The following is a 135755-nucleotide window of genomic DNA, read 5'->3' on the forward strand; positions in this document are numbered from 1 at the left end:
GGGGCCCTGAGGGGCCATTGGGGGATGTGGGGGACACTGGGAGGGGCTGGAGGGGACACAGAGAACCTGGAGGGGTGCAGTGGGATGTGGGGGAGTTGGGGACGTGGGGGGGGGTCCTGAGGGGGCTGGGGACCCTGAGGGGACATTTGGGGGGTCCTGGGGGGGGCTTAGGGAGGGGCTGGGGACCCCTCTGGGAGGACTGACCATAGAGACGAGGCTGAGCGGGCAGAGCGTCCCGTCTCGTCTCGGTGGTCACTCCCGTGTCCGCCATGGGCGCCGCCGGGCGGCTCCGCGGGGCCGTGGCGCTGGTCACAGGTGGCCGTGACGTCACGTGGGGGGGGGTGACGTCACAGCGGCGTGGGGGGGGCCCACGCGTGACGTGGGGGTGGGAGGGGGTCGGGTGGGGGGCCGAGGGAGAGAAGAAGGGGGTTGGGGGGGGCACAGAGGGGGTTGGGGGGGGCCCACGGGGGGGTGGGTGGCGAGTGAGAGGAAAAACCCACGGGGGGGGCACAAAATCCACGGGGGGAGGGGCTCAGAACCCCCGGGGGGGGACACAGTCCCGCGGGGGGGGCACAGAGCCCACAAGGGGGGGTGACAGCCCGCGGGGGACGCGTGGGGGGGGGGGGCAGAGCCCACGCGAGACGCCCACGGGGGTCGAGACGACGGGGACACACTGGGGGGGGGGGAACCCCACGGGGGGGGGACAAAAATATCGCGAGGCACAAACAGGCGGGGGATTTTTTTTTTGGGGGGGGGAACCCCGCGGGGATGTTGGGGGGGGCAGCCCCCACGCGACGCGTGGGAGGGGGAAAAACCCCACGGGGGGGGGCAAAAAAAAGGGGGGGGGGCGTTTTTAGGGGGGAAAAACCCCCACGGGGGGGGGTAAAAAAATAAAAAAGGGGGGGGGGAACCCCGCGGGGGGGTCCACGGGGGGGTCACGGTCACGCGTGGGTCCCGCGGGGGGGGCGGCAAAGTGGAGGGCCGTGAGCGCCCGACCTGGCCCGGGACGGCGCCCGCGTGGCCGTGGCCGATTTGGACGAGGGGGGGGCACGGGAATGGGTGGGAGGCTGCCCCCTCCCCCCCACTCGTGTCCCCCCCACGCGGCTGGGAGTGGGATGGGGCTCGGCCCCCAGCATGGAGAGGCTGGGGGGGGGTGCAGGTATGGGGGGAAGACTGTGTCGCCTCCCCTGTGTCCCCACCCATGGCCCCAAATGTCCCCCCCCATCCCCAGTGCCCCCCCCATGTCCCCCATCCCCACGCCCCCCCCAGTGTCCCCAAATGTGCCCCCCCCTTGTCCCCGGTGACCCCCCCCACGTCCCCCCCATCCCAAATTTGCCCCCCATCCCAAATGTCCCCAAATGTCCCCCCCATCCCAATGCCCCCCCCAAATGCCCCCCCCCCCCATCTGATGCCCCTGTTCCCCCATCCCAATGCCCCCCCAATGTCCCCAAATGTCCCCCCCATCCCCAATGTCCCCCCTACCCCACATCCCCCAGTGCCCCCCCCATGTCCCCCACCCCCAATACCCCCCCATGTCCCAGTGTCCCCCCCGCCCCCATGCCCCCCCACCCCGCAATCTCCCCAATGCACCCCCCAGTCCCCCCAACGTCCCCCCACATTCCCCCCAATGCCCCCCATTCTCCCCCATCCCAATGCCCCCCCACATCCCCTCCCCCCAATGCCCCCCACACCCCAAAATGTCCCCAAACGTATCCAATCTTTTTCTTCCCCAGACCATATTGAGCCCCTCCATCTGCGTGCACTGCACCGGCGTCACCCGCGACAAGTTCCTGCTGCGCCTGGCCCTGGCCCCCTTCCAGGAGGTGCTGCAAGTTCAGACCTCCGGGTCTGGGGACATTTGGGGACATGGGGACATTTGGGGTGACCCCCCCGGGTCACTTTGAGCCCCCTTTACCCTTTCCCCCAGGGCACTTTCCCTGGTGGCGCAGGCGGTGGCGCGGGCGCTGGTGGCGGCGGGGGCGCGCGGCGGCTCCATCGTGCTGCTGGGCTGGGGAGCGTGGCCAAGGTGGCTTTGGGGACAATTTGGGGACACCGCCACCCCCCCTTGACCCCCCCCGACCCCCTGTGACCCCCCCCTGATTTTTGGGACCCCCCCCCCTTTTAGGTGGGCAACCTGGGCCAAGCCAACTACGCGGCCTGCAAGGCGGGCGTCGAGGGGCTGGCCCGCAGCAGCGCCAAGGAGCTGGCCAGGTGGGGACATTTTGGGGACATTTGGGGACATTTTGGGGATGCTGAGAAGATTTGGGGACGTTTAGGGGGGTGGCGGTGCCACGTGTGCCCCCCCAGGTTTGGGATCCGCTGCAATGTGGTGCTGCCCGGCTTCATCGCCACCCCCATGACGGCCAAGGTGCCCCCCAAGGTGCTGGAGAAGGTGATTTGGGGACGTTTGGGGACACTTGTGGATGTCTGTGGAACGTTGACGTGGGTGGTTTTTAGGGACACTTAGGGACACTTGGGAACGTTGGATTATCTGGGGACGTTTAGGGACACTTGGGGACGTTTGGGGACATTTTAGGACATTTGGGGATATTTGGGGACACTTGGGGACGTTTTGGGACACTTGGGGATCTGTGGGAGCATTCTGGACACTTGGGGATACTGAGGGACACTTGTGGACGTGGGGACATTTGTGGAACATTGGGGACATTTAGGGTCTATTAGGGATATTCAGGACATTTGGGGACAATTGGGGACATTTAGGGGGGAAAAGAGGAGATTTGGGGGGGGTTTAGGGGGGAGGGGATAGTTTAGGGGGACATTTGGGGATAGTTTGAGAGACTTTTAAATCTGGACACTTGGGGAACATTCTGAAGACATTTGGGTGGTGTCACAATCTAGACATTTGGGGACATTTTGGGGATATTTGGGGACATTTGGGGACATGGGGATATTTGGGGATATTTGGGGTAATTTGGACTTTTGGGGTAGTTTGGGGATTATTTGGGGACACTTGGGGACATCTGGGGATAATTGGGAACTATTGGGGATACTTTGGGGTGATTTGGGGACGTTTAGGGGTTCATTAGGGATATTTGGGGACGTCTGGGGACATTTGGGGGACATTTTGGGCATATTTGGGGACATTTAGGGACATTTGGGGATAATTGGGGACGTTTGTGGGGATATCTGGGGACATTTGGGACATTAGGGACATTTTGGGATATGTTTTGGGATATTCTGGGACATTTGGGGACATTTAGGGACACTTGGGGACATTTAGGGACATTTGGGGACAATTGGGGACAGTTAGGGTCACAATTAGGGACATTTGAAATAAAATATTAGGACAGTATTCTAGGAAACATTAAAGATTTAGGGACATTTTGAGATGTTTGGGAACATTAGGATCTTGGGTAGTTTGGAACATTTAAAATGCTAACAAAACATTCTAAATATAAAGTACTATTACATAGTTCATAATTCAGAAACTCAGAATCTGCAAACGTAATTGCCCTCACCACCCTCCCATCACAGGACAGCCTCCTGGGACGCCTGGAGACCCTGGGGTGGTCTGCCACCCCCTGGGGACACCGCTCTGCACCCCCTGGGGACGCGGCTGTCCCCCCTTGGGGACACTGATGTCCGTCCCCGTCCCCCCAGACGTGGCCGACGTCTGCGCCTTTGTGGCGTCCGACGACAGCGCCTCATGCACCGGGGCCAGCGTGGAGGTGACAGGGCTGGGGTCCTGTCCCCATGGCCCTGTCACCCCCATGTCCCTGTTCACCCCCGTGTCCCTGCACCCCCCATGTCCCCATCCCTTCATGCCCCATGCCCCCGGGTGCCACTCCCCAATGTCCCCATTCCCATTGTGACCCTGCCCCGCCCCCAGTGTCCCCACCCCCAATGTCCCCATTCCCAGCCCCCCAGTGTCCCCATGTCCCCCTCATGCCCCCATGTGCCCCAACCCCCAGGGGTCCCCTCCCTCCCATGTCCCCCCATTGCCCCCATGCCCCCTGGGGTCCCTGTCCCCATGTCCCCATCCCCCAGTGTCCCCAACCCCAGTGCCCAGTCTCCCATGTCCCCCATGTCCCCCTGGGGTGTTCCCATGCCCCCATGTCCCCCATGTTCCCCAACCCCAAGAGGCCCCCCCATGTCCCCCTGGGTGTTCCCCCATGTCCCCCATGTCCCCCGTGTCCCCCAACCCATCAGTGCCCATGACCCCCATGTCCCCGAGTCCCCCAATGTCCCCTGAGTACCCCCATCCCAGTCTTATCTACCCCGTGTGTCCCCAACCCAGGGGGTCCCCCCATGACCCCTCCACGTCCCCCTGTGTCCCCCCATGTCCCCCCGTCCCCTGCACCCCCCAGTGTCCCCATCCCTTCAGTGCCCATGTCCCCCTGGGGTCCCTGTCCCCCCATGTCCCCCCATGTCCCCAGTGTCCCCGTGTCCCCAACCCCCGGGGGTCCCCCCAAGTCCCCCCATGTCCCCATGCCCCCCTGGGGTCCCTGTCCCCCCCATGTCCCATGTCCCCCGTGTCCCCGAACCCCAGGGGTCCCTGTGCCCCCCATGTCCCTCTCCCCCCATGCCCCCCATGTCCCCATGTCCCCAACCCCCCCCCAATGCTCCCTCTCCTCTCCTTTTCCACAGTGTTGCTTGGTGCCTGACAGGATCCACCCCCCCCCAAAAAAAAAAAAATAAACCGAGCTGCGCCCCTGCCTCCCCGCGTGCTGTCCCCTTCTGTCCCCCCCCCGTGTCCCCTTTGTCCCCCCCCGGTGTCCCCTTTGTCCCCCCCCCCCCCCCCCCAAGGTGTCCCCAGGGGCTGCGGGCGGGCGGCGCTAGGACCCAGCGCGCAGCCCCCAGCGGGCGGCGCTAGGACCCAGCACCACCCCCTAAGCCCCGCCCACCCCCTCCCATTGGCTGGAGCCGCTCGGAGCCGAACCCGATTGGTGGCGAGCCCAGCAGGGGGGCGTGGCAACCGCGAGGGGGCGTGGCCGGGGAGGCAGAGCGGAAGTGACGTCAACAGCGGGCGGAAGCGGCGGAGCGGGAGGCGCCGGGAGCGAGCGGGGGGCGCGGGGCGGGCCCGGGGGGTCCCGGGGGGGTCCCGGGGGGGTCCCGAAAGGGTCCGAGGGGGGGGCCCGGGGCCGCCATGGCCGCTCCCGCCAACGCGCAGAGCGCCAGCAAGACCTGGGAGCTCAGCCTCTACGAGCTGCACCGCACCCCGCAGGTCTGGGGGGGGGGGCGGGGGGCAAGGCCCAAGATGGCGGCGGGGGGGGTGGGGGGGGGAAATGGGGGCCTGAGGGGGGGGGGAGGGGGAAATGGGGGCTGAAAAGGGGCCCTGAGGGGCGTAGGGGGTGGGGGCGGGGGGCTGCGGGCATAAATGGGGCCCTGGGGGTGAGGGGGGGGTCCTGGCACCCTAAATGGGGACCTAAATGGGGTCCTGAGTGCCCCAGGGGGAGGGTCTCTGTGCTGGGATAGGGGGAGGGGGCTTGGCACTGTAAATGGGGCCCTAAATGAGGCCTTAAATGCCCCAGGGAGTGGGTTCAGGGGAGTGTCCTTGTGCTAGGATATGGGGAGGGGGCCTGACCCCATAAATGGCCCCCTAAGTGTCACTCTAAATGCCCCAGGGGGTGGGTTCAGGGGGTTGTTCCTGTGTGGGGATGGAGGACGGGGTCTGGACACCATAAATGTGGCCCTAAATGTCACCCTAAATGACCCAGGGGGTGGGTTTAGGGGGTTGGCTCCGTATTGCTATGGGGGACGGGGTTCTGATACCCTAAATGTGGCCCTAAATGTCACCCTAAATGCCCCAGGGAGAGTGTCTCTGTGCTGGGATATGGGGAGGGGGCCTGATCCCATAAATGGCATCCTAAGTGTCACCCTAAATGCCTCAGGGCGTGGGTTCAGGGGGTTGTCCCCGTGTTGGGGTTGGAGACGGGGTTCTGACACCTTAAATGTGGTCCTAAATGTGGCCCTAAATGACCCAGGGGGTGGGTTTAGGGGGTTGGCTCCATATTGGGACAGGGGATGGGGTCCTGACACCCTAAATGTGGTCCTAAATGTCACCCTAAATGCCCCGGGAGAGGGTCTCTGTGCTGGGATATGGGGAGGGGGCTTGGCACCGTAAATGGGGTCCTAAATGTGGCCCTAAGTGGCACAGGGGGTAGCACAGGGGAATATCTCCCATGTTGGGGGAGGGAGCAGGGTCCTGACCCCATAAACGTGGCCCTAAGTGTCACCCTAAGTGCCCCAGGAGGTGGGGGTGGGGGGTTGTCTCGGTGTTGGGGTTGGGGATGGGGTCCTGACACCCTAAATGTGGTCCTAAATGTCACCTTAAATGCCCCAGGGGGAGGGTCTCTGTGCTGGGGTATGGGGAGGGGCTTGGCACCATAAATGGGGCCCTAAATGTGACCCTAAATGACCCAGGGAGTGGGTTCAGGGCAGTGTCCACGTGCTGGGATATGGGGAGGGGTTCTGACCCCATAAATGACCCCCTAAGTGTCACTCTAAATGCCCCAGGGGGTGGGTTCAGGGGGTTGTTCCCGTGTGGGGATGGAGGACGGGGTCTGGACACCATAAATGTGGCCCTAAATGTCACCCTAAATGACCCAGGGGGTGGGTTTAGGGGGTTGGCTCTGTATTGGGATGGGGGACGGGGTCCTGATACCCTAAATGTGGCTCTAAATGTCACCCTAAATGTGGCCCAGGGGTTTGTCCCCGTGTGGGGATGGGGGACGGGGTCCTGCTGCCCTAAATGTGGCCCTAAGTGGCACAGGGGGTGGCATCAGGGGAATGTCCATGTGTTGGGATATGGGGAGGGGGCCAGATCCCATAAATGGCACCTTAAGTGTCACCCTAAATGCCCCAGGGGGTGGGTTCAGGGGGTTGTCCATGTGTTGGGACAGGGAATGGGGTCCTGGCACCCTAAAAGTCCCCCTAAATGTCCCCATAAGCACCCCAGGAGGTGCATGCAGGGTATGCCCCCATTTGGGGACAGGATATAGGGTCCTGCCACCCTAAACGTCCCCAAAAGTGCCCCAGGAGGTGGGTGCAAGGCATTATACCCCTGCTGGGTCAGGGAATGGGCTCCTGTCACCCTAAAAGTCCCCCATATGTCCCCAGAAGTGCTCCAGGAGGTGGGTGCAGGGGGTTGTCCCCGTGTTGGGACAGGGAACGGGGTCCTGCCACCCTAAAAGTCCCTATAAATGTCCCCATAAGTGCCACAGGGGGCGTATACAGGGGATTGTCCCCATACTAGAATAGGGAACGGGCTCCTGCCACCCTAAATGTCCCCCTAAACATCCCCAAAAGTGCTCCAGGAGGTGGGTGCAGGGGGTTTTCCCTGTGTTGGGACAGGGAATGGGGTCCTGGCACCCTAAAAGTCCCCCTAAGTGTCCCCAAAAGTGCCCCAGGAGGTGCGTGCAGGGGATGCCCCCAAATTGGGACAGGTTCTGGGCTCCTGCCACCCTAAACCCCGCAGCAGCTCCCTGGGGCTGGGGACACCCCCGTCCTTGTGCGTGGGACCCACCCGTGTCCCCCCCCCCGTCCCCTTGTCCCCCCCCTTGTCCCCGTGTCCCCGCAGGAGGCCATCATGGACGGGACGGAGATCGCGGTGTCGCCGCGCAGCCTGCACAGCGAGCTGATGTGCCCCATCTGCCTGGACATGCTGAAGAACACCATGACCACCAAGGAGTGCCTGCACCGCTTCTGCTCCGACTGCATCGTCACCGCCCTGCGCAGCGGGTACGGGGGCTGGGGGGGGGCAGAAAACCCACCACGAGGGGCAAAAATCCACTTCAGGGAGAAAAAAACCACCACGGGGGGCATAAACCCACCGCAGGAGGGATAAAATCCCCTGCAGGAGGGGTAAAACCCACCGGGGGGAGAGTAAAACCCACAGCAGGGGGGTTAAACCCACTGTGGGGGGCATAAAATCCACCACAAGGGCGATAAAACCCGCCACGGGGGGAGTAAAACCCACCACAGGGGGGTAAAATCCACTGCAGGGGGTATAAAACCCACCACGGGGGGCAAAAATCCACTGCACGGGGGGTAAAACCCACTGCAGGAAGGTTAAATCCAGTGGGGGGGACATAAAATCCATTGCAGGAGGGGTAAAACCTACTGCAGGGGGCATAAAACCCACTGGGGGGGAGGTAAAACCCACCAAAGGGGGATAAAACCCACCACGGCGGACAAAAACCCACTGCAGGAGGGGTAAAACCCACCAGATGGGGGGTTAAATCCACTGTAGGGGGGATAAACCCACCATGGGGGGCATAAATCCACTGCACAGGGGATAAAACCCACTGCAGGAAGGTTAAATCCAGTGGGGGGGGCGTAAAACACACTGCAGGAGGGGTAAAACCCACCACAGGGGGCATAAACCCACTGCAGGGGGCATAAAACCCATTGCAGGGGGGAAAAACCTACTGCAGGGGGCATAAAACCCACTGGGGGGGAGGTAAAACCCACCACGGGGGGCAAAAACCCACTGCACGAGGGGTAAAACCCACTGCAGGAGGGTTAAATCCAGTGGGAGTGGCGTAAAACCCACTGCAGGAGGGGTAAAACCCACCGGATGGGGGGTTAAATCCACTGTAGGGGGGATAAAACCCACGATGGGGGGCAAAAATCCACTGTAGGGTGGATAAAATCCATCACGTGGGGGTAAAACCCACTACGGGGGGCATAAATCCACTGCAGGAGGGTTAAATCCAGTGGGAGGGGCATAAAACCCACTGCAGGGGGATAAAACCCACTGTGGGGGGGGTAAAACCCACTGCAGGAAGGTTAAATCCAGTGGGGGGGGGGCGTAAAACCCACTGCAGGAGGGGTAAAACCCACAGCAGGGGGGGTAAAACCCACCATGGGGGAGGTAAAACCCACCACAGTGGGCAAAAACCCACCACCGGAGGCGGTAAAACCCAATGGGGGGGGATAAAACGCACCGTGAGGGAGGGTAAAACCCACCACGGGGGGGCAAAACCCATCGCAGGGGACTTAAACCCATTGCAGGAGGGATAAAACCCACCGTGGGGGGGGAAAACCCACCACGGGGGGCAAAAACCCACTGCAGGGGGGCATAAAACCCACCGGGGGGAGAGTAAAACCCACCACAGGGGGCATAAAACCCACAGCAGAGGGGTTAAACCCACCATGGGGGTCAAAAACCCCACCTCAGGGGGGCATAAACCCCCTGCAGGGGGGAAAAACCTATGGCAGGGGCATAAAACCCACTGGGGGGGGGGGTAAAACCCACCACAGGGGGCAAAATCCCACTGCAGGGGAGCAAAAACCTACCACAGGGGGATAAAACCCACCACGGGGGGCAAAAACCCACTGCATGGGGGGCAAAATCCACCATGGGGGGGTTAAACCCACCGCAGGGTACATAAACCCACATCAGGGGGATAAAACCCACCGTGGGGGGGTGGTAAAACCCACCACGGGGGGCATAAACCCACTGCAGGGGGGGTAAAACCCACCAGGGGGGAGTAAAATCGACCACAGGGGTCATAAACGCACTGCAGGAGGGATAAAACCCACCGCATGGGGGGGTTAAATCCACCACGGGGGGGTAAAACGCACCATGGGGGGCATAAAACCCACTCTGGGGGCAGTAAAATTTACTGAATGGGGGGAGAAACCCACTGCAGACGGGGTAAAATGTACTGAAAGGGGGAAAATAATACTGAAGGGGGGGTAAAACCCACCCCAGGGGGGGGAAAAGCACTGCGGGGGGGGGTAAAACACAGTAAAGGAGAGAAAATCCACTGCAGGGGGGCAAAAACCCACTAAAAAGGGGATAAAACCCACTGAGGGGGGGAAAAAACCCGGGGGGGGGGTAAACTGAACTGGAGGGGGGGGTAAAATGAACTGGAGGGGGGTAAATGAATGGAAGGGGGGGGTAAAATAAACTGGGCGGGGCGTAAAATGACCTGGAGGGGGGCAAAATGAACTGGGGGGGGTAAAATGAACTGGAGGGGGGTAAAATGAACTAAAGGGGGGGTAAAATAAACTGGAGGGGGGGTAAAATAAACTGGAGGGGGGTAAAATGAACTGGAGGGGGGGGTAAAACGAACTGGGGGGGGCAAAACGCGTTTAAGGGGGCAGCAAACCCCCTGCACGTGCGCAAAAAACGCACGGGCAGCAAAACCCGCTGCAAGGGGGGGAAAAAAACAACTTTGGGGGGGAAAAACAACTGGGAGGGGGTAAAACCGACTGTGGGGGGGGTAAAACAACTGTGGGGGGGCTCTTGGGGGCACCCCTGACCCCCTGTCCCCCCCCCCCAGGAACAAGGAGTGCCCGACGTGCCGCAAGAAGCTGGTGTCGAAGCGCTCGCTGCGGCCCGACCCCAATTTCGACGCCCTCATCTCCAAAATCTACCCCAGCCGCGACGAGTACGAGGCGCACCAGGACCGCGTGCTGGCCAAGCTCAGCCGCCTGCACAACCAGCAGGCGCTCAGCAGCAGCATCGAGGAGGGGCTCAAGATGCAGGCCATGCACAGGTCGGGCCCCCCAAAAAAGAGATTTGGGGGGGTTCGGTGGTTTGGGGGCGTTTCAGGGTGTTTTGGGGGACTTTGACGGCATCTTTGGCGCGTTTGACGACATCTTTGGCGCGTTTGACGATGTCTTGGGGGCGTTTGATGATGTTCTCAGGGTGATCGATGACATTTTGGGGTGTTCTACAACACGCTTGGGGGCATTTGATGACTTTTTGGGGGTGTTTGACGTTTTGGGGCTGTTTGACAACGTCTTTGGCACGTTTGATGATGGTTTCGGGGCAATCGTTGACACTTTGGGGTGGTTTACAACATGCTTGGGGGCGTTTGAGGACGTCTTGGGGGCGTTTGACGTTTTAGGGGCGTTTGATGACGTCTTTGGCGCATTTGATGATGTTTTCAGGGTGATCGATGACATTTTGGGGTGGTTTACAACACACTTGGGGGTGTTTGACTTTTTGGGGGTGTTAGATGACGTTTTGGGGGCATTTGAGGATGTCTTGGGGGCATTCAACGATGTTATGGGGGCATTTGATGACGTTTTGGGGGCATTTGATGACGTTTTGGGGGCGTTTGATGACGTCTTGGGAGAGTTTGACGACGTCTTGGGGGCATTCAACGATGTTATGGGGGCGTTTGATGATGTTTTCGGGGCAATCGATGACGCTTTGGGGTGGTTTACAACATGGTTGGGGGCACTTGATGACTTTTTGGGGGTGTTTGATGACATCTTGGGGCGTTTGACGATGTCTTGGGGCATTTGATGATGTTTTCAGGGTGATCGGTGACATTTTGGGGTGGTTTACAACAAGGTTGGGGGCATTTGATGACGTTTTGGGGGTGTTTGAGGGTGTTTTGGGGGCGTTTGATGACGTCTTGGGGGCATTCAACGACTTCTGGGGGCATTTGATGAGGGGCGTTTTACATTTTAGGGGTGTTTGAAGGCATCTTGGGGTGTTTGATGACGTCTTGGGGTGTTTGATGTTTTCAGGGCGTTTGATGACGTCTTGGGGGCGTTTGATGACATTTTCAGGGCATTTGATCATGCGTTTGGGACATTTGATGATTTGGGGGCGTTTGATGGTGTCTTGGGGGCATTTGACGACATCTTGGGGCTTAGGGGTGTTTTACATTTTAGGGGCGTTTGAAGGTGTCTTGAGGCATTTGAGGACATCTTGGGGTGTTTGATGTTTTCAGGGTGATTGACAACACAGTTGGGGCGTTTGACGTTTTCAGGGCATTTGATGATGCGTTTGGGACATTTGATGATTTGGGGGCGTTTGATGACGTCTTTGGCGCGTTTGATGATGTTTTCGGGGCAATCGTTGATGCTTTGGGGTGGTTTACAACACGGTTGGGGGCATTTGATGACGTTTTGGGGGCGTTTGATGATGTCTTGGGGGCGTTTGACGACGTCTTCAGGGCGTTTGATGATGTTTTCAGGGTGATCGATGACATTTTGGGGTGGTATACAACACGCTTGGGGGTGTTTGATGACGTTTTGGGGGCGTTTGAGGACGTTTTGGGGGCGTTTGATGATGTCTTGGGGGCATTTGACGTTTCAGGAGCATTTCACGACGTCTTGGGGCGTTTGACGACATCTTCGGCGCGTTTGATGATGTTTTTGGGGCAATCGATGACGCTTTGGGGTGGTTTACAACACGGTTGGGGGCATTTGACGATGTCTTGGGGGCGTTTGAGGACATCTTTGGGGCATTTGATGTTTTTGGGGCGTTTGACAACATTTTCGGGGCGTTTGATTGTGTTTTGGGGGCACTTGATGCATTTGGAGCGTTTGATAATGTGTTTGGGCTGTTTGATGACATTTTTGGGCCATTTTTTGACATTTTTGGGGTGTTTGATGACGTCTTGGGGGCATTTGACGATGTTTTGTGTGTTTGACAACACACTTGGGGCGTTTGAGGACGTCTTGGGGGCATTCAATGACGTCTTGGGGGCGTTTGACGATGTCTTGGGGGTGTTTTATGATCTTTTCGGGGCGATTGATGACACTTTGGGGTGGTTTACAACACGCTTGGGGGCGTTTGATGACGTCTTGGGGGCGTTTGATGAGGTTTTCTCCAAGATCTACCCCAGCTGCGACGAGTACGAGGCGCACCAGGACCGCGTGCTGGCCAAGCTCAGCCGCCTGCACAACCAGCAGGCGCTCAGCAGCAGCATCGAGGAGGGGCTCAAGATGCAGGCCATGCACAGGTCGGGCCCCCCAAAAAAAGAGATTTGGGGGGTTCGGTGGTTTGGGGGCGTTTCAGGGTGTTTTGGGGGCGTTTCAGGGTGTTTTGGGGGTGTTCGATGATGTCTTGGGGGCATTCAACGACGTCTTGGGGCATTTGACGATGTCTTGAGGGCGTTTGACGATGTTTTGGGGGTGTTTGATGATCTTTTCGGGGCGATCGATGACATTTTGGGGTGGTTTACAACTCGCTTGGGGGTTTGATGACGTTTTGGGGGCGTTTGAGGACGTCTTGGGGGCATTCAACGATGTTATGGGGGCATTTGATGATGTTTTCGGGGCAATCAATGACGCTTTGGGGTGGTTTACAACATGCTTGGGGGAATTGATGACGTTTTGGGGGTGTTTGATGACGTCTTGGGGGCGTTTGACGACGTCTTTGGCGCGTTTGATGATGTTTTTTGGGGCAATCGATGACATTTTGGAGTGTTTTACAACACGCTTGGGGGCGTTTGATGATGTCTTGGGGGCGTTTGAGGGTGTTTTTGGGGTGTTTGATGATGTCTTGGGGGCATTCAACGACGGTCTTTGGCGCGTTTGACGATGTCTTGGGGGCGTTTGATGATGTTCTCAGGGTGACCGATGACATTTGGGGTGGTTTACAACACGCTTGGGGGTGTTTGATGACTTTTTGGGGGTGTTTGATGGCGTTTTGGGGGTGTTTGACAACGTCTTTGGCGCGTTTGATGATGTTTTCGGGGCGATCGTTGATGCTTTGGGGTGGTTTACAACATGCTTGGGGGCATTTGAGGACGTCTTGGGGGCGTTTGACATTTTAGGGGCGTTTGACGATGTCTTTGGCACGTTTGATGTTTTCAGACTGATCGACGACATTTTGGGGTGGTTTACAACACGCTTGGGGGTGTTTGACTTTTTGGGGGTGTTAGATGACGTTTTGGGGGCGTTTGAGGATGTCTTGAGGGCATTCAACGATGTTATGGGGGCATTTGATGTTTTCGGGGCAATCAATGACGCCTTGGGGTGGTTTACAACACGGTTGGGGGCATTTGATGACGTCTTGGGGGCGTTTGACATTTTAGGGGTGTTTGACGACGTCTTGGGGGGCATTTGACGTCTTTGGGGGCATTTGATGACGTCTAGGGGGCGTTTGACATTTCGGGGTGTTTGATGTTTTCAGGGCGTTTGATGACGTCTTTGGGGGTGTTTGATGATGTTTCGGGGCATTTGACAATGTTTTGGGGCATTTGACAACGCGCTTGGGTGCATTTGACAACGTCTTGGGGGCGTTTGATGACATTTTCAGGGCATTTGATGATGCGTTTGGGACATTTGATGATTTGGGGGCGTTTGATGGCGTCTTTGGGGCATTTGATGGTGTTTTCGGGGCGTTTGATGACGTCTTGGGGTGTTTGACGACATTTTCGGGGTGTTTGACATTTTTGGGGCATTTGACGACATTTTTGGAGCACTTCATGACTTTGGGGAGTTCGATGACGCGTTTGGGGCATTCAGTGATGCGTTTGGGGCGTTTGATGACATTTTCAGGGAGTTTGACGACACTTTCAGGGTGTTTAATGTTTTTGGGGCATTTGATGATGTTTTTGGGGCACTTGATGACGTTTTGGGGGTGTTTGACGACGCCTTCAGGGCATTTGACAGCATTTTGGGGGCACTTGACGCGTTTGGGACGTTCGATGGTGTTTTCGGGGCATTTGGTGATGCATTTGGGGCATTTGATAACGTGTTTGGGGCGTTTGATGATGTTTTTGGGGCATTTGATGTTTTCAAGGCATTTGATGACGCATTTTTCGGGTGTTTGATGACGTGTTTTTGGGGTGTTTAATGACACTTCTGGGACGTTTCACGATTTCAGGGCATTTGGTGACGTTTTCAGGGCATTTGGTGATGCCTTTGGGGCCTTGGACGACGCGTTTGGAGCATTTGATGACGTGTTTGGGGCATTTGATGACATTTTCGGGGTGTTTGATGTGTTCAGGGCCCAGCGGATGGCATGTTTGGGGTGTTTGATGATGTTTTTGAGGTGTTTGATGATGTGTTTTTGGGGCGTTTGACATGTTTTGAGGATGTTTCATGATTTTAGGGCATTTGGTGACATTTGATGGGTGTTTGATGATGTTTTCGGGGCTTTTCATGACATGTTTGGGGCGCTTGATGATGCTTTTGGGGCGTATGATGACGTTTTTGGGGCATTTGATGACATTTTCGAGTTGTTCAATGACGCGTTTGGGGCGTTTGATGCTTTTGGGGTGTTTGACGCTTTTGAGGTGTTCAATGACGCTTTTGAGGCGTTCAATGATGCGTTTGGGGGCACTTGACGATGTTTTGGGGCGTTTGATGATGTTTTCGGGGCATTTGACGACACGTTTGGGGGCGTTTGACGCTTTTGAGGCATTTGATGACGCTTTTGAGGCGTTTGACGCTTTTGGGGCATTTGACGGCGTTTTGGGGCGTTCGATGATGCATTTGGGGGCGTTTGATGATGTTTTGAGGCGTTTGATGACGTTTTCTTGGCGTTTGACAACACGTTTGGGGCGTTCGATGACGCTTTTGAGGTGTTCAATGATGCGTTTGGGAGCACTTGACAATGTTTCGGGGCGTTTGATGACGTTTTCGGGGCGTTTGACGACATTTTGGGGCGTTTGACGACGTTTTGGGGCATTCGATGACGCTTTTGAGGCGTTCAATGATGCTTTTGAGGCGTTCGATGGCGTTTTTGGGGCGTTTGACGGCGTTTTGGGGCGTTTGACGGCGTTTTTGGGGCTGTTTGACGTTTTTCAGCACCGCTTGACCCGTTTCCTCCACCCCGCAGGGCGCAGCGGGTGCGGAAGCTGCACCAGGAGTCGGACAACGCCACGTTCAGCGGCGGCGAGGACAACTGCGACAGCCGCTCGCACCTCAGCACCGCCTCGGCCCCCAGCCACCCCGAGGCCGGTCCCAGCCGCAAACGGTCCCGAGCCTCCGACGACTCCGGCCCCGAACCCGACCCCGAAGCCGCGGCCGAGGCCGGGGGCCGGGGCAGCCCCGAGCCGGGCGCGGAGGCGGGCGGCAGCGAGATCGAGCTGGTGTTCCGCCCGCACCCGCTGCTGGTGGAGAAGGGGGAGTACTCGCAGACACGGTGAGGGTGGCTTTGGTGGCACCTGGTGGCCTCGGGGAGGGGTGGCACCTTTGGGTGCTGTCCCCGAAGCGGCTGGCGGTGGTGGCACTGGGGGAGGAGTGGGGTTGGGGGTGTTCTGGGAGGGGTCACGGTGATGTTAGGGGGTGGGGGGTGGCTCCTGCACCACCCAGGTGGCCACCGTGGGGACGCCACCTCGCTAAAGGGTGGCTTTGGGGGCTGGTGGCACTGTCCCCATGTCCCCCATCACCTCCAATTGGCCACTGTGGTGACACCACCTCACTAAAGGGTGGCTTTGGGAGCCTGGTGGCACTGTCCCTGTGTCACCCATCACCTCTAAGTGGCCACAGGGGTGACGCCACCTTGCTAAAGGGTGGCTTTGGGGGGTGGTGGCACTGTCCCCATGTCCCCCACCCCTCCCAGGTGCCCACCGTGGGGACGCCACCTCGCTAAAGGGTGGTTTTGGGGGTGGTGGCATTGTCCCAGTGTCACCCATCACCTCCAGGTGACCACTGTGGTGACACCACCTCGCTAAAGGGTGGCTTTGGGGCTGGTGGCACTGTCCCCATGTCACCCATCACCTCCAAGTGGCCACAGTGGTGACACCACCTTCCTAGAGGGTGCCTTTGGGGCCTGGTGGCATTGTCCCAGTGTCCCCCACCCCTCCCAGGTGGGAGTCCTGGTGGCTTTGGGGTCCTGTGGTGCTCTTCAAGTGTCACCCACCCCTCCTAGGTGACCACCATGGTGACACCACCTTGCTAAAGAGTGACTGGGGGGTGGTGGCACTGTCCCAGTGTCACCCATCACGTCCAGGTGGCCACGGGGGTGACACCACCTCGCTAAAGGGTGGCTTTGGGGCCTGGTGGCACTGTCCCCATGTCCCCCACCCCTCCCAGTTGCCCACCAGTGCGCGGAGCCCACCCGCGGGGCTCAGCATCCCCCCTCACCCTTGCATCCCCACCACACCACCGCCCCGTGGCGCCCCCCAGGTGACCCGTGGCACCCCTGAGGTGCCCCTTGGTGGCCCCCAGGTGACATTTGGTGGCCTCAAAGTGACCCCAAACCCCCCCCCCCGCAGCTACGTGAAGACGACGGCCAACGCCACGGTGGATCACCTCTCCAAGTACCTGGCGCTGCGCATCGCCCTGGAGGAGGCGCCGGCTCCGGGCCCCGAAGCGGCGGGGCTGGAGGACGTGAGCGAGAAGCAGTACACCATCTACATCACCACCGCCGGCGGAGCCTTCACCGTGCGTTTTGGGGGGGTTTTGGGGACGGGGGGGGGGGATTTTGGGGTCGTTTGGGGACATCTGGGGACACGGCCGCGATGTCGCCCGCAGACGCTGAACGGCTCGCTGACGCTGGAGCTGGTGAACGAGAAGTACTGGAAGGTCAGCAAGCCGCTGGAGCTCTACTACGCGCCCACCAAGGAGCAGAAGTAGAAGGGGGGGGGGGCCCCGCTGGGGTCCCCCCCCTTTTTTTGGGGGGGTTTTGGGGCCCTACGGGGGCGCTGTGGGGCTGGGGACGGGGACAAAGGCAGGGGGGGACGTGGGGACGCCACCGAGGCTGCTTCTATGTCCCCCCCCCTCCAGTCCCCAGCCCTATGGGGGGGGTTCCCAATCCCTGGGGGGGTTCCTTATCCCTGGGGGGGGTCCCGTAGCCCTATTGGGGTCCCCTCCCCTCACCCCATTCCCCCCCCCCACCCCAAAGGGACACGCGTGTCCCCTTTCCCTGGGGGTCCCCAGCCCTTGGCACGGCAAAAAGGGGAGCGGGGCGCCCCGGGGGGGGCTCCCCCGGGTGTGTGGCCCCCCCCCAGGTGTTTGTCACCCCCCCAAGGTGTTTGTCACCCCCCCCAGGCGTGTGTCACCCCCCCCCCCGGGGACGGGGAGCAGCAATAAAGCAGCGCTCGGAGCCCTCCTGCACCTCGCGTCCTTTATACGAGCGGGGTCGCAAACCCGGGGGGGTGGGGGGGGGACAAACAGCCACGGGGGGGGGGACACGGACAGACAGACGGACAAGGGGGGGTTTGGGGGGCGCGGGGGGGGCCCCCCCCAGCCCTCAGAAGTTGGGTTTGTGCTTCTTGAGCTCCACCATCAGGTGGTGGATGTTGATGAGCTCGGCGCGGGCGGGGAGGGCGCGCAGCGGGGGCTGCGCCAGCACCTTGTGGAAGCGGTGGTAATACTGGATCAGCTGCGTCAAGGCTCCCTGGGGGGGGGCACACAAAAAAGGAGGGGGTTAAGGGATCGTAGAACCCCCCCTCGGTGCCCCCCACCCCAAAAAAAAAGCCACCTGGATGATGCTGGTGCCGTTCTTGAAGTTGCTGAAGGAGCGCATCACATCCTGGCTCAGCGCCTCCACCGCCGCCTTCCAGGTGCTGGAGAAGCCGCGCACCAGCTGGGTCACCCGGGCTGGGGGGGGGGGGGAAAAAATAGGATGGGGGGGTTAAAAAGGAGTTGGGGGGGCTAAAAAATGGGGGGGGGGCAGCGGGGCCCCCCCGAAACTCACCCTCCTCCCCCCGCAGCCGCTCCTGCTGCCCCTTCTCGATCAGCGCCTCGGCCTCTTGACGAAGGCGATCATCCCCCCAAAAGGGGGGGAGAGGATCTCCTCGATGAATTCCTGCGTGGGGGGGGCATAAAAATAAATGGGGGGGGCGTGAGACACCCCCTGGACCCCCCCCCTCAATTTGCTGACCCCCCCCCTCCCCAAAAATCTCACCTGGGTGCGGGCTGAGAGCAGCTGCTGGAAGCCCTCCACCTCCTTGCTCTCCTCCACCGCTCGCTCCTGGGGGGGACACAGTTAAAAAGGAGCCCCCCCGGGGTTAAAACGGGGCTGGGGGGGTCCCTAATTTAAGGGGGGGGGTCCCTAATTTGAGGGGGGGGGGCCCTCACCATGAGGACGCCCAGCATCATGTCGTAGTTGTTGATGAGGAAGACGAGCTGCTCCTTGCGCGAGGAGAACTCGGCCGCCACGCGCAGCACGAAGTTCTCCACCTCCACCTGCGGCGGGGGGGGGGGGTGAAATAATTTAGGGTGGGGGGGCTTTTCCTGACCCCCCCCCCACCCCAAAAAAAAATAAAAAGCCCCCCCCCGAGACCTGCAGCTGCCCCAGCAGCGCGTGGGTCTTCTCGTTGGGGAAGGTCTGGTTGATGCTGACGATGGCGGAGGAGAACTCGGCGTAGCGCCGGGTGATCTGAGGAAGGATGGGGGGGGAAATAAATCCCAGGGGGGGGGAAATAAATCCCGGGGGGGTCCCGCGAGCCCCCCCCCCTTAAAAAAAAACCCTTTTTACGTAGTGGGGCCGCGTGTCGAGGAAGCCCAGGCGCTGCGGGTCGGTGTTTTGGATGCTCTGGATGTTCAGCTCCAGGATGTGCTCGAAGCGCGGCCACAGCAGCTCCAGCAGCGCGTCCCAGTACCTGCACGGCCCCCCAGGCATTTTGGGGAGGATTTTGGGATTTTAGGGGAATTTTGGGATCGGGGGGGGCACGGCAACCCCCCCCAGGACTCACTTATCCACGGCGGGGATGTTGCGCTTGGCCATGATGGCTTTGAAGCGCAGCACGATGTGGATGCAGAGGAAAACGGCGATGCCGTCGTAGCAATCGCAGACGTAGCCCTCCATGTGCTTCTGTAGGGACGTTTATTTTTTTTAGGGGGGGGGTCAGCGGGTCGGGGGCGACCCCCCCCATTTAAAAACCCCCTCCCCAACCCACCAGGAACATGGCCAGGGTCTTGCCCATGACGGCGTTGAAGAGATCCTGGGCGCTGGGCCCCGCCACCATGAAGAAGTCGCAGAGGAAGAGGTACTCGCGGCAGCCGTTGTCCAGCAGCGCGTAGTGCTGGCTGCGGAACAGCGACTCGAAGGGGTACTGGGGGGGGGGGGCAAGCATTTAGGACCCCCCCCCGAGGTTTTTAAGAATTTTAAGACCCCCCCCGAGGGGTTTAACTCACCCTCACGTCGCTCTTCTGGGCGGCGTGGGGCACGATGATGGGGCCCTCCAGCTCGGCCGCCCCGATGACGGCGCCGCGGTTGCCCAGCGTGAAGACGGTGTTGCGGTTCTTCAGGGAGGGCTTGGAGAAAAAGCGTGGGGGGGGAAAACAACCGAGGGGGGGTCAAGGAAAAAACACAGGGGGTGAGAAAACCCCGGGGGGGGCACGTTTAGCCCCCTTTTTCCCCCCTTTTTCCCCCTTTTTCCAGCCGGCAGCAGGATATCTTTCTTAGCCGTGTCCTCCACGCCCATCAGGTCGTCCTTCTCCGCCACCTCCTCGTACTGCGGGGTAAAAATTGGGGGGTGAGCGCTAAAAAAGGGTCGTGCCCCCCCCCAAAGTGTGTTCCCCCCCCCCAAAACCCACCTGGATCTTCATCAGGCGGCTGGTGTAGGATTTGAAGTAGGAGAGGTAGATCTTGCTCATGGTGTCCACGTACTGCTCCCGCAGCTCCTGCGCCGCCGCCCGCTCGTTGCCCAGCAGGAACTGGTAGAAAAACCTAAAAATAATAAAAAAGGGTAAAAAAATAATTAGGGAGGGTTGAAAAATAACGTGGGGGGGTTAAATATCACGGGGGGGGGCCCACCTGTATTTGAGCAAGGCGTTTTGGGGGATCTGGTAGTTGGTCATGGGCTTGCGGAAGGAGTAAATCTTCTGCAGGACAAACTCGCGGATTTTGGTCACGGCCTGCAAAAAAAAAAAGGGATAAAACAGCTCAAGGTGTTTTGGGAAGGGAGGGGGTGGGTTTTTTTAATCGGGGGGGGGGCTCGCCTTGATTTTCAGCTTCTCCAGGATGTGCTGCACGTCGGCGCAGGCCACGGTCTCCCTGAAGGCTTGCTCCTTCACCGAGTTGATCTTCCCGTTGAGCTCGTGGAGCTGCTCCAGGAACTCCGGCTCCGTCACCGGCGCCTCCAGTATAGTGCTTGGAAAGGGGGGGCAAAATATTAAATAAATAAATTCAGGGGGATGTTTTTTTATCCTTTTTTGTCCCTTTTTGTCTCGTTTTACCTGATCATGGTGGCGGGCACCACCAGCTCGTCCAGCAGCTGGCCCAGCTGGCGGCGCACGGCGCGGCGGTTGCGCAGCCGCAGGTTCATGGCCACCGAGTGCTCCTGCAGCGTGCGGATCTCGCAGCTGATGCTGCTCAGGGCGCTCTGGAAAGCTCCCAGCATCTGCTCCATGCGCTGCGGGGGGACGTCGGGGACGTTGGGGACAATTTGGGGACATTTTGGGGACGTTGAGGGGGTGCGGGGTGAGGGACAAACCTCCAGGATGGCGTCGCAGGCGGTGATCTGGGTGTGCAGCGAGGCGATGTTCTCGCTCTCCTTGATGTCTTTTGGGGGGGGTTAAGGGACATTTGGGGACATTTGGGGACATCAAGGGACATTGGGGACATTGGGGACACCGAGGGGCCCCCCCAAAAAGGATACAGTCGCGGATGGAGGCGCGCTCCACCTCCTGCAGCTCCAGCTCCACCTGCCGCGAGTACTGGCGCAAATCCACGCCCTGCGGGGACAAAGGGGACACGGAGGGGGGGTTGGGGACACCCAGGGGGGTGGTGGCACCCGGGGGGGGGTTGGTGGCACTGATTTGGGGGGAGTTAAGGGGGTTTTGGGGGTGGGGGGGGGTCTCGCTCACCGTTTTCAGGGCCTCCTGCACCAGCGCGTCCTCCAGGTTGGCCTGGATGTGGACTGGGGGGGGGGGGACACACGAGGGGGGGTGGCACCGCTGGCCCCCTCCTGTCCCTAATGCCTCCCCCCCCGGTCCCTCTCCTGTCCCCAGTGTCGCCCCCTGCCCCCAGGACCCCCCCCAACCCTCTCCTGTCCCCTGTTGTCACCCCCCCCACGTCCCCCAATGTCCCCAGGACCCCCCCCAGTGTCTCCCCCTCTCCCTCCTGTCCCCTGTTATCACCCCCACATGCCCCCCCAGTGTCCCCAATATCCCCCCCCATGTCCCCAATGTCCCCCCAGTGTCCCCCCCCTGCCCCCAAGGACCCCCCCAAGCCCCACCCCCTCCTCCTGCCCCCTATTATGCCCCCCCATGCCCCCCCCATGTCCCCAAAGCCCCCCCAAAGCCCCCCCCAGGACCCCCAACCCCCCTTCTGTCCCCCATTATCCCCCCCCAGTCCCCTCCCATGTCCCCCCCGTGCCCCCAAACCCCCCCCATGTCCCCAACGCCCCCCCCGTGTCCCCAACATCCCTCCCTGTGTCCCCCCCCTGGCCCCAGGACCCCCCCAGGCCCCCCCGCCCCCCCCACCCCCCTCCTCTCCCCCATTATCCCCCCCCACTCCCCCCCCCATGCCCTCCCCATGTCCCCAAACCCCCCCCCCCGTGTCCCCAAGGCCCCCCCCGCACCGTCCACGCCGTCCAGCACCAGGTCCTCCCCCCCCAGCTCCAGCTCGGGCTCCGCCATCCCCTGCGGGGGGGGCTCGGCCTCCACCTCCGCCGCCATCTTGGCTCCCCCCCCACCCCCGTCACGTGACGCGGGCGCGCTGACGTCACTTCCGCCTCCTTCCCTTCCGCCGCCGGGCCCCGCAGCAGCCGCCATGGTGGGCACCGGGGAGGGGGGGGGGGGGCGGAATCGGGCGGCATCGGCGCCGGGGGGGGGCGCAGGGGGCCGGGGGGGGACGGAGGGGAACGGGGGGGGGCTGGGGAAGGCGGAGGGGGGCGGATGGCGCGGGGGGGCCTCGCTCGGAGCCGTCGTGGGGCCGCCGCTTGGGGCCCGCCTGGGGGATGCGGGCGCGGCCTAGGCCTGGGGGGGGGTGGGAGACCCTGAGGGTGGCCCCGAGCCCCCCGGGGGTGCCCCCAAGCCCCCAGGGGTGGCCCCAAGCTCCCTGGGGTGGCCCTGAGTCCCTGGGGTGACCCCAAGCCCCTGAGGGTGGCCCTGAGCCCCCCCCAGGGCTGTCCCCAAGCTTCCGAGGTTGTCCCCAAGCCCTCAGGGTTGTCCCTAAGCCTCCAAGGGTGACCCTGACCCCCCCCCGGTGTCCCCAAGTCCCCAAGGGTGGCCCTGAGACCCCCATGGTGACCCCAAGCCCCCCCCAGGGCTGTCCCCAAGCTTCCAAGGGTGGCCTCGAGCCCCCTAGGATGTCCCCAAGCCCCTCAGGGTGGCCCTAAGCCCCCAAGGGTGTCCCTGACCCCCCCTCCCCGGTGTCCCCGAGCCCCCCAGGGTGTCCCTGATCCCCCTCCCGGTGTCCCCAAGTCCCTGAGGGTGGCCCTGAAGCCCCCCCGGGGCTGTCCCCAAGCTTCCAAGGATGTCCCCGAGCCCCCCAGGGTGTCCCCAAGCCCCCAGGGGTGTCCCTGAGTCCCTAGGGTGGCCCCGACCCCCCCCCTCCCAGTGTCACCAAGCCCCTGAGGGTGTCCCCAAGTCCCCAGGGGTGTCCCTGAGCCCCTCCAAGGGTGACCCCAAGCACCCATGGCTGTCCCCAAGCCCCCAGGGGTGGCCCTGATCCCCCCCCTGGTGTCCCCAAGTCCCTGAGGGTGGCCCTGAGCCCCCCCCTTGGGCTGTCCCCAAGCTTCCAAGGGTGTCCCCAACCCCTCTTGCAGTGTCCCCAAGCCCCCCAGGATGTCCCCAAGCCCCTCTCCCTGCCCCTTTATCCCCCTAGGGCCACCCAGCCCCGTGGCTTCTCCTCCCCACTGCCCCCATGGACCCTCCAGTGACCGTCCCTGTCCCTGTCCCTTTGTCCCCGTCCCTGTCCCCGCAGTCGCTCGTCATCCCCGAGAAGTTCCAGCACATTCTCCGCGTCCTCAACACCAACATCGACGGCCGGCGGAAGATCGCCTTCGCCATCACCGCCATCAAGGTGAGGGGACAACAAAATTTGGGGACACACGGGGGTGTCCCCGTGTCCCCCCCTAATGTCACTGTCCCCAATTCAGGGCGTGGGGCGCCGCTACGCCCACGTGGTGCTGCGCAAAGCCGACATCGACCTCACCAAGCGGGCGGGCGAGCTGACCGAGGATGAGGTGAGGGGTTTGGGGACGTCTTGGGGGGATTTGGGGACATTTTGGGGACACGCAGGGACGTTTTTGGTGTCACTTTGGTGTCACTTTGTCCCCCCCAGGTGGAGCGCGTCATCACCATCATGCAGAACCCGCGGCAGTACAAGATCCCCGACTGGTTCCTCAACAGGCAGAAGGACGTCAAGGACGGCAAGTACAGCCAGGTGAGGGGACAACGGGGGGCACCGGGGACGTCCCCGCTGTCACCAGAGGGATTTGGGGACACCGCGGTGACACCGTGACCCCCCCAAAAAATAAAGGTGCTGGCCAACGGGCTGGACAACAAGCTGCGCGAGGACCTGGAGCGGCTGAAGAAGATCCGGGCGCACCGGGGGCTGCGCCACTTCTGGGGGTGAGCACGGGGACAGCGGGGGGGTGACAGGGGGGTGGCAGGGGGTTGGGGACAGGCTCGGGGACAGGGGGGGTGACCCCGATGTCCCCCCGCTGCCCCCCAGGCTGCGCGTGCGAGGCCAGCACACCAAGACCACCGGGCGCCGGGGCCGCACCGTGGGGGTCTCCAAGAAGAAGTAACCCCCCCTCCAGGATCAATAAATGTCATTTTTTGTCACCAAAAAGGCTCCGGGCTGTGTCACTTGGGGGGTTGGGGACACCGGGGGGGCGCAAGCCCCGCCCATCTGTGGGCACGGCTGTGCCAGCGCCGCCCGGCTGCCCTTAACAAACAGGGCGGCGCCGGCTTCGCTCTGGGTTGCCCTCAACCAATATGGCCGCGGTGGCTTTGCCCTTCCTTGCCCTCAACCAACATGGCCGCGCCCGCTTGGCTCTGCTGCCCTCAAGCAATATGGCGGCGCATACCCGAACCTCCGCCTTGCCCGCCCGCTACAAACATGGCGCCGCTGCCTTCACCCCGCCCCTCGGCTTGGCTTACGATTGGCCGCGCGGCGGGGCTCGCCGCCTCCTGATTGGCCACGGCGAGGCTCGCCGCCTTCTGATTGGCTAAGCGCGCGGGGTGCCGGAAGGGCGGGCCCAAGGCACACGCGGCGGGGATGGTGGCGGCGGCCGGCGGGGGGGACCGGGCCCGGGGGGCTCGGGCCCGGCGGGGGGCGCCCGGGGGGGGGGCCCCCAGGAAGCGGGACCCGTTCCCGGGGGGGGCGCCCCTGCCCCGGCCGCGGGTGAGGCGGTTCCTGAGGGGCTCGGAGGGCAAAGAGGTGCGGATGGGGGGGGGTGGGGGGGTCCTGGGGGGCATTTGGGGGGGTTTGGGGGGGCTGAGGGGGAGTTTGGGGGGTCTGAGGGGTCTGGGGGGGCTTGGGGAGGGGTTTGGGAGGAATTTGGGGGGCTGGGAGGGATTTGGGGAGGGATTTGGGGGGCTGAGGGGGGATTTGGGGGGGCTCTGGGGGCTTGAGGTGGCTGGGGGGGCCTTGGGGGGCTTGGGGAGGGATTTGGGGGGCATCATGGGGGGCTGAGGGGTCTGGGGGGGCTTGGGGAGGGGGTTGGGAGGAATTGGGGGGGTCTGAGGGGGCTGGGAGGGGTTTGGGGGGCTCAGGGTTTTTTGGGGGGGCTGGGAGGGGCTTGGGGAGGGATTTGGGGGGGCTAAGGGGGGATTTGGGGGGGCTCTGGGGGGCTTGGGGAGGGGCTTGGGAGGAATTGGGGGGGGCTGAGGGGGCTGCAAGGGGTTTGGGGAGGGTCCGGGGGGCTTGGGGAGGGTCTGGGGGCATCTGGGGGGGCTTGGAGAGGGATTTATGGGGGCCTGAAGGGGCTGGGAGGGGTTCGGGGGGGTTGGGGAGGGGGTTGGGGAGGATTTGGGGGGGATTTGGGGGGTGTCTGGGGTGGTGCGAGGGGACTGGGAGGGATTTGGGGGGGACCTGAGGGGGCTGGGAGGGGGGTTGGGGAATCGGGGGGGGGGTTGGGAGGGATTTGGGGGGCTGGGGGGGATTTGGGGAGGATCTGGGGGGCTCGAGAAGGGATTTGGGGGGGCTGGGAGGGAATTTGGGGGGAATCTGGGGGGCTCAGAGGGTTTAGGGGAGGATCTGGGGAGGCTTAGGGGGGGATTTCGGGGTGTCTGGGGGACTTGATGAATGCCTTAGGGGTACCCGGGGGTTTTGGGGAGGGATTTGGGGGTCCCATCTCACCCCCCCCCCCCAAAATTTTTTCCCCCAGCCCCGCGCCCGCTCCCAGCGCCTGCGGGGGCAGCTGCAGCGAGCGGAGCACAACGAGGAGGCGGCGGCCACGCGGGCGGCGCGCTCGGAGCTGCTGCTCCCCGAGGAGCCGGGGTGAGCCCCCCGGGTGTCCCCTCATCGGTGTCACCCCCCCGGTGTCCCCGTGTCACCCCCACGTCCCCTTTTTTTCCCCCCCCCTGCAGCTTTTTGGAGGCCGATCCCGGCGAGGACACCTGCACCGTCACCCAGGGGGACATCGCCGAGGCTGTGGACATCGCCAGCGCCGCCAAGGTGAGGTGGGGACGCTTTGGGGACAATTTGGGGACATTTTGGGGACACGGGGGGGCAGCCAGACCTCACCCCTTGCCCCCCACCCCGCAGCACTTCGAGCTGAGGCTGGAGCAATTCGGACCCTACCGGCTGGATTACACCCGCACCGGGCGGTGAGCGGGGGGTTTTTTGGGGGGGAGTTTTTATTGTCACCTCTTTGTCACCTCGCTGTCCCCTCCCTGTCCCCCAGGCACCTGCTGCTGGGGGGTCGCCGGGGCCACGTGGCCGCCCTGGACTGGCAGACCAAGGCGCTGATGTGCGAGCTCAACGTGCTGGAGACCCTCAACGACGTGGCGTGAGCCTCCCCCCCCCGACTTTGCGCCCCCAAATCGTCCCCGAATTGTCCCCAAATCGTCCCCAAATTGTCCCCGCAGGTGGCTGCACACGGAGACGATGTTCGCGGTGGCGCAGCGCCGCTGGCTCTACGTCTACGACAACCAAGGGCTGGAGCTCAACTGCCTCAAGTCCTTCCCCGGCGTCCTGCGCCTGCAGTTCCTCCCCTACCACTTCCTGCTGGCCACGGCAGTGGGTGACGCATTTGGGGACACCGGGGGACATTCAGGGGGGGGTCTTGATGGTGATTTTGTGCCCCCCCAGAATGAGAGCGGCTTCCTGCAGTACCTGGACATCTCGGTGGGGAAGGAGGTGGCCGCGCACTGCACGCGCGGCGGGCGCTTGGCGGTGATGGCGCAGAACCCGGCCACCGCCATCGTGCACCTGGGGCACAGCAACGGTGGGCGCCCCCCCCCCTCTTTAACCCCCCCCACCCTTTAAAAAAAAAACTCAAAAAACCCGATTCTCCTCTTTTTTCCCCCAGGCACCGTGACCCTGTGGAGCCCCAACGTCAAGGAGCCGCTGGTGCGGATGCTGTGCCACCGCGGGGCCGTGCGCGCCGCCGCCGTCGACCCCACCGGCACGTGAGCACCAGGGGGGGGTTTTAGGGACCCCCGCAGCCCCCCCAAACCCGAATATCTCAGTCATTTGCCCCCCACCCTGCTTATTTTCCCCCCCCCAGCTACATGGCGACGGCGGGGCTGGACCGCAAGCTGCAGCTGTGGGACCTGCGCACCCACCGGGCGCTGGGGGGGCTCCTCCTGCCCCTGGGCGCCTCCGAGCTCGCCTTCAGCCAGCGGGGGCTGCTGGCCGCCGCCTGCGGGGACCTGGTGCAGGTGGGACGGGGTGGGAAAAGCCTCGATTTTGGTTTTTTTTCTCTTTTTTTAAATGCTTTTCCCCCTCCCCAGGTTTACCAGCCGGCCGGCGGCGAGCTGAGCCCGAAGCCCTACCTCTGCCACCGCCTCTCGCGGCCCCCCCAGGGCCTCCGCTTCTGCCCCTTCGAGGACGTCCTCGGCGTGGGGCACGGCGCCGGCTTCAGCAGCTTGTTGGTGCCAGGTAGGGGCTGTCCCCGTGTCCCCGTGTCCCTGCAGCCCCTCTCCTTGGGGACAAAGCGACAACGCCCCCCCCGTGTCCTCTTTTCGCCCCCCCAGGTGCCGGCGAGGCGAATTTCGACGCGCTGGAGAACAACCCCTACCGCAGCCGCAAGCAGCGGCAGGAGTGGGAGGTGAAGGCGCTGCTGGAGAAGGTGAATAAAGGCCAAGAAGGGGGGGGGCTGAGGGGCGTGGGGACCCCCCCGGGGCGTTGCTCACCCCCTTTCCCGTTGTCCCCGTGTCCCCCCCCCCCCCAGATCCCCGCCGAGCTGATCACGCTGGACCCGGGGCAGCTGCAGCGCGTGGACACGGCCACCATGGAGCAGAAGCGAGCGGAGCGCGTCGAGCGCCTGGTAGGGGGCCGTGGGGGCAGCTCTGCCGGGGGCGCAGAGGGATTTAGGGTCGCCCCCTCACCCTTTTATCGTCCGTTTTTCCCCCTTTTTCCCAGGGTTTTGACCCCCACGCCAAGGGCAAGTTCCAGCCGCGGCGGCGGGCGAAGGGCGGCAGCTCCACCGGGAGCTTGCTGCGGCGCAAGAGGAAGGTGGCCCACGAGCAGCAGCGGGTGGGTGTCCCCCCCCCCCGTGGAGTCCTCCCCCCCAAAAAAAAATTCAGATTTGGGGTTTCTGACGTGTTGTTGTCCCCCCCCAAGGCTGTCATCCGGCAGAGCGTGGAGCAGCGGGAGCAGCAGCAGAAGCAGAGCAGGACGGGGCCCCCCCTGCAGCGCACGGCGCTCGACCGCTTCAAGAAGCAGGGATAAGGACATGAGGACACTTCCCCCCCCCTCTCCGTGGTGTCCCCAACGTTTTGGGGACATCCCCGCGGGGCCGGGACACCCCCATGGGGCGTCCCCTTCTTTATTAAAGCCTTTGTACCCCCCTTTCTGAGCCCCCTTTTGATTTTGGGGACCCCCCCGCCCTGCGTCCCCGAGCATCGCGGGTGTCACCGTCCTCATTTTGTCACCCAGGACATCAGCCACCAGCATGGAGGTGGCCCCGGGACCAGTCCTTGTCCCCACAGTGTTGGGGACAGTCCCTGGGTGCCAGCACGGCCCCGTCCCTGCTGCAGCTCCGGCACCGGGCGCCGTCCTCGTCCTCGCACCTGTCCTGGTCCTGTTGTGTCCCAAATCCTCCCCGGGGAGGTGGCAGCTCCTGGGGCTCGGCGGTGACATTCGGGGCCGTGTCCCCTCGCTGCTGCAGCTCCTGGAGCGCCGTGCAAGGTCCTGGTCCCCGCTGCACCCCAAAAAATCTTTTGGGGTTGCGCTGCTCCAATTCCACTGCTCCAATTCCCTCGAGCTCGTGGCGCGCCGTGCAAGGTCCTGGTCCTTGTGGCACCCCAAATTATCCTTGGGGGGGTCTGCAGCTCCTGGGGCACATTCAGCACCCCCCAGCCCCTTCTCGTGGCTCTGGGGTGAAATTTGGGGCCGTGTCCCATTGCTGCTGCAGCTCTGCAACACTTTTCCCGTTGCACCTGGGGTTTTATTGGGGGGCGCAGCCCGGCTCTGCCGCAAATCCTGGAGCTCCTGGAGCGCCGTGCAAGGTCCTGGTCCTTGTCGCACCCCAAATTATCCTTGGGGGGGGGGTCACAGCCTGGCACCGCTGCAGCTCCTGGGGCAGGTGCAGCACCCCCCTCCCCATTGCACCTGGGTTTTTTTTGGGGGGATGCTGCAGCTCCTCGATGCCACGCAGCACCTCGCCCCCCAACCCCATGCAACGTCCCCCTGACCCCCCCACCCCGAGCCCCCAGCCCTTTTTTTGCCCCCCCCAACAAGAGCTCAATCCCACAGCCCCTGCAGCGCAGCCAGTGCCTTGCAGCGCAGCACCCCCAGCACCCGCTGCAGGGGGCTGCAGGCGGCCGCCCCCCCCCGCGCCAGCTCCCAGGCCCTCCGCAGCTCGGGGGGGCGCAGGCGGTGGGCGCTCAGCAGGACCCCCCCGTAACAGCAGGGGTCCAGGGGGAAGCGGGCGGCCCCGGCCATGCGCGCCGAGTGCCGGGGGGCCACGCCGGCTCGGCGGGCGCACAGCCCCACGAAAACATCCTCGGGCCCCACGGGGGGGACGCGGGGAGCCACCTCCAGCACCGCCAGCACGGCGGGGGCCGAGAGGACGTAGGCGCTGCCGCTGCAGTAGGGGGGGAAGGCGGCGGGGGGGTAAAGGGCGGCGGGGACGTGGTGGCGACCCCGGGGGTCCCGCTCGGGGCGCACGCGCCAATGCACGCGGCCCAGGTAAAGGCGGCGGGGGGGGGTCCGCCAGCCCCCCAGCAGGCTCAGCAGCCCCGGCACGTGCACGAAGGAATCGTCGTCGGCTTTGAGGACGAAGCGGGCGCCGGGGCAGCGGGCGGCCGCCCAGCCCAGCAGCAGCAGGGTTTTGGGGGTCAGGTTGGCGTAGGTGTCGGCGAAGGCGCCCTGCAGCACGTCGCCGTGCCGCCGAGCCTCCTCCTGCACCGCTGCACCCACCGAGCCCACCGCCTCCCCCTCCACCGGCACCCCCAAGCCGAAAAGGGTGCGGGTGGGGAGCCCCCCGAAATCCCCCGAGCCCCCCCAGGTGTCCCGCACCGCCTGGCGCTGGGCGAAATGCGCCGGGGCGCTGGGCACCAGCAGCAGAAGGAAGGGAGAGGGGGTCCCGCAGCCGGGGGGGGACGCGAGGACGGGGATGCCGGCGAGGACGGGGAGGGGGGCGCCGCCTGCGGGGGCCGTCAGGTTGGGGGGGGGCGCGCTGAGAGCGGGGCTGTCACCCCCGGGGATGCCCACAGCAGCTGCGTTAATTGCAATTTGGGCACTGCCTGCAAGGCCGGCACCGATTGCAAAGGATGCACTGTTTGCAATGTGCAAACCGTTTGCAATTTTTGCACCGTTTGCAATGCCTGCACCAGCTGCAAGGCCTGCGCTGATTGCAAAGCCTGCATCATTTGCAATGCCCCCGCCGTTTGCAAAGCCCACACCGTTTGCAAAGCCCACAGCATTCGCATTGCCCGCATCACTTGCAAAGCCCCCACCATTTGCAAAGCTCCCACCATTTGCAAACCCTGCCCCATTTGCAATGCCTAAACCTTTTGCAAACCCTGCACCGTTTGCAAAGCCCACATCATTTGCAAAGCCCCCACCGTTTGCAGGACCCACATACCGTGCAATGCCCACACCTTTTGCAAAGCCTGCCCCGTTTGCAAACCCTGCACCATCTGCAAACCCTGCACCGTTTGCAATGCCTAAACCTTTTGCAAATCCTACGCCGTTTGCAATGCTTAAACCGTTTGCAAACCCTGCCCCGTTTGCAATGCCTGCACCATTTGCAATGCCTAAACCTTTTGCAAATCCTACACCGTTTGCAATGCTTAAACCCTTTGCAAACCCCACTCCATTTGCAAACCCCCCCCCATTTGCAATGCCCCCCCCGTCTGCAGCCCCTTCCCCCCCGCCCCCCCCGCCTCCTCCCGGCCCCCCCTCTCCAGCCCCGCAGCCAGCAGTGCCGCCAGCAGCTCCTCGCTGCCTCCGCTGCCCAGCCCCAGCGCCAGCCCCAGCAGCAGCCCCAGCCCCAGCCCCAGCCCCGCCGCCCTGCGCACCGCCCGCCGGCCCGGCCGCCGCCTCCGGCACATCCCCGCTGCTCTATGGGGGGGCGTGGCCTGGGCGAGGGGGCGTGGCCTGGGTGGTGGGCGTGGCTTGTGCTGAGTGGGCGTGGCCAGATCTGGGTGGGCGTGGCCTGGGCTGATGGGGGACTGGGGGAGTCTATGGGGTGGGCGTGGCTTGTGCTGGGGTGGGCGGGGCCAAAGGGTGGGTGGGGGCGTGGCTTAGGACTGGGGGCGTGGCTTGAGTGGGTGGGCGTGGCCAGAGCGGAGTGGGCGAGGCCAGAGCTGGTGGAGGACTGCAGGAGTCTGTGGGGTGGGCGGGGCCACAGGGTAGGTGGGCGTGGCTTGGGCTAGGGGAGTGGCCTGGAGTGGGCGTGGCTTTGATGGGTGGGCGTGGCCAGAGCGGAGTGGGCGTGGTCTGGGCTGGTGGAGGACTATAGGAGTCTATGGGGTGGGCGTGGCTTGCGCTGGGGTAGGCGGGGCCAAAGGGTGGATGGGGGCGTGGCTTAGGGTTGGGGCGTGGCCTTGGGTGGGTGGGCGTGGTCTGTGCTGAGTGGGCGTGGCCAGAGCTGGTGGAGGACTGTAGGAGTCTATGGGGTGGGCGTGGCTTGCGCTGGGGTGGGCGGGGCCAAAGGGTGGATGGGGGCGTGGCTTAGGGCTGGTGGCGTGGCCCTGGTGGTGGGCGTGGCTTGAGCGGAGTGGGCGTGGCCAGAGCTGGTGGGGGGCTGTAGGAGTCTATGGGGTGGGCGGGGCCACAGGGTAGGTGGGCGTGGCTTGGGCTAGGGGCGTGGCCTGGAGTGGGCGTGGCTTTGATGGGTGGGCATGGTCTGAGCGGAGTGGGCGTGGCCAGAGCTGGTGGAGGACTGTAGGAGTCTATGGGGTGGGCGGGGCTTGCGCTGGGGTGGGCGGGGCCAAATGGGTGGATGGGCGTGGCCTGGGGTGATGGGCGTGGCCATTCCGGGTGGCCGTGGCCAGAGCGGAGTGGGCGTGGTCTGGGCTGGTGGGGGACTATAGGAGTCTATGGGGTGGGCGAGGCTTGTGCTGGGGTGGGCGGGGCCAGAGGGTGGGTGGGGGCGTGGCCTGAGTGAGTGGGCGTGGCTTGGGTGGGTGGGCGTGGCCAGGACGGGTGGGCGTGGCCAGATCTGGGTGGGCGTGGCCAGAGCTGATGGGGGGACTGCAGGAGTCTATGGGGTGGGCGTGGCTTGTGCTGGGGTGGGCGGGGCCTGAGGGGAGGTGGGTGTGGCTTGGGGATTGGGGGCGTGGCCTGGGTGGGTGGGCGTGGCTTGGGCTGAGTGGGCGTGGTCTGAGCGGAGTAGGCATGGCCTGGGCTGATGGGGGACTGGGGGAGTCTATGGGGTGGGCGTGGCTTGTGCTGGGGTGGGCGGGGCCTGAGGGGGTGGGCGTGTCCAGAGCGAGTGGGCGTGGCCTGGGGGTGGGCGTGGCCAGAGCGGAGTGGGCGTGGCCAGAGCTGGTGGGGGACTGGGTAAGTCTATGGGGTGGGCGTGGCCTGAGGGGAGGTGGGCGTGGCTTGGGTGGGTGGGCGTGGTCTGAGCGGAGTGGGCGTGGCCAGAGCTGGTGGAGGACTGCAGGAGTCTATGGGGTGGGCGGGGCCAGAAGGTAGGTGGGCGGGGCTTGGGCTGGGGGCGTGGCTTGGGGATTGGGGGCGTGGCCTGGGGTGGGCGTGGCCAGAGCGGAGTGGGCGTGGCCTGGGCTGATGGGGGACTGGGGGAGTCTATGGGGTGGGCGTGGCTTGCGCTGGGGTGGGCGGGGCCTGATGGTGGGTGGGCGTGGCCTGGGGTGGTGGGAGTGGCCATGCCGGGTGGGCGTGGCCAGAGCGGAGTGGGCGTGGTCTGGGCTGTTGGGGGACTGGGGGAGTCTATGGGGTGGGCGTGGCTTGTGCTGGGGTGGGCGGGGCCAAAGGGTGGATGAGGGCGTGGCTTAGGGCTGGGGGCGTGGCCCTGGTGGTGGGCGTGGCTTGAGCGGGGTGGGCGTGGCCAGAGCTGGTGGAAGACTGCAGGAGTCTATGGGGTGGGCGGGGCCACAGGGTAGGTGGGCGTGGCTTGGGATGGGGGCGTGGCCTGAGGTTGTGGGCGTGGCTTGGGCGGAGTGGGCGTGGTCTGAGCGGAGTAGGCGTGGTCTGGGCTGGTAGGGGACTGGGAGAGCCTATGGGGTGGGCGGGGCTAGGGGGTGGGCGTGGCCTATCGAGTGGGCGTGGCCAGCTGGGTGGTTGGGCGTGGTCATTGGCTGAGTGGGCGTGGCTAGAGGTGGAGGGGGCGTGGCCTGAGCTGAGTGGGCGTGGCCATAGCGGGCAGACTGTACCCGGCAGGGGGCGTGGTCTGAGAGGGCTGGGCGTGGCTTGAGGGCGGTGGGCGTGGCTTGGGGGAGGTGGGCGTGGTTTAATGGGGGCGTGGCTCAGAGCGGGGCTGGCGGTTGGGGTGCGCGCAGCGCGCATGCGCGGGAGGGAGGGGGCGGGGTTTGGGTCACGTGGGTGGGGGAAGGGGCGGGCCTGCGCGGAGCCGGGCGCGGGGAGCGCCGAGAGGTGGGGGGGGGAGGGGATTTGGGGGGGGGTTTTGGGGGGTTTTGGGGTCCCAGCCGTGGCCGTGACCCCCCCCCTGTGTCCCCCCCCCCCCCCAGCCCAGCCATGGCGGAGCAGATCCAGAAGAAGCTGCAGGGGGAGCTGGAGAAGTACCAGCAGCTGCAGAAAGGTACGGGGCGGGAGGGGCCCCCCGAAACCCCCCTATAACCCCCCCATAACCCCCCATAACCCCCCCATAACGCCCCATAACCCCCATAACGCCCCCACAACGCCCCATAACCCCCCCACGGCCTCCCCCCACCCCTTACCCCCCATAACCCCCCCAAACTCCATAACCCCCCCCCCATAACCCTCTCAAGCCCCCCCCAACCCCCTGTACCCCATTAATCCCCTATAACCCCCATGGTACCCCCTGCACCCCATAACCCTATCGTCCCCCCCCATACCCCATAGCCCCCATCTTCACCCCCCCCCATCCCCTATAACCCCCATTTTCCCCCCCATACCCCATAACCCCCCCATTATCCCCCCCGTACCACATAATCCCATCTTCTCCCCCCCATAATCCTCCTTACCCCCCCATACCCCATAGCCCCCTCTTTATCCCCACCCCATAATCCCATCACCTCCCCCACCCCATAACCCCCATCTTCACCCCCCCCATAACCCCATTTTTCCCCCATACCCCATAATCCCCCATTTTCTGCCCCCATAACCCCCATTTTACCCCCCTACCCTATAACCCCCCCATCATACCCCCCATCCCCTATAATCCCCCATTATTCACCCCATAACCCCCATGACCCCCCCAGACCCTATAACCCCCTCCCATACCCTATAACCCCCCATCATACCCCCCATCCCCCATATCCCCCATTACTCACCCCATAACCCCCATGACCCCCTTCCCATACCCTATATCCCCCCTCCCATACCCCATAACCCCCCCCATCATACCCCCCATCCCCTATAATCCCCTATTATTCACCCTATAACCCCCCATACCCCATATCCCCCCCCACAGCCCCCCACTCCCCACCCCCCCCCCCCCCCAACCCCATATCCCCCCCCTAACCCCATACCCCACCCCATAACCCCCTACGCATCCCATTACCCCCCCACACCCAATTTCGGGGCAAAACCCCCCCCAAATTTTGTGTTTCTCTCCCCACACCCCAATTTCGGGGCAAACCACCCCAAAATTTTATGTGTGCCCCCCCCAAAAAAAAAAAAGACCTCAGCAAGTCGGTGGCGGCGCGGCAGAAGCTGGAGGCGCAGCTGACGGAGAACAACATCGTCAAGGAGGTGAGCACCCCAAAAAAAAAAACAAACAACCCGAAAACAACCCGAAAAAAATCGAAACACCCTAAAAAACCCGAAATCGCCCCAAAAAAACAGGAGCTGGAGCTGCTGGACGACACCAACGCCGTCTTCAAGCTGATGGGGCCGGTGCTGGTGCGGCAGGACATGGAGGAGGCCAGGGCCACCGTGGCCAAACGCCTGGCGTACATCACCGGGGAGATGTGGGTACCTGGGGGGGGGTGTTTTTTGGGGTGCCCCCCCCCGGTAATTAACGCTAATTAACCTAATTAACCCCCCCGCAGCAAGCGCTACGAGCAGCAGATGCAGGAGATGGAGCAGAAGGCGGAGCAGCGGCGCGAGGCGCTGGCCAGGCTGCAGCAGGACCTGCAGCGGGCGCAGGGCAAGGGGTAAAATGGGGGGGGGGGCACCCCAAAATCCCCCCCCTTTAAAAAAAATAATTAAAAATTAAAAAAAAATAATTAAAAATTTTAAAAAATAATTAAAAAATTTTAAAAAAATCATTAAAAACCACCAATTTTCACACCCGCGGGCGTAGTGTCTTTATTGCCGTAGTGTTGACCCCCCCCAAATTTCCCCCCCCCCCCTCCTAAATTAAAATAAAGCCCAAATTTTTGCCCCCCCCCCCCCCAAAAAAAAAAATTTAAAACAAAGCCCGGGTCAGCTTGCGCCCGGTGGCTTTGATTTTGGGGAAGGTGGCGCTGAGCTCGGGACCCCCCCGGGGGGGGCGGCCGCTCGGGGTCGTCCCCGTCCCCCCCCAGGGTGCTGGCGGGGCCGGAGGGCGAAATCCAGGCTGGCGGCGCTCATGGCATAGAAAACGTTGGCGGAGGGCGGCAGGAGGAGCTCTGCGGGGGGGATTTTTGGGGTTAATTTGGGGGAATTTGGGGCATTTTTATGATTTTTTACTAAAAAAACCCCCAAAACTCACCGCGGTCCTCGGGGAGGAGCTGCACCAGCTGGAAGCGGGGGGCGGCGGCCCCCTCCTGCCCGTGCTTCTCCAGCACCTTGGCCACCACGGCGGGGGTCTTGTCCTGGCTGGTGATCTGCGAACCCCCAAAATCGGCGTTTTTTCACCCAAAATTGTTTTTATTTTTTTTTTGGGGTGGGAAAAGGGAATTTTGGGGTCTCACCAGGATGCTCTTGTAGAGGCTGCCGTTGTGCAGCTCCATGCGCGCCCGGATGATGCGGCACTCGCAGGGGGGCACGGCCGAGCCGCAGGACGCCGAGCGCCGGTGGCCCCTGGGGGGGGGGCTCGGGGCATGGCCGGGGGGGGGGGGACAACGACCCCGGCGTGGCGGGGGGGGGGACAACGGGGGACAGGGGGGCGGTGGTGGCCGCGGCTTCGTCCAGCGCCGACACCGACGGCCACTTGATGTGCTGGGGGGGGGGGGGAAAAAAAAAGGGGGGGGGTTTAGGGTCATGCTGAGGGTGCCCCCCCCCTCCCCATATTTTTTAATTTTGGGGGGGGTCTCACCTGGGCCAGGCGCGGCAGCAGCTGGGAGGTGCCCCGGGGGGGGGTGACGAGGAGGGCGGGGGGGGCGGGGGGGGGAGCAGGGCTGGTCCCAAGACACCAAGGGGGTCCCCACGGAGGTCAGGAGCCTGCAAGGGGAATGGGGGGGGGATATAGGGGGAGGGCACAAAGGGGGTGACCCCCCCCTCGCACCCACCCCAATTTTCTCTCCCCCCCCCACCCCAAACCCACTCACTCTGTGCAGTGCGTGATGACCAGCGAGGGTTTGGGGGGGCGCGGGGCGGCGTGTCCCCGGGGGGCTCGATGGCACAGGAGAGGCTGTGGCTGTGGGGACACGGGGGGGACATGTGGGGCAGGGGGTGCCACCAACCCCATAGGGACATGCCCCGTAGCCCATAGGACCATGCCACCCCCCCACGGGGCCCCACCACCACCCCATAAGGCCCCTACCCCACAGGGCCCTGCCACCACCCCATAGGGACGTCACCAACCCCATAAGGCCCTGCCACTACCCATAGGGACGTCACTAACCCCATAGGGACATCACCACCCCACAGGGCCTTGCTACCACCCCATAGGGATGTCACCACCCCATAGGGATGTCACCAACCCCATAGGGCCCTGCCACCACTCCATAGGGACATGTCCCACATCCCATAGGACCACGCCACCACCCCATAAGGCCCCAGCACCACCCCATATGGATGTCACCACCCCATAAGGCCCCACCACCAACCCAAAGGGATGTCACCACCCCATAAGGCCCTGTCACCACCCTATAGGGACATTCTACCGCCCCATAGGAACCTACCACCACCCCATAAGGCCCCGCCACCACCCCACAGGGCCCTGCCACCACTCTATAGGGACATCACCACCCCATAAGGCCCTGTCACCACCCCATAGGGCCATTCTACCACCCCATAGGAACCTACCACCACCCCATAAGGCCCCAGCACCACCCTATAGGGACATCACCACCCCATAAGGCCCCGCCACCACCCCACAGGACCCTGCTACCACCCCATAGGGACGTCACCAACCCCATAAGGCCCTGTCACCACCCCATAGGGCCATTCTACCATCCCATAAAGTCCCGCCACCACCCCATAAGGCCCCACCATCACCCCATAGGGACATCACCAACCCCATAGGGCTGTCACCACCCCATAAGGCCCCAGCACCACCCCATAGGACCCTGCCACCACCCCACAGGGCCTTGTCACCACCCCATAGGGACATAACCACCCCATAAGGCCCCGCCACCCCCCTATAGGGCCGTGTCCCCCCCGTCCCACCTCTGTGCCTCGGGCAGGGCCCGCAGCGCCCGCAGCCATCGGCGGAAGCGGGGCCGGGGCTGCAGGCGGTAGCGGCGACACGAGGCCTGCAGGACACGGACCTGGGACAGCACCTCGAACTCCTGCGGGGACACCGGCATGGGGACACGGGGACGGGGGGGGGATTGGGGACACGGGGATGGGGTTGGGGGACATGGGGACAGGGCATGGGGACATGGGGACAGGGCATGGGGACATGGGGACAGCATGTGGTGATGTGGGGTCATGGTGTGGGGACACAGGGACAGGGTTGGGGGACATGGGGATGGTGTGGGGACATGGGTATGGGGTGTGGGGGACATGGGGATGGGGTGTGGGGATATGGGGATGGGGTTGGGGGACGTAGGGATGGGGTTGGGGACACGGGGATGGGTGTGGGGACATGGGGACAGGGTTGGGGGACATGGGGATGGGGTGTGGGGATATGGGGATGGGGTGTAGGGGGACGGGGATGGGGTTGGGGACACTGGGATGGGGTGTGGGGACATGGGGATGGGGTTGGGGACACGGGGATGGGGTGTGGGGGGACGGGGATGGGGTTGGGGACACTGGGATGGGGTGTGGGGACATGGGGACGGGGTGTGCGGACGTGGGGAGTGTGTGGGGACATGGAAATGGGGTTGGGGACACAGGGATGGGTGTGGGGATATGGGGATGGGGTTGGGGGACATGGGGACAGGTAGGGGGCTGGGGACAGGGGTATGGGACACAACAGGGGACTGGGATGGGGTTTGGGGACAGGGGACAAGGGACAAGAAAAACAGGAGAGAACAGGGCTGGGGGACAGGGGACAAGGGATGGGGACACTACAGGGGGCTGGGGGACAGGGGACTTGGGGACAGAGGGATAAGGGACGGGGATGGGGACAGGGCAAGGACAGGGGACAGGGACAAGGATAAGGGACAGGGACAGGGGACAGGGATGGGGACAGGGGAGAGGGACAAGGATAACGGACAGGATAGGGGACAAGGATAAAGGATGGGGACAGGGACAGGGGACAGGGACAGGGCCCCACCTTGCGGCGCTTCTCAAAGTTGATCCAGCCGTTCTGCAGGAGAGGGACACGGCCATCAGCCTGGGGACACCCTGTCCCCAAGGACACCCCCTCCCCCAGGTTTGGGGACACCCCGCTGTGTCCCCCCCCCCCCATGGGGACACGTCCCCACCTCCAGCTCGTCCTTCATGGCCGCGTCCAGCATCACCAGGTCGCGGAGGAAGGTCCCCAGGTAGGGGACAACCCCCTGGAGGAGAGGGGACAAGAGGTGAGGGCGCGGTGGCCGCTGTCCCCGTTGTCACCCCCCCCCCAAATTGTCCCCTTGTCCCCGTCCCTCACCACGGGGCGCTGGTCCGAGGGGCGGCGTGGCTGGCGGCGTGGGGTGGTGTCCTGCGGGGTGTCCTGGGGGGGACATGGGGACACGGGGGGACATCAGGGGACATCAGGGGACATCAGGGGACAAGGGAAGGAGGCTGGGGACAGGGGACGTGGGGCTGGGATGGGGACAAGGGACAAAGGATGTGGTTGGGGACATGGGATGGGGACCGGGGACAAGGGATGGGGATGGGGGGCAAGGATGGGGACAAGGGACAAAGGACCATGGCTGGGGACATGGGATGGGGACGGGGACTGGGGACAAGGGACAGGATGGGGGGCAAGGATGGGGACAAGGGACAGGGTTGGGGACATCACCGGGGACAAGTGTGGGGACAGCGGCAAAGGGCAAAAATTGGGACAAAGGAAGAGAGATCGGGACAAAAGACGGGGATGAGGAAAAGCGGCAGGGTTGGGGACAAGGGACAAAGGTTTGGGGACAAGGGACAAGGGTTTGGGGACAAGGGACAGGGTTGGGGACAGACCTGGAAGAGCAGCTGGCGGCTGGCGCTGTAGTTGTCCTGCTCGGAGCAGATGGCGCTGAGCTCCTCGTAGCTCCGCTGCGCGTCCCTGCGGGGACAGGGGCTGAGCGTGTCCCCGTCCCTTGTCCCCTTGTCCCCTTGTCCCCTCGTCCCTTTGTCCCCTCGTCCCTTTGTCCCCTTGTCCCCGTACCGGCCGATCTCCTCCCAGCTGTGCTTGAGCCGGTGCACGGGGCTGGACTGCAGCGCCGAGACGATGGCGCAGAGGGACGAGAAGTTGCGCAGCGCGCGGCACTCCTGGGGACACACGGGGACTGTCACCCCCCCCATGGGGACACCCCCACGGGGCGCCCCGGGCCCCCCCCCTAGGGATGGGGACGCCGCCAGAGGGGTCAGCGCAGGGGGGATGTCCCATGTGGGGCACCGCCGTGGTGGCTGCCACCTCTGGGGTCACCTCTGTTGGGGACATCTCCGCTGGGGACACCTCTGGTGGGGACACCCCCACTGGGGACACCTCCATTTGGGACACCTCCTTTGGGGACACCTCCTTTGGGGTCACCACCATTGGGGTCACCTCCATTGGGTCCATTGGGGTCACCTCCCTTGGGGTCAACTCCATTGGGGTCACCTCCATTGGGGCCACCTCCATTGGGGTCACTGGTGTCACCTCCATTGGGGTCACCTCCATTGGGGTCACCTCGCTTGGGGCTACCTCCACTGGGGTCACCTCCAATGGGGTCACTTCTATTGGGGCCACCTCCCTTGGGGGTCACCTCCCTTGGGGCCACCTCCATTGGGGTCACCTCCATTGGGGTCACCTCGCTTGGGGCTACCTCCACTGGGGTCACCTCCAATGGGGTCACTTCTATTGGGGCCACCTCCCTTGGGGGTCACCTCCATTGGGGTCACCTCCCTTGGGGTCACTTCATTGGGTCCATTGGGGTCACCTCCACTGGGGTCACTTCTATTGGGGCCACCTCCCTTGGGGGTCACCTCCCTTGGGGCCACCTCCATTGGGGTCACCTCCATTGGGGTCACTTCCCTTGGGGCCATCTCCATTGGGGTCACTTCCATTGGGGTCACCTCCCTTGGGGCCACTTCCATTAGGGTCACTTCCATTGGGGTCACCTCCCTTGGGGCCACCTTCATTGGGGTCACCTCCATTGGGGCCACCTCCCTTGGGTCCATTGCGGTCACCGCCATTGGGGTCACCGCCACTGGGGTCACAGCCATTGGGGTCACCTCCCTTGGGGTCACCTCCCTTGGGGCCACCTCCATGGGGGTCACTTCCATTGGGTCCATTGGGGTCACCTCCCTTGGGGTCACCTCCCTTGGGGTCACCTCCCTTGGGGCCACTTCCATTGGGGTCTCTTCCATTGGGGTCACCTCCACTGGGGTCACCTCCACTGGGGTCACTTCCATTGGGGCCATCTCCCTTGGGGTCACTTCCATTGGGTCCATTGGGGCCACCTCCCTTGGGGTCACCATCCCACCCCGACCAGGACCAACCCTCCCACCCCATCCCCTCCCCGCTGACCTCAGCCACGCGGATCCACTTCTCCAGCAGGCGGGCGCGCTGGGGGGGCCGCAGCCCCGCGCCCCCCAGGCAGGAGCGCACCACGGCCCCCGCCAGGCGGTTGAACTGGCGCACGGTGGCGCGGACGCTGGGACAGGCGCGCTCCTGTCCCTTCTTGTCCCGCTGCGACCACAGCGCCCCCAAGCACTCGTAGGGCACCAGGCGGACAAAGAGGTCCTGGGGACATCGAGGGACAACGGGGTCGGGGGGCTGTGGGGGCGTGGGGACGTGGGGTGGGGGGGTGGGGGGTTGGGGGGTTGGGGGACGTGGGGACATGGTGTGGAGATGGGGACATGGGGACATGGGGACATGGGGATGGGGAGTTGTGGGGTTGGGGGACATGGTGTGGAGATGGGGACATGGGGACATGGGGACGTGGGGATGGGGAGTTGTGGGGTTGGGGACATGGTGTGGAGATAGGGACATGGGTGTTAGGGGACATGGGGACATGGATGTGGAGATGGGGACATCAAGGGACAATGGAGTCGGGGGGGGGCGTGGGGACGTGGGGATGGGGAGTTATGGGGTTGGGGGACATGGTGTGGAGATGGGGACATGGGGACATGGGCATAGAGGGACATGGGGACATGGGATGGGGAGTTATGGGGTTGTAGGACGTGGGGACATGGTGTGGAGATGGGGACATCAAGGGACATGGGTACATGGGGACACAACACTGCCATGGGGACATCGAGGCACATTAGGGCCGTTTTTCTTCGGGATACAGGATTTTGTTCGATTTTGGGGGATGGAGGATTTTTGGGGTGTTTATGGGGGACACAGGACTTTCAGGGTGCAGTTTGGGGGGATTTGGGGTATACAGGACTTTTGGGATACAGTTTTGGGGGAAAGAATTTTTGGGGTACATTTTTTGGGGATACAGGACTTTTGGGGTGCATTTTTTCAGGGTAACGGATTTTGGGGTATTTTTTTTTTAAGGCTCCGGGATTTTGGGGGGGCGCGTGACTTTTGGGGTGCCTCTTTTTGGGGTGCTCACCGCCTCCATCAGCGTCAGCTGCTCGGCCACCTCCTGCGCCTGGAAGGCGAGGATGTCCAGGGGGTCGGCGTCCCCGTCCCCGTCCCCGTCCTCGTCCTTGTCCCCGTCCCCGTCGGGCTGTGGGGTGGGGGGCTCGGGGGGGGCTCCCCGCAGGTTCTCCAGGCGCCGCCCCACTTCCGAGCCCGGTTCCAGGACCCCCACCAGGCGCTCGGCCAGGGGGGTGGTGGGGGGGCCCCCGAAATCTTCGGGGTACCCGTCCAGCCAGGCGCCGAGCAGCGCCGCCAGCGCCCTGCGGGGACACCGAGAGGGACGGGGACAGGGACGGGGTGGAAATGGGGACGGGGACATGGGGACAGGGACATGGGGACGGGGTCGTCACTCACCCCTTGGCCTCAGCCACCTCCGGGGAGCTGGGGGCTGCCGAGAACCCCCCCATTTCTTCCAGCCTGGGGGGGACACGGGGAGGGGGTCAGAGCTAATAAATGTCCCCGATAAATGTCCCCAAGACCCCAATAAATGTCCCCAAGACCCCATATAATGTCCCCAAGACCCCATACGATGTCCCCAAGTGCCCACAAAATATCCCAAAGACCCCCCCACAAAGCTCCCAGCCCCCCCCAATGTCCCCAAGTCCCCCCACAATGTCCCCAAGACCCCAATAAATGTCCCCAAGACCCCATGCAACGTCCCCAAGCACCCACAAAATATCCCAAAGCCCCCCACAATGTCCCCAAGCTCCCCCCAATGTCCCCAAGCCCCCATGTAGCGCCCTCAAGACCCCATGCAATGTCCCCAAGCACCCACAAAATATCCCAAAGCCCCCCCCAATGTCCCCAAGCCCCCCCAACATCCCCAAGCACCCCCACAATGTCACCAAGACCCCATGTAATGTCCCGAAGACCCCATGCGATGTCCCCAAGTGCCCATAAAATATTCCCAAGCGCCCCCCCAATGTCTCCAAGCCCCCAACTATGTCCCAAGCCTCCATGTAACATCCCCAAGACCCCATGCAATGTCCCCAAGCGCCCATGTAACGTCCCCAAGCCCCCCCACAACGTCCCCAAGCCCCCCCACAATGTCCCCAAGCACCCACAAAATATCCCCAAGCCCCCCCCCAACGTCCCCAAGCCCCCCCACAACGTCCCAAGCCCCCATGTAATGTCCCCAAGCCCCCATGCGATGTCCCCAAGCACCCACAAAACATCCCCAAGCCCCCCCACAACGTCCCCAAGCCCCCCCACAACATCCCCAAGCCCCCCCACAATGTCCCCAAGCCCCCCCCAACGTCCCCAAGCCCCCCCCCAAATGTCCCCAAGCACCCACAAAATATCCCCAAGCCCCCCCCCAACGTCCCCAAGCCCCCCCACAATGTCCCCAAGCCCCCATGTAACATCCCCAAGACCCCATGAAATGTCCCAAAGCACCCACAAAATATCCCAAAGAACCCCCCCAAAGCCCCCAGCCCCCCACAACATCCCCAAGCCCCCCCACAATGTCCCCAAGCCCCCCACAACATCCCCAAGCCCCCCCCCAAATGTCCCCAAGCACCCACAAAATATCCCCAGGCCCCCAAACAACGTCCCCAAGCCCCCACCCAACGTCCCCAAGTCCCCCCCAACGTCCCCGCGCCCCCACCTGGCGAGCAGCAGGCGCAGGACGTCGTGGGGCTGGGTGAAGGCACGGAAGGTGGCGAGGAAGGTGGGGACGAAGGCTCCGTCCCCACGGGCGGGGGCCTCCAGCAGGTGCCGCACCAGGCGAGGGAGGGGGGCGGCGCGCAGCAGGCGGGCGGGGGGGCGCCCCCGGGCCGGGGGGCCAGGGTGAAGACGGCGTCGTCCTCGCGCACCTCCGCCTGCGCCGCGGGGCCGGGGCACCGGGTGGTGGTACCGGGTGGTGGCATCGGGTGGTACCATCGCCCCATGGCACCCATAGGCCCCCAGTGGCACCCATTGACACCCAATGGCACCCAACAGCACCCACTGCCCCCCCAGATGATGTCATTGACCCCCATTGACCCCCATTGACCCCCAATGGCACCCAGCACCCAACGGCACCCATCACCACTCAATGGCACCCATTGACACCCAATGGCACCCAACAGCACCCACTGCCCCCCCAGATGATGTCATTGACCCCCAATGGCATCCATTGATCCCCAATGGCACCCAACACCCAATGGCACCTATTCCCACTCAATGGCACCCATCGCCCCCCAATGGCACCCATTGACCCCCAATGGCACCCAACAGCACCCATTGCCCCCCAGATGATGTCATTGACCCCCAATGACCCACATTGACCCCCATTGACCCCCAATGACACCCGTTGACCCCCAATGGCACTCAGCACCCAATGGCACCCATCACCACCCAATGGTACCCATTGACACCCAATGGCACCCAACAGCACCCACTGCCCCCCCAGATGACGTCATGGACCCCCAATGGCACCCATTGACCCCCAATGGCACCCAACACCACCCATCACCACCCAATGGCATCCGTTGCTCCCCAATGGCACCCATAGCCCCCCAATGGCACCCATCACCACCCAATGGTACCCATTGCCCCCCAGTGGCACCCAACAGCACCCATTGCCCCCCCAGATGATGTCATTGACCCCCAATGACACCCATTGCTCCCCAAGGGCACCCAGCACCCAACAGCACCCATCACCACCCAATGGCACCCATCGCCCCCCAATGGCACTCAACAGCACCCATTGCCCCCCCAGATGACATCATTGACCCCCAATGGCACCCATTGCTCCCCAAGGGCACCCAACACCCAACGGCACTCATCACCACCCAATGGCACCCATCACCCCCCAGGTGGCACCCAACAGCACCCACTGCCCCTAATGGCACCCACCTGAACCCACTGCCCCCCAAAAACACCCATCACCCCCAGCGGCACCCAACTGAACCATTGCCCCCCAGTATCACCCAACAGCACCCATCACCCCCAATGGCACCCAACACCACCCACCGCCCCCCAGTGTCACCCCCCACCCCCCACCCGGGCCGCAATGTCCCCACGGCCCCCCCACCCCCTCCCCGTCCATGCCCACCCCCACCCCGCTCTCACCTGGGGGGGGTCCTCGTCGGGGGGGCAGGGCCGGTAGGAGCTGAGCACCACCCCCGGCTCCTGGCCCAGGGGGGGCCGGGCCCCCTCCAGCAGCGCCCGCAGCGCCCGCGGGAGCATGGGGCGCCCCACGGCTCCGACCCACGGCTCCGACCCACGGCGTGGTCAGCCCCACGGCACGGGCATGGCGGGGGGGGGGGCCTGGGCGAGAGGGGGGGCCCTCAGCACCCACTGGCTGCCCCACAGCATCCCAGTGGTGCTCCCAGTGCTGCCCCATTGCATCCCAGTTGTGCTCCCAGTGCTCCCAGTGCTGCCCCATAGCATCCCAGTGCTCCCAGTGAAGTCCCATAGCATCCCAGTGGTGCTCCCAGTGCTGTCCCACAGCATCCCAGTAGTGTTCCAGTGCTTCCAGTGCTGCCCCATAGCATCCCAGTGGTGCTCCCAGTGCTGTCCCATAGTATCCCAGTGCTCCCAGTACTGTCCCATAGTATCCCAGTGGTCTTCCCCAGTGCTCCCAGTGCTGCCCCATAGCATCCCAGTGCTCCCAGTGACACCCCATTTCATCCCAGTGCTCTTGTGCTGCCCCACAGCATCCCAGTGGTGCTCCCAGTGCTGTCCCAAAGCATCCCAGTGCTCCCAGTACTGTCCCATACTATCCCAGTGGTGCATCCAGTGCTCCCAGTGCTGCCCTGTAGCATCCCAGTGCTCCCAGTTAAGTTCCATAGCAGGCCAGTGCTCCCAGTGATGCCCCACAGAATCCCAGTGCTCTTGTGCTGCCCCACAGCATCCCAGTGGTGCTCCAGTGCTCCCAGTGCTGCCCCATAACATCCCAGTGCTCCCAGTGATGCCCCATAGCATCCCAGTGTTCTTGTGCTGCCCCATAGCATCCCAGTGGTGCTCCCCAGTGCTCCCAGTGAAGTCCCATAGTATCCCAGTGGTGCTTCCAGTGCTCCCAGTGCTGTCCCATAGCATCCCAGTGCTCCCAGTACTGTCCCATAGTATCCCAGTGGTGCTCGCAGTGCTCCCAGTGTTGCCCTGTAGCATCCCAGTGTTCCCAGTGAAGTCCCATAGCATCCTAGTGGTGCTCCCCAGTGCTCCCAGTGCTGCCCTGTAGCATCCCAGTGCTCCCAGTGATGCCCCACAGCATCCCAGTGCTCTTGTGCTGCCCCATAGCATGCCAGTGGTGCTCCCCAGTGCTCCCAGTGCTGTCCCATAGCATCCCAGTGCTCCAGTGCTGCCCCGCAGCATCCCAGTGCTCCCAGTACTCCCATCCTGTGCTGTCCCACAGCTCCCAGTATGACTAGTGCTCTCTCAGTGCAGTCCCACAGCACCCCAGCGCCACCCAGTGCCGTCCCACAGCATCCCATGGTGACCAGTGCTATCTCCAGTGCTCCCAGTGCCGTCCCATAGCATCCCAGTGCTATCCTCCGGAGCTCCCAGTGCTGCCCCCCAGTGCTCCCAGTGCCTCCCTGCAGCTCCCTCTCGAGCCTCCACCCCCCGGTCCCTGCGCCCAGTACCCCCAGTACCCCCAGTCCCGTACTCCCAGTCCCAGCCCCCCGTGCTCCCCCAGTCCCTGCTCCCAGTAACCCCGTCCCTCACCCCCAGTGCTCCCAGTACCTCCCAGTGCCTGCTTCCAGTCTCCCCATTCCTCTTCCCAGCAACACCGCTTCCTGTTCCCAGCGCTCCCAGTCCCCGCTCCCAGTCCCCGTCCCCTCAGCCCCCTGCTCCCAGTGCTCCCAGTTCTCCCAGTCCAAGCTCCCAGTCTCCTCCCCTCAGCCCCCTGCTCCCAGTGCTCCCAGTGCTCCCAGTCCCTCCCAGTGCCCCCACTTCCTCCCAGTGCCCCCACTCCATCCCAGTGCTCCCGGTCCCTGCTCCCAGTGCTCCCAGTGCTCCCAGTTCTCCAGTCCAAGCTCCCAGTCTCCTCCCCTCAGCTCCCTGCTCCCAGTGCTCCCAGTCCCTCCAGTGCTCCCACTTCCTCCCAGTGCCCCCACTCCATCCCAGTGCTCCCGGTCCCTGCTCCCAGTGCTCCCAGTCCCTCCCAGTCCCCCCAGTGCCCCCAGTGCCCGCTCCCAGTGCCCCCAGTTCCCCTCCCCAGCCCCGCCACCACTTCCTGTTCCCGCTCCCCGCTCCCAGTCCCTCCCAGTCCCACCTCCCAGCGCCCCCGTCCCCCAACCCCAGCCCCCCCAGCGCCCCCAGTGCCCCCAGTTCCCCCTCCCAGTCCCTCCCAGTGCCCCCAGTTCCTCCTCCCAGTGCCCCCAGTTCCTCCCCCCAGCCCCTCCCAGTCGCTCCTCCCAGCACTCCCCGCTTCCTGCCCAGCTCCCCCACTGCCTCCCAGTGCTCCCAGTGCCTCCCAGTGCTCCCAGTACCCCCCAGTCCCCCCCCTCCCCCCCCCCCCACCTGCAGCCGAGGCCCCGCAGCGCCGGGGCCGGGGAGGGGAGGGGGGAGCGGGGCGGCCGCAAAGCCCGGCCCGGAGCCGGAGCCGCCGCGGAACGGAGCCGGAGCCGGAGCCGGAGCCGGAGCCGGAGCCGCCCCCGGGCGCGGCCGCTCGCAAAACCCGGAGCTGGATCCGCGGACCGGAGCCAGTCCCATAAATACAGGGGGGGGAACAAGGAGAGGCGGGGACGGCGTTTTGGGGTGAAAAACGGCTTTATTGGCAACCGTGGAGTCCGGGGGTCCGTCTTCGGTGTCACTGCGATTTCTGTGGGGAGCGGGGGGGGGGCGGGTGAGGATGGGGGGGGGATATAGGGACGGGGGGGGGGCGCTGGGGGCCCCTGGGGACGGGGACGTTACCTTGGGGGTCCTGGGGGCGCGGGGCTGTGGGGAGAGAGAGAGGGACATGGGGACACTGCGGGGACATGGGGACACTGGGGGACATTGGGGGTATTGGGGGGCGTGGGGGGATGTGGGGACATTGGGGGACATTGGGGGCATTGGGGACACTGGGGGGCGTGGGGACATTGGGGGGCGTGGGGGGATGTGGGGGGATGTGAGGACATTGGGGGACACTGGGGGGATGTGGGGACACTGGGGGATATTGGGGGGACATGGGGACATTGGGGACATTGAGGGGACTTGGGGACATTGGCGGGACATGGGGGGACGTGGGGGACATGGGGTCATTGGGGGGATGTGTGGACATTGAGGGACATTGGGGGCATTGGGGGGATGTGGGGACATTGGGGACATTGGAGGGCATGGGGGGACGTGAGGACATTGGGGACATTGAGGGGACTTGGGGACATTGGGGACATTGGGGGGATGTGGGGACATTGGGGACAATGGGGGACATGGGGACACTGGGGGGTGTGGGGGGATGTGGGGACACTAGGGGGACATTGGGGGGATGTGGGGACATGGGAAGGGGTGGGGACATGGGGATATGGGGACATTGGGGACATTGGGGACATTGGGGGGACATGGGGACATGGGGACATTGGGGGACATTGGGGGGACTTGGGGACATTGGGACATGGGGGATATTGGGAAATGGGGGATATGGGGACATAGGACAGGGTGGGGACATGGGGACATTGGGGGGACGTGGGGGAACGTGGGGGGACAGGGGGACATCGAGGGGTGCAGGGGGCCAGGAGGGGACATGGGGACAGGGCTGTCACTCACGGGCAGGGCTCAGGCAGCGCACGAGGCCGCAGAGGGCGACGGCCACCAGGAAGAGCCCCAGAGCGTCCTCCAGGGAGGGACCCTCGGAGCCTGCGGGGACAGGGACAGGACGGGGACAGCCTCAGTGTCCCCTGGTGTCCCCAACCCCGGTTCCAACATCCCCCGGTGTCCCCAGCCCCAGTCCCAGTGTCCCCAACCCTGATCCCGATGTCCCTTTGACACTCCCATACAAGGTCCCAATGTCCCTCAGTGTCCCCTACCCCGGTCCCTATGTCCCTTGGTGTCCCCAACCCTGATCCCAATGTCCCTTAGACCCTCCCAACCCCAGTCCCAATGTCCCCAGCCCCAGTCCCAGTCCCCCTCAGTGTCCCCAACCCCAGACCCAATGTCCCTTGTTGTCCCCAGCCCTGGTCCCGATGTCCCTTAGACCCTCCCAACCCAGTCCCAATGTCCCCTGGTGCCCCCAACCCCAGTCCCAGTGTCCCCTAACCCAGTCCCAATGTCCCTTAGTGTCCTTAACCCTTGTCCCCATATCCTAGATGTCCCCTCAGCACCTCCCATCCATGCCCCTCAGTGTCCCCAACCCCAGTCTCAATGTCCCCCAGTGTCCCCAACCCTGATCCCAGTGTCCCTTAGACCCTCCCAACCCTGGTCCCAATGTCCGTCAATGTCCCCAGCCCAGTCCCAATGTCCCTGGTGTCCCCAACCCCAGTCCCAGTGTCCCCCAGTGTCCCCAGCCCTGATCCCAATGTCCCTTAGACCCTCCCAACCCAGTCCCAATGTCCCCAGGTGTCCCCAACCCCAATCCCAATATCCCTTTGACACTCCCATACAAGGTCCCAATGTCCCCTGGTGTCCCCAACCCTGGTCCCAGTGTCCCTCAGTGTCCCCAACCTTGATCTCAATGTCCCTTAGACCCTCCCAGCCCCAGTCCCAATGTCCCGTGGTGTCCCCAACCCTGATCCCAATGTCCCTTTGACACTCCCATACAAGGTCCCAATGTCCCTCAATGTCCCCTACCCCAGTCCCAATGTCCCCTGGTGTCCCCAACCTTGATCCCAATGTCCCTTAGACCCGCCCAACCCCAGTCCCAACATCCCCTGGTGTCCCCAACCCCAATCCCAATGTTCCTTAGCCCGGTCCCAATGTCCCCCAGTGTCCCCAACCCCAGTCCCAATGTCCCTTGGTGTCCCCAACCCTGATCCCAACGTCCCCTGGTGTCCCCAACCCCAATCCCAATGTCCCTTACCCCCTCCCAACCCTAGACCCAACGTCCCCAAGTGTCCCCAACCCACATCCCGATGTCCCCCCCCTACCCGCCAGCTGTAGCTGGACGGTGGCGCGCAGCGGGGCGTCGAGCGCCGGGTGGGTGACAACGCAGGTGTAGACGTCCCCGTGGTTTTGGGGTCGGGCGGGGGGCAGCACCGTCCCCACGCTGCGGCTGTAGGTGCCATCGGGTCCCTGCCGGTGGCCCGAGCTCCAGGTGTCGGCCACCGGGGCCGATGTCCCCGAGCCCGCGGCGCGGCGCCACCAGGTCACCGCCGCGTCCAGGGGGTAGAAGCCGGCCACGTGGCACCGCAGCTCCGCCGCCGCCCCGGGGCCACCACCAGCGGCCGGGGGGACAGCGTCACCTTGGGGGGCTCTGGGGGACACGGGGAAGGGGGTGGGTCCGGTACGGCCCCGTATGGACCGGTCCGATCCCCTATATGGGTGCTGGGGGGGGCTGGTGCCTGATTCCGTTCCCATATGGGGTCTTATAGGGGATTATGGACCAGTCCCATATAGCCCATATGGCCCCATCGGGTATGGCTCAGCCCCATATAACCTATATGGACCAGTCCCTTCCCCTATATGGGTGCTGGGGGAAGCTGGTGCCCGATCCCATTTCCCCCATGGGGTCTTATAGGGGATAACGGACTGGTCCCATACAGCCCATATGGTCTGGTCTGATATGGCTCAGCCCCCATATAGCACTTATGGACCGGTCCTTTCCCCTATATGGGTGGTGGTGGGGGCTGGTGCCTGATTCCATTCCCATATGGGGTCTTATAGGGGATTATGGACCGGTCCCATATAGCCCATGTAGCCCCATCGGGTATGGCTCAACCCCATATAACCCCTATAACCCATTCCGTTCCCCTATACATGCACTGGGGGATGCTGGCACCCACTCCCCCTCCCATAATGGACCTATAGGTGTAACGACCGGTACCATACACCCTATACAGCCTGGTCCAATATGCATTATAACCCCTATAACCTGTTCCAACCCCCTATATGTGAATTAGGGGACGCCGACACCCACCCCTACACACATTATAGAACCCATAGGTGCCATGACCAGTCCCATATACCCTATATGGCCTGGTCCAATATACCCTATAACCCTTATAACCTGCTCCTACAGCCTATATACCAATTAGGGGATGCCAGCACCCCCCCTACACTCACTATAGGACCTGTAGATGTAACGACCAGTCCCATACACCCTATACAGCCCGGTCCAATATACCTTATAACCCCTATAACCTGCTCCACCTCCAAATATACCTATTAGGGGAAGCCAGCACCCACCCCTACACACCCTACAGGACCCATAGGTTTAACGACCGGTCCCATACACCCTATATGGCCCACTCCAATATACCTTATAACCCCTATAACCTGTTCCAACCTCCCATACATGCATTAGGGGATGCCGGCACCCACCCCTACACACCCTACAGGACCCATAGGTTTAACGACCGGTCCCATACACCCCATATGGCCTGGTCCAATATACCTTATAACCCTATAACCTGCTCCTACAGCCTATATACCAATTAGGGGATGCCGGCACCCACCCCTGCACACACTATAGAACCTGTAGGTGTAACGACCAGTCCCATACACCCTATATGGCCCGGTCCAATACACCTTATAACCCCTATAACCTGCTCCTACACCCTATATACCAACTAGGGGATGCCAGCACCCACCCCTACGCACCCTACAGGACCCATAGGTTTAACGACCGGTCCCATACACCCTATATAGCCCGGTCCAATATACCCTATAACCCTTATAACGTGCTCCTACACCCTATATACCAATTAGGGGATGCCGGCACCCACCCCTGCACACACTATAGGACCTGTAGGTGTAACGACCGGTCCCATACACCCTATACGGCCCGGTCCAATATACTTTTTAACCCCTATAACCTGCTCCACCTCCAAATATACCAACTTGGGGATGCCAGCACCCACCCCTACACTCACTATAGGACCCATAGGTTTAACGACTGGTCCCATACGCCCTATATGGCCCAGTCCAATATACCTTAGAACCCTATAACCTGCTCCTATATCCTATATACCTATTAGGGGATGCCAGCACCCACCCCTACGCTCACTATAGGACCCATAGGTTTAACGACCGGTCCCATACGCCCTATATGACCCGGTCCAATATACCTTATAACCCCTATAACCTGTTCCAACCTCCCATACATGCATTAGGGGATGCTGGCACCCACCCCTACACACCCTACAGGACCCATAAGTGTAACAACCGGTCCCATACACCCTATATAGCCTGGTCCAATATACCTTATAACCCCTATAACCTCCTCCACCCCATACATACATATTAGGGGATGCTGGCACCCACCCCTACACACCCTATAGAACCCATAGGTGCCACAACTGGTCCCATACACCCTATATGGCCCGGTCCAATATACCTTATAACCCCTATAACCTGCTCCACCTCCAAATATACCTATTAGGGGAAGCCAGCACCCACCCCTACGTTCCCTATAGAACCCATACGTGTAACGACCGGTCCCATACACCCTATATGGCCCGGTCCAATATACCTTATAACCCCTATAACCTGCTCCTACACCCTATATACCAATTAAGGGATGCCAGCACCCACCCCTATGCCCACTATAGGACCCATAGGTTTTAACGACCAGTCCCATACACCCTATATGGCCCGGGGCAGGGGGCGTTACGCACCGAGGACCTGGAGCTGCAGCAGCTGCTGCGCGTGGCCGTGGGGCAGGAAGACGGAGCAGAAGTAGGTGCCCTCGTGGGCCACCTCCAGGCGGGGCAGGCGCAGGGTGACGGCCGTGGCCCCCTCCCCGTCCCCCCCCGGGGGTCCCAGCAGCAGCTCGGCCCCGGGGGTGGCGCGGGGGGCGCGGGCGGTGGCGCTGTCGTAGGCCAGGAGCACGCGGCCGGCCCCCCGGTGCTGCTGCCTCCACTCCAGGGCGAAGGGGCCCGGGGGGGCCGCGAAGGCGCAGTGCAGGTCCACGGCCCCCCCGGGCGCCCCCGCACCTCGGGCGTGCGGGTGAGCACCGCCAGCGCCGCTGCAGGGACACGGATTTGGGGGGGGGGGGCACAGGGAGGATTTGGGGTGTGTGGGGGGGATTTGGGGTGTGGGGGGGACGTGGGGAGGACATGGGGGGGTCGTGGGGACATGGGGGGGAAAATGGGGACGCAGGGGGGATGTGGGGACACGGGGGGGGGACACGGGGAGGATCTGGGGTTTGGGGGGGATTTGGGGTGTGGGGGGGATTTGGGGTGGGGGGGGCATGGGGGGAAATGGGGACATGGGGGGACGGGGGACACAGGGGGGACATGGGGGATGTGGGGGGAGTTGGGGGGACATGGGGACGTGGGGGGAGTCAGGGGGGGATGTGGGGACACGGGGACATGGGGGGATGGGGCATGGGGGGGGACGTGGGGGGACACGGGGGGGTCGTGGGGACATGGGGGGACATGGGGATATGGGCGGGACATGGGGGGGTCATGGGGACATGGAGGGGGACATAGGGACATTGGGGGGGGACATGGGGAATATGGGGGATGTGGGGGGGCGTCGGGGGGACGTGGGGCCACGGGGGGGGCCACGGGGTCACTTTGGGGTCACGGGGTCGCAGAGGGGACACATGGGGAGACGCAATGGGGACATCGGGGACGCTTTGGGGGGGATTTTTTTTTGGGGGGGGGGGTCCCGGGGATGTGGGGACACAGGGGACATGGGGGGGGGGGTCCTTGGGGGACGCCCTTACCGGTGACTGCGGTGGCCCCGGGGGGGCCGGGCTGTCCCCTGCAGCAGCGCGGTGACGCCGTAGGTGGGGGTCCGCAGGGTGGCCAGCCACCACGACCCCCCCATTTCGGGGGGGCTGCGGCCGTCGGGGTGCAGGGCGCGGGCCCAGGGCGCCGAGCCGGAGTGGGGGGCGTGGGGCTGAGCTCGCAGGTGGGGGGCACCCAGGGGGGGCCCCAAATCCGCTCCAGGGGGCCCCAGGGGTCTGTGGGGAAGTGGAGGGGGGGGCAGAAGGGTGCTGACCCCATGTGGGGGGCAGGAGGGGGGGGGCGTGCCCCCTTTTGTGACCCCCCCCCCCCATGCTGTGGGTGATGGGGACACCAGGGGGCAATGGGGGGGGGGGCCTTGGGGACATGGGGGTGATGGGGGGGGGCTCAGGGTGTTGGGGGGGGTGATGGGGACCTCAGGGTGCCCCTAGGAAAGGGGGGGGGCACCTTGGGGATATGGGGGGGGGCGATGACAATGTGGGGGGGGTCACAGTGACCTCGGGGTGCCCTGGAATTTGGGGGGCGCAGGGAGGGACACGGAGACCCTGGGGACATGGGAGGGGGGATGGGGACATGGGGGGGGGGGGCAGTGACAATGAGGGGGGTGACGGGACCTCAGGGAGCCCTGGAAAATTTGGGGGGGGGACGACAGGGGTCCTTGGGGACATGGGGGGGGGGGGCATGGGTCATGGGGGGTGATGGGGACCTCGGGGAGCCCCTGAGGACATGTGGGGGGGGATGGGGACATGGGGGGGGGGCAGTGACAATGGGGGGGGGCAGGGACACTGAGGTCATCGATGGGGGGGTCTCGGGGGGGTCTTGGGGGGTCCCCCCCACACCTACCGGTGACATCGAAGGTGGTGTTGGGGTCAAGGCCGTGCTCGGGGGGGGTCCCCCGGGGTCCCCTCCCCATCCTGAGCAGGGCAGGGCGCTGGGTCACAGCCCCAGGCAGCGCCCCCCCGGCCCCCCCCCGGCTCCAGCAGGGTGCAGGGCAGCGGGGGGGGGGTCCCCACTTCGGCCGCCCCCGACGGCACCAAGCAGAGCCCTGCGGGGGGGAGGGGGGGGGACAGAGCCTCAGCAGGGGGTGGGGGTGAGATCGGGGGGGGGGGTCAGGGGTCGGGGGGGGGGCTGGGGGGGGGCATTTTTAGGGGGGGGGGCCGGTCTCACCCGCCAGCAGCAGCACCGCGCACCCGGCCATGGCCTTGGCGCTGCTTTCACTTTCACTTTCGCTTTCCCCTGGCCACGCCCCCTTTAAGCCACACCCCTTTAGGCCACGCCCCTCCCTTTAAGCCCCTCCCCATTTAAGCCCCTCCCCCTCCCCTTTAAGCCCCGCCCACCCCCCAGCATGAGGCCGGAGGCGGCAGGACCGGTAAATATTTATAGACGTTAAAAAAAAACAAACAAAAAAAACACAAATTTGACTCAAAATACAAAAAAAATGGGGACAGGGGGAGGGGCACGGTCCCCACCCCCACCCCCGGTACCGGGGTGACAACGGGGGGGGGGGGGTGACAACGGGGCCAGGTCCCAGCTCGGCACCGGGCGCTTACACACACAGCCGGGGGACGCGCGCGGGGGCACCCATGGGTGCCCCCCAAGGGACCCAGGGTGGGGGGCAATGGGGTGGCCCCAAGGGGTCCTGGGTGCCCCCAAATAGGTCCCAAATGGGTCCTGGGTGCCCCCAGTGGGATGGGGACGGGGTGTCCCGGATGGCACCCATGGGACTCGGGTCCCCAGAAGCACCCCAGGGTGTCCACGCCGAGACCCCCACCCCATGGGGTCCGGGTGTCCAGGATGGGACCAGGCGGACCCCGGGGACCCCAAAACTGTGCCTGGGGTGGGTCGGACGCTGTTTTGGGTGTGCTGAGACCCCCTTTGGGGACCTGGGACCCCCCTTGGGGTCCTGGCACCCCCCCCGGGGACCCGGCACACCCCTTAGGGACTTGGCACTCCCCTTAGGGTCCTGGCACCCCCCTCAGGGTCTTGGTACCCCCCTTAGGGACCCAATACCCCCCTTGGGGACCTGACACCCCCCTTAGGGACTTGGCACCCCCCTTAAGGACCCAGGACCCCCCTTTGGGATCTGGTATCCCCCTCAGGGACCCGGTACCTGCTTTGGGGACCCAGGACCCCCCTTAGGACTTGGCACCCCCCTCAGGGACCCAGGACCCTATTTGGGGACCTGGCACCCCCCTTAGGGACTTGGCACCCCCCTTGGGGACCTGGCACCCCCTTTGGGGACCCAGGACCCCCCTTAGAGACCTAATACCCCCCTTGGGGTCCTGGCACCCCCCTCAGGGACCTTGTATCCCCGTCAGGGACCCAGGACCCTGTTTAGGGACTTGGCACCCCCCTTAGGGACTTGGCACCCCCCTTGGGGTCCTGGCAACCCCCTTAGGGACCCAGGACCCCATTTTGGGACCCAGGACCCCCTTTAGGGACTTGGCACCCCCCTTGGGGACCTGGCACCCCATTTGGGGACCTGGCAACCCCGTTAGGGACCCAGGACCCCTTTTAGGGACTTGGCACCCCCTTTAGGGACCCAGCACCCCATTTGGGTACCCAGCACCCCCCCATCCCCACCCACCCCCCTCCTCACGCCTTCCCCCCGGCGAACACCCCCTCCGCACGGGGCGACCCGGCCACCGGCTCCTCCCTGGGGCCCCCCCATTCCCCTTGCGACCCCGCCGCCGCCGCCGCCGCCTCCTTGCGGGGGGCCGCACCGGGGAGGAGGAGGAAGAGGAGGAGGAAGAGGAGGATGAGGATGGGGAGGGGGCTGCAGCACCCCCCCGGCCAGGCGGTGCCGGCGCTCGCAGTGCCCCTTGTGCCGCACGAAGCTGTCGCGCCACATGAACTTCTTGGCGCAGGCGGCGCACTGGTAGGGCTTGAGGCCCGTGTGGGTCTTCATGTGCTCGGTGAGGTGGTGCTTCATCTTGAACTTCTTGGCGCACACCGGGCAGCCGAAGGGCCGCAGGTTCAGGTGCATGTTGACGTGCCGGTCCCGCATGCTCTTGTGCGAGAAGGCCTTGCCGCAGTGGCACAGGAAGATTTTGGGGCCGTCGGGGGCCGACGCCGCCTCGGCCAGGTGCACGGCGCCGTGCTCGGCCACCACCGACGGTGGCGGCGCCGGGAACACCAAAATTTGGTTGCCCTGCATGTCCATGGGGAGCAGCGAGCGCGGCGCCAAGCCCCCCGTCCCCCCGGCGTCCTCCAGCGCCTCGTAGGGCGAGGGGAAATCCTCGGAGGACTCGCAGAAGTTCACCTGCTCCTCCTCCAGCTTTGTCGATGATGATGAAGGAGGAGGAGGAGGAGGAGGGGGGTGCGATGAAGGCCCCTCGGGTCTCGCCGGGCCCTCCACCGGGTCCTCGTCCTCCTCGCAGGTCAGCACCAGGTCCTCCTGCAGCCACTCCTGCTTGACGTAGACCCACTGCTTGTGGGGCACGATGCTGGGCTGCACGTAGAGGGGCCGCCGGGCGGCTTCACCATCCTCTTCCTCACCCTCCAGCGCCTCACCCCCGCCGCCCCCGCCCAAATTTTTCCCCCCGCCACGCGCCGGGGGGCACTTGTGGGGCTCCTCGGCCGCCTCGCGGGGGCTGAAGTAGTTGGAGCTGCTGGGGGACTGGTTCTCACTGGTGCGGCCAGAGTGGGCGCGCAGCGAGGATGATGATGAGGATGACGACGATGACGACGATGATGAAGATGAGGACGATGAGGGCGCGGCGCGGCCCTCCTTGAGCAGCTCGGTGCACTTGTCCACGATGTGCCACATCTGCAGGACGCTGCCCACCGTCAGCAGGTTGACGATGTCCCCCGGGGCCATGGCCAAGCGGCCGGTGTAGGCCGAGCCCAGGACGGTCTCGAAGGCGCCGGGGTCCATGACGCTGGGCAGGACGATGGAGGTGACGTTCTTCAGCAGCACCTGGTCGTGGAAGTAGGGCGAGGAGGCGGCCAGCACGGCGCGGTGGGCGCGGAAGACGCGGCCCTGCAGGTGGATGGAGATGTCGCAGAGCTTCCCTTCCACCCGCTGCTGGTTCAGCTTGGCCAGGAGGGCGCTGGGGATTTCGGGGAAGTCCACGTGTAGGAGCCCCCCGCCCCCGGTACCGGTACTGGTACCGGTCCCGATCCCGGTCCCGATCCCGGTCCCGCCGCCGCCGCACGAGGCCTCCATGGCGCTGCCCCGGCGGCGACGCTCCTGTGGGGGACGGGAGTTAGAGGGGGTGGGAGAGGGGGGGCTCTGCCCCATGGATCCCCTATAGGCCCTACAGCTCCCCTATAGACCCCACAGCTCCCCTATAGGCCCCCCACCCTATAGGCCCCACAGCTCCCCTATAGGCTCTCCAGTTCCCTATAGGCCCTACATCTCTCCTATAGCCCCCCCAGTTCCCCTATAGGCCCCACACCTTCTCTATAGGCCCCCACCCTACAAGCCTCATGGCTCCCCTATAGGCTCCCCAGTTCCCCTATAGGCCCCATGGTTTCCCTATAGGCCCCACACCTCATCTATAGGCGCCATGGCTCCCCTACAGGCCCCCCAGTTCCCCTATAGGCCCCATGGCTCCTCTATAGCCCCCCCAAAAAACCCTAATAGGCCCCACAGCTCCTCTATAGGCCCCTCAGTTCCCCTATAGGCCCCCCACCCTATAGGCCCTACGCCTCCCCTGTAGGCCCCACGGCTCCCCTACAGGCCCTACATCTCCCCTATAGGCCCCACGCCTCCCCCATAGGCCCCTCACCTCCCCTATAGGCCCTACATCTCCCCTATAGGCCCCATGGCTTCTCTATAGCCCCCCCGAAAAACCCTAATAGGCCCCACAGCTCCTCTATAGGCCCCCCACATCCCCTATAGGCCCTACATCTCCCCTATAGGCCCCACGCTTCCCCTATAGTCCCCTCCACACACACCCCATAGGCCCCACACCTTCCCTATAGGCCCCACAGACCCCCATAGGCCCCACACCCCCCTATAGGTCTCATACAGCCCCTATAAGCTCCACACCCTCCCTACAGGCCCCCCAGTCTGCCCCAGCCCCTACACACACCCCCGGTACCCCATACAGCCCCTATGCCCCTACACACCCTGCACACACCCCCTATAGGCTCCCTACCCGAGCACCCCACAGAGCCCCCAGGCCCTATATGGCCCAGGCACCTGCCCTGACCCAGCCCCTACACACCCCCCACCCCCTATACCCCCAGCCCCTATATCCCTTGGCCCCTATAGCCCCCATACCCCCATGCCCCCAGCCCCTATATGCTCCCCATACCCCCAGCCCCTATAACAACCCCCCCAGCCCCCTATAGCCCCTATAAGCCCCCAGCCCCTATAGCACCCTATAGCCCCTATACCCCCAGCCCCTATAGCCCCCATACCTCTATCCCTACCCCCCAGCCCCTATAGCCCCCTATAAGCCCCAATACGCCCCCAGCCCCCCAAACAGCCCCCTTATAGCCCCCATACCCTATAACCCCTATATGCCCCCCAGCCCCTATACCCCCCTATACACCCCCATTCCTCCAGCCCCTATAACAGCCCCTACAGCCCCCTCTAGGCACTATAGGCCCCCAGCCCCCAAAACAGCCCCCCTATATCCCATATACCCCCAGCCCCTAGAGCCCCCATACCCCTGTCCCTAGCCCCCCAGCCCCTACAGCCCCTATAGCCCCTATACACCCCTATACCCCCAGCCCCTATAACAGCCCCCTATAACCCCTATAGGCCCCCAGCTCCTATAGCCCCCTATAAGCCCTGATACCCCCAGCCCCTATAACAGCCCCCTATAACCCCTATAGGCCCCCTATAGCCCCCAGCCCCTATAGCCCATATACCCCCAGCCCTTATAACCCCCCACCTAGGCCCCCAGCCCCTATAGTCCCCTATAAGCCCCTCTACACGCCCCCAGCCCCCTATAGCCCCCATACCCCTGTCCCTACCCCCCAGCCCCTACAGCCCCTATAACCCCAGAGCCCCTATACCCCCTATACGCCCCCACCCCCCCCAGCCCCTTATAGCCCCCTGTACACCCCCAGCCCCTATAGCTCCCTACAGCCCCCTATACCCCCAGCCCCTAGAACAGCCCATACGCGCCCCCAGCCCCTATAGGGCCCTATAGCCCCTATACCCCCAGCCCCTATAGCCCCCATACCCCTGTCCCTACACCCCCAGCCCCTTATAGCCCCTTACAGCCCCCCCTATAGCCCCCAGCCCCTACAGCCCCCTATACGCCCCCAGCCCCTATAGGGCCCTACAGCCCCCCTATATCCCATATACCCCCAGCCCCTATACACCCCCATACCCCTGTCCCTACATCCCCATACCCTATACCCCCCTATAAGCCCCCATACCCCCAGCCCCTACAGCCCCCTATAAGCCCCCAGCCCCCCAAACACCCCCCCATACCCCATATACCCCCAGCCCCTATAACCCCCCCTATACCCCCTATACTCCCCCAAACACCCCCCCACAGCCCCCATACCCCTATCCCTCCCCCCCCAGCCCCCTATACCCCCCCATACTCCCCTATACCCCCCATACCCTATACCCCCTACACGCCCCCACCCCCCTACAGCCCCCCTATACCCCCCCAGCCCCTATAACCCCCCCTATACCCCCTATACCCCCCCAAACACCCCCCCACAGCCCCCCTACCCCTGTCCCTCCCCCCCCAGCCCCCCATAACCCCCCCATACCCCCCCAATCCCCTATAACCCCCCCATACCCCCTATACCCCCCCATATCCCCCCCCACCCCCTCCCCCTCCCCTCCCCGCGCCCCCCCAGCCCCTCCCCTCCCCCCCCTTTGGCCCCGCCCCCTTTTTAGCCCCGCCCCCTTCCCCCCTTCCCCTCCCCCCCCCCCTCCCCCTCACCCGCGCTGGGCTCCGGGGCTCAGGGCGCCGCCGCCGCCATCTTGGCGCTCCCCCGCCGCCCCCCCCCGCGGCCCCGCCCCGCCCCCGCCCGCCTTAAAGCGGCCGCGCCCCCCGCCCCCCCCCCCACCACGCAGCGCCCGCCGCGGCCCCTTTAAATCCGCCCGGCCCCGCCCCCTAGCGGGGGAAAAGGGGCGGGGGCCGCGCAGGCGCGCGGGGGGGGCGGGGCGGGCTCTTAAAGGGACCAGTAACAAAACGGAGCTTTATTGGGGGCGGGGCTAAAGGGGAAGGGGGCGGGGCTAAAAGGGGAAAGGGGCGGGGCCAATGCGGGAGGGGGCGGGGCTAATCCGAGTCCGACAGCACGATGATCTCCTCGGGGTCGCACTGCGTCGCCACGCTGGTCTGGGGGGGGGGGGGGCACAAATTAGGGACCTCCCCCAAAATTAGGGACCCCCCCCAAAAAAATAGGGACCCCCCCAAATTAGGGACCCCCCCTCCCAAATTAGGGACCCCCCAAAAAATTAGGGACCCCCCAAAAAAATTAGGGACCCCCCCAAAAAATAGGGACCCCCCCCTCCCAAATTAGGGACCCCCCAAATTAGGGACGACCCCCCCCCCCAAATTAGGGACCCCCCCCAAAGTAGGGCCCCCCCCCCAAATTGGGGACCACCCCCAAAATAGGGATCCCCCAAATTAGCCCCCCCCCAAATTAGGGACCCCACAAATTAGGGACCCCTCCCCCAAAACAGAGACACCCCCCAAATTAGGGAGCACCCCCAAATTAGAGACACCCCCCCAAAATTAGGGAGCCCTCCAAAAATTAGGGACCCCCCCTCCCAAATTAGGGAGCCCCCAAATTAGGGGTGACCCCCCCCGAATTAGGGCCCCCCCCAAATTGGGGACCACCCCCCAAAATAGGGACCCCCCCAAAAAACTAGGGACCCCCCAAAAATTAGGGACCCCCCCAAATTAGGGACCACCCCCGAATTAAGGACCCCTCCCCCCAAAATTAGGGCCCCCCCCCAAAGTAGGGCCCCCCCCCCAAATTGGGGACCACCCCCAAAATAGGGACCCCCCAAATTAGCCTCCCCCCAAATTAGGGACACCCCCAAATTAGGGAGCATCCCCAAATTAGGGACCCCCTCAAAAATTAGGGCTCCCCCCCCAAATTGGGGACCACCCCCTAAATTAGGGACCCCCCCCAAAAAAAATAGGGACCCCCCCAAAAATTAGGACCCCCCCCCTCCCAAATTAGGGAACCCCCAAATTAGGGACGACCCCCCCGAATTAGGGACCCCTCCCAAATTAGGGACCACCCCAAAATTAGGGACCCCCCCAAAAAATAGGGGACCCCCCCCAAAAAATAGGGACCCCTCCCAAAAAATAGGGACCCCCCCCCCAAATTAGGGACCCCCACTCCCAAATTAGGGACCCCCCAAATTAGGGACGACCCCCCCCCCCCGAATTAGGGACCCCTCCCCAAATTAGGGACCTCCCCCCAAATTAGGGACCCCCCCAAAAATTAGGGACCCCCCCAAATTAGGGACCACCCCCGAATTAAGGGCCCCTCCCCCCCAAAATTAGGGACCACCCCAAAGTAGGGCCCCCCCCCCAAATTGGGGACCACCCCCCAAAATAGGGACCCCCCAAATTAGCCCCCCCCCAAATTAGGGACACCCCCAAATTAGGGACCCCTCCCCCAAAATAGAGACACCCCCCAAATTAGGGAGCATCCCCAAATTAGGGACCCCCCAAAAATTAGGGACCCCCCCTCCCAAATTAGGAAGCCCCCAAATTAGGGATGACCCCCCCCCCGAATTAGGGCCCTCCCCCAAATTGGGGACCACCCCCCAAAATAGGGACCCCTCCCAAAATTAGGGACCCCCCCCCCAAATTAAGGACCCCCCCAAGATAGGACAGGGACCCCCCCCACAAATTAGGGAACCCCCATGGCCCCCCCAAAATAGCAAAGGGACCCCCCCAAATTAGGGACCCCTCCCCAAATCAGGAACACCGTCTAAATTAGGGACCCCCCCCCCAATTAGGCCCCTTCCCCAAATTAGAGCCCCCCCACTCATATCAGGGACCCCCCCCAATAGGGCTCCCCCCCAAATTAGCCCCCCCCTCAAATTAGCCCCCCCCCCCACAAAGGGAACCCCCCCAGGATACAATGGGGACCCCACCCCAAAGCAGGGACCCCCCCCAAATATTGTGACCCCCCCCCGACTAGGATGAGGACCCCCCCCAAAATAGGGCCCCCCCCCCCGGACACCCCAAGGGAACACAAGGAGCCCTCAGGACCCCCCCCAAAATTAGAGACCCCCCCAGGACACAACAGGGACCCCCCCGGGGTGGGGGGGGGATGGGCCAGGTGCCCCCCCCTCCCCAAAAGAAGCACGAAGCCCCCCCAGACCCAACGGGGACCCCCGGTGTCGGCACAAAGACCCCCCCAGGTACACGGGACCCCCCCCCCCCAAATATTTGCCCCCCCCCCAGGTACACAGGACCCCCCCTCAGGTACATGCCCCCCCCCCCCCCCAAATATTTGGCCCCCCCCAGGTACAGGGCCCCCCCCCCAGATACTCAGGACCCCCCCCCAAATATTTGCCCCCCCCCAGTTACACAGGACCCCCCCTCAGGTACATGGGACCCCCCCCCCAAATATTTGGGCCCCCCCCAGGTACTCAGGACCCCCCCCCAAATATTTGCCCCCCTCCCCCCCCAGGTACAGGACCCCCTCCCAGATACTGAGGACCCCCCCCCCCAGATACTCAGTACCCCCCCCAAATATTTGGGCCCCTACCCCACATACATGGGACCCCCCCCCAAATATTTGACCCCCCCCCAAAAAAAATTTGCCCCCCCCCCAGGTATTCAGGACCCCTCCCCCCAAATATTTGACCCCCCCCCCTCAGGTACATGGGACCCCCCCCCCCAAATATTTGGGACCCCCCCCAAGTACTCAGGACCCCCCCCAAATATTTGCCCCCCCCAGGTACAGGACCCCTCCCCCCAGATACTGAGGACCCCCCCCCCCCAGATACTCAGTACCCCCCCCCAAATATTTGGGCCCCTACCCCACATACATGGGACCCCCCCCCAAATATTTGACCCCCCCCCAAAAAAATTTGCCCCCCCCAAGGTACTCAGGACCCCCCGCCCCCAAATATTTGCCCCCCCCCCAGGTACATGGGACCCCCCCCAGGTACATGGGACCCCCCCCCAAATATTTGCCCCCCCCCCCAGCTACTCAGGGCCCCCCCCCCCCCCCCCAAAAAAAATATTTGCCCCCCCCCTCACCTTGCACGTTTTGGGTGGGGGGCGCCGGGGGCTGCCCTGGGAGCTGCTGACCAGGTCTCGGCCGGGGGAATCGGCGCGGGTGGAGTCGGGGAGGGGGCTGCGCCGCGACCCCCCCACCTCGCCCCCCCCCCGATCCTCCTCCTCCTCCTCCTCTTCTTCCAGGCTGGGGGGGGCGCAGGGGCTGGGGGGGCCGGGGGGGTGGCCACCAGGAGCCGGCTGCGCTTGCGGGGGGGCGGGGAGGGGGGCTCGGAGCCCCCGTTGAAGCTGGTGGAGGTGATGGCGCCCCCCCCGCCCCCCCCCATGAACCCCCCCCCCACCGCCGTTCTCCAAAAGCCGGGGGCTGCCCCCCCCCGGGGGGGGTCTTTTTTGAGGGGGGGGCGCCCGAGTCCAGAGCTGGGGGGGGGCGGCGAGAGTCCGGGAAGCCTCCGGTGGGGGGGGGTGGGGGGGGGAAGGGGGCGGCGGTGGAGGGGGGGGGGTGGCCTCCGAAGGCTCCGGGGATGGGGGGGGGGCGGCGGCGGCGGCTTGGGGGGGCTCGGAGGGGGCGGGGGGCGGCGGGGGGGGGTCCCCGGGGGGGTCTCGCCGGGCTCCAGGGGCAGCGCCTCGATCTCCAGGACGAAGAGGTCGTGCGGCGCCGCCCCCCCCCCCTCCTCTTCCTCCTCCTCTTCCTCCTCTTCCTCCTCCTTCCTGGGGGTGCCGGCACTGCGGGGGGGGGCAGGGGGGGGTCAGGAGTCCTCGTGTCCCCCCCCCGTGTCCCTGTGTCCCCCCCGTGTCCCCCCCTCGCGTCCCCGTCCCCCCCCCCGTGGCACCCACCCTGCGTGGCTCTGCCTCCTTCCTCCTCCTCTTCCTCCTCTTCCTCCCCGCGGCCCTTGCGGGGTTGCGGCGCGGCGTCGGCTTCCGAGGAGCCTTCCTCGTCCTCCTCCTCCTCCTCTTCCTCCTCTTCTTCCTCTTCCTCCTCCTCTTCCTCTTCTTCCTCCTCCTCCTCGTCTTCCTCATCCGATTCCTCCTCCTCCTCTTCCTCGCGGCTCTTCCCCGCGGCGCCCCCGGGGCTCTGGAGGATGGGGAGTGAGGGTGGGCTCGGCCCAGCCCCATCCCCAATCCCCATCCCTATCCAAAATCCCAATCCCTATCCCTATTCCCATCCCCAATCCCATCCCAATCCCAATCCCAATCCCTTTCCCCATCCCCAATCCCAATCTCAATCCCATTCCCCATCCCCAATCCCAATCCCTTTCCCCATCCCCAATCCCATCCCCAATTCCCAACCCAAATCCCTTCCCCATCCCTGTTCCCATCCCCAATCCCATCCCCATCCCCAATCCCAATCCCCATTCCTGATCCCAATCCCAATCCCTTTCCCATCCCCTACCCCAATCCCTTTCCCAATCCCAATCCCATCCCCAACCCTGATACCATCCCCATCCCCAATACCAATCCCTTTCCCCATCCCCAATCCCAATCCCATTCCAATCCCCAATCCCAATCCCATCCCCATCCCCAACCTCCCATCCCAATCCCAAACCCAATCCCATCCCCAACCCCATTCCCAATCCCAACCCCATCCCCAATCTTTTTTCCCATTCCCCATCCCCATTCCCCATTCCCATTCCCAATCCCCATCCCCATTCCCCATCCCAACCCCAATCCCAATCCCTTTCCCCATCCCCAATCCCTCTTTCCTGTCCCCTTTCCCCATTCCCATCCCAATCCCCATTCCCTATCCCAATCCCAATCCCATTCCAATCCCCAACCCCAACCCCATCCCCAATCCAATCCCATCCCCATCCCAATTCCAATCCCAATCCCTTTCCCTATTCCCAACCCCAACCCCATCCCCATCCCCAATTCCAATCCCATCCCCATCCCAATCCCAACCCCAATCCCTTTCCCCATCCCCATCCCCAATCCCATCCCCAACCCCCAATCCCAACCCCTTTCCCCATCCCCAACCCCAATCCCAATCCCTTTCCCCAACCCCAATCCCAATCCCATTCCCAATCCCCATTCCCATTCCCAATCCCTCTTCCCTCTCCCCTTCCCCATTCCCATCCCCATTCCCTATCCCAATCCCAATCCATTCCAATCCCCAACCCCAACCCCAATCCCAACCCCATCCCCAATCCAATCCCATCCCCAACTCCAATTCCAATCCCAATCCCTTTCCCTATTCCCAACCCCATCCCCATTCCCAATCCCATCCCATCCCCATCCCAATCCCAACCCCAATCCCTTTCCCATCCTGAACCCCAATCCCATCCTCATCCCCAACCCCCAATCCCAATCCCAACCCCAATCCCAATCCCTTTCCCCATCCCCATTCCCAATCCCATCCCAATTTCCAATCCCAATCCCATCCCCAACCCCAATCCCAATCCCAACCCCATCCCATTCCCCACCCCCAATCCCAATCCCTTTCCCCATCCCCAACCCCAATCGCAATCCCCATCCCCATCCCCAATCCCATTCCCAATCCCCAATCCCAATCCCTTTCCTCAACCCCAATCCCAATCCCTTTCCCAATCCCAACCCAATCCCATTCCTAATCCCAATCCATGCCAATCCCATTCCTAATCCATCCCATCCAATCCAACCCAATCCATACCAATCCATCCCATCCCAACCCAATCCATACCCATCCAATCCCTTTCCATCCCATTCCAATCCATTCCATTCCAATCCAATCCATCCCATCCATTCCCACCCAACCCATTCCATTGCATTCCATTCCATCCCAACCCCAACCCCATCCATTCCCATCCCAATCCCGAACCCTTTCCATCCCAACCCAATCCAATCCCATCCCATCCAATCCAACCCAATCCCTTTCCCATCCGCAACCCATCCCATCCCATCCCCAACCCCCATCCCAACCCCAATCCCAATCCCTTTCCCATCCCATTCCATGCCCAATTCCCAATCCCAATCCATCCCCAACCCCAATCCCAATCCAGACCCATCCCATTCCCACCCCAACCCCATCCCATCCCATCCCAATCCCATCCCCATTCCCCATCCCAACCCCAACCTCATCCCCAATCCCCAATCCCAATCCCTTTCCCCATCCCCAATCCCATCCCCATCCCCAACCCCAATTCCAATCCCTTTCCCTATTCCCAACCCCATCCCATCCCCAATTCCAATCCCATCCCCATCCCAATCCCAACCCCAATCCCTTTCCCCATCCCCAACCCCAATCCCAACCCCAATCCCAATCCCAATCCCACCCCCACCCCCACCCCCCAACCCCCACCCACCGCTGCCGGCTCCGGCGCTCCCCCGGGCGGCTCCCCCGGCGCCCGCCCGGCGCCGCGCAGCCGCTGCCCGCCCGCGCTCCTCCTCCTCGCTCTCGTCCTGCAGCTGGGCGTAGTGCGCGATCACCCCGTCCACCGCGTCAGGGCCACCGTGCGGTTCTTCCGCAGCCGCTTGGCCAGCTCCGGGTCCACCAGCGCCGGGTCCGTGCCTGCGGCGCGGTGGGGGGCGCCGTGAGGTCTGGCAGCCCTAAAAGCTCCGTCACGTCTCCAGGAGCTCCATCACCCCCTGAGCAGGTCCCATGGTGTCCCCAGGAACTCCATGACGTCCCCAGGAGCTCCATCATCCCCTGGCCCAGTGATGTCCCCAAGAGCTCCACAACATCTCCAGGGGCTCCACCACATCTCCAGGAGCTCCATCACCCCTTTGAGCAGGTCCATGGCGTCCCAGGAGCTCCATCATCTCTCCACCAGCTCCATCACGCCCCCAGGAGCCCCATGATGTCCCCAGGAACCCCACGACGTCCCCAGGGGCTCCATCACATCTCCAGGAGCTCCATCAGCCCCTTGACCAGGTCCATTACACCTTCCCAAGCCCCATGACATCCCCAGGAGCTCCATCATCACCCTTGAGCAGCTCCATCATCCACAATTCTCCAGGAGCTCCATCATCCCTTGAGCAGGTCCATGACGTCTCCAGGAGCTCCATCACCCCCCTACCAGCTCCACGACGTCCCCGAACTGCCTCAGTGTCTCCACAGCTCCCATTACCCCTTGACCAGCTAATCACGCCCCCAGGAGCCCATGATGTCCCAAGTCCCCAACGGTCCCGAGCTGCCCCAGGGCCACTATCAGCCTCTGCCGACCAGGGTTTAATTGAACCTCCAGGAGAGACCCATGACATCCCCAGGAAACTGTGTCCACCTCCACCAGCTCCACCACATCTCCAAAGTCACCCTGTCCAGGTCCATCTCTGGCGTCCCCAGCACGTCTCCACCAGCTCCATCACTTCCCAGAAGCTCCATCATCACCCTGACAGCTCCATCACGTTCCCAGGAACTCCATCACCTGTGCCCAGCTCCATCACATCTCCAGGAGCTCCATGACGTCCCAGGAGCTCCATCACCTCTCCAACAGCTCCATCACACTGCCAGGAGCTCCATGGCCCCGCCTCATTCCATGGGCCCCAGGAGATCAGCTCTCATGCCCCCAGGAGCTCCATAGTCTCCAGGAGCTCCAGGGCTCTCGCCCCTCCACCAGCTCTGCCATCCTTCTGTGAGCTCCAGCACCCGTCCGTGAGCTCGGTAGCCCACCTATGAGCTCCACCATCCTTCTACAAGCTCCATCACCCCTCCACCAGCTCCACCACCTCTCCATGAGCTCTGTCACCCCTTCAACGAGCTCCATCAGCCTTCACTAGCTCCATGAGCTCATCAAACGCTTCATCGAGCTCTCTCACCTCTCTACAAGATGTCACCTCTCTACTAGCTCCATCACCCCTCTATGAGCTCTGTTCACTTCTCTACGAGCTCCTTCACATCTCCATGAGCTCCGTCACCCCTCCAAGAGCTCCATCATCCCTCCTGAGCTCTGTCACCCTTCTATGAGCTCTGTCACCCCTCTATGAGCTCCATCAACCTCACGTGAGCTCCATCACCCTCACGAGCTCCATCATCCCTTCCTGAGCTCTGTCACCCCTCTATGAGCTCCATCACCTTCACGAGCTCCATCATCCCTTCATGAGCTCCATCACTCCTCTATGGGCTCTGTCACCCTTCTACAAGTTCCATCCTCTCTACAAGCTCCTTCACCCCTCTATGAGCTCCACCACCCTTCTACGAGCTCTGTCACCCCTATCTGAATTCCGTCACCCTACCACAAGCTCCGTGACCCCTATACAAGCTCTGTCACCCTTGACGAGCTCTATTCCATGAGCTCCATCACTCTACTACAAGCTCCAATCCTTCTACAAGCTCCACCCCTATGAGTTATCTGCACCTCTCTATGAGCTCCATCAATCTTCATGAGCTCCATCAATCCTTCATGTGCTCCATTACCCCTCTACAAGCTCCATCACCCCTCCACGAGCTCCACCACCCTTTACGAGCTCCGTCACCCCTCTATGAGCTCTGTCACCCCTTCATGAGCTCCATCACCCATCTACAAGCTCCATCACCCCTCCATGAGCTCCACCACCCCTCTAGGAGGCTCCGCCACCCTTCTACGAGCTCCATCCTCTCTCTACAAGCTCCACCACCCCTCCATGAGCTCCGTCACCCCTCTATGAGCTCCATCAGTCCTATACAAGCTCTGTCACCCCTTCACAAGCTCCATCACCCCTTCATGAGCTCCATCACCACTCTACAAGCTCTGCCACCCCTTCACAAGCTCCATCACCCCTCTATAAGCTCCATCCTCTCTCTACAAGCTCCACCACCCCTCCAGGAGCTCCACCACCCCTCCAGGAGCTCCGCCACCCCCTCCACCATCCCCATGGCCCCCTCACCCGGCCGGTACTGATCCGTCAGGTGGCTGCCGAAGTTGTGAGCGGTCGAGGTCACGCTCCTGCAGGCGGTTGCCCACCTCGCGGAAGGCGACCTGGGCCATGCTCTCCATCTGGCGCCGGGCGAGCCCAGGCTGTGCCGGGCGCTGGCCTGGATCACCTTGAGGATGTTGTCGGTGTAGTCGGGGAAGGCCTCGGGGCGGATAGTGAAGCGCTCGATGCGCCGGTTGACCTCGGGGTAGCGGTTGGCGTGGCGATGCGCTGCTCGATCACGCGGCCGGTCAGGCTGTTGCACTGCTTGAGCTCGCAGAGGCGCTGGAAGATGCGCATCATCTTGCGCTTCAGCCGGCTTCTCCTCCAGGTAGCTCGAGTAGCTGTCGCTGTCCAGCTCGGCCAGGTGCAGCTCCCGCTCCTGCAGACGCCGGTGTTCGCCGTGTAAGCCCGCAGCAGCTCCTGCAGGTAGCGGATGACACTCTCGGAGCCGGTGGGGGCGGCCGGGGGCGGCGGTGGCAGCGGTGGTGGTGCTGGGCTCGGCGGCGTTCGGGCGTCGGAAGGCGCGTCGGCGTCGGGGCGGGCGGCGCGGAGGCCAAGGGGGACTTGCGCAGGGTGTGGGCCTTGAGGACGGTGCAGAGCTCGTTGATGTAGCGTAGAACCTTGTTGCGGCGCGCCCGCACGCGGGCCCAGCGGCAGACGGCCGCGTGCGCAGCTCGGCCGAGGCCAAGAAGTGCGGGCTGGCCTTCTGGTGGCGGCCCGACAGGAAGGGGATGACCTGAGGGTGCTCCTCCGTCAGTTGGGTGCAGGAGCTTCCAGGGAGACTGAGGGGATGGAGAGGACGAGGTGACGCGGGGGAATGCGGGGACATGGAGGCGCAAAGGGGGACGCGGGGGCTGCGGGGAGAACGTTGAGGTGACAAGGAGACATGGGATGGAGAGGTTGAGGTGACATGGGGGTGTCAACGGGGATGGAGAGGTTGAGGTGACAAGGAGGTGTCGACATGGGGTGGAGAAATTGAGGTGGTGGAATGGGGATGGAGAGGTTGAGGGTACAAACGGTCAACATGGGATGGAAGTATGGAGTAACGGAATGGAACGGAATGGAGAATCCAGTGGCATGGAAATGTGAGGTGACGTGAGGAGGTGTGGACACGGGATGGAGATGTTGAGGTGACAAGAGGGGTCGACGTGGGGATGGAGAGTGTTGAGGTGACATGGGGGTGTGTAAACAGGGATGGAGACGTTGAGGTGACAAAGAGTTCTCAAGGTGGCATGGAGACGTTGAGGTGACAAGAATGTCAACATGGATAGGGACACTGAGGTGACAAAGAGTATGTCAAGGTGGTTGAGGTGACATGGAGGTGTCAACAGGGATGGAGACGTTGTGAGGTGACACGGAGACAATGAGCAATCATGGAGGAAGTGGCGAGAGGTGGCATGGACAGTTGAGGTGACAAGGAGGTGTCAACGGGGATGGAGACGTAGAGGGTACAAGAACATGTCAACATGGAATGGAGACGTTGAGGTGACAAGATGTCAACAGGGATGGAGAAAATGATGTGACAGGGGATGCAAGGGATGGAGACATAGAGGTGACAGAACAGGTCAACATGGGATGGAGACGTTGAGGTGACAGAACAGGTGAGACATTGTGATGGAGACGTTGAGGTGACACGGAGACAATGAGCAAATGTGGAGGTGCCAAGGTGGCATGGAGATGTTGAGGTGACAAGATGAACAGGGATGGAGAAATTGAGGTGACATGGGGATCTGAACGGGAATGGAGAGTTTTGAAGGTGTGAGGGGGCACGGAGACATGGGATGGAGAGGTTGAGGTGACAAGATGTCAACATGGATTAGGGACACTGAGGTGACAAAGAGTTGTCAAGGTGGTTGAGGTGACATGGAGGTGTCAACAGGGATGGAGACGTTGAGGTGACACGGAGACAATGAGCAATCATGGAGGTGCTGAGGTGGCATGGAGAAGTTGAGGTGACAAGGAGGTGTCAACGGAGATGGAGACATTGAGGTGACAAGAACAGGTGAACATGGGATGGAGACACTGAGGTGACACGGAGCCAATGAGAAAATGTGGAGGTGCCAAGATGACATGGAGATGTTGAGGTGATAAGGAGGTGTCAACATGGGATGGAGATGTTGAGGTGACATGGGGGTGTGGACAGGGGATGGAGACGTTGAGGTGACAGAAGAACTTGTCAAGGTGGCATGGAGACGTAGAGATGACGATGTCAACGTGGGATGGAGACACTGAGGTGACATGGAGACATGAACGTCAGTAGGACGGAAATGTTGGTGGCATGGAGACACGAGATGACAAGGAGATGTCAACGGGGATGGAGATATCGGGGTGACAAAAACTGTCAAGGTGGCATGGAAACAATGAGGTGACAAGGAGATGTCAACAGGGATGGAGATGTTGAGGTGACGTGGAGGTGCCAAGGTGGCATGGAGACAAGGAGGTGACAAGATGTCAACGCGGATGGAAACCACGAGGTGACAAAAGAGTTGTCACAGTGGCATGGAGAACGTTTTGAGGTGACAAGAAGGTGTAACCAGGATGGTGACGTTGAAGTGACAAAGAGGTGGCGTGGAGACACCGAGGTGACACGGGGACACCAAAGCACGACGGAACCATCCAGGAGAGATGGAGGTGCTGATGTGAGGTGGTGACACCGAGGTGACACGGTCCAGAAGAACTTAGACCCGTGTGACACGGAGGTGACACTGAGAGGGGTGGGGACACTTTGGGGGGGGTCCGCGGGGGGGCCGGGAGCAGGGAAGTGGTCGAGACAGCAGCAGGGACAGCGAGGACACGGGATTGCGAAACGTCCCCGGGGACCCCAAGGAGACATGGAGGAGGGACATGGGGACAGCGGGAGGAGACGTCCCCATCACCCCACCCCACCCCAAGGCACAGCAGGGCAGGGGGACCCCAAAAATGGGAAGGGGGGAGGGGACACAGAAGACCTCCCCATGGGGACCAGAAGAGAACCACCCAGGGGGGACACCCCACCCAGAGGGGGCCAGTGGGTGCCCCCCCACCACCCCAAAAAAAAAGGACCCAGGCACTCACCTCAGCGAAGGGCTCGTTCTCCGCCTTGAAGCCGCCCCCCCGGGCCTTGCCCCGCTATGGGGGGGCTCCGGGCTGCCGGGGGGCCCCCCCCCCTCGTTGGGTTGGGAGGGGGGGGGTTTCTAGGAGGGGGGGGGAGGGGGGGGAAGGGGTCGGGGAGCTGCTGGGGGGGGCGGCGGTGGAGGGGGGGGGGCTCCGGGACCCCCTCGTCCTCGTCGTCCAGGACGATGATGCTGAGTGCACAAGGGCGGGGGGCCGCCATGGCGGGGGCTCAGGGGCATCCCCGAGTGGGGGGGGGGGAAGGGGGACGCGCTTTTCAGCCGAAGACGGGGATTTTGGCGAGAAGAAGTGGGGAATTTAGCAAGAGAAACAGGGATTCAAGCAAAGTGAGACTCGGGCGAGGCTGGTGACGGTTCAAGGAGCCAAATGTGTAAATTTAAACAATCAAAATGTGATCAAAAAACTGAAAACTTGGGGTAAGGCGTGCGAGTTTTGGGGCAAAATATGGAAATTTGGGGCAACGAGTGGGAATTTGGGGGGCGAGGGGATGAAGAGTGGCGAGGCGTGGATTGTGAGGATCGAAACGTGGAAACCGGGGGCAACGCGTGCAAACTGGGGATCAGGAAGGCAACCCCGGTGCAGGGCGGGCGCTTTTTGGGGCCGAAAGGCAGTTGGGTCCAGCGGCGGCGTGGGCCCGGCCGCCTCCTTTTATCATCGCTTTTTGTGCACTTCCCACAGCGGGGGAACAGGAGCCCCCCCGGGGCACAGGGCAGCATGGCCCAGAGACACCTGGGGGGGGGGGGAACAGGATAGCGCCCCCGAGCCCCGCCCCCAGCCCCCCCCCGCGCCCCCCCGGTCCCCCCCTCCCCCTCGGGCCTTCCCTCCCCCCCCCGGTCCCTCTCCCGCCCCCCCCCCTCTCCCCGGTCCCTCCCTCCCCCCTCCCCGGTCCCCCCCGCCCGGCCCCGCCCCCGCCCCGCCCCCCCCCCGCCGCTCACCGCCTCCTGGCCCCGTTCCGGCGCCCCCAGCGCCGCCACCACCGAGCGGCCGCCGCCGCCGCCGCCGCCCTCGCGCTCTGCGCAGGACCGGAGATGGGCCCGGCCGGCCCGAGGCAGCGGGCGCCGCCATGACACCGTACGGCGCCGCCAAGGGGCGGGGCATGGGGCGCCGCCGTGCCCCCCACCAAACGGAGAGGGAGGGGGCGGGGAGGCCTCCGCGCCCGAGATCGCTGCTCCCGGCAGGGAGGCGGAGGGGGAGAGGCCGGGCCCGGGGCCGGGCTCGCGGTGCCGGTGGGCCGGCGGCGCAGCCCGGGGAGAGGCGGCAGTGCGCAGGCGTCGACAAGATGGCGACGGCCGTGGGGGGCTGCGCATGCGCGGGGGGGGGTACGGTGGCCGGGAGGCGTGCTCAAGGCGGGAGGGGCGCATGCGCAGTGCGGGGGTGGGGCCGGGCCTGAGGCAGGGCCTGGGGCCTCCGGATCCTGGGCCTCCTTTTTCGAGTGACCAAGTCATAAAGCATTAAAAGAGAAATAAAGGCATTAAATAGGAATCAAATAAAGGCTTTGGCTCAACTTATTACAAAACAAAGCACAATTAAATCTTCAAAAGGCACCGCCCAGCCCCTAGCAACGTCCCCTGAGGGCACAGTGGAAATTTATTGAATAAAAACACAAATTGCACCCAAACTCCCAAAGGGGGTAAATGTAGGGGAAATCAGCAGCAGCATCCCCAGCCATGACACTAGGGATGTGCCTGTCCCTTACTGTGGTCAACGAGCGACAAAAGAGTTGATTAAATATATTTAAATTAAATATACGTGGAAGTACAAGAACAGCATTCAGTAATCAGATTACTCCTCCTTGGTGTCAGGAGACAAAGTGGAATAGCTCCCAGCCGGAAAGGGAACGTAAAGCACTTTACATGCAATGTGTTTAGATGCAAAATTAAACTCCAGAGCACAACAACTGAAAAGGATGATTTTATATATCTATAAAATCTTACAGACACTGTATTAGTTTGCACAATTTATTCATATCCTCTTACCCCCCTTGATCCAGATTTGAAGTGTCATGAGAAACCTTAGCAACCCCCCACAACAGCGGAAAGAAGCCAAAAAGCTGCAAAATTGGGGCAGTTTGGTGACAGTGTTATATGTAGGATTTAAGCAGTAATTTGGTGAGGAAAGCCCACGTAACTACTAACTATGGGGCTTTAAATAAAATTTGGCAATATAAATGACAATAATATGAGTGAAATTTGCATTCCCCTCACAGAAGGGTGAGGGAGGGGTCATGTGTGTGCAGTCCCTCATGAGTTCGGGGACCGAACCTTAGACAAAAACTGTAATAAACTCCTTATTTTAAAATTTAATAATACTTTAAAAACTCTCTTAAGCTATTTGTCTTTTTTATTTTACTTTAGTGAACTATTAGCTCCCATGAAAAAAATATTTGTGAGGTGGTGGAATTGAGGAACTTCTGGGTTTTGAGCCTGTATCTTCCTGGAGTATTTACACTTTTATAATTAACTGGCAAAAAAGAAGTCCAAAGCATTAATTTATTGTTATTTGATAAGATTTTCTCCTCATCAGAATGTGGGACCCTGCAGGCTGCTAAGTATGTTCCTATAGGAACCAGGGGTATAGGACAGAGAAATGTGCTCTGGGGAAGGTTTTCCCTATGGATTTTCCTATAGAGCCCCCTGCTCTGCCCATCTGGACAAGGCAGATGAAACTGGGAGTTTTGTTACTACTGAACCCCACTTTTTAACAGATAAATCAGAGTTGGTGGTAGCACTGGAAACAAAGTTTGAGAAAAATAAAAACATTTTTTTTTTAATTTTGACAGAAACAAAAAACGAACGATTATTATTATTATTTATTATTATTATATTTTTTTCATCTTGGGGTGAAAAATCGCCCAAAACGAATCCTGGTTTTTAAATTCTTCTTGGTATTTTCAGTGTCAGCCCCCCCCAGTGCACCTTTAGCCCCCAAAATCTGGAGGAAATGCCCCGATATCAGGAAGGGTTAGGGGGGAAGACCCCAATAATCAGGCAGACCCATGATAATAATTTAGGGGGGTACGGGGAATAATTTGGGAGATGACAATAATTGGGGAAAAAATCAGGCAAAATCGGGTAAAAAGCCCCCCGAAGCATCTCCAGCTGCGCTCCTCGCAGCCCATTTTGGGGCAGAATCCCGCGTTTTGCTGGTTTTGCCCAATGAGGGGGGGAAATCAGCCTCGTACCCACCTGGGCGGCCCCCAGCTGCTCCTCCCGGTCCCGCGCCGCCTCCCGGAGCTCCTCCAGCTGCCGGTGCCGCTCCTGGAGCTCAGCCGCCAGCCGCTGCCGCTCGGCCGCCTGCGCCTCCGCCTCCCGCTGCCACCGGGACCGCTCCTCCTGGGACTGCTGCAGCTCCGTGCGCAGAGAGCTGGGAGGCACCGGGGGGGGGCGCCGTTACCGGAGGGGGGGGGGGTCTCTGGTATCGGAGGGGGGGTCCCCGGGTATCGGAGGGGGAAGGGGAGGGGGCTTCCGTACCCTGAGGGGGGTTCCCAGTACCAGACGGGGAAGGGGGAGAGTCCCCGGTTACCGGAGGGGGGTCCCCGGGCACTGGAGGGGGAAGGGGACGGGTCCCCTGTTACCCGAGGGGGGTTCCCGGTTAACAGAGGGGAAAGGGGGAGGGTCTCCGGTTACCGGGGGGGGGTCCCCGGTACTGGGGGGGAAAGGGACAGGTCCTCTATTACCGGAGGGGGGGTGTCTCCGATACCTTACAGTGGTCCCCGGGTACCGGAGGGGGAAGTGGAGGGTGCTGCCGTACCCAGAGGGGGGTTCCCGGTACCGGAGGGGGAAGGGGACGGGTCCTCTGTTACCGGGGGGGAGTTCCCGGTTACCGGAGGGGGGGTCCCCGGTTACCGGACAGGGGTCTCCGGGTACCGGAGGGGGAAGGGGAGGGGTCTTCCGTACCCAGAGGGGGGTTCCCGGTACCGGAGGGGGAAGGAAGAGGGTCACTGGTTACCGGAGGGGGGTCTCTGGGTACCAGAGGGCTCAGGGGACGGGTCCCCGGTTACCGGGAGGGTGCAAACCGGTACCGGGGGGGGTGTTACCGGGGCTCTCACCTCACTTGTCCGTCCAGCTCCTCCACCCGGGCCTGGCTGTGCTGCAGCTGCTCCCGGAGCTGCCGGTTGTCACCCTCCATGTCCCTTATCTTCCTCTGCACCTCCTCCAGCTGCCTCCTCTGGTACCTCTGGTACCACGCCAGCCGCCGCCGCACCCTGGTCCCGGGCGGGCAGCGCCAGCGCCGTCGCCGCCGGGCCTCGCCGCCATCGCGGCGCGCACACTCAAACCGCGCCCGCCCCGCGCTCCCATTGGGCGGCGCCTCCGCCAATCGCCGCGCCCCCAAAAAATTGGACCCCCCCCCCAAAAAAATTGGACCCCCCCCAAAAAAATTGGACCCCCCCAAAGAAATTGGACCCCCCCCAGAAAGAAATCGGACCCCCCCAAAGAAGTTGCCCCCCCCCCAAAAAAAAATTGGACCCCCCCAATAAAAAATTGGACACCCCCCCAAAAGAATCTTACCTCTCCCCCAAAAAATTGGACCTCCCCCAAAGAAATTGGACAACCCCCAAAAAGAATTGGACCCCCCCCAAAGAAGTTAGACCCCCCCCCAAAAAAAATTGGACCCCCCCCAAAAAAATTGGACCCCCCAATAAAATTTGGACCCCCCCCCAATTAGTAGTGCTTCCCCCAAACTGCGTGACCCCCCCTCCCCAAACTCTATCCCCCCCCTCCCCCGGTTTAGGACTCGCCCCCCTTACCCTACCCCAAATGCCCCCCCCCCCACCTGGGAGCCCCCGAATCTGCCCACCCCAATACCCTACTGGGCCCCCCCCATTCCAGGACCCCCCAATCTGCCCCCCCATACCCTACCTGCCCCCCCCCCATCCCAGGACCCCCCAGTCTGCCCCCCCCATACCCACGGGCTCGGGCTGCTGCTAGAGGGATTAAGCGCCGCCCGCACGCTCTGACCGAAAGAAAGAGGACAAAAAAATCACCAAAATCGAGCGTAAACACGACAATTAAGTGTTAGTGGTATAATAACAGCACGGGGCCTGTCCCCAGCCCCGGCAGCACGGTGGGCAGGGGGGGAGCGCTGCCCCCCGGGTGCAGCCCGGGGCTGGGGGCTGCGAGAAGGGGCCAGGGCTGCTTCGAGCCATCGCGGGGGGAAAACAAAATGTCAGCAAGAAACAGTCTTAAAAATTAAATGCAAACTTCAAATTTAACTTAAAACTTAACATTAATGCAAACTGACAGTCGGTCCTCGACAGTCTTTTTGGTGCCCAACGTGGGCTCGAACCCACTACCCTGAGATTAAGAGGCTCATGCTCTACCGACTGAGCTAGCCGGCCAAATGCCTCAGCATTTTGGTTTACCTGTACAAAGCCCAAAAAGACTGCCGTGGTTTAACCCGGCCGGCAGCTAAACACCACGCAGCCCTTCGCTCACCCTCCCCCCTCCCTCTCTGCGACGGGGGAGACAAATGGAAAGTGAAGCCCGGGACTTGACATAAAGACACTTTCAGAAGACAGGACAAAAATAATAACAATAATAATAATAATAATAATACAATGATGACAATAGTACTACCACGAAGAATATGTACAAACAAGTGATGCACAATGCAATTGCTCACCACTCCCTGACCCATGCCCAGCCTCACCCCGAGCACTCCGGCCCCCTCCCCCGGCTAGCCACCCCTATCTATTCTTTAGCATCACCCCAGATGGGATGGAATACCCCTTGGGATACTTTGGGTCACCTGCCCTGGCTCTGTCCCTTCACAGCTCTTGCCCCTTGGCAGGACAGAGCACGAAGCTGAGACGTCCTTGGCTTGGTGTAAGCACTGCTCTGCAACAATTCAGACAGCGGGGGGTTATCAGCACTCTGCTCATCCTAAGCCAACACACAGCATTCCACCAGCTCCTAGGAAGAAAATTCTGTTCTAACTGAAACCAGGACAACCCCATATCCCATGAACCCCCCAAAATCATCCCCTGTTAGCGTTAGGTCAGAGGTTGGACTCGATGATCTTGAGGTCTCTTCCAACCTAGAAATTCTGTGATTCTGTGATTTGGGGTGGAACCTGGGAGGAAATAGGGCTCCTTGGGGGGGAAATAGGGTGGAAACTGGGGGGAATGGGGGCACTTGTGGGGAAAATGGGAGGGAAATAGGGGTCTTTGGGGGGAAATGAGGGGGAAATGGGGGCATTTGGGGTGGAAACTGGGGCATTTACGGGGGAAATGGGGGAAATAGGGGGTCTTTGGGGGGAGTTCAGGGGCAAATGGGGGCATTTGGGGTGAACGAGGGTATTTGTGGGGAGAATGGGGGCAAACAGGGGCACTTATGGGGGGAATGGGCAGAAACAGGGGCATTTCTGGGGGAAATGGGGGGAATTTGGGGTCAGTTCAGGGGCAAATGGGGGCATGTGGGTTGGAAACTGGGGGGAATGGGGTACTTATGGGGGGAATGGGGAGAAACGGGTATTTCTGGGGGAAATGGGGGGCTTTGGGGTCAGTTCAGGGGCATATGGGGGGAAACTGGCAGAAAGAGGCATTTATGGGGGAAATGGGAGCACTTAGGGGGGGAAGAGGGGGCTTTGAGGTCAGTTCAGGAGAAATGGGGGGACTTTGGGGGAGTTCAGGGGCAAACAGGGGGCTTTGGGGTGGAAACCGGGGGAAATAGAGGCACTTTGGGGTATAAACTGGGGGGCCTTTGGGGTCACTTGGGTCAAACGGGGGCGCTTTGTGGGGAAATGGGACATTTTATGGGGGAAATAAAGGAAGACAGGGGGGTTTGAGGGGGGAAATGGGCAGAAACTGGGACCTTGGTGGGGAAAGAGGGGGATTTATGGGGGAAATGGGGGCAGTTTGGGCGGAAATGGGGAAAAAGGGGCCTTGGGGGACAGTTTGGGGAGGGTTGGGGGGGTAAACGGGGGGATTTATGGGGCATAAGGTAGAAATGGGGACCCTGGGGAACACTTGGGGGGGTTTGGGTGGCGATGGAGGCCCTTTGGGGTGAAACACGGGAGAAACTGGCAATTTTGGGGAAAAGGGGGGGTCCTTTATGGGGGGGCACCTGTGCCCCCATAACCATCCTCCCCCCAAGCACCCCCAACACATCCTACATCTCCCCGAAACTCTGCCCACAGACTTCCCATGCCACCCCAAATCACCACATCGCAAAGATCCCCAAATCCACCCCAAACTCCCCCCATACCATAATATTCACCCCCCCACAAATTCTTCCCCAAAACCACCCCCAAACCCTCCTCCCCAACCTCAACCCTCCTCCCCAAGCCCTCCCCACTCCCTCCCTCCAAAACCATCCCCGAAACCCCCCCCCAAACCCCGGCAGCACGGTGGGCAGGGGGGGAGCGCTGCCCCCCGGGTGCAGCCCGGGGCTGGGGGCTGCGAGAAGGGGCCAGGGCTGCTTCGAGCCATCGCGGGGGGAAAACAAAATGTCAGCAAGAAATACTCCTCGTCTTTCTGTCCTAAAGAACGCTCCGACACAGACGGAAAAGGAACAGGCAGGAGGTGATGGACGGCAGGAGGAAAATGGCAGCTCCACTCCCCTGCCCCGCTACCAGCCCGCGCACCCGGGGCTGGTTTCTGTGGGTAGTTGGGGTCTGGCGGCCAGAAGTAACTGGGGCGGATCACCCACTGTATGGCTCTAGCCTGCAGCGGCTAATGGGTACGGACTGTGAGGAATGTTTTAACAATTCCAATTCGTGTCCATAAATTTGTGTCCATAAAGAACAATTCTGTTTGAATCCTGTCTGCCTCTGGGCCCTGCACTGGCAATTTAGTTCTTGAACCACAGATGCAGTGTGCCCCAGTCTCCCCCTCATTCCAGTCAGTTTATCACGTCTTCAGAAAACACTCCTTAAATTTGTGAACCTGTTTGCTTTTGTTATTCCGGACTTCTATTTCTAACCGTTACAGCCTTTTTTCCTGTCTTCTTCGAGATTAACTTAACACTGCTATAGATGTGTCTGTGAATGGCTGGGGAAGAATGTTTTAATTGCTCGTGAAGCGTCAAATAAGAAAGCCGTTTGTGTTTGATGTCTGGGAGTTTCAGAACAACTGATAACAACTAGTGACTGTTATGGGATACTATGTGGATCCTTGGTATCTGGCCAGAGGGGCCAAGAGATTAAGAGGAAGAAAAAAGAAGCTGAAGGACGGTTGGGAGACAAGAACTGCAGAAAGTGTTCCATAAACTTGGAATGGTGCCAAGTGAGTACAAAGGGGGAGAGGAAGACTACGAGCCTTCAGCATGAAAGACCCCCAGAGACCCCCAGAGGAGACTGATGCGCATGCTCCAGTAGGAGGAACTGGACCCCGGAAGCTAATTATAATAATCTATTTTTTTAGAAGTAGTAATGAATATGTATTAGTCTAGGTGCATAAAAATCAGCTGCTTGATGTAACTGGTGTGCGTCCTGGTGGGGCGGAGACTCCCGGTGCACCCAGCGCTGTTTGCTTACCTCTATTCCATTATATTCTTTTAACAAATCCTATTTTTTTATTTAATCCTAATTTGAATCCTGAGCCATTTATACCATTCATGACTGTGAAACATGTGCTGCAATCAAGCAAGCCAAACGGTCAAAGCCTCTTTGGTATGGAGGACGATGGCTGAAATATCAATATGGAGAGGCCTGGCAGATTGATTACATGGGGCGACATGGCACCCCAGAAAGAATAGAGTCAGACAATGGGACTCACTTCCGAAACAACCTTATAGACACTTGGGCCAAAGAACATGGTATTGAATGGGTGTATCACATCCCCTATCATGCACCAGCCTCCGGGAAAGTTGAACGATACAATGGCCTGTTAAAGACTACCTTGAAAGCAATGGGCGCTGGGACGTTCAAAAACTGGGATACGCATTTGGCAAAGGCCACCTGGTTAGTCAATACTAGGGGATCTACCAACCGAGCTGGACCTGCCCAATCAAACCTGTTACGTACTGTAGATGGGGATAAAGTTCCTGTAGTGCATGTAAAAAATATGCTGGGTAAAACAGTCTGGGCTACTCCTGCCTCAGGAAAAGGCAAACCTATTCGTGGGATTGCTTTTGCTCAGGGACCTGGATACACTTGGTGGGTGATGCAAAAGAACGGAGAGGTGCGGTGTGTACCTCAAGGAGATTTAATACTGGGTGAGAATAGCCCATGAACTGAATTGTACCATGTTAAATAGTATATTATACTGTATGTTATCACTACCATGATTACTAGAGGTGACTAATTAGAATGTATGGAAAAGAGTGTAACCTGAGCATGACATAAATGGTATGGAATAAGGGGTGGATAGATGTCCTGGTTTCAGTTAGAACAGAATTTTCTTCCTAGGAGCTGGTGGAATGCTGTGTGTTGGCTTAGGATGAGCAGAGTGCTGATAACCCCCCGCTGTCTGAATTGTTGCAGAGCAGTGCTTACACCAAGCCAAGGACGTCTCAGCTTTGTGCTCTGTCCTGCCAAGGGGCAAGAGCTGTGAAGGGACAGAGCCAGGGCAGGTGACCCAAAGTATCCCAAGGGGTATTCCATCCCATCTGGGGTGATGCTAAAGAATAGATAGGGGTGGCTAGCCGGGGGAGGGGGCCGGAGTGCTCGGGGTGAGGCTGGGCATGGGTCAGGGAGTGGTGAGCAATTGCATTGTGCATCACTTGTTTGTACATATTCTTCGTGGTAGTACTATTGTCATCATTGTATTATTATTATTATTTTATTTATTTATTTATTTATTTTCCTGTCTTATGAAACTGTCTTTATCTCAGCTCTCGGGCTTCACTTTCCATTTGTCTCCCCCATCCCAGAGAGGGAGGGGGAGGGTGAGCGAAGGGCTGCGTGGTGTTTAGCTGCCGGCCGGGTTAAACCACGGCAGTCTTTTTGGGCTTTGTACAGGTAAACTAAAACTGCTGAGGCATTTGGCCGGCTAGCTCAGTCGGTAGAGCATGAGCCTCTTAATCTCAGGGTAGTGGGTTCGAGCCCCACGTTGGGCGCCAAAAAGACTGTCGAGGACCAGCCGTCAGTTTGCATTAATGTTAAGTTTTAAGTAAGTTAAATTTGAAGTTTGCATTTAATTTTTAAGACTGTTTCTTGCTGACATTTTGTTTTCCCCCCGCGATGGCTCGAAGCAGCCCTGGCCCCTTCTCGCAGCCCCCAGCCCCGGGCTGCACCCGGGGGGGCAGCGCTCCCCCCCTGCCCACCGTGCTGCCGGGGCTGGGGACAGGCCCCGTGCTGTTATTATACCACTAACAATTGTCGTGTTTACGCTCGATTTTGGTGATTTTTTTGTCCTCTTTCTTTTGGTCAGAGCGTGTGGGCGGCGCTTAATCCCTCTAGCAGCAGCCCGAGCCCGTGGGTATGGGGGGGGCAGACTGGGGGGTCCTGGGATGGGGGGGGGGCAGGTAGGGTATGGGGGGGCAGATTGGGGGGTCCTGGAATGGGGGGGGCCCAGTAGGGTATTGGGGTGGGCAGATTCGGGGGCTCCCAGGTGGGGGGGGGGGCATTTGGGGTAGGGTAAGGGGGGCGAGTCCTAAACCGGGGGAGGGGGGGGATAGAGTTTGGGGAGGGGGGGTCACGCAGTTTGGGGGAAGCACTACTAATTGGGGGGGGGTCCAAATTTTATTGGGGGGGTCCAATTTTTTGGGGGGGGTCCAATTTTTTTTGGGGGGGGGTCTAACTTCTTTGGGGGGGGTCCAATTTCTTTTTGGGGTTGTCCAATTTCTTTGGGGGAGGTCCAATTTTTTGGGGGAGAGGTAAGATTCTTTTGGGGGGGTGTCCAATTTTTTATTGGGGGGGTCCAATTTTTTTTGGGGGGGGGGGCAACTTCTTTGGGGGGGTCCGATTTCTTTCTGTGGGGGGTCCAATTTCTTTGGGGGGGTCCAATTTTTTTTGGGGGGGTCCAATTTCTTTTTGGGGGGGGGGTCCAATTTTTTGGGGGCGCGGCGATTGGCGGAGGCGCCGCCCAATGGGAGCGCGGGGCGGGCGCGGTTTGAGTGTGCGCGCCGCGATGGCGGCGAGGCCCGGCGGCGACGGCGCTGGCGCTGCCCGCCCGGGACCAGGGGTGCGGCGGCGGCTGGCGTGGTACCAGAGGTACCAGAGGAGGCAGCTGGAGGAGCTGCAGAGGAAGATAAGGGGCCTGGAGGGTGACAACCGGCAGCTCCGGGAGCAGCTGCAGCACAGCCAGGCCCGGGTGGAGGAGCTGGAGGGACAAGTGAGGTGAGAGCCCCGGTAACACCCCCCCCCCGGTACCGGTTTGCACCCTCCCGGTAACCGGGGACCCGTCCCCTGAGCCCTCTGGTACCCAGAGACCCCCCTCCGGTAACCAGTGACCCTCCCCCTACCCCGTCCGGTACCAGGAACCCCCCTCTGGGTACGGAAGACCCCTCCCCTTCCCCCTCCGGTACCCGAAGACCCCTGTCCGGTAACCGGGGACCCCCCCCTCCGGTAATGGAGGACCTGTCCCCTTTCCCCCCCAGTACCGGGGACCCTCTTCCTTCCCCCTCCAGTAACCGTTGACCCTCCCCCTACCCCCTCCGGTACCCGGGGACACCCCACCGGTAACCGGGGACCAGTCCCCTTCCCCCTCCGGTACCTGGGGACCCCTGTCCTGTACCGGAGACCCCCCCCTCCGGTAACGGCACCCCCCGGTGCCTCCCAGCTCTCTGCGCACGGAGCTGCAGCAGTCCCGGGAGGAGCGGTCCCGGTGGCAGCGGGAGGCGGAGGCGCAGGCGGCCGAGTGGCAGCAGCTGGAGGCCGAGCTCCAGCAGTGGCACCAGGAGCTGCAGGAGCTCTGGGAGTCGGCGAGGTACCGGGAGGAGCAGCTGGGGGCCGCCCAGGTGGGTACGAGGCTGATTTCCCCCCCTCATTGGGCAAAAACAGCAAAACGCGGGATTCTGCCCCAAAATGGGCTGTGAGGAGCGCAGCTGGAGATGCTTCGGGGGGCTTTTTACCCGATTTCGGGGTGTTTTGCCTGATTTTTCCCCAATTATTGTCTTCTCCCAAATTATTCCCAACAAATTATTGTTGGCCGACGGCTTTGGGCGCCCCCTTGTTGGCTGACGGGGCCAGGCGCCTCTTGGCCAACGGGGTCGGGCCTTTCCCCCCCCCCAGGCAAAGCTGCAGGAGGTGTCGGAGGCCCTGTCACAGAGCGAGGCCGAGGATTCGGAGCTGCGGGTGCTGGTGGCGGCGCAGGAGAAGCATTTGCGTGACCTGGAGATGGAGCAGCGCCGCCTGGAGAACCGTCTGCAGGACCTCCAGGTGCTCATTCCACCAGCTCCTAGGAAGAAAATTAATTCTGTTCTAACTGAAACCAGGACAGGGGTGCAGGTTTGGAGGTTTTTTATAGGGCAGGTTTTGGGGGGTTATGCGGTGAGTTTGGGATACAGGGTATGGGTTTTGGATATGGGGGGATTTTGGGGAGGTTATGGGGTGTGGTTGGGATATGGGGTGTGATTTGGCAAGTTTTGGGGGGTTATAGGCCAGATTTGGGATATAAGGGGATGATTTAGTGTGGTTATGGGATATGGGGGGAAGGTTTGGGGGTTTACGGGGCAAGTTTTGGGGGTTTATGGGGTAGGTTTGGGATGGTGTGATTTTGGGGTGGGTTTTGGGGGATTATAGGGCAGGTTTGGGATATGGGGGCGTGAGTTGGGGGATTTAGTGAGGATAAAGGGAAGATTTGGGATATGCGGGGGTGGTTTTGGGGGAGTTAGGATATGGGGGAGAGGATTTTGGCGGTTATGGGATAGGTTTGGGGAGGTTAGGGACAGGTTTTGGGGGATTATGGGATGGATTTGGGATGGGGGTGTGATTTGGGGAGTTTTGGTGTGGGTTTTGGGGGGTGATGGGGCAAATTTGAGATACGGGGGTGACTTGGGGGGGTTATGGGATATGGGGCAGCTTTTTGGGGGGTTATGGGATGGGTTTGGGAGGGGGTTGGGGCAGATTTGGGATGCTGGGGGGCCTTTTGGGGGGGTTTGGGGCAGTTTTAGGATACGGGGGGGCATTTGGGGGGGTTATAGGGCAGATTTGGGGGTCTGGATCCCCCTCAACCCCCTTGTTTGCCCCCCAGGTGAACAAGTGTTCAGTTTTGGGCCCCTCGCTACAAGAAGGACATGGAGGTGCTTGAGCGGGTCCAGAGAAGGGCAACGAAGCTGGTGAGGGGCCTGGAGAACAAGTCCTAGGAGGAGCAGCTGAAGGAGCTGGGCTTGTTCAGCCTGGAGAAGAGGAGGCTCAGGGGTGACCTTATTGCTCTGTATAAGTACATTAAAGGAGGCTGTAGCGAGGTGGGGGTTGGCCTGTTCTCCCACGTGCCTGGTGACAGGACGAGGGGGAATGGGCTTAAGTTGCGCCAGGGGAGTTTTAGGTTAGATGTTAGGAAGAATTTCTTTACCGAAAGGATTGTTAGACATTGGAACAGGCTGCCCAGGGAGGTGGTGGAGTCACCATCCCTGGAAGTCTTCAAAAGACGTTTAGATGTAGAGCTTAGGGATATGGTTTAGTGGGGACTGTTAGTGTTAGCTTAGAGGTTGGACTCGATGATCTTGAGGTCTCTTCCAACCTAGAAATTCTGTGATTCTGTGATTCTGTGAAGTGCATCCTGGGCACGGCCCACGCCAACAAGAAGTAGCCCCGGGACCACCGGGACCCCCCCCGTTTTTCTGCCCCTCCCCCAGCACAGAGCCCGCCTGGGCCGGTGCTGATTGGCCGCCGGCGTCACGTGACACAGGGAGAAAAAATGGCGGCGCCCTGTGTGGCTGCACAGTGCCCCGTACGGCAACATGGCGGCGCCCAGTGGTGCGGGAGCACTTCCGGTCCTTCGCAGTGCTCTGCCTGCGTTGGGGGGGGGGGATCGGTACCGGAGCAGTGCTGCCGCCGCGTGGCGACTGCGCATGCTCCGCGCTATAGGGGGGGGGGGGGGGGGGAGGTTGTGGTGGTGAGCGAATTGGCGCATGCGCAGGGTGGGGGTTGAAGGCGATGCTGCCCTTAGATGGCTGGGGGGGTCTTAAAGGGGCCGCGCACCCCAAGGGATGTCTGCGTGGGGTGTGTGCAGCTGTTCCTTTTAGCCTGACCTTAATAAACATGTAAATAAGCAAAAACTCTTCTAATAATTAAAAAAACCACCTGTCGATTCCCAGCTGCAATCAATTTTCTTCCTCTCCTGGCTGCACCAACCCTATGTGTGAAATCCCAATCTGCCCCAAACCACGTGGTTTTGACCCCAAAACGTTCCTTTTTGTCCCTAACATTGGTGCTTCCACCCGCGTCGTGTTAGTTTCCAGTGCTATCACCAAAACTCCTGATTTATCTGATAAAAGTGGGGTTAAAATAACAATAAATCTCCCCAGTTTCATCTGCCTTGTCCAGATGGGCAGAGCAGGGGGCTCTATAGGGAAAATCCATAGGGAAAACCTTCCCCAGAGCACGTTTCTGTCCTATACCCCTCTTGGCACCTATAGGGGAATATGAACAGCCTGCAGGGTCCCACATTCTGATGAGAAAAATCTTATCAAATAACAATAAATTAATGCTTTGGGACTTTTTTACCAGTTAATTATAAAAGTGTAAAATACTCCAGGAAGATACAGGCTCAAAACCTAGAAGTTCATCATCATCCTCACAACTATTTTTTTCATGGAGCTAATAGTTCACTAAAGTAAAATAAAAAGACAAATAGCTTAAGAGAGTTATTAAAGTATTATTAAATTTTAAAATAAGGAGTTTATTACAGTTTTTGTTAACGTTTGGTCCCCGAACTATGAGGCACTGTACAACATCACCCCTTCCTTCACCCTTCTGTGAGGGGAATGGCAAAATTTCACTCATATTATTGTCATTTATATTGCCAAATTTTATTTGAAGCCTGGTAGTTAGTAGTTACGTGGGCTTTCCTCACCGAATTACTGCTTAAAACCCCACAATTGCCACCAAACTGCCCCAATTTTGCAGCTTTTTGGCCTCTTTCCGCTGTTGTGGGGGGTTGCTACAGGTTTTCACTACACTTCAAATCTGGATCAAGGGCAAAGAGGAGATAAATGAAAGTAAATATCTGTGCAAATATAAAGTCATAAATAGTGTCTGTAAATATTTATATATATAAAATCATCCTTTTCAGTTGTTGTGCTCCGGAGTTTAATTTTGCATCTAAACACATTGCATATAGGGTCTTCTACGTTCCCTTACCGGCTGGTAGGTATTTCACTTTATTTTTACATCAAGTGTAATACACAATAAATGTTTGTTCATTGTTTTTTGTATTATAAAAACAAGGAGTTCTGTTTGAGGAACGGGAGTTGTGAAAACTCCCTGCTGAATAAGGAGCTGTATAATGCTTGGCTAGACACTATGAAAATTCTTTTGCTTAATGTAACAAAAAAGAGAACCCCCCCCCCTTCTCTCCTTCTGCATCTCAGTTGCCTCTTTTGTTTAAAGACACTGCTGCAAAGCTCATGGAACCACCTCCTGATAAGTTGCTAACCTAGCGTATCAACATCTTGCCTCCCTGTCTCACGCTGGGCCAACATGACCAAATAAAAAAAGAAGTTGAACCACAACGCCGAGGAAGACTACGGCCTTCATCTTCACGACCACCAGAGGGACAGAGACGACCCCCTAGCAACAGTGCGCGCAGTCGCAGAATACACCAAGATGTGCTGCGTAATCCTGAAATCACCAAGATATAAAAAGGGACCCTGGCGGGGGTGAGGTGCGCGCCGTTGGCGGAGCCGAGACTCCCCGGCCGCCCAGCGCTGTTTTCCTTGCTGTTGCTTACTCAATAAATTCCTTTCTACCATTAATGCAATGCTCTCTGAAAATTAATTAAGGGGGCAACTTATAACAATGTTGAGCTGAAAACTTTGTTTTTTTCCCCAAACCCATGCTGACTTTCCACCCTGATTAAACTCCCAAATTTCAGCAGAATTCTCTTGAATACTGTTGTCATAATTTCGTAATTTCAGCAGAATTTGCTTTAATACCGCCTGCAGCTACCTGATCACAGAACTGAGTTTTAAATGAAATTGTTTAAAATCAGTTTTTTTTTCACAGGAATTTGCCATCCCTCCCCTTCCCTTCTCTGTTTTCCCCACTGTCGTTTATTTGAGTAATTAATGTGCGATTATCACTGGCCTCAGCCCAAAATTAACAGGTTTTGTTGTTTTAAGGAGGAGAGGTGCGGGGGGGAATACGTTTGGGTTGGGATTTAATGGAAAAAAAAATGGGGAAAAAAAAAAAAAGTCCCTAAAATGCCTTTCGCAAAATGGCGGCCGGGACCTCCCCTCAGAGCCGCCTCAGAGGTGGCGGGTTTCGTTCCGGCCGCTGATTGGCTGGCTGCCTCCGTTGTCCCGCCCTTGCCGGCTGCTGATTGGCTCCCGCCTCTCCCGCCTGCGAGGTTCTCCCTCCTCCCCTGGTTGCTGTCGTTGTGTTGCGAGACAGGGAAAAATTCGCTTTTTTTGGCCGTTTTTTGCCTTTTTTTGGCCCTTTTTCTACCTTCTTACGCGCGTTCTCGCAGCGCTGCACGCGGGCGAGCGCTTGGAGCTGCTTTCGGCACTCCCTTCCTCTGCTCTGCGCCGCGATGGAGGCAGCGGGACCAGCGGGACCTCCGCGGGGCCGGGATGGCGGCAGGGGCCGGGGTCGTGGCAGGGCCCGGCGGCACACGGTGAGTTCGGGTTCGGGGGCAGCGTTGCTGGGGGGGGGGGGGGGGTTCACATTTTGTGTAGCCCCCTGAAGGGTTCTTGCAAGGGACTTGACGTATTGGGGGGAGGGCCCCGCTCACCCCGCCCACTTGCGCATGGTCTGTATTGGAAGCTGAAGCCGCGCGGTGTCTGTGGCTGCGGCCTACAACCTGGTGGGCAGCGTTTTGGGATTGGGGCTGCGATTAAGGTTGGCATTGGGATTAGGGCTGGGGCCGGGGCTGGGGTTTGGGCCGTGAATGGGCTCGGGGTGGGGGCTGCGCCGGCTGGCCTCGGCCTGGGAGGGGGGCGGGGGGGGGGCCCGGGCGCATGCGCGGGCTAGGAGCCAGGCCTGTCAGGGTAGCTGAAATTGGGATTATTGATGAGATTGGGATCGAGATTGATGCCGGGATTGGGGTGCTAGAGGCGGTCAAGCCCTCCCCTGTTTCCCAGGCTGCTTCCAGCTTTCTCCCAGCTTCTTACCGTTACCTTCTCACCGTGGCGTCACCTTCCCACATGTTTCAATTGTCGTTTTTCTGTCTTTTCTGACTTTCTCCCTTCCTTCCAGGTCCTTCCTCCTCTGCAGCACCCCTTGTTGGAGCTGCTTTCAGCGCTCCCTTCCTCTGCTCTGCACCGTGATTAAGGCAGCGGGACCTCCGCGGGGCTGGGGTCGTGGCAGGGACCGGGATTGCGGCAGGGCCCGGCGGCACACAGTGAGTTCGGGTTCGGGGGGAGCGTTGCTGGGGGGGTCCACGTTTTCTGTAGCCCTCTGAAGGGCTCTTGTAAGGAGTGGGGCTGGGAGGAGCCCCCGATTAGCCCCGCTCACTCTGCGGTTGTTCGGCCGGTTGCCGGATGTGCCGTGACGTCATTTCCAACTTTCTCCCTTCCTTCCAGGTCCTTTCTCCTCTGCAGCACCCCTTGCTGCCCCCCCGGGTGCTGCATTCCCAGGCACAAGCTGCCCTCAGAGGACCCTTGTAGATTTTGGCCCTTGGAGGCCGCTGAGCGGTGTCGGATAACCCGACCGAAAGGCCCTGGGACAAACGGACACAATGACCAGTGTTCTGTGCTGTAAGCCCATTTATTACTGAGTGACATTATCTTATATAGTGTCAAAGCGTCCCACTCAGGAACCCAGGACCCCACCCACTGTGCCCAAACCCCTCCCTTCATGCATGCAGGCACAACCCAGAATAATCCCACAGAGCGGAGGCTCCTGAGATATGGCGGTGGGGCTGCCTGTGGAGGACAACAACGAGGACAAGGATTCTGTGACGTAGAGTAAGCGCTCTAAGGCAGCCGTTCACGTTGTTGTCCCGTTGTTCGTGCCCGTTGTCCTGCCCTTGCCACCTGCTGATTGCCACCCGACTTTGAGGTTCTTCCTCCTACCGTGGTTGCTGTCGTTATGGAGAGGGACAAGGAAAAATTGGCTTTTTTTGTCTTTTTTGTCTTTTTTCTACTGCCCTACTGTCGTGGTTTAACCCGGCCGGCAGCTAAACACCACGCAGCCGTTCGCTCACCCTCCCCCCTCCCTCTCTGGGACGGGGGAGAGAAATGGAAAGTGAAGCCCGTGAGTTGACATAAAGACAGTTTAAAAAGACAGGAAAATAATAATAACAAAAATAATAATAATAATACAATGATGACAATAGTACTACCACGAATAATATGTACAAACAAGTGATGCACAATGCAATTGCTCACCACTCGCTGACCCATGCCCAGCCTCACCCCGAGCACTCCGGCCCCCTCCCCCGGCTAGCCACCCCTATCTATTGTTTAGCATGACCCCAGATGGGATGGAATACCCCTTGGGCTACTTTGGGTCACCTGCCCTGGCTCTGTCCCTTCACAGCTCTTGCCCCTTGGCAGGACAGAGCAAGAAGCGGAGACGTCCTTGGCTTGGTGTAAGCACTGCTCTGCAACAATTCAGACAGCGGGGGGTTATCAGCACTCTGCTCATCCTAAGCCAACACACAGCATTCCACCAGCTCCTAGGAAGAAAATTAATTCTGTGCTAACTGAAACCAAGACACTACTATATTAACTATTTAATTTAATTTTATTTAACTATTATATTAACTATTTTATTAACAAGGCTGACCTCAGCCTGGGCGCAGGGGGGAGCCGGAGCTGGGCCCGGGCGCATGCGCGGGACAGGGAGCGGGAAGCTGCGTCTGTGGCTGCACCCAACAAGCTGGTGGGCAGCGTTTTGGGATTGGGGCTGCGATTGAGGTTGGCATTGGGATTAGGGCTGGGGCCGGGGCTGGGGTTTGGGCCGTGAATGGGCTCGGGGTGAGGTCTACGCTGGCCGGCCTCGGCCCCGGCGTGACCAGGGGGGTTGCAGGTAGCGCACCCCGCCACGGCCGGGGGTGCCGGTCGTGGGCACGCTATTTTTTTGTCCTGTTTATTTTTTTGGAAGGGCTTTCCCAGTCTTCCTTCTAATCTTCTAGCTAAGGCAGCTGGCTGCTTTTTTTTTTTTTTTTTTTTTTCTGGGATGTAATTAAAGAAGAATAAAGGTGAAAAGAAGCATAAAATAGTATTAATCGGTAGAATTAATAATCTGTGTGCAGCTGCAGCAGAAAAGCAGACAAGAGAGGGAAGAGGGATGACACCTGGGTACAAGCTAGTAGCATCACTAGTCGGTCGAGGGAAGTGATTGTCCTGCTCTACTCTGTGCTGGTGCAGCTTCACCAGCTGTGTGCAGTTCTCATCGTGGTCTACAACTTTGTCATGAGACAGGGTGGAGAGGCAGGTGACCTGTTCTCTGTAATCACCAGGGATAGGACCCTCAGGAATGGTGTTAAGCTGAGGCAGGGGAAGTTCAGGCTGGACATCACAAAGAGGTTCTCCACCGAGAGGGTGGTTGCAGACTGGAGCAGGCTCCCCAGTGTGCAAGCCACATCTGAAGCCAAGCCAGGCTTTGTCGTATGGAGTCTGGGGTACCTGCAGCCCACGCTTATAACCACCATTTATCCCCCCCGCCAAATTCAATCCTAAAACTTCTTTGAAAACACTATTTCACAGTATGTCCCCCAGCACTGAATGTTCCTCCTGCAAGTTTTTCCTGCGTCCTGCTGTATTTCCTCAAAACCAAAACTTTTCTCCTCCTTAGGAGCTTATTCGTAGATGTTTGGTTTTCCAATAAACCCCTCATCCAGGTGGGCAAAGCCCTTCCTTGGTGATTATTTTCCAACAATAGTACCAAGATCTGTGGCACAAGCGCTGCTCTGTTTGAACAGCAGCCAGCATGCTGTTCTATACTCAGAAAATATTGCAGGGGGAACTGAGATAAGGGATGTCTGCGAACCAAGGATGTCAGCACAAGCAGGTGCTGGCTTATTTCCTTCCTTTTTTTCAAATTCAGCTTCTTGCTGGGCTGGAGACTGTTTGGGGAGGGTGTCATGTCACACATCTCAACTCCCTTTGAGCTTTGAGTGCTGATAGGCAATACATTTCTTTTAACTTCTTCTAGTATTTCATGTCAATATAAACTTCTTTCTCTTTTCTCTTTCTCTTTCTCCTTTTCTTTCTCTTTTTTACTTCTTTCTTTCTTCATCTTTTTTTTTTCTTCTTTCTCCTTCTCCCTTTCTCCCATCCTTTCACCCTTCCTCCATTTCCCTCCAGCAGACCACAAGCCCTCTCCCCAACCACAGTTTCCCCATGTCCCCTCCAGATCCCCACAAGTCCTCAGACCCGGGGGGCTTTGCTGGCCCCCCAACACTCAACCCTCTTCTTGCTATTGCATCATGCTCCAGCAGTTTTTGCCAGAGAACAAGACGGGTGGATGTGATCAATGAATCCCGATACTTCCTTGACTCCCATGGAGAAAGAAGTCTGTGAAAATACTCACCCCGAGCAAGAAGTGCTGAACCCTCCAAGAGATGCAGAAAAACAATGCAAATGGGGTAATGCTGGGGGAAAGTGAGATCTGGCTCAGGTGGGACACTGGTGGGATGGGCACCAGCCAGGGTGTTTTGATGGGTGAGGACAGACTCTGAATTTTATCACCGGCCATGGTTTTTAGGTGAGGGGTGGACAGGCTCTGAATTTTACTGTGTAGCCATCTCTAAATCCATCTGGAGGACCTCAAAGGAGGGAGCTCCTATCCCAAGGGGGAGGGCTACAGGATCAACCATGGATCCAGCAGAAAAAGGGCAACTGGGGGGTGGAAAGACCCAGCCCACATCTCCTGCTCTCTTCTCCACCAGACTCCAGCCCCCATGGGATGGGAAGGAAATGTCATCATGTGCAACAGCTCTTGGCTCCGCTGTGTGTGGTGCTGAGTGTCCTTGTCCTCGCTCTGGTGGTGGCCTTGGTTGGTGAGTCCCACTGGAGCATCCCCACAGCAGGGAGATTGGCCAGGAACCTGTTTCAGGGATGGTGTGGGGAATTCCAGGATTTTCCTAGCAGGATGAGAGGCCCCCCAAGCATAGCACTGAGCCTGCTTCATGGGCACCCCCTTTTGTCCCCTCAACCAGGCTCTACTCAGCCTTTCCAAGGGGGTGCCCCACGTTGGCGCATCCCAGCCCCCCTACATTTGCTGGAGGGGAATACATATAGTTTAAAAAATGCTATTTTTCTACTTTTTTTTTTTTTTTTTTTGGTGGCTGTCCATGCATCTCACCTGCTCGGTTTTCTCCTGTTACAGTTGTGCAGTTGCAGTCTCGCTCATCACATCCCCAGTTCTCCCACGTGTGCCCAGCCACATGGATCGGCTTCCAAAGCAAGTGCTACTATTTCTCAGGAAATAGAAGTGACTGGAACACCAGCTTGGAGAACTGCAAGGCCTTGGAAGCCTCCCTGACCTCCATAGACAGCCTGGAGGAACTGGTGAGAACTGGGCACAAGCCCCAGCGCCGGTTCTGGTGTGGAATATGTGTGGGACTAGACTAAAATCCCATTTCCCCCCCAAATTTCACCCACTGCCAAAGCCAGGAGAAGATGCACTGGGGAAAGCATCAGCCTGGGCTGGGGAATGAGCAATATCACATTATTTTCTCCAGAACTCCCTCCCTACGTCCAGATGGGTGCTGTCCTGAGCTTTGCCCTCAAGGGGCTTCCTTTTTCTGTGAAACTGTAGAATTGTAGAATGCAATCACCTTCCTATAACAGGGTGCTCTGCATGCTGGAGGCAGAACCTGGCTGAGTTTTGTTTTGGGAAGACAGGATCGCCTAAAACCTGATTTATTTTATTTCATTTTTTTTCTTCTCTAAAGGATTTCATCAAGCGCTACAAGGGCCAAGGAAACCACTGGTTCGGGCTGCACAAGGAAGATGATGGCCAGTGGAGGTGGACCAACGGCACAGTCTTCAACAACGGGTCAGTCCCTCTGCCTGTTAGGGTTGGGTGCTTTGGGTTGGCAATTGGGCGGGAGTTCTTATAGGGTCTGGGATGGCCTTGTTTGGGACGGGGACCTCCTCCTGTCACCACAGCTCTTGTTTTCCATGAGAAGCTTGGGGCGGACCAAGGATACTGCGCTCTGAACCCCTATTAAACCTTGAACACTGCCCCTTGTGACCTTCCCAGGAGAGGAGACCTCAGGTTTTCTTCCTGTTTTTTTGGGTAGTTTTCCTACTTACTTCCCTTTTACTCACTCCTGAGTGTGTCTGTATTGCAGGTTTGAGGTGCAGGGAGGTGGCCCCTGTGCGTACCTAAACCAGGAGAGTATCAGCTCAGCCTTCTGCCAAACGAAGAAATACTGGATCTGCAGCAGGCCCAACAACTACGTCCTCTAGAGGCAAAAGATTTACCCTGAGTAAAAGATCCCATAAACATAAAGCTCATGATAGTGACAGAAAAAATGGTAAATCTTATTTAGGTCTGCTTCTTTGCCACAACAGTATTGCTCAGTTTCCTTTCTGCTCAGATTCGTGCAGGCTCTGTCAATCTTTTGTACTCAAGTCAGCAACATTCCTGTTTGTTTCTCTGGCTCTACAGCAGAAAATAGTGTTTTATTTTTTTCTACATTTGCAAATGGCATCTCTGTAATAATGAATTTGAAACTTGTGAATCTGAAGTGCTATGGGATTATGCTATTATACTTTACACTACCTATTGGAAGGAGGACAAGGAACGATTGGAACAGATGGAAGTATGCTATTATGCTGCTATACTTTACACTACATATTGGAAGGAGGGCAAGGAACGATTGGAACAGATAATGTCTGGATGTGCGGATACGGATGGATTTTTTAATAAAAAAATATAAATTGGAAGCTAATTGAAACAGAGCCTACACTAATACTCTTGGCTGTGCTTGGTTGGGTTCAAACACTGAAATTCCTCACAGAGCCGTAACAAGGAGGGTTGGTTTCACCCCAAGTATTAGCAGCAAGCATCCTGCAGGCTGGTCTTTTCGGGGTGGGCACTGCACAGCTCTCTGTCTCCTGCAGTCTTTGAAAGGAGATGGAAGGGTTCTGTCTGGCAAACCCACTTGTGGTTGCTCCCACAGCCATCGTATTCCAGCGACTTCTCTACAAAGGTCACGCAGCCGTTCTCCACACTCCCAAGGGAACCAAACCTGCAAACCAAAACCATCAGCACCCAAAAGCAGCTCCTTTCTCTCTTGGGAGAGGGGGCAATGGGAGCTTCTCCCCCAGCCTGTCTCACTGGGCTCCAGGAGGCTTCTTGCTGCAGGCTTGCCCAGATGCGCGTGCAGATTGCTGTGCTTGCACTACCATCTGGCCCCTTCCTCCACTGGAGCATGCCCAGGGCATTAAAACCACGTTGGCTGCATAGGTGTGATGAGATGGTGGGTTACAGTGCTCAGTACAGCCAACTTTCAGGCTGCAAAGCCTTACCGGGGCATTGCAAGACTGTTGTGGACACCAAATATTGAAGATATTGGGGCAGAAGTGGAGCAAAGCTGCTCCGCACACCACGGGTTGCAGCTGTACTCACATGGTGGCGTCAAAGGAGGAGTTGTCCACCCATTTCCCTATGTAGTTGGATGCCTTTAATCCAATCCACACCGTTAACTTGTCCTGGTGGATGATCTCACGTAAGTGCTCCTGGTGAATGGGAGAGGAGTGGTGGCTTCCAGGGGCCTTCAGCAAGAGGCTCGTTGGGATGCAAAGCTGGCTTTTTGAACCCACTGGGTTAATCCTCAAAGAGACGGGCCCTAAACACCACCCGTGCCTTGGGTGCTGCCTTGCTCAGCGAGTGGAAAGAGCTTAAATTCAGAGCCTGAGACACTGGGGGCTCCCCCCGAGCTCTGTATCCTTTCCTTCTGTGCCAAAGGTGGGAAGGGGCCTCCAAAGCCCTTTAGGAAGAGATTCAGCCCTGTTTCTACCTCTTAGCAGGTGGTGGCTTGGAGCTACCAAGCCTCCTGCCACCAGCCAGCAGCTCCAGGGCAATTTTTGCCCCTCTAGCCACCAAAACCCAGGACTTTTGGGTCCTTTTCAAGCCTTCTCCACTCTGCACTTACCGTATCGGTGGTGTTTCGGAGCACGGCCAGATGGGACCCCCGACTTTCGCAGTCTTTTTTGCCTTCCATCCAAGTCCCAGTCGATTTGGAAACCTGGTAGCACTGGTCCCCAAAAAGCTGCCAAGACTGGGGGCACAGCTTGCAGCCCCCGTGGCCTGGAGAGGAGACGGAGCCATGAGACACCCCAACAAGTGCTTGAGGTCTCGCTCAAACCAGCCAAGAGGCACTGGGGAGGGAGCTCTCTCCTCTCCCAAATTTTTCCTGCACGCTTTTCCCACCCATCCACCACAAGGAGGACCTGGTGGGGTGAGCACGGGGAAGGTGGAGAGGTGCCTCCTCCTCCTGGAGGCCCACAGAGGATGGAGATGATCAGCAAAACGAGCTCCTCCTCACCATGCTCATCGACACCGAGCTGGGCTCGCAGCCCACTGGGGACACCCATCCCACCCCAGGGACACCCCCGGGGAAGGGGTTACCTGCGGAGCCGTTCCAGTGGCAGAAGTAGCGCAGCAGGGAGGGAGCCACGCATACCTCCGTCCTGCTCCTTCCCCTGGCCTCGCTCTTGTTTTGCTGAGCGTTGGGAGGTGTCGGCGTCTTCTGAAAAACTTGGAGGCAAAATTTTGGGGTGAGATTGAGGCTGTTTGGGCACAACACCGTGAAAACCTTGCAGGGCTGAGTTGGGTTCCCCAAGCTATTGTGCAAGCTCCTTTTCTGGTCATGATTGCACCCAACTTTGGCAATAGCATAAAAATGTTGCTTGTGCCCTCCACCATTTTTTAAAGGCTTTTTTTGTGTGTTTTTGTTGTTGTTGTGTTTGTTTGTTTTCAGAGGGGAATTATTCTTGTTGGATGCATCCTGTGGCATCCACATGGAGCAAAATTACAGAATCACAGAATCACAGAGTTGTCTAGGTTGGAAGAGACCTCAAGATCATCGAGTCCAACCTCTGACCTAATACTGACAAGTCCTCCACTGAACCATATCGCTAAGTTCAACATGTAAACGTCTTTTAAAGACCTCCAGGGATGGTGACTCCACCACTTCCAGCCCATTCCAATGCCTAACAACCCTCTCAGTAACATTCTTCCTAACATCCAACCGAAAATACCCCTGGTGCAACTTAAGCCCATTCCCCCTCGTCCTGTCACCAGGCACGTGGGAGAACAGACCAACCCCCACCTCACTACAGCCTCCTTTAAGGTATCTGTAGAGAGCGATAAGGTTGCCCCTGAGCCTTCTCTTCTCCAGGCTGAACAAGCCCAGCTCCCTCAGCCGCTCCTCATAGGACTTATTCTCCGGGCCCCTCACCAGCTTCGTCGCCCTTCTCTGGACCCGCTCAAGCACCTCCATGTCCTTCTTGTAGCGAGGGGCCCAAAACTGAACGAAGTACTCGAGGTGCGGCCTCACCAGAGCAGAGTTTAATATCTTGATGAAGATATTAAAGAGGACCGGCCCCAGCACCGAGCCCTGGGGGACGCCACTAGTGACTGGCCTCCAACTGGACTTGACTCCATTTACCACGACTCTTTGGGCCCGCCTATCCAGCCAGTTTCTAACCCAACGAAGCGTGCGCCAGTCCAAGCCCAGAGCAGCCAGTTTCTTGAGGAGAATGCTGTGGGAGACGGTGTCAAAAGCCTTGCTGAAGTCAAGGTAGACCACATCCACAGCCTTTCCCTCGTCCACCCAGCGCGTCACTTTGTCATAGAAGGAGATCAGCTTCGTCAAGCAGGACTTTCCTTCCATAAACCCATGCCGACTGGGCCTGATCGCCTGCTTGCCCTGCAAGTGCCTGTCGTGGTTTAACCCGGCCGGCAGCTAAACACCACGCAGCCGTTCGCTCACCCTCCCCCCTCCCTCTCTGGGACGGGGGAGAGAAATGGAAAGTGAAGCCCGTGAGTTGAGATAAAGACAGTTTAATAAGACAGGAAAATAATAATAACAAAATAATAATAAAATAATAACAATAATAATACAATGGTGATAATAGGAAAGTAATAATAGTATGTACAAACAAGTGATGCACAATGCAATTGCTCACCACTCGCTGACCGATGCCCAGCCTAACCCCGAGCAGTCCGGCCCCCTCCCCCCAGCTAGCCACCCCTATATATTGTTTAGCATGACGTCAGATGGTATGGAATACCCCTTTGGCTAGTTTGGGTCACCTGTCCTGGGTCTGTCCCCTCCCAGCTCTTACTGCACCCCCAGCCTGCCTGTTGGCAGGACAGAGCAAAAGGCTGAGATGTCCTTGGCTTAGTATAAGCACTGCTCTGCAACAATTAAAGCATCGGGGTGTTATCAGCACTCTTCTCATCCTAAGCCAAAACACAGCATTCCACCAGCTACTAGGAAGAAAATTAATTCTGTGCTAACTGAAACCAGGACAGTGCCGCATGATGACTCTCAAGAGGATCTGCTCCATGAGCTTCCCTGGCACTGAGGTCAAACTGACCGGCCTGTAGTTCCCCGGCTCTGCCCTCCGGCCCTTCTTGTAGATGGGCGTCACGTTTGCTAGCCGCCAGTCAGCTGGGACCTCCCCCGATAGCCAGGACTGCTGATAAATGATGGATAGGGGCTTGGCCAGCTCCTCTGCCAGTTCTCTCAGTACCCTTGGGTGGATCCCATCCGGCCCCATCGACTTGTGCACATCCAAGTGCCGTAGCAGGTCACCAACCAGTTCTTCGTGGATGGTGAGGGCCACATTCTGCTCCCCATCCCCTTCCACCAGCTCAGGGTACTGGGTATCCAGAGAACAACCGGTATTGCTGCTAAAGACTGAGGCAAAGAAGGCATTGAGCACCTCCGCCTTTTCCTCATCTCTAGTAACTAAGTTTCCCCCCGCATCCAGGAAAGGATGGAGATTCTCCTTAGTCCTCCTTTTTGTGTTGATGTATTTATAAAAACGTTTTTTGTTCTCTTTAACGGCAGTAGCCAGATTGAGCTCCAGATGAGCTTTGGCCTTCCTAAGTTTGTCCCTGCACAGCCTCGCTACATCCTTATAGTCCTGCCTAGTGGCCTGCCCACTTTTCCAAAGATTATAAACCCTCTTTTTTCTCCTAAGATCAAGCCACAATTCTCTGTTCAGCCAGGCTGGTCTTCTTCCCCGCCAGGTTCTCTACCCGAGCAGCAATATCTTGCCACAATGCAGCAGCCCAGATGGGTTTGCCCCTACGCTGCCAGTTGTTTTGCTTCCATTGCTGTAACCATCCCCACAGGGCATTTGCTACCATCCATGAATCGGTGTAGAGATAGAGAACTGGCCATTTTTCTCGTTCAGCAATGTCTAAAGCCAGCTGAATGGCTTTCACTTCTGCAAACTGACTCGATTCACCTTCTCCCTCAGCAGCTTCTGCAACTCGTCGCGTAGGACTCCATACAGCAGCCTTCCATCTCCGATGCTTCCCCACAATACGACAGGACCCATCAGTGAACAGGGCATATTTCTTTTCATTCTCTGGCAACTGGTTGTACAGTGGGGCTTCTTCAGCACGACCCACCTCCTCCTCTGATGATATCCCAAAGTATTTGCCTTCTGGCCAGTCCATGATCACTTCCAATATTCCTGGGCGACTGGGGTTTCCTATTCGAGCCCGCTGAGTAATCAGTGCAACCCACTTGCTCCATGTAGCATCAGTTGCATGATGCGTAGAGGGGACCCTTCCCTTGAACATCCAGCCTAGTACCGGCAATCGGGGTGCTAGGAGGAGCTGCGCTTCAGTACCGACCACCTCCGAAGCAGATCGAACTCCTTCATATGCTGCCAATATCTCCTTTTCAGTTGGAGTATAGCGGGCCTCAGATCCTCTGTATCCCCGACTCCAAAACCCCAGGGGCCGACCTCGAGTTTCCCCAGGTTCTTTCTGCCAGAGGCTCCAGGTGGGGCCGTTCTCCCCGGCTGCAGTGTAGAGCACATTCTTTACATCTGGTCCTGTTCGAACTGGCCCAAGGGCTACTGCGTGGACTATTTCCTGCTTGATTTGTTCAAAGGCTTGTCGTTGTTCAGGGCCCCATTCAAACTCATTCTTCTTACGGGTTACTTGGTAGAGCGGGTTTACCATCAGACTGTAATTTGGGATGTGCATTCTCCAAAACCCCACAACACCTAGGAAAGTCTGTGTTTCTTTTTTGTCAGTTGGTGGAGACATAGCTGTTATTTTGTTGATCACATCCATTGGGATTTGACGATGTCCATCTTGCCATTTTATTCCTAAAAACTGGATCTCTCGTGCAGGTCCTTTGACTTTATTCTGTTTTATGGCAAAACCGGCTTTCAGAAGGATTTGGACTATTTTCTTCCCTTTTTCGAAAACTTCCTCTGCTGTGTCACCCCACACAATAATGTCATCGATGTACTGCAGGTGTTCAGGAGCTTCCCCCTGCTCTAGCGCAGACTGGATCAGCCCATGGCAAACGGTAGGGCTGTGTTTCCACCCCTGGGGCAGCCGATTCCAAGTATATTGGACTCCCCTCCAAGTGAAGGCAAATTGTGGCCTGCACTCTGCTGCTAGAGGGATGGAGAAAAATGCATTAGCGATATCAATTGTGGCGTACCACTTGGCTGCCCTCGATTCAAGTTCATACTGAAGTTCCAGCATGTCCGGCACTGCAGCACTCAGTGGTGGCGTCACTTCGTTCAGGCCACGATAGTCCACTGTTAGTCTCCACTCGCCATTAGACTTTCGCACTGGCCATATGGGGCTATTGAAAGGTGAATGGGTCTTGCTGATCACTCCTTGGCTCTCCAATTGATGAATTAACTTAGGGATGGGAATCAGGGAGTCTCGGTTAGTGCGATATTGCCGCCGGTGCACAGTTGTGGTAGCGATTGGCACTTGCTGTTCTTCGACCCTCAGCAACCCCACAACAGAAGGGTCCTCTGAGAGACCAGGCAAGGTAGATAATTGTTTAATGCCCTCTGTCTCTAAGGCAGCTATACCAAAAGCCCACCGGAACCCTTTGGGGTCCTTGCAATATCCTCTGCTAAGATAGTCTCTGCCAAGGATACATGGAACATCCGGGCCAGTCCCAATGCGGTGCTTTTCCCACTCATTCCCAGTCAGACTCACTTCAGCCTCCAATACAGTCAACTGCTGAGATCCCCCTGTCACTCCACAAATATAGATGGGCTCTGGTCCTTTATAGCTCGATGGCATTATAGTACATTGTGCACCGGTGTCTACTAAAGCCTTATACTTCTGTGCGCGTGATGTGCCAGGCCATCGAATCCACACAGTCCAATAAACTCGATTGTCCCTTTCCTCCCCCTGGCTGGAGGCAGGGCCCCCCGAATCCTGGTCAGAATCTTCTTCGTTTCTGTGTTTGAAGGATTGTCTGCTGGAAGTTGGAGCAGCAAACTTTTCGGAGAATCCTTTTTTCCTGATTGTTTTCTTTTGCAACTCACGTACCCGTGCCTCTAGGGTCGCGGTAGATTTTCCATCCCATTTTCTCATGTCCTCTCCATGGTCTCGTAAGTAAAACCACAGGGTGGCACGGGGTGAGTACCCACCATATCGTCTTCCTTGTGTGGGTGAACGCCTACCCCTGACAGCTGAGACACTGCTTTGTACAGGTGCGGAGGAGAATAATCTCTCTTCAAGTTGGTGAACCTTTTCAGAAAGTTTCTCCCAAGTGTTCTCTTTTGGTCGGTGGTCACTGGTTGGTTCAGGTGGGGAGGACAATAGATTCTCTTCAAGTTGGTGAACCTTTTCAGAAAGTTTCTCCACAGCTGAGACGCAGGCCTGTAAGGAAGAGGAGAGACTTTCTTCGTACTGCCGGAGTTGTTTAGCCGCTTCATCCACTGTGGGTTCCTCATCCTCTTTCCAGGCCATTATTGCCAATGAGCTGGCATATGATGATGGTGCACTCCGTACAAACTTCCGCCACATGGGTCGTGTACACTTGACTTCATCTGGATCTTTGGATGTTTGTCCGAGGTCTGGGTCCTCATAAATCACTTCCCGTACGGCTAATTCCCTCAGGTACTGGATTCCCTTCTCCATAGTGGTCCACTTGCCTGGTAGACATAAAAGTTCTTCCTTGAAGGGATACCTTTCCCTCACAGCTGAGAGGAGACGCCTCCAGAGGCTGGTGGATTGTGCTCCATCTGCAATTGCTTTGTCAATGCCGGCATCTCGAGCAAGGGATCCCAGCCGCTTGGCTTCCCTGCCGTCTAATTCCACACAATTGGCTCCAGAGTCCCAGCACCGGAGCAGCCAGGTGACAAGCTGCTCACCTATACAGCGACCAAAATCTTTTCGCACATCTCGTAGCTCGCGCTCGTTTAGGCTTCGGGTAGTTACTGTTGCTTTTTCGGCATCCTCATCTTCCTCCTCCTGAATCCTTGATGGCCCAGCGTCGTCATCATCTTCGTCATCTCTATACTTAGTTTTGGCAGAAGCCTTACCTGGATTGGCAGAAGACTCTGCGTTCTAAACGACCTGAATTTCTATACCATATTTTCACCTTCTCTACAGGGGCAGCTTGCACTGCTACTGCTCGTTTCTCTGACTTTGTTACAGAGTCTGCCACAGGGGTTGGAATGCCCTCTGCAGGGTCAACTTGCACTGCTACAGCTCGTTTCTCTGACCCCGTTACAGGGGTTGGAATACCCTCTGCAGGGTCAACCTGCACTGCTACAGCTCGTTTCCCTGACCCCGTTACAGGGGTTGGAATACCCTCTGCAGGATCAACTTGCACTGCTACAGCTCGTTTCTCTGACCCCGTTACAGGGGTTGGAATACCCTCTGCAGGATCAACCTGCACTGCTACAGCTCGTTTCCCTGACCCCGTTACAGGGATTGGAATACCCTCTGCAGGGTCAACCTGCACTGCTACAGCTCGTTTCCCTGACACGGCCACAGGAGCTGGAGCAGTTGCAGGAACCGGAGCTGTAGCGGCTACAGGAGCTGGAGCTGGAGCAGCTTCAGGAGCTGGGACTGGAGCAGTTGCAGGAACTGGGACTGGAGTAGCGGCCGGAGCTGGAACTGGAGCGGCTGCAGGAGCTGGAGCTGGAGCAGTTGCAGGAACTGGGACTGGAGTAGCGGCCGGAGCTGGAACTGGAGCGGCTGCAGGAGCTGGAGCTGGAGCGGCTGCAGGAGCTGGGATTGGAGTAGCGGCCGGAGCTGGAACTGGAGCGGCTGCAGGAGCTGGGACTGGGGCGGCTGCAGGAGCTGGATTTGGAGCTGCTGCAGGAACCGGATCTGGAGCGGCTGCAGGAACCGGATCTGGAGCGGCTGCCGAGTCCACCGTAGGGGTCACAGTGGCCGTTGGATCTGTCACAGGGCTTGGAGTGGCCGCAGGGTCTGTCACTAAGTTGATAGCAGTATCAATGGCAGCTCGATAGGCATGAGCCAGGCCCCAGCACGTTACAATGATTTGTGTTACTTTGGAACTGCCAGCATCATGACACCTTTTTTTCAAGCATTCTGCCAGTTTTTGAGGATTTTGCCATTGCTCAGGGGTGAATTTCCAACACACTGGGGGTGCCAACTGCTCTAGATGCCTGCCCATATCCACCCATACTCCCTGCCACCCACAACTATCCTGCCTCCGGGCAGATCTCCAGATGAGCTCCCCAAGTAGTTGTTTAACTTTAAGCAGAATCTGAAGTGCATTCATGAGGCAGAACAACAAGACTATGGTATTCCGAGTATCCCAATAATATTCAATATCTTGGAGAGCTATTTTGACAAGCTCAGGGGATAAGAGGGTGGTGAAGGAGGAAGGCAGATATTTTGAGGGAGAAGGCAGAGTGATCCAGGAGGATACAGGGGTGGTGAAGGAGAAAGGGAGAGTAATCAAGTAAGAAAAATTATCTTCCACTTTTCCCTCCACAGATTGATTCCCTAATGGAAAAAAACAATAGGTATAATTGCTAATAGTTTCCAAGATACAGTTTCCAAAGTACAGAGTCGACGATGTTACTGAATACAAATAACAAGTTAGAGTCATGACCACATATTTCATCGTCTCATAAGCCATTGCTACAACACACAGCACCATAATGATCTGAAACCAAGGCCCGGAGAGAATAAACAACACGACAGAGAGCAAATACGGGAAATAATGTACTATAATACTCAATTTGGAAAACAGGCGCAGCAGAGTTGAGATTAAAGCAATCAGCATCATGACAGGTGACTATTAAGCAGGTCTAATCCTTACACCAATTTTAGTTTAACACACTCTGGTCAGATCTGCCGTTATCTCAACCTTTCGGGCCCCACGTTGGGCGCCAAAAAGACTGTCGTGGTTTAACCCGGCCGGCAGCTAAACACCACGCAGCCGTTCGCTCACCCTCCCCCCTCCCTCTCTGGGACGGGGGAGAGAAATGGAAAGTGAAGCCCGTGAGTTGAGATAAAGACAGTTTAATAAGACAGGAAAATAATAATAACAAAATAATAATAAAATAATAACAATAATAATACAATGGTGATAATAGGAAAGTAATAATAGTATGTACAAACAAGTGATGCACAATGCAATTGCTCACCACTCGCTGACCGATGCCCAGCCTAACCCCGAGCAGTCCGGCCCCCTCCCCCCAGCTAGCCACCCCTATATATTGTTTAGCATGACGTCAGATGGTATGGAATACCCCTTTGGCTAGTTTGGGTCACCTGTCCTGGGTCTGTCCCCTCCCAGCTCTTACTGCACCCCCAGCCTGCCCGTTGGCAGGACAGAGCAAAAGGCTGAGATGTCCTTGGCTTAGTATAAGCACTGCTCTGCAACAATTAAAGCATCGGGGTGTTATCAGCACTCTTCTCATCCTAAGCCAAAACACAGCATTCCACCAGCTACTAGGAAGAAAATTAATTCTGTGCTAACTGAAACCAGGACACCCAGGAAGAGTGCGAAGTGCAGGAGCTGCAGCTCCCGTGTTTCTGCAAATGCCATCAGGAGGAACTCACTCACAGAGCTGATGTTGGGCATTTGCTGGACACATTTGTCATGGACACTGCCAAATGAGAAACAAATAGAGAACGTCACAAGTAAAGTCTCTGAGCAAAATTCAGATAATTCCCAATTAATGCCTTACATTTCCTGTTTCAAGAGGATCTTTTTCTCTCTCCCTGACTGGAGCTCTGCCCTTTGTTTCCTGAGTGTGCTGTACACTGCAGCCTCCTCTGCCCATGAGCTCCCAGTGAGCCTGCTCTGCTCCATTTGAGGTTCCAAGAGGAAAGGTTCCTGGGAAGTGACTCCCTCTGTTGAGTGAGGGGTGTTTGGCTGTGTGACTCTGTGTGCATCTTGCCTGTTCAATATCCAGGAGACAATATCAGCAGGTGGATCATGCGTATCGGGCCGGAGAGAACAGGGAGCATCTTCTCCTGCTTCACCCGCCATGCACAGCACTCCCCGTCAAAATTAGACACCACCAGCTGCCACGCTGGGCAAGGGAAAGAAGCAGGCATGGGCAGGCAGGGCAGACCCAACCCAGTGCAGAGGCTGCGGTGTTGGTAAAGTAGAGCCTGTCCTCACAGCCCTGTGCCATCTGGCTGGCACAGACAGCAGAGGGACAAGAGCTCTGGAGTGTAAGAAGCGTTTGGAATATGCTCCTTGTCATATGGTAGGAATTTGGGGGTAAGACCTCTGTGGAGCCAGGAGCTGGATTCAATGATCCTTGTGGGTCCCTTCCAACTCGGGATATTCTATGATTCAATGATTCTGTGCTTTCTTCCATGGAGGAAGGTGGAGGGGGCCTGCAACAAATGTGACTACTTACACAGAGATTTAGGGTTCATACATCCCATATTCTCAGCCCCCCATATTATACAAGCCGTGACAGAAGCTCTAAGGGAAAGAAAGGAGACCAGGGGGTGCTGCAAGGAAGGCACCTGCACTGCAGGGGATGGCAGGAAGGGAGCAGCTCCCTCTCACTGCCTGCCCATGTCCCTGCTGCCTGCAGCTGTCCCTGCTGGCAGCTCTTTCTCTGTCCCCATGTCTCCTCCTGTCCATGCTCACAGACCCCATTCCACCTGCTGTGTGCACAGCTCTGCCCTGCAGACACCTCCTGGGGATGGGGACAGCTCTGGGGACATCTTCCTCTCTGCATGTCCTAAAGAACGGTTCTGAAATGCCATGGAGCAGTCTGTAGGCAGAGAGAAGGGAAGGGATATTCTCAGGTTCATCACTAAGCTGTGCATGTCTCAATGTTTAATGCAGTAGGAAGCTCAGTCACCTGTGCAAATCCAACCACTCTGTTAACACAGAGCCTGCCCCAGAATCAGAGCAGAAGAGGCAGGCAGAGTGCAGAAAGAGCCTTCCCTTTGCGGGCAGCCCCTGCCCTACCCTTCCTCTGCCAAAGCCCCTGGGCTTCCCAGGCAGGCAGAGTGCTGAGCCTGGCAGGCAGCAGAGGCTCTGCCCCAGCACACAGCCCCTGGGGCACAGCAGGGACCCTGCTCTGCACCACAGCCCTGGGCACCCCTGCAGCTGCCCTGCAGAACCTTCTCCTCCACACCGCACAAGCCACGAGAGACATCCTGGCAGCTCCTGGCCAGGCAGAGACATCCCGCATCCAGAAGCCCCTTCCACAAACCTCCCCTGCACTGTCCTGCAGCCAGAGACTTACCGTGGGCAGAGCTGTGAAGGTTTCTCCTGCACTGAGCTCTCCTCTGTGCGCACCCTCCAGGCTGCCTGGAATCCCTTTTGCCTGGGTGCCTGTGGTCAGAGCCCCCAGCCCTGCTGCGCTGTGCAGAGGAGCTGCTCCTGGGCAGAGCTGTCTCTCTGCACCAGGGCTCTCTTGCCAGGAGCTCTCTCTGTCCCAGGAGCCCAGCTCAGCTCAGCAGTACAGGCCCAGCCCAAGGCATTGCAGTCACCCCTCTGGGGGCTTTCCTGATGAGCCCACAAACCTCAGGCACTGAAAGCAAGGTGAAAGAACCTCTCAAGAAGCCCAAGTCACATTCAAGTTTCCTGCAGTGTCCCCCGAGGGCCAGCACTGACACAGCCTCCCTTGGAGCTCGTTAGAGCAGAACATTGGAGGCACTGAGGAAAAGGAGACAAAGGCAATGTGAAGTTGACACTGATGTGTGGACAAACTGGATGTGTTTCACCAAGCACAAGGGCCAGGCCTTGACATCCAGCCCCTGGGAAGGGAGATCCTTTCCCTTTCCACCTTGCTCCGGGCTCTTCCTGGGGCAGTAGGAGATGGGGATGTGCAGGAGAATGGTACGACCCCTGCCTGGTTCATCAGGGAGGATGAGGAGGCCCTGGTACTTTAGCAATGAGCTGTCTCCTCATAGGCCTCAGTGACAGAGACAACAACCACAGGCATGGACACAAAGACCTCAGTTTGTTGGGACTTTCAGCCTTGCCTATGCCCTTGCTCCTCTGATGACCAGAGTAACTTAGCAACTTCCAGACCTGCACCTCATTCCCTTTTGCCTGTAGACTGGGAAACTGGGTCCCAGTCTGCCCCGATGTGTGGGGTTACTCTTCCTCTGGTGTAGGACAAAGCTCTTCTCATTGTAAATGTCAAGAGGTTTCTGTTGGCAAAATCCTGCAGTTTCTCAAGGTCCTACCACACTGATGCTCCATTCTGTCAGCAGTTCATGTCTGCAGGCAGATGGTTCAACTTTCGTGTGATTGTGCTATCTCTGACAAGACAGCAGCATCAGGAGTTGCAGGAAAGTTTGGGTAACACAGGAGTAACCAGTTGAATGGAATTGCAGCACAGAGTCACAGAATGGTAGGGGATGGAAGGATGCCAGGTTCCACCGCTTCCCTACTTCCTTCTCATGCATGCTGTCAGTTTGTCTGGAGCTATGTCCTGAATGTTATGGGGTTGTGCAGCTCAAAATTAGAAGGACCAAAGCCCAGCTGGTGCTAAATCTGTCTATTACTGTCAAAGACAATAAAAAACTGTTTATATAAACACTTTAAATAAAGGAGGATTAAGGAGAATCATCATTCTTGTTAGATGTTGGGAAAATCTGGTGCTGATCTGGAGATAAGGTAGAGGCTGAGGTACTTATGCGGGCCCATGAAGACCCATATGCGGACCTTCTTTCTGTCGGGGTCCTCCTGGGTCTGGAGGCAGAGGGGATCCCACAGTCAGCACGCCAAGCAGGTGCCTTCTGCTGGCCTAGCAGGGCCACTGGAAGATATCAGTGCAAAAGTACAGATCCCAGGTCTATGTGAAGGGTGACCTGCCACCTACAGACAGAAGTGACCTCACAGTCTCTTTCTGTGTCACGTTCCTGCTGCTGCCTTATGAACTACAGAGACAGAAGTGACCTCACAGTCTCTTTCTGTGTCACGTTCCTGCTGCTGCCCTATGAACTACAGAGACAGAAGTGACCTCACAGTCCCTGCCACAGTCACATTCCTCCTGCTGGGGCAGGAGATCCTGAGGCAGAGCTGACCTCTCTCTAGCCCCCTAGGTGCCTGGTTTTCAGTGGCCCCAAGCCCTGCGGCTGCAGCAGAGGGGACCCACAGGCAGCCCCTGGCTGGGCTCTGCCACCCGCCTCTCCAGTGCCATCCCTGCTGCCTTGGGGTGCTCTGTCAGGCGCTGGGTGACCTCACAAGGCCTGCTGGCCAGCACATCTCCTGCGAGGCAACAAGGCCGTAAAGCGACAGGGACCTCACCACATCCCTTCCATTCCCCTCTCTCCCCTCATCCCCAGCCTTGTCTATGCTGGCAGGAGCAGCCTTAGGAGGCACTTCCTGGCCTCCCCTCAATACCAAGATCAAAGGTAAAATGGTCTCTTCCTTGACAGAACAATGGTGTCAAATTTGAAAAGCTTCATTAGCAGATAGGTGAAAACTTTACTAGGTTTTGTTAGAGAGAAGGAAGTTTATAAACTTTTATCCCTCATGTTACTTTAGTCACTAATTAGTCAGCTTTATCTGTAAGAGCCTACAGACTTGTATCTCAGACTGAGGGCAAGGTGACCCAGGCCTAGAGCATGTGTCAGAAGATTAGGTGAGAAACTCATGCTATGCATATATCCTTGGATGTGTAACCACCTAAGCTTTGTATGCATGCCTAAGATGAAAGAATAAGAGAAGAAAGATTTCGATGACTTGAGCATGGACAAGAACTGGATTCAACTGATGAATATAGTGAGGAAGACTACCGATGACCACCAGAGACCCCTGAAAGACAGGGGAAACAAATGTGCATGTGTCAGCGACACTTTCTGATTTTCATGAGTTACAGGAAGTAGTATGAATATGTTTTGGGGAAATGTGATTAACATGTATGTTTTGCTTGCATATAAGCCCTATAGCTCAAACAGTTCTGTAAGCACTGGAGTGATCCCCTGTGCGTCCAGCACCTCGGTAAAAGAACGCCTGCTTTCTAAAACTCCAAACTGAGTCTTAGAGAGTTACTTTGACTGGCTTTTACAGTATCACCCTAGCCTCCTGCCAGCTGCTGCCCCCTCAGGCTCCTTGTACAAACATGGTCCTGCACCAACACCACTGCTTGTGCTGCCTTTGCTGCCTCGCCCTGTCCTCTCCCTCGACTCCTTGTCTCTGCCAGGCCCCACATTCCATACCCAAATGTATCCCTTTGCTTTTGTCACCCTCAAATCTGCCCAGCGGGATGGCAGAGCCAGGGCAGGACATGGTAGTGTTAGGCCCTGTAGCACCCATGCAAAGCGCTTGTGGCAAAGTGGGAACTGAGATTGGGTTCTGTGGTGCAGAGGAGGCCTCATGCAGAAAAGATGAGGTTAAACAACAACTTGCGAGGGAGGGGGGGGGGGGGGGGGAGTCCATCGTGGTTTGGCATGGGAGGCTTCTGGCCACGAAGGAGCAAGGGATAGGTTGACACAACTTCTCTGGGCAACCTGTTCCATTGACCACCACCCCCAAAGGAAAGAATGTCTTCCTTATACCTAATTTTAAAGCACCTTCTTTTAGTTTTAAAACGTTACCTAAAGGCCCCCTTTAGGTACTGGAAGGCTGCTATAGGGTCTCTCCAGGCTGAAGAGAACCAGCTTTCTCAGCCAGTCTTCATTGAAAAGATGTCCCAGCCTCTCTATCATGTTTTTGGCCTCTTCTAGACTACTTCTAATACTTCCATGTCCTTCTAGAGTTTGGAGCCCCAGAGCTGAATGCAGTACCGAAACGCAGAGCTGAGGGAGAGAATCAACTCTGTCAACCTTTGGGCCAAACTTGATTGATGCCACCCAGAATGCAGTTGGCTTTCTGGGCTGCAAACTCACATTGCTGGCACAGGTTGAGCTTCTCATCCACCAGTACCCAAGGTCCTTCTCCTCAGAGCTGCTCTCAACCCATTCTCCACCCAGCCGGTATTTGTGCTTGGGATTGCCCCAATCCAGCTGCAGGACCTTGCACTTGGCCTTTGTGAACCTCATGAGGTTCCTAAAGGAAAATCTCTCAAGCCTGTCCAGGTCCATCTGCATATCATCCCTTCCCTCCAGCGTATTGACTGCACCTCCCAGCTTGGTGTCATCAGCATACTCACTGAGACTGCACTCAGTCACACTATCCATGTCACTGACAAAGTGTTAAACAGTGCTGGTCCCAATACTGACCCCTGAGGAACACCACTCTTTACTGACCTCCACTTGGACATTGTAGACTCCAGCTCCTTGAGGGTGACCATCCAGACAATTCCCTACCCACCAGGTGATCCATCCATCACACCCATGTCTCTTCAATTGAGAGACAAGGCTATCGTGTGGGACAGTGTCAAATGATTTGCACAAGTCAAAGTTCATGACGTGAGTTGCTCTTCCCCTCTCCACCAATGCTGTAAGCCCATCGTAGACGGCCACCAGGTTTGTCAGGCACAATCTGCCCTGTGTGAAGCCATGTTGGCTGTCACCAACAGCCACCAGTTTGCTGTCACCACCAGTCCAAAAGGCAGAGTAGCGTGAGAGAGGCATTTGCAATGAACCTGTGCAAGGAGGGAGACAAAAATCTCATGGGAACACTCGGGGTAATTACTGGAGTTCTGCACAGAGACATGTCAAGGCTCTGTGAGGTGTCCATATCTGAGCTGGCCTCGTGCACTGCTCATCCACACTGGGCTGTTCAGAGACACCAGTCCCTGCCTTACACACACACAGTGCACTGCAGCACTTGCAGGGTCCCTCTGGCTCCTGCAGCCACTGCCAGAGGCTGGGAGGCACCTCAGCCCTGTGGTGGGTGTATCGCCTTGCTCTGTCCTCCTCTGAGATGCCCCACAGCATGAGGAATGGGCACAGGGACCTTGGGAGTTCAAGGAAACACATCACAGAGCTGCATTCAGGTCTTGCACTTTGGACTGGACGGTCTCTGAAGGTGCCTTCAACTGGACTATTCTCTGCTATTCAGGCAGATGTCCCATGGTTGTTACTCTCAGGAAGAAGGGACCTGAAGACACTCTGCCCCACTGGCCTTCATGACACCCCTAGGGATAGCTGATGACCTTTGTGCCTGCTCTTGTTCCTCTCTCCATGTGCGCACGATGTGCCTGCAGGTAGCAGCAGCTGCAAAGGGTTTCTGTTCCTGTGTCTCTCCTGCACCTGGACAGGCCCTGCTCTTCTCCCAGCTCATCCTATGTCCCAGGGAGCCTTTGGGACTCTCTTTGAGCATGTTCTGATGTGACAGCAACACTGAAAGATGATGTGAGCCTTCAGGCATGGCCCTTTTAGGAGGCAAATGCTGTTCTGGAGGCCAGCTGTGTCACTCATGTGCCCACTGTCTGTCTATGCCTGCAGTCCCAGCACAGCCTCACAGCAGCACTGGCACCAAGCTACAGGAGCAGCCAGGCCTTACTCCGCCAGCAGGGCTCAGCAGGAAAGGGTGGCAGTGGCAGGAGAGCAGCTCTGCATGGACCCAGCACTGGTGCTCCCAGGCTGGACTGCCACAACTCTTCCTCTCCGCCTCTGCACACTGTCCCTGAAGCCACAGAAAATGTCTCAGAGGAATGATATAAGACAAAAAGTCACTTTAATTGGTTTAAATACTCAAGCAAAATGAAGAATTATATTTCTTTGTGGAAAATATTTGATAAAATAAAATGGAGAAAAAAAGCAGAACACCAATAACAACACAAGAACATAAGACCCACTGGCTTCAGCTATCATGATTTACATTATGAGTGATATACAGAAGAAGGCAGGCAATATATTGCTCAAGAAAAACACCCAGTCATCACTTTCCACATGGCAACCTTGATCTCCTTGTTCCTCATGCTGTAGATGAAGGGGTTCACTACTGGAGGCACCACTAAGTAAAGAAATGCCAGAACAACATCCAGGGAAGGGGATGAAATTGATGGGGGCTTCAGGTGGGCAAAGATAACTGCGCTGAGAAAGAGGGAGACCACAGCCAGGTGAGGGAGGCATGTGGAGAAGGCTTTGTGCCGGCCCTGCTCAGAGGGCATCCTCAGCACAGCCCTGAAGATCTGCACATAGGACACCACAATGAAAACAAAACAACCCCCAAATAGAAAAGCAGTAACCGTACTAAGTTGAACTTCCCTTATGTACGAGTCTGAGCAAGAGAGCTTGAGGATCTGGGGGATTTCACAGAAGAACTGGTTGAAAGAATTGCCACAGCAGAGGGGCAGTGAAAATATGTTGGCAATGTGCAGCACAGCTTGGAGAAAGCCACTGCCCCAGGCAGCTGCTGCCATCTGGGCACAAGCTCTGCTGCCCAGGAGGCTCCCGTAATGCAGGGGCTTGCAGATGGCAATGTAGCGGTCGTAGGCCATGACAGTGAGAAGAGAAAGTCCTGCTAAATTCAAAAAGATTATAAGAAAGAGCTGTGCAACACATCCTGAATAGGGAATGGCCTTGGTGTCCCAGAGCAATCTGGTCATGGCTTTGGACAGAGTAGTGGAGACGCAGCCCAGGTCGTTGAGGGCAAGGTTGAGGACGAAGAAGTACATGGGGGTGTGGAGGCGGTGGTCACAGGCTACGGCAGTGAGGATGAGGCCGTTGCCCAGGAGGGCAGCCAGGTAGATGCCCAGGAAGAGTGCGAAGTGCAGGAGCTGCAGCTCCCGTGTGTCTGTGAATGCCAGCAGGAGGAACTCAGTGATGGAGCTGTTGTTACACATTTATTGTCCCTGAGCAAGGTAGTCTGTCCAAAAGAAGAAGTGACATTGTAAAATTTAAGGACTTCTCTGACCAAAATACTTTGCACGTCTCATAGAACAGTCACACAGAACACATTCTTTCCCATTCCTTCCTCAGGAAGAGCTTTCAGCAGCTCCTTGTTTTTTCTCTGGTTGGTGCTTTGAGGGTGCCAAAAGAAGCAGAGGGCTGTGCTGTGGGCTCTGCAGCAGTCAGTCCTAGTCTACAGCAACACGTAAAAGGGAACCCTAAGTGATCTGAGAAGTCCACTGGGAAAGGTCATCTCCCTGTCTGCAGAACGGGAGAAGGTCAAATACCTCCTTACAAAGCAAAAAAGATGGTGTTGGTATGGTCTGTATGCTGAGGTGTGTGAGGTGCCTCAGAGCAGCAGCAATGCTCAGGGAGCCTTAGTCTCTACTACAGATGCTCCTACTCCATTACCATCCTTCTGCCTCAGCACATGGGCAGGAAAATGAAGCAGATTCTAAAAAGTGCATTGCCTTCAGGTAGCTCTTGCCGGGCAGTTCTGCAGTGCAGTGCCCTTGGGAGGTGTGGGGCTGTGAGCAGCCTGCCCCAGGCAGCAGGCTCTGGGCAGCAGCAGAACCCTGCCCTGTCCTGCCCTGAGGTACCAGGGGGGCTCCTTCCACCCGCAGCTTCTCCCCGCAGTCCCTGGGCAGCTCCCCGGGCAGGCTGAGTGCTGAACCTGGCAGGTAGCAGAGGCCTTGCCATGGCACACAGCCTCTGGGTCACAGCAGGGACCCTGCTCTGCACCACAGCCCTGGACACCCCTGCCTGCACCCCCAGCTGCACTGCCTACAGCCGGGCCCAAGAGAAGGGAGCCCTTGGGACCTGCACGCTGACCCTGCAGCACACAAGCCCTGCATGCCCTTCAGCTCCAACACCGAGCATCCTCCTGACAGCTCCCATCAGCTGAGGGCTGGGCCAGCTCCAGGAGAGCCTGGCAGGGTGTGCAGCAGCATTGCCCTGCACCCAGAGATTTACCATGGGGAGGTGGCTGGGAAGATTTCTCCCTCTGCCAGCTCTCCCCTGCCTTCCCCCTGCCCAGGCTGCCCTGAACCTCTCTCCCCCTTCTCTCCTCTCCCCATGCCAGCTGCGCGCAGTGCCCCCAGCAATGCTGTGCCTGGCAGAGGAGCTTTATCTGGGTGGCTGAAGCAGCTTCTCTAGTAGTCCAAATCTGATGCAAACTCCAAAGCCTCTCACAGTGCTAACGGTCCCACTGAGGGACATTACTGACAAAGCCTCCCCATGGACTTAGCAGAAAAGGGCAGGCAGTGATGACGGGGAGACCAGGGCCCAGGAAAGGTGGCCCTGATGCTGAGGAAACCTTGATGTGTCCCATGAAGTCCAACAGTTGGGCCCTGACCCCAGCCTCTGGGAAGGGAGATGCTGTCCCTCCAGCTGGGTTTAGGGCTTTCCTGGGTCAATGCACAGTGGGTAAGGGCAGTGCCAAGTACAAGGCTACAGGAGGACATCTCCCAGGCTCCTGGAGGGGGTTGAGGAGGCATTGAGGCCCTATTGCTGTAAGGATGAGGTGTCTCCTCATAGGCATCACTGATGGAGACAAGAGTCAGAGCCCAGCAGAAAAAGCTGTTGGCTCTGTCGGGGCTTTCATCTTGCAAAAGATCCTTGACAATAATCACCACACGCTGTCTTATGCTGTCAGGTCTGCACCTGTTTCCCTGCAGGACTTAGATACCCACCTTGCTTCCCCACCTTGCTCTCACCTTGCTCTGAGCACCTCCCTGCCTTGACTGATGTCTCTCCATCTGCCCTCAGTAATCCATGAAACACAAAGCCAGGGGCTGATCCAGACATCCCTAGAGAGGGAGGGAGAAGGTTGAGTGAACCTCTACAACAATTTAGTAGAGGTAAGAGGCTTCCTGTAATGTTGATGCTGCTTTAACACTGAATTAAAACATTGATGTAAGGGCATTAGCCAATTTTAAAGAGTAACCAGTTTTAAAGAAAACCCGCTTTTGAAGAGTTTTACAGAGTAATCCCTAAACCTAAATGCTACTCCAATACCCTGACAATAATTCCCTATTCTAATGCTTGAACTCGAAGCATTCCATGAAGCAAAACTCAGCCCATAGTCCTTTGCCCTTGCCTTTACTCTTGTGCTCACCCTAATCCCTGCCTTCAATACTAGCATTAACATGCTCCATTAAACCTAGACTTCTAGGCAGATGTAAAACAAAAAAATATTCCACAAATCTTGCCCATAACCTAACCACAGACCTGACACCCTAAGCAGAACAGCCCATCTGCTAAATTTCTAATCCAGAAAACTGAACCCTTGTCTCTAAGGGACTAGAGAAGTCAGCTCTGCCTCAGGATCTCTGGCCCCAGCATCAGGAATGTGACTGTGGCAGGGACTGTGAGGTCATTTCTGTCTCTGCAGTGGATAGGGGAGCAGCAGGAACGTGTCACAGAAAGGGACTGTGAGGTCACTTCTGTCTGTAGCTGACAGGTCATCCTTGACATAGACCTGGGATCTGAAGTTTTGTGCGGACATCTGCCAGTGGCCCTGCTAGGCCAGCAGAAGGCACCTGCTTGGCATGCTGACTGTGGGATCCCCTCTGCCTCCAGACCCAGGAGGACCCAGACAGAAAGAAGGCTTGGGTTGTCCTGTCCCTTCTGCTTGAGTCCATGGAGAGCAGGAGGCACAAAGCTTGGCTGTGCCTAGCCAAGAAGCTGCAAGAGCAGCAGCCAGCCCATGGCTTGGGAGATGGTGGTGAGGTGACTTCTGTCTTGTTGATTGCTGCACCCATGGGCTGAGGCCAACTGCATGAAGTTCAACAAGGCCAAGTGCTGGGTCCTGCACTTGGGGCACAACAACTCCATGCAATGCTGTGGGAAGGGTGGCTGGACAGCTGCCCAGGGGAAAAGGACCTGGGGATATTGGTGGATACTCAGCTGACTATGAGCCAGCAGTGTGCTAAGGTGGCCAAGAAGGCCTGCCTTGTACCAAGGATACTGTGGTCAACAGATGTAGGGAAGTGATAGTCCTTCTGAACTTGGCCCTGGTGAGGCCACACCTCAAGGACTGCATTCAGCTCTGGGGCTCCCTGTGTAAGAAGGACATGGATCTATTAGATCTGTGCCCCATCCCTTGATGCATTCAAGGCCAGTTTGGATGGGGCTTTCATCAACCTGGTCTAGTGGAAGGTGTCCCTGCCCATGGGAGGTGAGTTGGAATTATGTGATCTGTAAGGTCTTTTCCTACCCGAACTATTCTGTGATTCTTTAAATATGAAACACAGCACCATACCAGCTACTAGGAAGAAAAATTAACTCTATCTCAGACAAAACTAAGATAATGTCCAGCACTTATTCCATATAATCTATGTCGTGCTCAACTCTGTCACTTTCTGATTAATCACCACCACCTTTCCTGTCTTTTGACACACACACAAAAATATAATGACCTTAGTCGATTGGTGTCAATAATAATAGTAATAATAATAATTCCTTTTGCATTCTATTAAATTGCCTTTATCTCAACACTTGAACTTTTACTTTTTTTTTTTTTTTTTTTTTTTTTCCTCTGAGTTCTCTCCTCCGTCCCATTGGATGAATAGATTTGTAGTGCTGAGTTGCCTGCAGGGTCGAACCACAGCAAGTCTTCTTGGTGCCTAGCATGGAGCACAAAGGTTGAGATGCCAGATCTGACCACAGCATTTTAAAAATAAGTTGTTATAAGCATTAGATGAGTTTAACAGTTGCTGATCACAATATTGATCTTTTTGATCTGGGGTCTGTTGTGCTTCTTTTCAGAACTGTGTTGTATAGCACATTAGTAACTTCCATGTCATGCTGTTTATCATTTCGGGGTCTGGTTTAAGGTTACTGCCTTGCTGTATTGGATAACACTGACTTCTGATAGGATAAAATTATTGCCCCCTCAATACCTCAGGAACCATCTCTTCATCTCTTGGAAACTATTAAGAATTACAGTCTTTGCCTTTTCTCCTCAGGGAGTAAATCTATGCAGGGTGGTGGGGGATGCCTCTCCCCACTTCGTCACTCTCCCTTTCTCTTCCACCTCGTGCTTCTCCTCCAGGCTAATTACAATAGCTCTTCAAAGCTTTGAATATCCTTGGGATGGTCAAACCAGCATGTTCCTATTTTTAGGTCTCCTGAATGCAGTTCAGGTTTTGTTTAAGTTTAAACAACTACTTAAACATGCCATCCAGAGATCTGTCCAGAGGCAGGAAAGTTAGGAGTGGCAGGGAGAGTTTGAGGATCTGGGCAGGCACCTACAACAGTGGACACGTCCAGTGCTTTGGAACTTCACCTCTGAGCAAGTGCAATCTTAAACAAAACTGTGAAATGCTTAAGCGTGTCATCACCCCGGCAATTCCAAAGAGACACAAATCACTGCAATATGCTGGTTGTTAAGTTATGCTTACGAAGCTACAGTCTACACCTCTCCCACCCCTGTGACTTTTCCTGCAGGCACACTCCAGCCCCTTTGACAGGCCCAGAGCCTGTCCAAAGCCACTCCAAACCCTGCAACAGGCCCTACAAGCACTCCAGCTCCTGCAGTGGGCTTAAGGTCAAACACATCCCTATAACAGGCCCTACAGCCACTCCCAAACGTGCAATAGGCCCTGCAGCCACTCCAACTCATCCAAAAGGCCCCGCAGCCAGAACAACTCCTGTGATGGGCCCTACAGCCACTCAAGCCCCTGCAATGGGCCACATCACTGGGCCAGAGAACCAACCTAAGCCAGTAGCGGTTGACTCTACATGCAAGAGAAAACAATGGGTGTGAAAGTCAGTTTTTCTTTAGAGAGGAAGGAAACTCCTACCCAGACAAGAAAGGAGGAAAAAGAAGATGAGGCAGGTTTCTCCAAAGTTGGGACATCTTGGAAGCAGGAGGACAAAGAAGAAGAGATCATATAAGCATCAGAAACCAAATGGTCCCTGTCCCAGGGTAAGCTACGAGGTATTGGAAATGATTTCAGCCATCATCTTGGTGAGCACATTGTCAGCTGGCTGCTCCAGTGGTGGGAGAACAGGGCCAATAGCCTGGAAGTAGAGGGCAGGGAAGCCAAGCAGCCAGAATCTCCCTCTAGGGAAGGGGTGATTGACAAAGCCATTGGAAAAGGGCACAAGGAACTTACTCCCATCATGCTTGAAGGAAAAGTCTCCCTTGAAGGAAGATCTTGTATGTCAACCAGGAAAGTGGACTACCATGCAGAGGGGTATCCAGTATCTGAGGAAATTAGACATACTGAAGGCGATTTGTAGAAACCTAGATAACAAACAGCTATCCAAAGATCCAGATGAAGTCAAGTGTACATGACCCATGGGGCAGGAGTTTGTACAGAGCACACCATCATCGTATGCCAACCCATTGGCAGTAATGACCAGGAAAGACCAAGAGGAACCCATGGTGGATGAATTGGCTAGCCAACTATGGCATTACAAAGCAAGTCTCTCTTCTTCCCTGTGGGCCTGTGTCTCGTCCAGAAAGAAACTTTCCCAAGAGGTCCAACAGCTCCAAGAGAATACGGCTTCCTCCCCACCTGCACGAACCAATAGCTCAGCTATCAGCTGTAAGCATCCCTCTGCTCAAGAAAGATAACATAGTGGGTACATACCAAGTTCCATCCTATGCTTTTGACTGTGTGACCATGGGGAGGCCATGAGAAAATGGGATGCAAAAGTTGACCTCCATCCTAGAGGCATGGGTACATGAAGCACAAGGGAAACCTTTGTCAAAAAGTGGCTCATCTGAGAAAACTGCCGCTCCAGTTTCTATCAGGAATTCCTCCAAACAGAGTAAAGAATACTATGAGCAGGACTAGAGGGACCCAGCCTCCACCCTGGTTGAGGGAGAGGACAATCGGGTGTATTGGTCTTTGAGGATAATTGGCCTGGCACATCAAACCCGAGATTTAACTGAACAGGAGGCTGAAGTGAGTCTAACAGGGAAGGAGTGGAAAATGAAAAGCATTGGGACTGGCCTGGAGGTTCTGTGTAACCCTGGCATAGACTACTTCAGGAGCGGGTACTTCAAAGGTCCACAAGGGTATTAGTGAGCTTATGGCATAGCTGCCTTGGAGACAGAGGACAGGAAACAGTTGTCTACCTTGCCCACTCTTTCACAGGACCCTTCTGCTGTGGAGGTGCTGATGGCCAATGAGCAGCAGGTGCCAGTCGCTACCACAACAGTGCGCCCAAGGCAATATTGCACTAACAGAGACTCCCTGATTCCTGTCTATGAGCTGGTTCATTGACTGGAGAGCCACGGAGTGATCAGCAATACTTGCTCACCCTTTAGTAGTCCCATATGGACAGTGCAAACTTCTAATGGTGAGTGGAAGATAACGGTGCACTTCTGTGGCTTGAATGAAGTCCCACCACCACTGAGTGCTGCTGTGCCAGGCATGTTAGAACTTCATTCAGTACAAACTGGAGTCAAAGGCAGCCAAGTGCTATGCCACAATTAATATTGCTAATGCATTTTTCTCCATCCCTTCAGCGGCAGTACGAAGGCCACACTTTGATTTCACATGGAGGGTTGTCCTGCCCACCTGGAATCAACTGCCCCAGGGCTGGGAGCACAGCCCTACTTTTGCCATGGGCTAATCCAGACTGCCCTGGAACACAGGGAAGCTCCTGAACACTTCCAACATACTGATGCCCCATCCCATGGGGCAACACAGCAGCAGAAGTATTTGAGAAAGGGAAGCAAATGTTCCAAATCCTTCTGAAAACTTGTATTGCCCTAAAACAAAGTAAGGTCAAGGGACCTGCACACAAGAGCCTAATGCAGGCTGTCCAGGTTCTGTGGGACCCCTGCTTGGAGAAAGGTTGGGCATTGGTCAGGGTGTGATGAGCAATTGCACTGTGCATCACTTGCTTTATATATATAACAATAATAAAATTAAAGTTTATTATTATTTATTCGTAGTATTGTTACTGTTATTCCTATCTATTCATTTTCTGTCTTTTTACATTATCTTTATTTCAACCCATTGTCTTTTTAGGGGTGAGTGTGAGCTAACAGCTGTGTGGTGCTGAGGTGCCTGACAGGTTAAAGCACAACGTGTTTAACAACTACAGTCCAAGAACACCAAATCACCCTTGTAAAAGTCATCTCTCCTGTGTTCAGAGAAGGGCAGTTGGTGATGAATTCGGTCTGCCTCAAACACCACACCCCAGCAAAGACCCTGCTGCCTTCAGGAGCTGTCAGCCCTGAGGCCTTGGGGACACCTTGAGGGAGCCCAAGGGCACAGAGCAAGTAAGCAACGTGGGTGCTATGCTGCTGAGCTGGGCAGGGCTCCTGGGCCCCAGGGGAGCTCCTAGCAAGTGGGCAGCACTGCAGAGAGACAGCTCTGGCCAGGAGCAGCTCCTCTACAGCACAGCAGCGCTGGGGGCTCTGACTGCAGGTGGCACGGGGAGAGGAGAGAAGGAAAGAGGGCTTGGAGGCAGTGAGGAGCGCAACAACAGAGGGCAGCGTGTGGCAGGACACATCTGCAGGCTCTTGACACGTGAGGCTCTGGCAGCAGAGCAATGCAGGTGGGGTTGCCAGAGGGGTCTTCTACACATCCGATGTCTGATAGTGTCTGTCGGGATGGGTCTCTCTTTTTCTGAAGTGCTTTAGAATATGGCATTATGAGGAAGCATTTCATGAGGAAGATTGACGCTTGGTTTATCTGAAGGGTAAGGCTTTTTCTGCAGTATGTGTTTTGAGACTCCTACCATGGAGGGGAGGCAGATTTCATAGTAATGGATTGTTGGGGTTGTGCAGCAGACTGAGACTCCTGGAGCATTGCATTGAGAAATCAAAGTGCCAGTGATTAACTTTGTGAAGTCCCTTCCCACACCTCATCCCACAGAATGCACCAACATCATCATTGTGGTCCTCTCAGGTTTTATCCTAGCTGACCTTAGGAGCTGCAAACCCTCTTTGATGCCCAGTGCCCCGTCTTTGAGAGGTGTCTGCAGGCCAAAGCAGAGCACACAGCATTTGCAATGAGCAGGAGCTGCCTCCTCTGCAGGCAGAGATGCATCACAGGAGGGTCTGCTGAGTGTCCGTCTGTCCCTCCCTGGCCTTGCCTCCCCTGGCAGCAACACGCTGGCATTCCTGCTGGCTTCGCCACCTGGAGAGTGGCTTCTCCACCTGTGGAGTCTCCTTCTCTGGAGATATTCGAGGCCTGTCTGGATGCCTACCTGGGCAGCCTGCTCTAAGGAACCTGCTTTGGCAGGGGGGTTGGACCAGATGATCTCTTGAGGTCCCTTCCAACCCCTGCAATTCTGTGATTCTGGCTGGGGATGGGGTTTCACATGCACATGAAGTGAGCCCTCGGTGTGCTTGGGGAATGGCAAATACAGGGACAGGGTGAGGTGTCTGGAGATGTGCACTCTGAGCCTGGATTCAGCAGTGTCCTGCTTCTTTTCAGGTGAACATATGAGCATAATTATCCTACAGCTCATACACATGCCAGCAGAAGACACCAGCCTCTATGGGCAGACTGGCTGTCCCCTCTGAAAGTACAACTTGAACTAAAGGGACGGTACCTTTGCCTCTGACGATCCACAGGATTTCACTTGGAATGCAGCAGGAGTGCCCAGGATTTATGCCTTACAGACAGTCCTCAGGTGTGGTGGGGTAGCTAGAACATAGTATAGAAAATATAAATCCACCTATGTTCTTCATCTCTTGCTGTAGGTAAGGACCGACTCCTGCATTGTCCAGAGCAGAGTCGCCTGCTCCCATGGAGGCCCTAAGGCAGCATCACTAATATGGCATGAAAGGGACCTGCCAAAGGTCTGCGGATATTTGCAGAGGGAGGCTTAAAAGAGAAATGGAAATTATTTCTCTCACATAACTCTGTGGTAAATAGTCTTCCTCTGCCTTGGGCAGGACTCCGTGGCAGAACCTGTAAATGTCCAACAGCAGCTCTGTGAGTGAGTTCCTCCTACTAGCATTCGCAGACACACGGGAGCTGCAGCTCCTGCACTTCGCACTCTTCCTGGGCATCTACCTGGCTGCCCTCCTGGGCAACGGACTCATCCTCACTGCTGTAGCCTGCGACCACCGCCTCCACACCCCCATGTACTTCTTCCTCCTCAACCTCGCCCTCCTCGACCTGGGCTGCATCTCCACCACTCTGCCCAAAGCCATGGCCAATGCCCTCTGGGACACCAGGGCCATCTCCTATCAAGGCTGTGTTGCACAGGTCTTCTTTTTATTCTTCTTGGTTGGAGCAGAGTATTCCCTTCTCACCGTCATGGCCTATGACCGCTACGTTGCCATCTGCAAGCCCCTGCACTACGGGAGCCTCCTGGGCAGCAGAGCTTGTGCCACCATGGCAGCAGCTGCCTGGGGCAGTGGCTTTCTCAATGGTGTCCTGCACACAGCCACTACATTTTCCCTGCCCCTCTGCCAAGGCAATGCTGTGGAGCAGTTCTTCTGTGAAGTCCCCCACATCCTCAAGCTCTCCTGCTCAGATGCCTACCTCAGAGAATTTTGGGCACTTGAGTTTAGTTTTTCTTTGGGCTTTGGTTGTTTTGTTTTCATTGTGGTGTCCTATGTGCAGATCTTCAGGGCTGTGCTGAGGATGCCCTCTGTGCAGGGCCGGCACAAAGCCTTTTCCATGTGCCTCCCTCACCTAGCTGTGGTCTCTCTGACTCTCAGCACTGCCTTGGTTGCCTACCTGAAGCCCCCCTCCATCTCTTCCCCATCCTTGAACATGGTGGTGTCATTCCTGTACTCCGTGTTGCCTCCAGCAGTGAACCCCGTCATCTACAGCATGAGGAACCAGGAGCTCAAGCACGCCTTGTGGAAACTCATTGGATACATGTTTCTTTGGGATCAATAGTGTTCCTATACTATTAAATGGACGCACAGGTTATCTGAACAATCTCTTAGCACACTAGCTCTCAATTATTTTATTATTATTATCTCTTAAAATTGTGATTTTGGTTGAATTCTATTTGTGGCATTCTATTATATTTTTTTTTTATTTATTTTCTTTCACCCAATCATCTTATGTACCTACCGAACTTGGCTTCCTGTGTGGATAAAGAGAACAAAGAATCCACGAAAACTTCATTGGTCTTAGATGCTATCTCTTCCCATCTCCCATGGAGCTGCTGCCACACAGGGGAGCAGCCCCAGTGGACCTTGAGACTGCCCCTCACTGCCCACTGGGCTCTGCCTTTCTGCTGCCTTTGGGTCGGGGCTGCTGCTTCCCTAGTGCCATGGCCATGGCCAGCAGCAGGATGTGGCCTTTTCACTGCTGCTCTCTTTTGGCCACAGGCCTGGCCGTGTGCAAGGGGGCAGCAGACCTGAGCAGAAAAAAGGCCAGTTTCTTGTCACTCCGGTATCTGAATGGTCCAGCCCCTGTGGTTGAATCTGTTCTCTGCAGCAAAGGGATGTCTCCAAGCCCCAGGTCCGTGGTTGCTCCTGTAGCTTTGAGGACCTCTCCAAGGGCACCAAAGTATCAATGATCAGGATCTATGTGGGTCAGCTCGCCCATGGATCGCAGCAGTATGTTGGTAGGATTCCGTAGTACAAAAGGACACGGACACCTCTTTGCTCTGTTTTCATGAATGTCTGTATTACAAATTGCTACAAATCCCTACCTGTAAAGCAACTACATATTGCAAGAAACTACTAAGTTACCACTAGGAAAGCAAATATGGGCTTCTGATGCTTTCCCTAAATCTGCACCAACAGATATTATTTGGGGTGCTATTGGTATGACACTCATGAATCCACTTGGTGGAGGGAACAAGACATGGCACCTTCCCCTTCTTTCTTTCAGGCCGGTCATGATAGCTCTTGAGAAATGCAAACATCATTGGGTAACCCTAACGACATGCCTCCAGACTGTGTTTCTGGCTTTTTCCAAGGGTAAACAACTAAACAAAAGGGGTACTAGAGGGCTGTTGGCATAACTGCCGTGAATACAGAGAATGTCAAATAGTTGTCTACCTTGCCTGGTCTTGCACAGGACCCTTCTGTTGTGGGGTTGCTGAGAACCAAAGAGCAGGTGCTGATGGCTGCCACAACGGTGCACTGGCAGTGATAGCGCACTGACCTCCAAGTCCTCCAAGCTCAAGAGCTATGTATTCCTGTGAGCAAAATGTCAAAGGGGGCAGGAGACCTGCTTGAATGATCAAGGAGATCCATGAGTGACTTAAATGGAAGAAGGAAGTATACATAGTTTGGAAAAAAGGGACAAGCCACTTGGGAAGAATGTAGGGACATTGTCCGAGAAAAGGTTTTTTTCAAATACATCAAGAGCAGAAGGAAGAGGAAGGAAAATGTGGGCCCACTGCTTAATGAGGTGGGTGCCCTTGTGACAAAGGATACAGAGAAGGCAGAATTACTGAATGTCTTCTTTGATTCAGTCTTCACTGCTAAGAGCAGCCCTCCGGAATCCCTGGCATTAGGAACAAGGGAGGAAATCTGGAGAAACGAGGACTCTCCATTGGTTGAAGAGCATCAGGTCAGAGATCTCTTAGGCAAACTTGACAGCCACAAATCCATGAGCCCTAAAGGGTACATCCATGAGTTCTGAGGGAGCTGGCAGATGTTACTGCTGGCCAATCATTTTTGAAAGGTCATGGAGAACAGGAGAGCTGCCTCAAGACTGGAAGAAAGCTCATGTCATACCGCTCTTCAACAAGGGCTAGAAGGAGGACCCAGGAAACTACAGGCTGGTCAGCCTCACCTCCATCCCTGGAAAGACAATGGAACAGCTCATCCTGGAGGTCATCTCCAACACGTGGAAGAGAAGAAGGTGTCCCCCATGCTCCCCTGGACCTGCTTCTCCTGTTGGCCTCGGACCCGGCCTTGGCTCTGCTAGCAGGAGCTCTCTTGGCATGCGCTTCCTGGCCTCCCCTCGCCTGCACACAGCTGCTGCCCACTCATGCTGCTGGCACAAACGTGTCCTCACCAGCAGCACCACCCCTTGGGCTGCTTCTCCTGGCCTCCTCCACCCCGCTACCTTGACTCCTTGTCTCTGCTGGGCTCCACCTTCCAAACCCAAATGCCTTCCTTCACTGTCATGTCCCTTCCCCTGCCCTGTGGGAATACCAAGCCGGGGCAGACAGGTTACCATTAGGTGTGGTGGTGTATGTGTCATTTGTTATTAGTGATGGCACAAATGCCAGTTCCTTCACCAGTGATGTACATCTTCTTCATGTTAGGCCAAGCTCAACATCCTTCTCTTTCTGCTTTTATAGATTACAGAATTTCTAGGTTGGAAGAGACCTCAAGATCATCGAGTCCAACCTCTGACCTAACGCTAACAGTTCCCACTAAACCATATCCCTAAGCTCTACATCTAAACATCTTTTAAAGTCTTCCAGGGATGGTGACTCCACCACCTCCCTGGGCAGCCTGTTCCAATGCCTCACAACCCTTTCAGTAAAGAAGCTCTTCCTAACATCTAACCTAAAACTCCCCTGGTGCAACTTTAGCCCATTCCCCCTCGTCCTGTCACCAGGCACTTGGGAGAACAGGCCAACCCCCACCTCGCTACAGCCTCCTTTAATGTACTTATACAGAGCAATAAGGTCACCCCTGAGCCTCCTCTTCTCTAGGCTGAACAAGCCCAGCTCCTTCAGCCGCTCCTCATAGGACTTGCTCTCCAGGCCCCTCACCAGCTTCGTTGCCCTTCTTTGGACCCGCTCAAGCACCTCGATGTCCTTCTTGTAGCGACGGGCCCAAAACTGAACACAGTACTCGAGGTGCGGCCTCACCAGAGCCAAGTCCAGGGGGACGATCACCTCCCTAGCCCTGCTGGTCACGCTGTTTCTGATACAAGCCAGGATGCCGTTGGCCTTCTTGGCCACCTGAGCACACTGCTGGCTCATATTCAGCCAACTGTCCACCATCACTCCCAGGTCCTTCTCTGCCTGGCAGCTCTCCAACCACTCATCTCCCAGCCTGTAGCTCTGCTTGAGGTTATTGCATCCCAGGTGCAGGACCCGGCACTTGGCCTTGTTAAACTTCATGCAGTTGACCTCAGCCCATCGGTGTAGCCTATCCAGATCCTCCTGCAGAGCCTTCCTACCCTCGAGCAGATCGACACACGCACCTAACTTGGTGTCATCTGCAAACTTACTGAGGGTGCACTCAATGCCCTCGTCCAGATCATTGATGAAGATGTTGAAGAGGACCGGCCCCAGCACCGAGCCCTGGGGGACGCCACTAGTGACTGGCCTCCAACTGGACTTGGCTCCATTCACCACAACTCTTTGGGCCCGGCTATCCAGCCAGTTTCTAACCCAACGAAGCGTGCGCCAGTCCAAGCCAAGAGCAGCCAGTTTCTTGAGGAGAATGCTGTGGGAGACGGTGTCAAAAGCCTTGCTGAAGTCAAGGTAGACCACATCCACAGCCTTTCCCTCGTCCACCCAGCGCGTCACACTTTGTCATAGAAGGAGATCAGGTTCGTCAAGCAGGATCTGCCTTCCATAAACCCATGCTGACTGGGCCTGATCGCCTGCTTGCCCTGCAAGTGCCGCATGATGACTCTCAAGAGGATCTGCTCCATGAGCTTCCCTGGCACTGAGGTCAAACTGACAGGCCTGTAGTTCCCCGGGTCAGCCCTCCGGCCCATCTTGTAGATGGGTGTCACGTTCGCTAGCCGCCAGTCAGCTGGGAGCTCACCCGATAGCCAGGACTGCTGATAAATGATGGATAGTGGTTTGGCCAGCACCTCTGCCAGTTCTCTCAGTACCCTTGGGTGGATCCCATCCGGCCCCATCGACTTGTGCACAGCCAAGTGCCGTAGCAGGTCACCAACCAGTTCTTCGTGGATGGTGAGGGCCACATCCTGCTCCCCATCCCCTTCCACCAGCTCAGGGTACCGGGTATCCATAGAACAACCAGTATTGCCGCTAAAGACTGAGGCAAAGAAGGCATTGAGTACCTCCGCCTTTTCCTCATCTCTAGTAACTAAGTTTCCCCCCTGCATCCAGTAAAGGATGGAGATTCTCCTTTGTCCTCCTTTTTGTGTTGATGTATTTATAAAAGTGTTTTTTGTTATCTTTAATGGCAGTAGCCAGATTGAGCTCCAGATGAGCTTTGGCCTTCCTAATTTTGTCCCTGCACAGCCTCGCTACATCCTTATAGTCCTCCCTAGTGGCCTGTCCACTTTTCCAAAGATTATAAACCCTCTTCTTTCTCCTAAGCTCAAGCCACAGTTCTCTGTTGAGCCAGGCTGGTCTTCTTCCCCGCTGGCTCATCTTTGGGCACATGGGAACAGACCGCTCCTGCGCCATTAGGATTTCCCTCTTAAAGAGCGCCCAGCCTTCCTGGACCCCTCTGCCCTTCAGAACCGCCTCCCAAGTGATTCCACCAACTAGTGTCCTGAGCAGCCCAAAGTCAGCCCTCCGAAAGTCCAATACAGTGGTTTTACTGGTTCCCTTCCTGGCCTTGCCAAGAATAGTGAACTCTACCATTTCGTGGTCACTCTGCCCAAGACAGCTCCCGACAATCACATCCTCCACCAGTCCTTCTCTGTTTGTGAAGAGAAGGTCTAGCAGGGCACCACCCCTGGTAGGTTCACTAATCAGCTGCGTCAGGAAGCTATCTTCCACTTTCTCCAGAAACCTCCCAGACTGCTTTCTCTGGGCTGTGTTGTGCTTCCAGGATATGTCAGGGAAGTTGAAGTCCCCCACGAGTACAAGCACTGAAGATTTCACAACTTCTGTCAGCTGCCTGTAGAACTCCTCATCCATCTCCTCATCCTGGTTCGGCGGTCTATAGCAGACCCCAACCAGGACACTAGCCTTGTTGTCCCTGCCGATCCTAACCCAAAGGGACTCGATCTTGTCATTCCTAGCCTCGAGTTCTACAACATCGAAAGACTCTCTAAGATAGAGAGCCACACCGCCACCCCTTCTGTGCTGCCTGTCCCTTCTGAAGAGCCTATAGCCAGGCATCGCAGCACTCCAGTCATGAGACTGGTCCCACCACGTTTCCGTGATGACAACCAAGTCGTAGCCTGCCTGCTGCACGATGGCTTCCAGCTCCTCCTGTTTGTTACCCATGCTGCGTGCATTGGTGTAGATGCACTTCAGCTGGGACATTACCTTATTCCCCGGCCTTGCCATTGTTCCCCCTGGCACAGCTCCAACAATCCTTGCTTCACCCCCATCCCCCTTCTTACCTAGTTTAAAGCCCTATCAATGAGCCCCGCCAGCTCCTGGCCAAGGATCCTTTTTCCCCTAAAGGATAGGGACCCTTCTACAGCCATCAGACCAGGTGCTGAATAAACTGCCCCATGGTCGAAAAACCCAAGATCTCTGCGTTGGCACCAGCCCCGGAGCCACGTGTTTAACAGGTGGGCTTTCCTGGTCCTCTCCGTACCCCTCCCTGTCACCGTAGGGATGGACGAAAACACTACCTGCACTCCCGCTCCATCCACTAACCGTCCCAGCCCCCTAAAGTCTCTTTTGATTGCCTTCAGGCTTCTGTCTTCAATGTCGTCACTGCCCGCCTGGACTATCAGAAGAGGATAATAATCAGAGGGGCGTACCAGGTTGGGAAGCTTCCTGGCAACGTCCCTGACCCTGGCCCCAGGGAGGCAACAGACTTCCCTACGGGTAGGGTCAGGCCAACAAATAGGGCCCTCTGTTCCCCTAAGGATAGAGTCTCCCACAACAATCACCCTTCTTTCTTTCTTGATGGAGGCAGTCCTGAGGCGTGGAGTCGACCTCCTCGCCCTAGGCGTCCTCCTGGGAACACTTTCTATCTCTTCCTTAGTTGCTGGTCTCTCAATCTCCAGGGCCTCAAACCTGTTTTGTAAGGGCACCTGGGAAGGTGGGGGCGGAAGGGGAGGGCATCGCCTGCGATGTCGAGCAGGGACCTGTCTCCATTCCTCCTCAACTCCCAGATCCCCTCCCTCTGCCCGTCGGCGAAAGGGCAGGGGGTCCACCCCCATTTGGGGTGTCTCACGCCGGTACCTCTCCTTGAGGCCCTGCAGGGAGTTACTCCATAAGTCAATCTCCCGCTCACACTCCCTGATGGTCCTCAACCTCTCGACCTCCTCCTTGAGCTCCGCCACCATGCGGATCAGGTCATCCACATGCTCACACCTCACGCACGCAGCGTCTCTGCCTCCCGCCGATGGCAGCAGCAGGCTCTGACACTCCCTGCATCCGGTGACCTGAACTGCTGCATTCTTTAACGGGCAGTCGGTCTGGGTGTGTACCGACCTCCTGCAGAGCGCTCCGTGCCTTGTGGAGACCATTATCGCCTAGCTAAAGACCGTCATTAAGAGGTGTTCGTGTGGGCAGGGGGTTGCTCTCTGCCCTTCCTGCTCGCCCTGCCTGCGCGAACTGCCGCGCTAACTGCCGCGCCTCTCCCTTCTGATGCGCCACGCCCTGTTTGCCCGTCCTGTTCGCCGCGCTCCTGGTCGCTCGCGCTCCCTAGGGGCTGCTTTTGAACGGCCGGGGAGGGGGCGCTGCTGGCCCCACCTTCGCCTCGTCAGCCTCCCTCACGAGGCCTGCCGGGTCCTGGCGGCTCCCTGAAGTCGGCTCGATGCCGGAAAGTTAGCCCTGCCTGGCCCGATCCCCCGCTCCGCTGCAGAACGCGTCTGCCCCGGAGCCGATCGCCTCGGAAATGGCCGAGCTATCATCCATCTGATTTGCCAGCTGTAGAAGACCCCTCTGGCAACCCCACCTGCATTGCTCTGCTGCCAGAGCCTCACGTGTCAAGAGCCTGCAGATGTGTCCTGCCACACGCTGCCCTCTGTTGTTGCGCTCCTCAGTGCCTCCAAGCCCTCTCTCCTTCTCTCCTCTCTGCGTGCCAGCTGCGGTCAGAGCCCCCAGCCCTGCTGGGCTGTGCAGAGGAGCTGCTCCTGGGCACAGCTGTCTCTCTGCAGTGCTTGCCAGGAGCTCCCTTTGGGCCCAGGAGTACGGCACAGCTCAGCAGCACAGCACCCGACCATGGCATCGCTTGCTCTGTGCCCTTGGGCTCCCTCGAGGTGTCCCCAGGGCCTCAGGGCTGACAGCTCCTGAAGGCAGCAGGGTCTTTGCTGGGGTGTGGTGTCTGAAGCAGCCTGAAGTCATCACTGACACTCCTCTCTGAAGAAAAGGGAGATGAATTTTAGAAGTGTGATTTGTGTTATTAAACTGTTGTTGTCAAATGTGAGACCAAATGGGACCAAAATTCCTTAACCTCTATCGAGTTCCCAGTGCATTGGAGGACACCTCAGCCATGACAGGCAGGGATCATTTCACCTCTCTGAAATTTTTTACTGTTTTGTTTAGGAAGTGCGGAAGAAACATCTTGGTGATTTTTGTCCCAACAAGACAGAGTATACCAGAATGCTCTAAAAGGGATTCCATGAAGAAAAGAGAATGGGGCAATAAGACATCATTGGCTGAGTTTCCACTACCATGAATATTGAAGTTCCTCAACCCTTAGACACATCTCTTCATCCTCTCTCGCATGACCAGCACGGTGATGGATGTGGAACACCCTCATCATTGTGCTGGTTTTTGAGAGCCAGCAGCTGCAGAGGCCTGTGGCCTTCTTCCTGGGGGAGACTTCTCCTCCTTGCAGACTTTGTACAGCTCCACCACCCTGAGCCAGATGCTGGCCAGCTTCCTGGCTGCGGACAGCATCCCCTGTGCTCACAGAGGTGGGAGCACTATCAGCTGCACCTTCTGCATGAACGGAGTGCTTCCTGCTGGGACTGTGTCCAAAGGTCAGCCCTGGGCTGTATGCCATCCCTGTTCTCTGCAAGGCTCAAGAAGTGGAAGGTCTGACTCCAGAAGGCAGCTGCACCTGAACCAGGAGAATTTCTCTCATGTACAGTAATTATTTCTCCTCCTTCCTGCTACAGCTCTGTGGCCCTAGTGTCATGCATACCTACCATGATTTTGCCCCATTGCTGGAGCTGTCCTGCAGTGCCATGGTAATACTCATGGTCTTTGCTTTCCTAATCTACATTTTGGATCCAATCTTCCCCTTCCCTCCCATGCAGTTTTCATGAGTGTTTCTCCTGTGTTGTTGCCCAAGGCCTTATCCACCTGCTCTTCCATCCTCACGAGTGTCACTGTTTTCTATGACATCATCATCACTGTCTGTGTGAAGCGCAGAACGGCCCTCCTCAGAGATCTTACTGAAGCCCTTTCCCAAACCTTCATCATCCCTCTGGTCAGTCTTCAAGTTGCTTAGTGGTGGTGTGGGAAGGGTGAGAGAGGTGTTGGTGGAACTGCTGACACTGTCATAAGATCTATCCCAAAGACCTTGGAAATGACAGATTGATCAAAGACATTCCTCAGAACTTTAAAAAGGCAGATATTAAACCCATTTTCTACTAGAAGGGCAAGCAGAAGGATGATTAAGTCTAACCAGGGATTGAAATGCCAGCCTTAAACCTAGCCATTAACCCAGATCTGAACTATAAGCCTCAAATCTTTCCCTCATCCTAAACCTGGAGCAGGATCCTTAAGCAGAACACCAAACACTTCATTGAAGCCCTTACCATTCCCTTAAACCTGGAGGGTGACCTGTAATTCTTAAACATTTACCTGAACACCTAACTCCCAAAGCCCTCCAACATGCACACAGCACATCTCAGCTTCAACCCCACTCCTACTCCTAATTTTATGTGTTTGTCCCCTTGGGGCAGGTCTCGGACTGTGAGGTCCTGCAGCAGTCGCGTGGCTTTGAAAGACACACGTGAGGAGACAGGTATGTCGTCAGATGAAAGGCCACAAGGAGGAGCTGCCTGGGAATGCTGTGATGGGATCAGCTGTGCCTCAGGATCTGCTGGGCCTGCAGGAGGCACATGGCCGTGAAGGAGGCTGGGAGGTGACTTCTGCCTCTGGAGCTGCCTGACCAGCAGCAGGAATGTGGCACAGATAGGGACCATAAAGGGCAGAAGCATTCACATGGCATTGAAGATGACAAGGCACCTTATGTTCTGGTCAGGTGATAGACCACAGGAAGGCTGATGGGATGGGAGTCATGCTTGAGGTATAGTTTGTGAGACCATAGAACCATAGAATGGCTCATGTTGGATGAGACCTTAATGATCATCTAGTTCCAATCCCCTGGCCATGGACAGGGATGCCCCCATGAGATTAGGTGGCCCAGGGCCTCATCTAACCTGCTCTTGAACAGATCCAGGGATGGCGCATCTATAAGGTCTCTCAGCAACCTGTTCCAGTGCCTCAGCTCCCTCTGAGTGAAGAATTTCCTCCTAACCTCCAATCTAAATCTCCCCTCTTTTAGCTTAAAACCATTCCCCCTTTTCCTGTAATTCTCGAATTGAGCAAAGCCACTCTCCGTCTTTTTTATAAGCCTCCTTTAAGTACTCAAAGGCCACAAAGAGGTCACCCCAGAGCCTTCTCTTCTATAGAATGAACAGCCCCCAGTATGATGGAGAGAGGCTTGGCAACTACATCAGCCAGTTCCCTCAGGACTCTGGGATGCATGTCATCAGGCCCTATAGACTTGTACTTGTTGAATTTCATCAGGTGGTCTTGGACCTGCTCTTCACTCACAGCAGGTGGGACTTCGCACCCCCAGCCTCCATCCATGGGTTCAGGGAAATGAAAGACTTGGGGAGCCTGATTGGCACTGAAGACTGAGGCAAAGATGGTGCTGAGTCCCTCAGCCTTCTCCATGTCTGTCATTGCCAGTTCACCCTTCTCATCCATCAGAGAGGGTACACTCTCCTTGGCCTTTCTTTTCTGAGCAATGTATCTATAGAATCCCTTCCAATTATTCCTTGCATCCCTTGAGAAGATCAGGTCCATCTGTGCCTTGGCTTGCCTTATTCCATCTCTGCATATCCAAAACCGAAACACGCATGAGAAAAAAATAACCCTGGATCCATAGAAGCCATCTGTGAAAAAAAAACTTATAGACAAGAAGTGTGACTATGAGAATGTTCAGAGGTGATGGGCACATTGTGCAGGATGCTCCTAAATACCTGTGTGTCCTTTTCCCTCCTGACTACAATGCCACTTTCTTCTAGGGAATGGAGGAGCCAACAGAGGTGAGAAAGATACACTGAGATCATTACTGTCATCACAAAGCTGATCCCAGTAAGATATGGGGAGGTCAGAAGCAGCCTGGACAAGAGAGAGATGAGATTCGGGGTGGGAAGAAGAGCTTGGCCAGCAGAAACGTACGATTTCATAGAGGTAAGAGGATTCATGTAATGTTGATGCTGTGGTAACACTGGCTTAAAACAGTCACATATGGCCCTTACCTTACTTGAGCCAGTAATTTTAATCTCTAAACATAAATGCCACTAAAATACTCTGAAAGGAATATATATATATATATTTTTCTCTTGCTAACCCTAATGCCTTCCCTTAACACTAGCATGAAAATTCTCTATTTAACCTTAGACTCCTGTGGAGACTTAAAAAAACAAACAAACAAAAAAAAAAAACAATAATATTTGCCCATTCCCGAACCAGAGACCTGACACCACAAGCAGAGCAACAAACTCTCCCACTAAAACTTTGTTTTCTCTATAACCCAGAAAGTAAAAAACAGGTGCCTAGGGGGCTAGAGAGAGGTCAGCTCTGCCTCAGGATCTCACGGCCCAGCAAGAGGAATGTGACTGTGGCAGTGACTGTGAGGTCACTTCTGTCTGTAGCTGACAGGTCATCCTTGACATAGACCTGGGATCTGGACTTTTGGGCTGACATCTGCCAGTGGCCCTGCTAGGCCAGCAGAAGGCACCTGCTTGGCATGCTGACTGTGGGATCCCCTCTGCCTCCAGACCCAGGAGGACCCAGACAGAAAGAAGGCCCCAAGATGGGTTGTCCTGTCCCTTCTGCTTGAGTCCATGACTGGAGAGCAGGAGGCACAAAGCTTGGGTGTGTGTAGCCAAGAAGCTGCAAGGCCAGCAGCCAGCCCATGGCTTGGAAGATGCTGCTGAGGCGACTTGTGTCTGGTTGGCTGACAGGCCGCAAGGAGCCTGATGGATTGGGATGCCTACTTTAGGAGTGGTTTCCACCTTGATGGAGCTCTCTTTGATAGTAGGAAGGAGCAGAAGAGAAAAAACTTCCACAGACTGTGCCCTGGAAGGTTGGCACTGGCCATGAGGAGGAAGGAATGACCAGGGAAACAAACTGGTCTTGCTGCTAGAGTGAGAGGCAAAGAAGGAACTGAGTACCTCAGCCTCTACCTTATCTCTAGAGGTGTGGGAGAGCATAGGAAAGTCTGCAGAGGAGAAGGCAGAGGGCTTTGACAAGAATGGAAGGCTGCAGCAGCACTGACACCTTTGTCCCCTTGGCCATGGCTTATGAGGAGATGTGTTATACTTGCAGTAAATGACTGAGTCCCAAATAGGATTGCAATTAAAGTTTACAATTTATTAAAGGAAGAGAGGCAAGCAAACAGCACTGGGTGTGCCAGGAGTCTCTGCTCCACCAAGACGCACACCTATTACATCAGGTGGCTGGTTTTTATGCTCCTAGGCTAATACATGTTCTACACCACTTTTTGGAAAAGGCAGGGTTATTAT

The 135755-nt window shown here is 58.3% G+C and overlaps 13 protein-coding genes and 1 long non-coding RNA gene across 24 annotated transcripts; 7 read left to right on the forward strand and 7 right to left on the reverse strand.

The window, feature by feature from the left end:
* Window positions 1-269: 269 nt before the first annotated feature.
* HSD17B8 (hydroxysteroid 17-beta dehydrogenase 8) lies at window positions 270-3833 on the forward strand. The gene is made up of 6 exons (XM_072024749.1): window positions 270-341; window positions 1734-1846; window positions 1928-2015; window positions 2126-2211; window positions 2308-2396; window positions 3574-3833. The coding sequence occupies exons 1-6, from the start codon at window positions 270-272 to the stop codon at window positions 3831-3833; spliced, it is 708 nt and encodes a 235-aa protein (XP_071880850.1).
* A 1153-nt stretch (window positions 3834-4986) lies between these two features.
* On the forward strand, window positions 4987-17727 carry RING1 (ring finger protein 1). 2 transcript variants are annotated; one of them, XM_072024873.1, is made up of 6 exons: window positions 4987-5185; window positions 7541-7701; window positions 10254-10469; window positions 15506-15811; window positions 16887-17055; window positions 17146-17727. In XM_072024873.1, the coding sequence occupies exons 1-6, from the start codon at window positions 5108-5110 to the stop codon at window positions 17245-17247; spliced, it is 1032 nt and encodes a 343-aa protein (XP_071880974.1). In that variant the 5' UTR covers window positions 4987-5107; the 3' UTR covers window positions 17248-17727. The 2 variants fall into 2 exon arrangements, with proteins under 2 accessions (XP_071880974.1, XP_071880973.1); XM_072024872.1 differs by lacking the exons at window positions 4987-5185; window positions 7541-7701; window positions 10254-10469 and adding an exon at window positions 12334-12677.
* On the reverse strand, window positions 17724-22289 carry VPS52 (VPS52 subunit of GARP complex). The gene is given in 20 exon segments (XM_072024822.1): window positions 17724-18010; window positions 18095-18213; window positions 18311-18367; window positions 18370-18421; window positions 18521-18586; window positions 18694-18801; window positions 18899-18994; window positions 19094-19217; window positions 19311-19429; window positions 19515-19670; window positions 19753-19886; window positions 20015-20072; window positions 20155-20287; window positions 20375-20475; window positions 20560-20710; window positions 20797-20972; window positions 21054-21121; window positions 21219-21294; window positions 21427-21479; window positions 22143-22289. Coding segments are annotated over 20 exon segments (2091 nt in total). The 5' UTR covers window positions 22240-22289; the 3' UTR covers window positions 17724-17863.
* On the forward strand, window positions 22229-24361 carry RPS18 (ribosomal protein S18). The gene is made up of 6 exons (XM_072025037.1): window positions 22229-22336; window positions 23489-23587; window positions 23664-23750; window positions 23849-23950; window positions 24047-24138; window positions 24242-24361. Exons 1-6 carry the CDS (start codon window positions 22334-22336, stop codon window positions 24315-24317), a joined length of 459 nt encoding a protein of 152 aa, XP_071881138.1. The 5' UTR covers window positions 22229-22333; the 3' UTR covers window positions 24318-24361.
* A 391-nt stretch (window positions 24362-24752) lies between these two features.
* WDR46 (WD repeat domain 46) lies at window positions 24753-28530 on the forward strand. The gene is made up of 14 exons (XM_072024847.1): window positions 24753-24952; window positions 25902-26014; window positions 26104-26191; window positions 26282-26343; window positions 26421-26525; window positions 26605-26755; window positions 26828-26963; window positions 27048-27147; window positions 27246-27399; window positions 27472-27619; window positions 27715-27809; window positions 27912-28007; window positions 28103-28216; window positions 28304-28530. The coding sequence occupies exons 1-14, from the start codon at window positions 24791-24793 to the stop codon at window positions 28409-28411; spliced, it is 1632 nt and encodes a 543-aa protein (XP_071880948.1). The 5' UTR covers window positions 24753-24790; the 3' UTR covers window positions 28412-28530.
* A 19-nt stretch (window positions 28531-28549) lies between these two features.
* On the reverse strand, window positions 28550-33023 carry B3GALT4 (beta-1,3-galactosyltransferase 4). The gene is made up of 2 exons (XM_072024750.1): window positions 32598-33023; window positions 28550-31249 (listed from the first exon to the last, which is right to left on the reverse strand). Exons 1-2 carry the CDS (start codon window positions 33021-33023, stop codon window positions 29426-29428), a joined length of 2250 nt encoding a protein of 749 aa, XP_071880851.1. The 3' UTR covers window positions 28550-29425.
* Window positions 33024-33647: 624 nt separating this feature from the next.
* PFDN6 (prefoldin subunit 6) lies at window positions 33648-35531 on the forward strand. The gene is made up of 5 exons (XM_072024763.1): window positions 33648-33748; window positions 33844-33914; window positions 34980-35050; window positions 35144-35268; window positions 35350-35531. The coding sequence occupies exons 1-5, from the start codon at window positions 33660-33662 to the stop codon at window positions 35456-35458; spliced, it is 465 nt and encodes a 154-aa protein (XP_071880864.1). The 5' UTR covers window positions 33648-33659; the 3' UTR covers window positions 35459-35531.
* A 139-nt stretch (window positions 35532-35670) lies between these two features.
* On the reverse strand, window positions 35671-47544 carry RGL2 (ral guanine nucleotide dissociation stimulator like 2). The gene is given in 20 exon segments (XM_072024764.1): window positions 35671-35910; window positions 35994-36108; window positions 36196-36306; window positions 36309-36442; window positions 36540-36664; window positions 36772-36817; window positions 36820-36860; window positions 37835-37956; window positions 38889-38921; window positions 39040-39114; window positions 39207-39269; window positions 39728-39812; window positions 39915-40018; window positions 41259-41474; window positions 42295-42583; window positions 42678-42740; window positions 43930-44083; window positions 44086-44143; window positions 45378-45575; window positions 46992-47544. Coding segments are annotated over 19 exon segments (2136 nt in total). The 5' UTR covers window positions 45495-45575; window positions 46992-47544; the 3' UTR covers window positions 35671-35725.
* Window positions 47545-48060: 516 nt separating this feature from the next.
* TAPBP (TAP binding protein) lies at window positions 48061-55274 on the reverse strand. The gene is given in 11 exon segments (XM_072024751.1): window positions 48061-48188; window positions 48996-49085; window positions 50312-50587; window positions 50590-50637; window positions 53000-53293; window positions 53296-53349; window positions 54062-54223; window positions 54226-54294; window positions 54920-55029; window positions 55031-55121; window positions 55244-55274. Coding segments are annotated over 11 exon segments (1353 nt in total).
* Window positions 55275-55440: 166 nt separating this feature from the next.
* Window positions 55441-61080, reverse strand: ZBTB22 (zinc finger and BTB domain containing 22). Its single transcript, XM_072024759.1, has 2 exons — window positions 60940-61080; window positions 55441-58268 (listed from the first exon to the last, which is right to left on the reverse strand). The coding sequence occupies exon 2, from the start codon at window positions 58242-58244 to the stop codon at window positions 56571-56573; it is 1674 nt and encodes a 557-aa protein (XP_071880860.1). The 5' UTR covers window positions 58245-58268; window positions 60940-61080; the 3' UTR covers window positions 55441-56570.
* A 119-nt stretch (window positions 61081-61199) lies between these two features.
* DAXX (death domain associated protein) lies at window positions 61200-70846 on the reverse strand. The gene is given in 15 exon segments (XM_072024753.1): window positions 61200-61338; window positions 64237-64575; window positions 64577-64935; window positions 65047-65284; window positions 67488-67496; window positions 67546-67619; window positions 67622-67693; window positions 69988-70031; window positions 70033-70105; window positions 70108-70239; window positions 70242-70335; window positions 70337-70410; window positions 70413-70575; window positions 70578-70666; window positions 70669-70846. Coding segments are annotated over 15 exon segments (1998 nt in total). The 3' UTR covers window positions 61200-61278.
* Window positions 70847-76350: 5504 nt separating this feature from the next.
* Window positions 76351-77522, reverse strand: LOC139998871 (uncharacterized). Its single transcript, XR_011803859.1, has 2 exons — window positions 77177-77522; window positions 76351-76491 (listed from the first exon to the last, which is right to left on the reverse strand). It is a non-coding gene; the product is annotated as an uncharacterized lncRNA (long non-coding RNA).
* A 6531-nt stretch (window positions 77523-84053) lies between these two features.
* LOC139998879 (uncharacterized) lies at window positions 84054-88928 on the forward strand. Of its 7 annotated transcripts, none has more exons than XM_072024768.1 (5): window positions 84054-84348; window positions 84791-84968; window positions 85243-85458; window positions 86204-86288; window positions 88672-88806. In XM_072024768.1, exons 1-4 carry the CDS (start codon window positions 84098-84100, stop codon window positions 86258-86260), a joined length of 702 nt encoding a protein of 233 aa, XP_071880869.1. In that variant the 5' UTR covers window positions 84054-84097; the 3' UTR covers window positions 86261-86288; window positions 88672-88806. The 7 variants fall into 7 exon arrangements, with proteins under 7 accessions (XP_071880869.1, XP_071880868.1, XP_071880873.1 ...); XM_072024770.1 differs by having other exon boundaries at window positions 84057-84348; window positions 85243-85389; XM_072024771.1 differs by lacking the exon at window positions 88672-88806 and adding an exon at window positions 88564-88582 and having other exon boundaries at window positions 84057-84348; window positions 85243-85389.
* A 576-nt stretch (window positions 88929-89504) lies between these two features.
* LOC139998620 (C-type lectin domain family 2 member B-like) lies at window positions 89505-96022 on the forward strand. Of its 4 annotated transcripts, XM_072024773.1 has the most exons (8): window positions 89505-89788; window positions 90370-90514; window positions 90696-90869; window positions 93429-93706; window positions 94010-94120; window positions 94450-94631; window positions 95018-95121; window positions 95420-96022. In XM_072024773.1, exons 4-8 carry the CDS (start codon window positions 93595-93597, stop codon window positions 95535-95537), a joined length of 627 nt encoding a protein of 208 aa, XP_071880874.1. In that variant the 5' UTR covers window positions 89505-89788; window positions 90370-90514; window positions 90696-90869; window positions 93429-93594; the 3' UTR covers window positions 95538-96022. The 4 variants fall into 4 exon arrangements, with proteins under 4 accessions (XP_071880874.1, XP_071880875.1, XP_071880877.1 ...); XM_072024774.1 differs by lacking the exons at window positions 89505-89788; window positions 90696-90869 and adding an exon at window positions 89876-90012 and having other exon boundaries at window positions 93557-93706; XM_072024776.1 differs by lacking the exons at window positions 89505-89788; window positions 90696-90869 and adding an exon at window positions 89876-90012 and having other exon boundaries at window positions 93560-93706.
* Window positions 96023-135755: the final 39733 nt, after the last annotated feature.

Source organism: Anas platyrhynchos, chromosome 17 (assembly GCF_047663525.1).
Source record: "Anas platyrhynchos isolate ZD024472 breed Pekin duck chromosome 17, IASCAAS_PekinDuck_T2T, whole genome shotgun sequence".
NCBI lineage: Eukaryota > Metazoa > Chordata > Aves > Anseriformes > Anatidae > Anas > Anas platyrhynchos.

Coding starts and splice junctions, on each gene's coding strand:
- HSD17B8 (XM_072024749.1), top strand. CDS start 270: ATGGGCGCCGCCGGGCGGCTCCGCGGGGCCGTGGCGCTGGTCACAGGT. Junction 342..1,733: donor GTGACGTCACGTGGGGGGGG/GTGACGTCACAG, acceptor TTTCTTCCCCAG/ACCATATTGAGCCCCTCCAT. Junction 2,397..3,573: donor CAAGGTGCTGGAGAAGGTGA/TTTGGGGACGTT, acceptor CCCCCTGGGGAC/GCGGCTGTCCCCCCTTGGGG.
- RING1 (XM_072024873.1), top strand. CDS start 5,108: ATGGCCGCTCCCGCCAACGCGCAGAGCGCCAGCAAGACCTGGGAGCTC. Junction 10,470..15,505: donor AAGATGCAGGCCATGCACAG/GTCGGGCCCCCC, acceptor TCCACCCCGCAG/GGCGCAGCGGGTGCGGAAGC. Junction 15,812..16,886: donor GGGGAGTACTCGCAGACACG/GTGAGGGTGGCT, acceptor CCCCCCCCGCAG/CTACGTGAAGACGACGGCCA.
- RPS18 (XM_072025037.1), top strand. Junction 23,588..23,663: donor TCGCCATCACCGCCATCAAG/GTGAGGGGACAA, acceptor TCCCCAATTCAG/GGCGTGGGGCGCCGCTACGC. Junction 24,139..24,241: donor GGGCTGCGCCACTTCTGGGG/GTGAGCACGGGG, acceptor GCTGCCCCCCAG/GCTGCGCGTGCGAGGCCAGC.
- WDR46 (XM_072024847.1), top strand. CDS start 24,791: ATGGTGGCGGCGGCCGGCGGGGGGGACCGGGCCCGGGGGGCTCGGGCC. Junction 26,526..26,604: donor GAGACCCTCAACGACGTGGC/GTGAGCCTCCCC, acceptor TTGTCCCCGCAG/GTGGCTGCACACGGAGACGA. Junction 26,964..27,047: donor GCACCTGGGGCACAGCAACG/GTGGGCGCCCCC, acceptor TTTTTCCCCCAG/GCACCGTGACCCTGTGGAGC.
- B3GALT4 (XM_072024750.1), bottom strand. CDS start 33,023: ATGGCCACTCCCACCACCCCAGGCCACGCCCACCCACCATCAGGCCCC. Junction 31,250..32,597: donor GGACACGCCCACCCCCTCAG/GCCCCGCCCACC, acceptor GCCCCCCCATAG/AGCAGCGGGGATGTGCCGGA.
- PFDN6 (XM_072024763.1), top strand. CDS start 33,660: ATGCGCGGGAGGGAGGGGGCGGGGTTTGGGTCACGTGGGTGGGGGAAG. Junction 35,051..35,143: donor AGAACAACATCGTCAAGGAG/GTGAGCACCCCA, acceptor CCAAAAAAACAG/GAGCTGGAGCTGCTGGACGA. Junction 35,269..35,349: donor GCGTACATCACCGGGGAGAT/GTGGGTACCTGG, acceptor ACCCCCCCGCAG/CAAGCGCTACGAGCAGCAGA.
- ZBTB22 (XM_072024759.1), bottom strand. CDS start 58,244: ATGGAGGCCTCGTGCGGCGGCGGCGGGACCGGGATCGGGACCGGGATC.
- LOC139998879 (XM_072024766.1), top strand. CDS start 84,098: ATGGGAGCGCGGGGCGGGCGCGGTTTGAGTGTGCGCGCCGCGATGGCG. Junction 84,349..84,790: donor GAGCTGGAGGGACAAGTGAG/GTGAGAGCCCCG, acceptor GGTGCCTCCCAG/CTCTCTGCGCACGGAGCTGC. Junction 84,969..85,242: donor AGCAGCTGGGGGCCGCCCAG/GTGGGTACGAGG, acceptor CCCCCCCCCCAG/GCAAAGCTGCAGGAGGTGTC.
- LOC139998620 (XM_072024773.1), top strand. CDS start 93,595: ATGAATCCCGATACTTCCTTGACTCCCATGGAGAAAGAAGTCTGTGAA. Junction 94,632..95,017: donor TAGACAGCCTGGAGGAACTG/GTGAGAACTGGG, acceptor TCTTCTCTAAAG/GATTTCATCAAGCGCTACAA. Junction 95,122..95,419: donor GGCACAGTCTTCAACAACGG/GTCAGTCCCTCT, acceptor TCTGTATTGCAG/GTTTGAGGTGCAGGGAGGTG.